The sequence below is a fragment of the Dendrobates tinctorius genome, unplaced genomic scaffold, assembly GCF_039654945.1.
Source record: "Dendrobates tinctorius isolate UK_male_01 unplaced genomic scaffold, ASM3965494v1 ptg000003l, whole genome shotgun sequence".
Lineage (NCBI taxonomy): Eukaryota > Metazoa > Chordata > Amphibia > Anura > Dendrobatidae > Dendrobates > Dendrobates tinctorius.
Window position 1 is genome coordinate 27725044 of NW_027361671.1, and position 144179 is coordinate 27869222.

General features: G+C 43.0%; 2 protein-coding genes across 2 annotated transcripts; both read right to left on the reverse strand.

The window, feature by feature from the left end:
* Nucleotides 1–1056: 1056 nt before the first annotated feature.
* Nucleotides 1057–28771, reverse strand: GLRX (glutaredoxin). The gene is made up of 3 exons (XM_073541549.1): nucleotides 28449–28771; nucleotides 6122–6242; nucleotides 1057–1178 (listed from the first exon to the last, which is right to left on the reverse strand). The coding sequence occupies exons 1-2, from the start codon at nucleotides 28653–28655 to the stop codon at nucleotides 6129–6131; spliced, it is 321 nt and encodes a 106-aa protein (XP_073397650.1). The 5' UTR covers nucleotides 28656–28771; the 3' UTR covers nucleotides 1057–1178; nucleotides 6122–6128.
* Nucleotides 28772–60569: 31798 nt separating this feature from the next.
* Nucleotides 60570–115210, reverse strand: ELL2 (elongation factor for RNA polymerase II 2). Its single transcript, XM_073541695.1, has 12 exons — nucleotides 114919–115210; nucleotides 91993–92040; nucleotides 83947–84068; nucleotides 82711–82874; nucleotides 81905–82164; nucleotides 78065–78189; nucleotides 77517–77601; nucleotides 75469–76018; nucleotides 73974–74031; nucleotides 71691–71862; nucleotides 69203–69247; nucleotides 60570–65258 (listed from the first exon to the last, which is right to left on the reverse strand). The coding sequence occupies exons 1-12, from the start codon at nucleotides 115048–115050 to the stop codon at nucleotides 65148–65150; spliced, it is 1872 nt and encodes a 623-aa protein (XP_073397796.1). The 5' UTR covers nucleotides 115051–115210; the 3' UTR covers nucleotides 60570–65147.
* Nucleotides 115211–144179: the final 28969 nt, after the last annotated feature.

Consider the following 144179-nt stretch of genomic DNA (forward strand, 5'->3'; position numbering starts at 1 on the left):
GCCGTGTTGGATGTTGATCTCCATGAGGTCACTCATCCTTATGTTTATAGCCTTTCACTAGGCATTGCTCCTACTAGCCAGTTTCCTACTCCACACTGATGAGGGGCAATACCCCGAAACAGCTGTCTGTGGATGGATACCATGTTTTGGCATAGGTGGTTTCCTTCATTGGAGACTGCCCTTCCCGTGGTTGTTCCTTCCCGGGGAAAGACCTGGCTAGTCATTGCTTGCGTTGAGAAACATGTGATGGTGTCTCCGCGGCTGTTGATTTACATGCTTTTGCATATTTCCCATAAGGGATGGGGGCATTGCTCTAGATCACTGCGTTGAGAAACATGTGATGATGTCTCCGCAGTGTTGGATGTTGATCTCCATGAGGTCACTCATCCTTATGTTTATAACAAATAAGAGGTGACCCCACGCAGGGAAGTTCTGCTATTCTTCTCGCCATGTATTACTTGGCTATGCTGGGATTTGCATTGTCTATGTATCCCAGTGTGCATTTATGTATTACAAGAGTATGCTGGGATTTGCAGTGCCTCTGTATTCAGTTATCTATTTAGTAACAGTTCAAACTTGACATATTTTCAATAGGACATGAGAGAGATACCAAAGACAAAGGTCCGATTCATCAAGATTAGTGTTGTACACGCCAGTTTGTATGAGGGGACATATTGGGAGTCAGATACACAGAATTCATTAATGAATCAAGGACGTCTTAAGGTGGTGTGTACCGCCGTGCACCTTGCCAAAATCTTACTCCAGTTGTAAGGTACGCCACAGCTCATCATGAATTAGACGAGCGGGTGTCGCCAAGCCCTGTCCCACCCTGTTCTAACCATTTTGGCAGAGCTGACCAAAACTAGAGTGAAAATTAGAAAAGTTACGCTGAAATTGCTTAATGCCAGTCACAGATTATACTGAGATGTTACACTGCCTTGGTCTCTTTAAACTGAGCTTGAATTTGGGTCTCTGCTCTGGACCCCTAATCCTCGAACCTTAGAGCATATTTTCTGCACAAAGTTACTGCACATTAAAGGCTTAGCAAACAGGACATATTTTTATGGAATGGTCTTTATTAATTTAAACGCCAGCTTTAATGGTAAAATCCAATAAATATTTTGAATGACATCACTAGGTCACTTGTGACTTGGAATCCGGGCTGAAACCGTCGGCTTCTGTGAAAGAATAAAAGAGAGAGTAAATCAGAATTCAGTATATGCCAAAGAAAAGCAACATTTAAATATTGTAATTCAATTCTGTACATAAAAAATAAAATAACCTATTGTTTGTCTAGTTAACCCCTTGTGGGAATGTGTTGTGAATATGCCTTACATCCCGAATGCAAGTTTTTGGGGTGGGTTCAGAAGCTGGGCCGTTAGCTACGCAACACTGCCACGATCGGCATTGGTGCAGTGAGCTGCAGTTTAACCCTGTAGATGCATCTGTCAATAACAAGAAAGAAGGTGGGTGCCACTGCGGAGTTGTGACCTTCAGTAGACCCCTGACTGCCACATGTCTACTATCTATATACAGTATTCTAGTGCTTTATATTCTGATTTACAATGCAGTACTATTACAGTGTATTGCACCTGCGATTTAATGATACAAAAGCTCACTAAGGGGGACTTAGAATATGTTTAAAAAAAACAAATAAAAATTGGCAAAATATATATTTTTGAACTTATATTTAATTGGCTATAATAATGTAAAGAAACAAACATCTGGAATAATTGCATCTATGACCGTATGAATTTTCAAAATACAACTATTTATTCTGCAAGCTGTAAAAAAAACAAACAAACAAAAAAAGCTGATATACTCTTTTCAGCCACCTAGTCTCCCCCCCAAAATGGAGCCACAGCTCAAAAGGAGCCGTCACAGCCACATCGATCAAAAAAATAAAGAAGTTCTTGGTCTCAGAAAATGGCAACACAAACCAAATTACATTTTAACAAATCTATACATTTGCCATCAACATAATCCTTCTGGCACAATACAGTGAACATGTCACTGTAAAACGCACCATAAAAATGAAAACTGCAAGTGACTAAATAGTGGGTGAGGGAAGGGGAGGCTTTCCACTCCACAAAGAATTTTCTTGTACATTTTTCACGTCAGTATAGGATAATTTGAGTGATGGCAATTAAACCCACAACTCGGCCTGGGCGGCGGTGCGTTCCTGCAGATAGGGGGCAGCAGATTTTCCTCTCATCTGCTCAGGTTTCTCATATAATTCCTTAATTCCTTGCGAAACTATTCAGCCCCTGGAACTTTTCAACCTTTTCCCACATATCATGCTTCAAACATAAAGATGCCTAATGTAATTTTGGTGAAGAATCAACAACAAGTGGGACACAATTGTGAAGTTTAACAAAATTTATTGGATATTTTAAATTTTTGTGGAAAGTCAAAAACTGAAAAGTGGGGCATGCAATATTATTCGGCCCCTTTAACTTAATACTTTGTTGCGCGAGCTGCGATTACAGCTGCAAGTCACTTGGGGTATGTTTCTACCAGTTTTGTACATTGAGAGACTGAAATTCTTGCCCATTCTTCCTTGGCAAACAGCTCGAGCTCAGTGAGGTTTGATGGAGATCGTTTGTGAACAGCAGTTTTCAGAGCTTTCCACAGATTATCGATTGGATTCAGGTCTGGACTTTGACTTGGCCATTTAACACCTGGATACGTTTATTTGTGAACCATTCCATTGTAGATTTTGCTTTATGTTTGGGATCATTGTCTTGTTGGAAGACAAATCTCTGTCCCAGTCTCAGGTCTTTTGCAGACTCCAACAAGTTTTCTTCAAGAATGGTCCTGTATTTGGCTCAATCCATATTCCCATCAATTTTAACCATCTTCCCTGTCCCTGCTGAAGAAAAGCAGGCCCAAACCATGATGCTGCCACCACCATGTTTGACAGTGGGGATGGTGTGTTCAGGGTGATGAGCTGTGTTGCCTTTACGCCAAACATATCGTTTGGCATTGTTGCCAAAAAGATCGATTTTAGTTTCATCTGCAACTGCCGCCTCACCACTGCCCGAGCCGCCGCCGCCTCAAAACCACCAGAGCTGTTGCACCCCCGACCTTCTGTCTCTTCCCCACTATCCCATAGAATGTAAGTCCGCAAGGACAGGGTCGTCTCCCCTCTGTACCAGTCTGTCATTGTAAATTTGTTTACTGTTAACGATATCTATAACTTTGTATGTAACCCCCCTTCTCATGTGCAGCACCAGTACTGTTAACGATATCTATAACTTTGTATGTAACCCCCCTTCTTATGTGCAGCACCATGGAATTAATGGTGCTAAATAAATAATAATAAACTGTGTGCCGCATCAGTACCACACGGACGGCCGCTGGGGAAGAAGCGCTACAGTAATCACTTCCCCTGCCGGAGTCGCACCTAAAATGAAGCAAGTTGATCACTTCGCCTCAGGCGGCATTGAGTCCCTGAAGACAAGAGTAAAAGATCGATGTTTCAAATATATTCCTATTTAAAAGTGTGTGTCTTTTACATGTGCGTCATGTTACGCTAGTAAAGAGTAAAATGGGATCACAGATTCAAAAAAATAAGTCAATAAGAGACTAATCCAATTCAGCTCACAGTTATCCCTTATAATCATATAAAAACACTAATCTTTATTAACCAAAATAGCACAAAACAAAATCTGCATCATACCTTAAAAGTGAAGAAACACCATGGGCACCCTATAACCTGCACAGTGGCGCCCCTGCTCGCATCATACCAGAGGAGGGGACTGACCCCAACTATTCAGCATTATCCACATTATCGCATGTACATCTGAACAACGATAAGCTAAGTTCTCCTTGGTGTTATCCTACTCCTGATGAACCTCGGAAGAGGGGAAACGCGTTGAGTTGATATGTGGCCTGGGAGTTTTTGCATGGCCTGAATTTTTTGTTTTGTTTGTCATCTGGCCTGTTTTAACCCGTGTAGGATATTGTTTATGATAAGGTCTGGATTATTATTTGACCTTTTTGATGTGTTCACATTGTGTTGTTCTACTCACTGGGCTCACATTGGACTCTTGGATATATACTGTATATACTATTGTGATATGTTCTAGTCTTGAGCAAGATAATAACCTATGTACATTTCTCATGGTGATTGGGGTTCCAAGAACTTACTCTGTATATATTTTTGATTATTGTGATTGGACTGATAATGATCTAAATATCTCCTGGACAGGAATAATTTGATATCTATGTGAGCATACCATCTATTTTTGCAGTATCTACCTGGGTTGTAAAGAGGATCTCTTGGCTATTTTGTTTCATGCTATGCTTCATTACTATACATAATCTCTCTACACTGGCTAAGGCTGAGTGCAGACGGTCTTTTTAGCCCTGCGGATTTTTCCGCGCAGAATGGAAGAAATCCGCAGGTCAAATGACCTGCATTTTTCCTGCGGATTTCTTTCATTTTTCCTGCGGTTTTTGTGCGGTTTTCCACTGCGGTTTTCCCCCTGCGGATTTCTTTCATTTTTCCTGCGGTTTGTGCGGTTTTCCACTGCGGTTACCCCCTGCGGATTTGGTGACAGGGGAGATGGAAAACCGCACAAAAGAAGTAACATGCTGCGGATTTTGTACAGCAGGAAAACCGCGTGGAAAAATCCGCAGCGTCTGCACAGCGGTTTTTTTTTTCATTGATTTTAAGGCTACTGTACATCACAATGCGGATATGCAACGTTTCTGCGCGGTAAAATCCGCTGCAAATCTGCATCGTGTGCACACAGCCAAGTGTCCCCGATCGTGTGGTCCCAGGGGGCTTATGTTTGTATCTGATACAAATTAGTATAAAGATTTAGATTAGGCCTGTTTCACACTTCCGCTTTTTGACGTCAGTCAAAATCCGCCAATTTTAGAAAAAAAACGGATCTGCCAAAAAAGGGGCGGATCCATTTTTTTCCACCATAGACTTACATTAGTGGCGGATCTTGAATGACGTTCGTCCGTCCCACCCGTTTCTTGACGGATCCGCCAAGATTTCAGCATCTCCCGGAGGGATGGAACGAACACTGTAACGTTTTTTGCTTTGACGGTCCGCTATTTAGCTGTGCGCATGCCCGGAAGCTTTTAACTATGAAATGCCGTTTCGGGGAGCGCCAAAAATTTTCTCTCTCTTTCCCCAGGCTGCAGACTTCGGCGCATCCGTCAAAACAACAGTCCGGTGGCACCCGTTAGTCTCAACGGACACGGATCCGTTCTCCTTTTTCACGGATTGCAACTGACAGAAAAAACATAAGTGTGAAACAGGCCTTAGACTACTATAGACTAGATAGCTTACCAAGAAGAACTACTAGCTATATGTGATCATCAAGAAGAACCACCAGCCATGTAGAAGAATGTTTATATAAAGTTTCTTTCTATCAAGCCAAGAAGATTACATTATAGACATTCTCTCTCTTTCTCACCTACCTGTTCATTTCTATTACACCCCCTGCCACTATAGGGCCCTATAGGGTGAGCGGGGAGAGCCGTCGTGGAGCGGGGTGCGCCACTGCGCAGGTTATAGGGTGCTAACCTCCACTGTCAGGTAGGGATATACAGGTCAGTAGAGGGGGGAGAGACACCTCCCTATAGTGTTTCATCACTTTTAAGGTATGATGCGGTTTGGTAATAATTGCCTAATTTTTTTTAGTGTTATTTTGGTTAATAAAGATTGGTGTTTTTATATGAGTATAAGAGATAATAGTAAAGAGTAAACCAGATTTATTTGTACTAATTTTTACTACGGGGGGGAGGGGGTGCCATTTGCAGTTCGCCTCAGGCAGCAGAGAGGCTAGGTTCACCCCTGAGACTAAGATAAAGATAAAAACAAGCATAAAAAAGAAAAATGGTGCAAATAGGTTAAAGGGAGTGAGGCAAAATCTTTTGGTCTATTAAATCAATTACAGTGTCAAAAACATCTATAGGAGCCCTTTAACTATCCTATATTAATGTGAAATAAATAAGTAATGAATTAAAAAAAATAAGCTGAATTCTTATTTAATCAGTGCACTTACCTAAAAGATCATTATAGAAAAATATTTAATTAAGACAAACCAATGGAAAAGCATAATTTACAAATCCCATTAATGCCAGTGAACACAGTTACCATTTCATTACTCCAAGGCTCCAATTGATACAAGCATTTTCTCTAGCTCTCCACTGCCATCTAGTGGTACCAGATCAGAACAACCTCCAATGCAATTTTCTCCAATGAATATCCGAGGTACCTTGAGAAAAAAAAATGAAATATTGAATTTTTCAGGTATGGTATTGTATTTAATATTTACTTATCTAAGTCTTTTTTTCATTTAGCCGTATTTAGATCAGTATTTCAAAGCAAAATATCAGTAGTGGATCAGGGCCGGCCCGAACGTATAGGCGGCCGCCTAGGGCGCCGACCCAAAGGGGGCGCCAGAGAAAAAAATAGAAAAAATTATAAAAAATCTTTTCAAAAGGCAAAAAGTTTTAGGGATGGAAAGAAAAGTGTACATATTTAAGGGCAAATATGACGCAAGAGAGGTTGGTTGGGTTGGCAACAATTTCGATAGAATCTGAAGTTGCTAAACAAATTAATCTCGGTGACTTAGTGTCATCCTTTTAAAAAAAAAAGGCAAGGAAACAAAAATTTTAATTACCTATGGTCGATTTTGTTTTGTGTTATTGATTACTTTGTATATATTTGTCCTATACAACTTCTCAGAAGATTAAAGAGTTAGGAGAGAGTTAATTAATCATTGTTGTTGTGGTTTATTTTGCTCCTAAATTTATATCCCAAGTTTTCATCTACTGCCAAGAATAGTAGGGGCGCAACAAAATAGTTTCGCCTAGGGCGCCGTAATCTCTCGGGCCGGCCCTGCAGTGGATTCAAAACATGGAAGACAACTAAATCTTTCCATATGTTTCCCTGTTTAAGTTTGGTTTGCATTAAATACTAATGCATAATATTGTGACGTGAGATGGCCCAAGACTAAATTTTATATAACATTAATGCAGCCACATTTTATAGGTCCTTATGATGCATTATTAGAACCTCAGTCAGGCCATAATACTAAAACCTAACCTAACGTGTGTAATAATCCAGGTATATTCATTTCTGATGCATATAGAGGGTGTCAGTGGACAGGTGCTATTGTAGTGCAATAACCCTAATAAAGATGTAGTAAAGTAAATCAAAATGCACAATCATTTGGGCATAGATTCTTATTTTTTTTTCCATGTTGCTTCCATTATATTCAATACACTACTTTTATTTCAAAAACTCTTCTCTATAAACTTTACATTATTTTGCCAAAGACTGTGAAACATCCGGTTGAACATGGTTTTAGATTTTGTCATTTTGTTACACCGTGGAATGAAAATGTGCACCCTAGGAATAGTTTTTTTCCTGCATTTTGTCTATAGACCTACATCTAGAACCTTTAGGTTACATTGCCACTATGTGTTTTTGGTTAGTTTTTGACAATGCATATGTTTTTAAAAATGCAAGTAACCTATTTTACTTAATGGGGGCAGAAAATCTGCAACATCAAAAACTCACCAAAAGCTCATTGCGGGAATGCGGCTTAGATCACATAGGTGAAAACATAAATACTCAACATGTCTAAGTATTTGTAAGCCAAAACCAGGAGTGGGTAAAAAAAAAAAAAATGGAGATGGACACATGTTTCTCTTAGGCTGGAGTCACAACAAAATCGTATTTAAAAAAAAAAAAAAAAAAAAAGGTAATCAAGAAGAGTAGGACGAGTGTCACGCGAGTACAAAGTGATTTAGATCACCTACCAACAATATGCAATGCATTTTTAACATCATATTTTACATACTGCGATTCTCAATGTCATTTAAATCTAGTTTACAAAACTAAATGAAGCAATTTTATATGCATAGATCGATGGATAAATTGATCGATCGGTAAAAAAAAATAAAAATATCCATGCAGGTCCACTGTAGTCTATCGAATCATAAGTAGTCCAAAAAAGGATACCTGAATAGCAAAATGACAGAAACAAGAGACAGACCCAAGTTCACAAATTTATTACAAAAAATGTTCCAACGAAGCTCCACCGTAGTCCACTTGCTCTAATGTCTCCTGCGACTCTGAATAGCAATAAAGTTCCTGTTGTTCACAGGCCCCTGCTACTGACGGCAATGCTCATCATCGTCGCTGGCTCTCACTGCGCTCATCGAGATCCGCCAGCTCTGATGAGCGTTGCCGTCACTACCCAGTGCCTGTGAATTGCGGTCACTTTACTGCAGGGTTCCCCAACTCCAGTCCTCAAGGCCCACCAACAGATCATGTTTTCAGGATTTCCTTTGTATTGCTCAGGTGATAATTCCTTCACCTGTGCAATACAAAGGAAATCCTGAAAACATGATCTGTTAGTGGGCCTTGAGGACTGTAGTTGGGGAACCCTGGTTTACTGCTATTCAGTCACTGGAGACAGATTCGAGGAACATGGACTACGGAGGAGCTTTGTGGGAACATTTTGGGTAATAATTTGAGTGATTGTCTCTTGTTTTTATTTCTGTCTGTCTTTTTAGGTTTTTCAAATATGCTTTTCTAGACTTCTTTAGATTTGGTGGTTTCTGGCTGACCTGCATGGGAATTTTTAATTTTTTTTTCTCAATAAATTGGTGAAAAAGGGAGTCTTTATTCAAATAAGAGCCGGGCAAAGTGCCAGAACTGATGCATCTAACGTGTTGCACCAATTCTGTGGCGGGTGTGGGCTTGTATTTTAGACTGGGAAAGGCCAAATAACCAGAGACCTTACCAGCCTGATACTATAAACCCACAGCTATCTGATTTAGCTTGACTGGTTATCAAAAATAGGGGGAAGGCACATAGTTGTTTGTAATTATTTAAAAAATGACTAAACACCTTTTAGTGCCACATGAAAGGCACTGAAGCATGCTAGTTTATTATATGCACTCAGGTAAATGTTGTAAGAAGATACTTTTATTGTGTGAAGGCAATCCAAAAATAATGATCATATAATGACCATCAGTTACGCAGATTGCAGTCTGCAAAAGGATAAGGGTAGCATCGAACACTCTAGATCAGCAGCATGAGCTGCGGGTCACAGTACTGGTTACAGAAACCTCCGAGGCATTAGAAGCACAACATTTCCCCAAAACAAGTATGCTTGTGGGATTGAAGAGGCATAAATGTGGATATTTATTAAAAACTAATATTTTATTAAAAACTAATATTTTATTAAATTTTGGGGTTTTTTTTAAACACAGGGATTTTAATTTGTAGCAGAAGTATGTAATAACAGCACCAAAAAAAAATTGCTTTCAAAGAATGGCAATTAAATGAATACATTTTTATTGTTTACAATCAATTAAAAAGAACCACAAAGGTTCAGAAAAGCATAAAACAATGTTGAATCACCAAGATACAGAAGGAAGATGGTGGGTATGGCAAAAAAAATGGCAAAACATATAATGCATACAAAAAGGGTTACAATACTAAAGTATATAAAGTGCAAATGCCCAGTTTCATATAACATATATACCTGTGCAAATTAATGCTAACAGGATACAATGAGTCTGCTCGGACCAAGAAGAAAATCGGAATCCAGCATAATTAAAAAATGTGAAATTACTAAAGATGAATATAAATAATATAGGTGTACAGATAATAAGATGTACTGATTTCAAGAATGCCTCATGATCAGAGCAGATACAATAACATGAAGTGGTAGAAAATAAATTAAACCCACTCTATGTATGCCACAATTATAGTTACCTAATAGAAGCCACAAGCCAGGGACCCACCACACCCGACGCACGTTTCGCTATGGAAAGCTTCATCCAGGGGTGGTGGATAGCTGGTAGAGAGGCTATTTATATTGTCGTTGGCCAATGACAGAGAGACACATTGTCTCTCTAATTAATTGCATCTATTCAACAGTCTTGCAAAAAGTTACCATACGATTCAGAAGTGCTGCACTGGTAAATAAAGCGGTGATGTAAAGCACGTGCTGCGCACAACCGAATACATTCCAAAAGGAAGGAAGAATAACCACTGGAATGCAAGAATAACTTCCGGGTCATCTCCTAAGGATACAATGACTTCAGTGCTCCTGCGCTCCAAAGGGAAGGGAGGAAACACACCCATGGAACCCACATCCGAGATCCGGAAAAAGAATAGATCAGCTGACCTGAAGCGATGACTCAATGATGAGCTGCCTCCAAAAATGCAAGGCGGGAACGGAACAAGGAAGCAGCACAGTAGGAGCGTCACAAAGGGAATGGTAATAGACTATGAATAAACATAAAAAAGGGGAGTGAGCGGACCAACATAAACAGACGTCTATAGGGAATCAATAGATATAAAAAAAAATTAAAAAAAATCGGATTGCACTCTTGCACTCGAAGCAATGTTATTCAATAGGTGACATCTCATCTGCAATTTTTTCTCAGCTGAAATCGGACTGAGAGAAAAAAAATTGCAGCATGCTGCGTATCTCGGACTAGACTCGCCAATACAAGTCAATGGGTGCGAGAAAAAAAAAAAAATCACAGCACTCTGATTTTTCGTACCGGTGTCCATTGAAAAGCTGGCAATTCGTGTTCGGCTACTGTAAAATCACGCTGACAGCTCACAAAACAATAGATATATACACATAGAATAGAATAAAATTAGTGATGAGCGAGCACTAAAATGCTCAGGTGCTCGTTGCTTGGGTCGAGCAAATTGGAATACTCAGGTACTCAGACAGAACAACGAGCCCAATGTAAGTCTATGAGAGACCCAAGTGTTTTTGCCGTGATCCCCCCCCGGGGGTCCTTTTAAGGTCTAAAAAGTTCTGAAAATGATGGAAACACTGCTCAAATGACACGGGAACATCATGGGGGAATCACCCCCAGAAGCATTTCTGACTCCAAGGTCACAACTGTAAACAATGTTGGCAGAGTTTCATGCCATTTTTACAGGAACACCAAAAAACCATACAAAAAGAAACCAAAATGGATTTTACTGGGAAATATGTTAAGGAACATCCTTACCAGGTTAAAGACTTATCCAAGCCAAAATAATTAACTCAAAACGAAAATGTTCCTCCACCACTTGGGCTATGTTCACACACAGCGTTTTTGAGGCGTTTTGCTACTTTAGCATTGTTTTCAACCACTGCAAATGTCATTGTAACATTTAACAACCCTAGCTGGCCATGTGGTGTGTGACATATAAGCAGACATCTTGTTTCCTTTATGAAGGAGGGACTCTTAAAGTCACAGAGCCTATTTTAAGAGGGCCATCAGGTGGCATTAATATTCTTACAGGGCCATTAGCAAACAGTGTGTCTCCAAAACTGTTATTGCCTATGCAGTGAGTGGATGGGCTGCCAAGAATTACAACGCACCACAATACCCCTTTCACAAGAGGTACAGGAGGGCTCCCTGAAAAAAAATGTTGCATTGAATGCAAGGCCTGGCCTGCCCCAAAGTTACATGCACCCCAATAAGCTTTTCAAGCCACGTACTGGATGGCCACAGGAATATCCACTTCACATTATTCATTTTGTACTCCTATACTGTTTTCTTATGCATTGACTGCAAGGCCTGTCCTGCTACCAAGTCATATGCACCCCAATAACCCCAATCCCCCCTTGGAAGAAACATGGAGGAGGGCCTCTTAGGAGGAGGACCACCGAGGAGGAGGAGGGCCGAGGAGGAGAATGAGGACCACCGAGGACGAGGAGGAGACCAAATAGCCAAAATCAGGAAACACTTCACTGGAGTTTGTTTCGCTGTCATCATTTGGTGGTGTTGTGAAGTCTGGCCCAATCCATCCCTTGCTCATTTTTATAAGAGTCAGCCTGTCTGCATTTTTCCGTTGAAAGGTGAATGCCCTGATCTGTGATAATTGCACCAACAGCACTAAAAACTCGCTCTGACAAAACGCTTAGCGGCAGGCCAGGCCAGGACCACCAAGGCGTAGAAAGCCAGTTCATGCCACGTGTCCAGCTTGGATATCAAATAATTAAAAGGCACTGAGGAATCACAGAGGACGTTGGTACGGTCAGCAAGGTACTCCCTCAGTATCTTAGAAAACATTGCATTCCTTGTGAGATTTCCCCACGCCTCAGGGCCAGGGCGATGGGAGAGTCTGAGAAAACTGTCCCAGAACTTTGCCAGTGTTCCCCTGCCTCTACTGGATTGGAGTTGTGTCTTTCTCGCCTTTCCTCCTTGGTTGGCCAACGAACTGTTATGTCTGCCGCCAGCATTTTGAGATGGGAATTTTTTTTATTAATTCTGCAACAATGGCCCTGTGGTACTGCACCATTTTAGTACACCAGTGTGCCTCTGGAACGAGAAATTGAAAGTTCTCCTTGTAGCGTGGGTCTGTCTAAAAGTGTCATGGGTCTAAAACTGTCATTACCCAGTAATGACTGTTACCCAATGTTTTTACAATACGAGGGTCACGGGAAAGGCAGTTCAACAAATACAGCCATGCGTGACAGACTATTAATAGGCAAGCCTTCCGTGTCCTCACCAAGAGGAAGACTAACCAAGGTGTCCTCCTCGTCCTCTTCTTCCCAGTCTTCAGGCCATACACGCTGAACATACAATATGACAGTTATGCTTGTAGTGCCATCTATAGCACATGAAAGTAGTTCCTGTTCTTCCTCATTGTCAACCAATCCAAGTTGGGATGACATGAGGCTGGGCTGTGTGTAATCACCCTGTATGGTTCCTTGATCCATGTCCTCGTGCTCCTCCTGCAATGCATCCTCTTTCATTATGAGCAGAGAGCTTTTCAGAATGCAAATGAGCGGGATGGTGATGCTAATTATGGCGTCATCGCCGCTCACCATCTTGGTGGACTCCTCAAAGTTTTGTAGGATGTTACATATGTCTGACATCCATGTCCACTCCTGAGGTCTTATATATGGAGTCAAACCTGAATAGCGACGGCCTTGTTGATGCTGGTATTCAACAACTGCCCTCTTCTGCTCACAAATCCTTTCCAACATATGCAGTGTAGAGTTCCAATGCGTGCGGACATCACACACCAGTCGGTGAGCCGGAATCTGCAATTGCTGCTGAAGCTGTTGCTGACTTTCTAAAATGGGCACACAGGCGGCGTACTTTCACCATCAGATCTGGCAGCTCCAGGTAGCTTTTTAGAAAACGTTGAACAACGAGGTTAAGCACATGGGCCAGGCATGGTACGTGTGTCAGTTCGCCTCACCTCAGAGCCGCCACCAGGTTCCTGCCATTGTCACACACAACCATGCCTGGTGGGAGATTCAGCGGTTATCAGCCACACATCTGCCCACTCTTTCAGAGCTGTTAACAACTCTTCAGCATTGTGCAGTTTGTCACCTAAGCAAATTAGCTTATGCACAGCCTGTTGCCGCTTGGCTTTGGCAGTGCTTCCAGCTTGTGACTGATGTGCTCATTTCGGAGATGGAGGCAGCAGCAGAAGAGGAGGATGTGGTGGTGCAGGAGCTGTACACAGTGGGGGCAACCCTGATTGACGTAGGGCTCGCAATCCTGCGTCGGGAGGACGTGTTCCATCCCAAGGTCTGACTGGGTCCCAGCTTCCACTATGTTAACTCAGTGTGCAGTCAGCGAGATGTACCATCCCTGGCCACAAGCAGTTGTCCGTGGATAGGTGTACTTTCCCAGTAACTGCATTCTTGAGGGCACGGGTAATGTTGTGGGACACGTGCTTGTGTAGTGCCGGGACGGCACAGATGGAGAAATAGTGGCAGCTGGGGACCGAGTACCTTGGGACGGCAGCCGCCATCAGGTTGCGGAAAGCTTCTGTGTCCACGAGCCTAAAAGGCCACATTTCAAGCACAAGCAGAGGAGAAATATGAGAATTGAGTACTGTGGCCTGTGGGGCGTTGGCTGCGTATTTACGCTTATGTTCCAATGACTGGGGTATGGACAACTGAAGGCTGTGCTTGGACAAGGACGTGGACATGCTTGATGATGGTGCTATTTGACTGTGGGCAATGGCAGGTGCAGGGCAGGAGGCATCTTCGCATGCATCGTGCACAGGGGGTTGGCTTGAACGCACAACAGTGAAAGGAGCTGTGGTGTCACCTGCAGACACTGTTCCTGCAGCATGGGGTTGGGCTCACAAAGTTGGGTGCTTTGCTGCCATGTGCCTGATCATGCTGGTGGTGGTAAGGCTGGTAGTTTTGCTACCCCTGCTGATGCTGGCATGACAGGTGTTGCAAATGGCCTGTTTGGGGTTATCGGCAGAGTCTTTAAAAAATAACCAGACTCTGGAAGACCTAACAGTTGGACTAGCAACTTCCGTCATGTTGGCATTACAGGGAACGGTTGCATGCCTTCTGTCTGCAGCCACCACATTGCTTCTTTGTGCCTGAAGTGGTGCTATGCCTACCTCCCCCTGTGTGCTGCTGTCCTCGCTCTGCATGTCCTCCTGCCATGTTGGGTCCACCACCTCATCTTTCTCTTCCACACCCTGGTCCTCCTCCTGACTTTCCGGCAATTGTGTCTCATCATCGTCCACCTCTTGTGACCGTGGCTGCTCAAATATTTGTGCATCGCTACATGGAATATCATCTTGCCCCACTTCAAGTGGACCAGGCGATAGGCACATATCTCCAAACGGAAAACTGAACAGCTCTTCAGAGTGTCCGAGTGTGGGATCAGTTGTCTCAGGGCACTCAGCATGGTGGGAGGAAGGAGGATCTGGGTGAGAAATATGGGGTTCAGATTCACGGCTACTGTGACTTGACCATGTGGAAGACAGGGTGCTGGTGGAAAAGTAACTAGAAGTATTATCTGCTTTCCAACCAACAACCTTTTCACACTGCTCGGGCTTCAATAATGCTGTCTTGCCGCGGTCCCCTTGGACTTCGGACACTAAGGTCCAGCGAGAACATGTGGGTGTTTGTGGTGGCCCAATTTCAACTTGGCCACGGCCTCGGCATGCTCCATCATGTCCACTTCCCCATCCCTTGCCACGTGCCTGGCCCATTGTAAATGGACTAGAATATTATACACGTTCATTACAAATAGCTGATTTGGGAGCCAACTTGTATGTGTTACGTGGGTGAGAAAACCACACTTACCTATCTGGACTGTAGGTAAAAATGTTTTTTGGCTTATCAGATGTGTCAATAAGTACAGTAACAGACTGCAAAAACACTAGAATATGTAGGCCTAAAATGACCAAATTTTTGGCACAGATAAATGAGGCCTGTTAGGGAGATACCACGCTGACAAATCTGTGGCTTGTATTTTTTACTTATTTGGCTAAATAGTGCTGTATACAACTACAGTGACACAGGACAAAAATGAAAAACCGGCATAAACTGGCCAAACTTGGAGCACGCACAGATATGAGCTGTCACAGAGATACCACACTGACAAATCTGTGACCTGTATTTTTTGCTTTTTTGGCTAAATAGTGCTGTATATAACTACAGTGACAGACAGCAAAAAAAGTTGAAAGAACTTATCTAGATGTGTGGTGAGCACTTTGAACCCCCCAAGTGCTTCACAGAAGTTTATAACGTAGAGCTATAGAAATAAAAAAAAATATTATTTTCCACAAATGACATTTTTGCCCACAATTTTTTATTTTTCAAAGGGTAACAGGTGAAATTGGACCCCAAAAGTTGTTGTACAATTTGTCCTGAGTAGGCTGATACCCCATATGTGGGGGTAAACCACTGTTTGGGCGCATGGCAGAGCTTGGAAGGGAAGGAGAACCATTTGACTTTTTCAACGCAGAATTGGCTGGAATTGAGATCAGACGCCATGTCGCGTTTGAAGAGCCACTGATGTGCCTGAACAGTGGAAACCCCACAATTCTAACTCCAACCCTAACCCCAACACACCCCTAGCCCTAATCCCAACCCTAACCAGAAAATGGAAATAAATACTTTAATTTTATTATTTTTCCTGTAACTAAGGGGGTGATAAAGGGGGAGTTGGACTTCCTATTTATAGCGAGTTTTTATGTTTGGCAGCTGTCACACGCTAAAAGACGCTTTTTATTGCAAAAAATAGTTTTTGCATCACCACATTTTGAGAGCTATACGTATTTTGACCCACAGAGTCATGTGAGGTCTTATTTTTCGCAGGACGAGTTGACGTTTTTAATTGGTACCTTTTTCGGGCACATGACATTTTTTGATCGCTTTTTATTCCGATTTTTGGGACACAGATTGAATAAAAACCAGCAATTCATAATAATAATAATAATCTTTATATAGCGCCAACATATTCCGCAGTGCTTTACAGTTTAACAGTTTCAAAACACAAGTCATAAGTAACAACGTTAACAATACAATAATTAAAGCAAAATAAGACGAAATAAGACGATCCTGCTCGTGAGAGCTCACAATCTACAATGAGGTGAGGGAGATACAAAGTACAGGTGTGTATTTACAATTGTATATTTACAATGAAGGTCCAGCCATCTTAAGGGAGTGAAGGATGGATGGAGATAGTGAATGGACTACACACGCACACTTACTCATAGAATGACTGATTAGTGAACGTGATAGGCCGCTCTGAACAAATGTGTTTTGAGGGAGCGCCTAAAACTATGAAAATTGTGGTTAGTCCTAATTTCTTGGGGTAGAGCATTCCAGAGGATAGGAGCAGCACGGGAGAAGTCTTGGAGTCGGGAGTGGGAGGTACGGATTAGTGCAGAGGTTAGTCGAAAGTCGTTTGCAGAGCACAACGATCGGCTAGGCCGATAGACAGAAATGAGGGAGGAGATGTAGGGGTGTGCCACACTGTGGAGAGCTTTGTGGGTGAGAACAAGTACTTTGAATTGGATCCTATAATGAATGGGCAGCCAGTGTAATGACTGACGAAGAGCGGACACGTCCGAGTACCGCTTAGCCAGATGGGCGACCCTAGCCGCTGCATTAAGTATGGACTGGAGAGGGGATAGTCGAGTGACGGGGAGGCCAATTAATAGAGCGTTGCAGTAATCCAGGCGGGAGTGGATCAATGCTACAGTGAGGGTTTTTGTTGTTTCCATGGTGAGAAAAGGGCGGATTCTAGGATGTTCTTTAGGTGTAAGCGGCAAGAGCGGGCAAGAGATTGTTTATGGGATGTGAAGGAGAGATTGGTGTCAAACATAACACCCAGACAGCGTGCCTGCTGCCGGGGTGTTATTGTGTTACCACCCACGGAGAGGGAAATGTCAGATTTAGGGAGGTTAGTAGGCGGCGGGAGCTGAAGAAGTTCAGTTTTGGAGAGGATGAGTTTCAGATAGAGAGTGGACATGATATTGGAGACTGCGGACAGACAGTCACTGACGTTCTATAGTACAGTGGGGGTAAGATGTATATAGTTGTGTGTCATCAGCATAAAGATAGTACTGAAAGCCAAATCTGCTGCTGATCTGTCCAATTGGGGCCATGTAGAGAGAGAAAAGAAGGGGGCCCAAGGACTGAGCCTTGAGGTACCCCGACAGCAAGAGGAAGAGGAGATGACGTGGAGCCAGAGAACAAAACACTGAAGGAGATGTCAGAGAGATAGGAAGAGAACCAGGAGAGAGCATTGTCCTTAATGCCTAGTGACTGGAGCCTAGAGAGTAGGAGATGGTGGTCAACAGTATCGAAAGCTGCAGATAGGTCAAGAAGAATGAGCAGAGAGTTGTCACCGTTACGTTTTGCTGTCAAGAAGGTCATTGGTCACTTTGAGTGCAGTTTCAGTCAAATGTAGGGGGTGGAAACTGGACTGTGAAGGGTCTAGAAGGGAGTGAGTGGAGAGGTAACGGGTAAGGCGGGTGTAAATTAGGTGTTCCAAAAGTTTAGAGATGAAGGGGAGATTGGAGACTGGTCTGTAGTTGATTGTGCAGGATGGGTCGAGAGCGGGTTTCTTTAGTAATGGAGTAACAATGGCATGTTTGAAGGAGGATGGGAAAATGCCCGAGGAGAAGGAGAGATTACAGATTGTAGTTAGGTGGGTTGTGACGACTGGAGGAGATGTGAGGGAATGGGGTCGGTAGTGCATGTAGTCGGACGAGAAGAAGAGAGGAGTCTGGAGACTTCTTCTGTGATGGGATCAAATGTGGAAAGTGAGCCAGGGGAGATGCAGGAAGGGATGGGAGTCACAGCACTTGGTGGTTGGGAGCAGATTTCCTGACGGATAGTATCTATTTTTTCTGTAAAGTGGGAGGCCAGGTCATCAGCACAAATGCTTGGGATAGGGGCTTGTGCTTTTGGCCTGAGGAGGGAGTGAAAAGTGTCAAAAAGTTTCTTGGGGTTGTTGGCTAGTGAGGAGATCAGAGTGGTGAAGTAGGTCTGTTTGGCAAGATGAAGGGCAGCGTTATAGGTTCTTAACATAAATTTGAAGTGGATGAAGTCTTCTGGTGTGCGGGTTTTTCTCCACAGGCGATCAGCACTCCTAGAGCATCGCTGGAGAAGTTGAGCTTGCGATGTGAGCCAGGGCTGTTTTACTCTGTGCTTGGAGGTTCTGAGGGTGAGGGGAGCTACTTGGTCAAAAGGTGCTTCTAAGAGTGTCATTGTAGTGATGAACAGCCAGATTAGGACAGGAAAAAGAGGAGATTGGGGACAGTGATGAGTGTAGGGAATCTGAAAGTGTCTGAGGGTTAATGGCTTGTAGATTTCTGACTGTGTGGTAGGTAGGAGTGAGCTGGTTTGGGCGAGGATTTGTGAGCGTGAAGGAGAGAATGTTGTGGTCAGAGAGTGGAAGCGGTGAGTTATTTAGGTGGGAGATTGAACAGAGCCGGCCGAAGACCAGATCAAGGGTGTTACCGTCCTTGTGTGTCTCAGAGGTTGAAAGCTGCAAGAGGCCTAGATAGGTGGTTAGTGATAGAAGCTGGGATGCAGATGTGGAAGTAGGGCTGTTAATGGGGATGTTGAAGTCTCCCAGGATGAGGGTTGGAAGTTCTGAGGACATGAAGTTCGGCAGCCAGGCTGAAAAGTGGTCAAGGAAGTGGGTGGGTGAGCCTGGGGGCCGGTATATGACCGCTACCCTGAGGGGGAGGGGACGGAAGAGCCTGATGGTGTGGACCTCAAAAGAAGGGAATAACAGTGATGGAACTGGGGGGGATGACCTGGAAAGTACATTGTGGGGACAGGACAACTCCACCACCATGTCTGTTTGTGGGCCTCGGGGAGTGAGAGAATTGTAAGCCACCGTAGGAAATGGCAGCAGGAGAGACTGTGTCAGAATCCTGAATCCAGGTTTCAGTGAGGGCCAACAGATTAAGAGAGTTGTTCAGAAAGTAGTTGTTTAGGAAAGGAAGCTTGTTGCAAGCAGACTGTGGATTCCAGAGGGCACAATTAAAAGATGGAGATGAGGGAGTGCAAGTAATATTAATAAGATTCATGAATTTCTTTGGGGGGGCGTTTACACCATTCCACGTGTGGTAAAATCGATAAAGCGGTCTTATTTTTCGAGTTAGTACGATTACAGCGATACCTCATTTATATAATTTTTTTATGTTTTGGCGCTTTTATACAATAAAAACAATTTTAAATGAAGAATTATTTTTGCATCGCTTTATTTTGCGAGCTATAACTTTATTTTTTTGCGGATGACACTGTATGGCGGCTCGTTTTTTGCGGGACAAGACTTAGTTTTTCACCAGTACCATGTTTATTTATATCCGTCTTTTTGTTCGGCGGTATGTTGATAAAGCATTGGGTTATTTTGTTTTTTTAGGGATTCACTAAAGGGGTTAACTAGTGGGACAAATTTATAGGGCGGGTCTTTAGGACACGGCGATACTAAATGTGTGTACTTTTATTGTTTTTTTTATTTAGGAATTTTTAAAAAATTATTTTAACACTTTTTTTTTTACCTTAATTATATTGCCCCAGGGGGAACATTACTACACGGTGACAGATCGCTGATCTGACACTTTGTAGTGCACTGTGTCAGATCAGCGATCAGACAGGCACTGCAGGAGGCACTGAGAAAGCCACCCACTGCAGGACCCCGAAGGCCCCCGCAGCCATATTGGATCCGTGGGCCTGCAGGAAGGAGGCCCTCGGAACAATGCAAGCACATCGCTTTGTTCCGAGGGGCTCAGAGAAGCATGCAGGGAGCCCCCTCCCTGCGTGATTCTTCCCTATGCCGCCGGTACACTGTAATCATGTTTGATCGCAGTGTGTCGGGGGTTAATGTGTCGGGAGCAGTCTATGACCGCTCCTGGCATATAGTGCCGGGTGTCAGCTGTGATAATCAACTGACATCCGGCTGCGATCAGCTGCGCTTCCTCCCGTGAGCGCAGCTGATCGTGTATCACATACTATTCCGTCCATGGGACTTAAGTCCCAGGTCGCATGGACGGAATAGTAAGTCCAATGTAACAAAGGGCATAAAGTGCCCCTGATTGCCAAAACAGTGGGAAACCCCCCCCCCCCCCCCCAAATTACCACATTTTGGAAACTAGACCCCTAAAGGAATGTATGAAAGTGTGTACAGTAGTCAGCACCTTGAACCCCAGAGGCTTCATGGAACTTTATAACATTGAGCAGTAAACATTAATATATTTTTATATATATATATATATATATATATATATATATATATATATATATATATATATATACACACACACATATACACACACACATTTTTCCTCCTATGCTGTCGTGGAAGGTGACTAGAGAAAATAGAATTAGACCTACTGGTAATTCGGTTTCTAGGAACCTTCCACGACAGAACTAATTCCCTCCCTATATTCTTGGATAGGTTTCTGAGTATTTAAAGGTAAATTTAAACCTCTTTGTGCTTCCTGTCTCCATTAGGGTTTGGAGACAACCTCCTATGCTGTTGTGAACTAGAGAAATTATACCCCTTTGGGAATTTATCTAGAGGTGTAGTGATGATTTTGACTCCATGGGTGTTTTCCCAGAAACAAAGAAACAGGTAGAAGTGGATGTTTCTGAGTGGAAATTCCAAACTGTACATTATGCTGAGTTCTTACTTTTGGAGACACGCACCCATAAATTAGATGGGCTCTCATTGCTACAGAAATGCCTAATAAGTGGATACAAAATGTAGTTTAGGCAAACTTTGGGTCTCAGAAGGGAAGGGTACATTTGGAATTTGGATTTGGGAGTGCAGAATTTGAGTTGAAGATTTTATTGGGAACATTTTACATAATGTTTGGGGATCATATTTATCCTGTGCTCTACACTGAGTACTTTGGAGTTTCCATCTAAATCTCTGAGTGACATGATTCAGATGAAACCCCCGAAAGATCCATTCACTATAATGAGGCTGCACAGTTACCAGTGTACAGCGATGTCCTTTTTTTTTCCAGAAGTACACAAAACTGTGGCAGACCGCATTTTTCTGCATGCCTAAAAAGATGGACACTGCTGGATCATGGGCGGCCAGACGGTGTCCACAGTGCCTCCATCTGTCTTATTATATACACCTCATAAGGGGTATTGGGGGGTGTGCTTGCGTCAATTAGGATCTGAATGGATCCTCGCACACGTAGTCACACCTCACAGGGAAGGGAACGAAGATAACGGGCAAGGCTGCGCAAGTACGCCTCCTCCCCATTATCATTGGCAACTCTTGAAAGATAATTTAGGACCCCCATGTCCACATTGGTCTTGGTATCTGTGGCAGGGATATGGCGCCTTCGTCTACCTCGCCAGGATGGCACAGCAGGCTGGGGGGAGCCCTATAGGCGAGCAGTTGGGCTGCTGCTGTTGCCCTGTTCTTCCTGGATGGCGGGTGGTGCTGCAGCTGACGGTCCTTGTAGTGGCGTTTCTAGTGCAGGTCCAGGTCCTAGGGCAGGCTCAGGTCGAGCAGGAGAAGTAACTTGGGCCATGCTCCTTGGAGGGTCACAAGATGGGCCAGACACCTCAACCCCTCCACCCACAGGATCGAGGATGGCCTCAGAATCAGACCCAGTCTCCCTTTCAGTGAGGTTAAACTGAGTTCTGTTATGAAATATAAAATGCAGAAAAATGGGATTGGGCCCTCTAAAGCTTTTGTGTAATGTGGTGTAATTTTTCTGCTTACGGTCTGAGATCCATAATTGGAGCAAGGAAAGAGGCAGTCGAAATAAACATATTTCTGCTTTGTGGGGGCCGCATCACCACTTCTTGCCCGCTGCTGGCGCTCACGGCGATACTGGTCGCAGATGCTGCACCAGCGTCTCACATCTTCGACTGCGATGTGACATAAAATAATGAGAATTAAAAATTATGTTCAAACAAGTTTTGGAAGGAGTATCAAAGGCATGTGGCCTACTAGGGTGTGAGTTCTACCCAGGGTGGCATATATCATTGTTGCAACCAGGCCATATGCACAGGGTCCCAGTAGCTCAGGGGGCAAGTATCAACTCTTAAACTGGTTTGGCTAGGCATTATGAGGAGCTTGTGGACAAGGTCCAATTCTCTCTGGGTAAAACAGTGGGTCCAAAAAGAATCTACAGGCCACAAGAGGCCAATATCACAAGCACAGGATGGGAGGGCCTACTTTTAAAATCATTTTTTGATGGCAGGTAATTTGACATGCATAATTTATTTCCACTTAGTCATGTGCTGCTGGTCCTCACGTGGCCGATCACCAAAATCTGGAAACATTTGGCGACATATGCGCCTCCATGCCGCCTCCTTTCTGGCTCGGTCAGCATAATGTGCGTCCCGTTGGTCCAATAATTCCGGGCGATCCTGCACAAGCACAATTAGCATCTCCACATTAAGGTAGGGTGCCATGATGCTGTACTCCATGGAGGCTTCCTGGATGTCTGGAACGCTTTTTGAGCTAATTAGCATGTCTAAGCTTCCTGATAATTGCTTTGACCATTTCCTGTCATCTGCAAAAGTCGTGCATATTTCTCGCAAGTCACACGTGTGGTCCGTGTGTAGTGCTGTTTTTTTTAGAGCACCCATAGACTTGCATTGGCGTATTTCGGGCGGAATACGCTGACAATCGCAGCATGCTGCGATTGCCTCAGCCTGTAAAATACACCCGAGAAATATACGGCAGATGGGAGCTGCCCCATAGAGAATCATTGGTCCTTGTGCAATGCGTGGTTTTTACGCCTCTCACTTGTCCATATTTCTCTCTAGTGTGACCCCGGCCTAATAGTGTTACTATTGGTTTTGATTTCCTCCTAAGTCAGCCAGGGTCATATTCTTGATAGTTACCCCCATCTGGGAAAGTGTGTGTCTGGGAATACATGGACCTCTGATTTTATACTTGGGTATACAACTAAAAAAACCCCTTATGTATTGCTTCCCCAAAAAAAAAAAAAAAATCGGTATGGCACCACAGATATAACACCCAATGTAGTCTGTGTGGCTGTATGTGGGGGTTATACGGCTACTAACTAGGGAATCATTTGGTCTCTATGCAATGCTGTACAGGTTCTGGGGACATGGCTACACCATCTGCATGAGCCCCAACACTTCCAGGACTCGTTAAGGCTAGTGTATTTTTGGTTCATCTGCTCTCTATGCTAAATGAAGCACACATAGAAAGCAAATGGTCTAATGCATGTGAATATGGCAGTTTAGGGACCATGTAGATGAGCATATCTTTGGCTCATATGCCATCCAACAAGACATTGGATTGCACTAGGGCCAATGTTATTCTATGTGCGGTAGATCATCTCACTTGGCTGCACACTGAGGTAGACACGGGTACATTGTCTCTTTAAATCTTCCATTAGTCTATTATATAGGCAGAGGCATATCGAGGGGGGTAGCCAGGGCATGTGCGCCGGGCACAGCCAGCAGGGGGGGCACAGTAGGGCCATCTAATGCGGCGGTCCGCAGTGTCTCCCATGGCGGCTGCATTCTGTCGCCCCCCGGACTGGGTGTTGGCAGTTCTCTGAGCCAGCTGTCAAGCTGACAACCGAGACAGAGAAGCTGCAGCGCGAAGGCTCGTAGCATTCAATAATACTCGCATCTTACAGAGTACAATTGAAGCTCTGACTATCTATAAGGGCAGTTTCACACGTCCAGATAATTCCGGTACCGGAGCTATCCGTGTGCATACGGAGGTCATCCGTGTGACATCCGCGTGCTGTCAGTGTCCGTGTTTTTGAAAAATTATTTTCAATGTTAACCCTTTTACTTTTAAAAACGCACACGGATCGCACACAGACAGCATCCGTGTGCGGTACGTGTTTACACGGACCCATTGACTTGTATGGGTCCGTGTGATCCGTGCTGTTGCACAAAAACGGACATGTCAGCGTGTTTTGCACATGGACACACGGTCCGTGAAAACACGCTGACATCTGCATAGACACATTTGAATGTGTCTATATATGTCAGTGTCTCCGGTACGTGAGAAAACTGTCACTACACGTCCCAGAGACACTGACGTGTGAAACTGCCCTAAGATGCAGCATTTCTGGGGTGGCTGAGAGCTGATATTTTTAGCCTGGGGGGGTGCCAATATCCATTGCCCCTTTCCAGGCTAGTAATATCAGCCTGCAGCTGTCTGCCTAGCCTTTGATGGTTCAATTTTATAGGGGGACCCCATGTCAATTTTTTTCTGGGGTTCCCCTGTAAACTAGCCAGTAAAGGCTAAGCAAACATCTGCGAGCTGATATTAATAGCCTGGGAACCTTTATGGCTATTGGCTCCTTCCCAAGATATTAACATCAGCCCTCAGCTTTCCCTCTGCTAGGGGCTATAACTCGAACGCTTTAACGGATCCCGCTGATTCTGAGACTGTTTTTTGGTGACATATTGTACTTCATGTTAGTGGTAAAATTTCTTCGATATGACTTGTGTTTATTTATGAAAAAAATGGAAATATGGCAAAAAAAAATTTAAAATTTAGCAATTTTCTAATTTTAAATTTTTATGCCCTTAAATCAGAGAGATATGTCACACAAATTTCTTAATAAATAACATTTCCCACATGTCTACTTTACATCAGCACAATTTTGGAAACAAAATTTTTTGTTAGGAAGTTATAAGGGTTAAAAGTTGACCAGCGATTTCTCGTTTTGACATTTAAAGTGACACCATTCTAAAAACTAGACCCCTCAAGGTGCTCATGACCACATTCAAGAAGTTTATTATCCCTTTACGTGCTTCACAGGAACTGAAGCAATGTGGAAGAAAAAAATTAACATTTAGCTTTTTTTGCAAAAAATTTACTTCAGAACCAATTTGTTTTTATTTTCACAAGTGTTAAAAGAGAAAATGAACCACAAAATTTGTTGTGCAATTTCTCCTGAATACGCTGATACCCCATATGTGGGGGTAAACCACTTTTTGGGTGCACGGCAGAGCTCGCAAGGGAAGGAGCGCCATTTGACTTTTTCAACGCAGAATTGGCTGGAATTAAGATTGGACGCCATGTTGCGTTCAGAGAGCCCCTGATGTGCCTAAACAGTGGAAACACCCAACAAGTGACCCCCGTTTTGGAAACTAGACCCCTTAAGGAACTTATCTACATGTGTGGTGAGCACTTTGAACAACCTACAAGTGCTTCACAGAAGTTTATAATGTAGAGCCGTGAAAATAAAAAAAAATCTTGTTTTTTCCACAAAAATTATCTTTTTGCCCCAAATTTTTATTTTTACAAGGGTAACAGAAGAAATTATAACCCCAAAGTTGTTGTGCAATTTATCCTGAGTACACCGATACCCATATATGGAGGGGGAACCACTGTTTGGGTTCATGGGAGAGCTTGGAAGGGAAGGAGTGCCATTTTGGAATGCATACTTTGATGGAATGTTCTGCAGGCGTCATGTTGCATTTGCAGAGCCCCTGATGTGCCTAAACAGTAGAAACCCCCCAAAAGTGACCCCATTTGGAAACTAGACCCCCCAAGTAGCTAATCCAGATGTGTGGTGAGCACTTTGAACCCCCAAGTGCTTCACAGAAGTTTATAAACGCAGAGCCGTGAAAATAAAAAAATGTTTTCCCCCCAATGCTGTGGTTTAAGTACCCTTAACTACTGCCGTTAAAAGGCGTATCGGCGGTCGTTAAGGGGTTAATGATATTATTGTTTTCAATGGAGAATGACAGAAGAGGTTGAACAAGGAAATCACAATTTTTTTTTTAAATAATATATCTTTATTTAGCTTACAAAACCACAATCTGCATCAAAACTGCGCTGAATTTCAACTGTGTTTTCTGCCAGAATCTGTGCAGAAATTTCCACAAGCAAATCTGCAACGTGCACACATAGCCAAATGAGTGAAGATGGGAAGATTTAGAGTGTGTGGGGAGGTTTGGAGTGGGGATGGGGAAATTTATTGTGCGGGGAGATTTAATGTGTTGGGAGGAATTGAGGACACAAAATGAGTAGAGGGGGAGATGCAGGGCATGTATGAGGAAACAATACGGGGGTATGGGGGGCAGGAACAAGGAAACAGTATGGGGTAATGGGGGCATAAGGAGAAAGACCGGGCTGTGGGTACCTGCGTGGAGCCGGGTCTGGAACTTTTGAGGCTGCCTCCCGGGAAACTAATAGGGGACTGGACAGGTCCCACGACCCAGGAAGAGGGGGCGTGTTTAGTCAGGGGACCCGGTAGGAAGCTGAGGGAAAAAGCGCACGAAGCAGCAGAGAGGCCCCCACCGCCAGCAAGGTAGCGCGCTCCGCACCCAAACTGCCAGCGCTGTGACGGACTACAGCAGACAGACCCGGTGACCCAGAGGCAGGAGGCGAGGCCAAGAGGAAGCGCACATGACGGCAGACAGTTTTGCCGTGGGTAGGCAGCATGCAGCAGGCTGAGAGGCGTATTCCATCCCTAGAGCAGCGGTGTTGCGCAGGCTGGCATTCGCTTACTCCCGCCGGCACCAGCGGGGACTTGAGTGAGAGGTGCAGTGTGCTCAGTGACCACCAGAGCGCAAGGCGCCGTACGCCCTGTATCTGAGAGTATAACGCATGTGCCACATAAGAGAAACCGGGTACGGGACAAACACTTGTGCCCTGATTTGCCAGTTTATACTTGCCGGTCTAGGTTGGACCCAGACAGTGCTGCTGCCTTAATTGTTTTGGCCGCATCAACTTATGGACTAGGGGCTCAGAGGAAAGTACCGGAGACTGAGCGCTGCTGCCAGAAGATGGTCCACGGCCACCAGCAGAATTCACACTCTGAGGAACTAACACGTTAAGCGATTCACATGAACTGCTGTTGCCAGATTCATTGTTCCTTTAACTCTGCATACCCTTTGCAAACTGAACTGTCTATTCCCTCATTTAACGGTTTACCTCCCTGTGTGGAGTATCCCATTGTTAATTAAAATTGTTAACCCTTGCTCTGCCTCCTGCCCGTCACTGCATCCCGCAGGGGAGTGAGTGTGATAGGATGTGTGCAGACAGTATTTGGAGGTGGGGGTATGTGTGAGCAGGCAGTATAGAGAGTGAGGGGGTAAATATATGAGGAGACGGTATGGTGAGCTAATCTGATCTATTTTTTTTTTTAGATTAGACTTGCTCGTTAAGCTCAATGTCTGCTGAAAAAACAAATGTCATGAAGACACAATTTTAACTGATCCAATGCAATTACTTATATAGGAAATTTTATTTAGCCTTGTAGAATTTTCAAATTGTTGAAGTATTAAAACATATCGCAAAGGTTATCAAAAACAGACATAAAAATGACAATACGGAGAAAACATTTTTGTTTTTTTTGTATGAAAAACCAGACGATTTTTCATATAGCTGTCTGAGCCCAGCCTTAATGTAACTGGCAAAAGACAACACAAAGCTTTCATCTGATTGCTTACGGTGTTTCTCTGCTTGCTGTGTGGTCATAGTTACGTAACGTAACAGTGTATTGCTCATATATTGTAGCCAGGGCAAGTCATACAACCCTGCATTAGAAAAATAAAATATAATAAACTGAATTGCAACTATATAAAAGGCGTGTTCTCATCTGGAAGATTTAATTTAGAGCTGGCCTAGAACTTGTGCGGCTTTTCTTACAGGAGAGACATTCATAATGAGCAACGCAACATTCTAAAAATAAGGCCGTGTTTATAGACAACACTTTAGTTATTACATCGCGCCAGAGCTTGTCTTGATTATGGCATTTCTACTGGGCTTAGCTATTGTGGACATTAGGGAAAAAAGGCCAAGTCTAGAAAATGCAAAGACAAACAAAAAAAGGAAGAGGTATAACATTCTAAAGTGAGTGGATGAAATGCTGCATATTGCGGACAAAAATGCAACGTTTGATTGACTTTCATAGACTTGTCACAATATCTGTCTGCCCTGGTAAAGCCGGGATGTAATCACATACAGTATAATATTAGGAATATAATCCTGACTTTGATATCAATGTCTCCAACCGCCTTATGCAAACATTTGATGCGTTGGCTGTTTTGCGTATGATACAAATACGAGCACACCCTTCCCGGCAGGTATGGCGTAGGCACCAGCGGACACCGAACTAGAAATGAATGCCAGTGCAAATTATTACCTGGAACATGTAGGATTAAAATGCGCCCGGATCGTTATATTATGTATAATAGGCAATTGGGACATCACAGGGAACTCACCGTTCTCTCTCCGGTGATCTGCAGAAAATAATCTTGCAGACCGTTCATTATATCCAGAGTAGCAATATTAACGATTTCCAGATGTCCCTTCTTGAACTTGTATTTTTGCAGAATTCCTTTTGCTCTGACACAAAAGGGACACGAGATTTTCTCAAACATGGTGACTTTGGAAGCAGAAAGTTTACTCTGTACGAAATTCTGAGCCATTGTCGGAGAGGGAGAACTCCTTTGTTAACAAGTCGGTTGTAAGTGAAGGGGAAATAGGGTTGTGCAACCAAGTCCAGTAGGAGGAGGGAGAGCGGTGGGTGGATGTATGGCTGCTCTCTCAGTTCAGTCTCTCTTTTTAACACTGTCCTTTCTGCTTCCAGTTCAGCCTGTTAAACCACATAGATAATTAATGGTCCTTGCTTAAAAAAAAGTCAGCTCTGAGAATGAAAGTGACACAGCACAGTTCTAATGCTACGTCATGGCTTGCTACATGCAGATCCACACTAAGGGGAAAATTAATCATGTGCTGTATTTTTTAAGTCCGCTGGAGACAACGTTGCAGTTATTGGTAAAAAAAAAATTCTCAACATGTTGGAACAGATGACAAATTTGTTGCATCACAATCATTTAAAAATGTCTCTTGATGTCTCCAATTTTTGTGGAGTAAGGAGTAAGGCTACTTTCACATTAGCGTTTTTTAGCTCTAATCATGTGTTTTGCATGCGTTTCTAGCCATGTTAACTCTTAAAACGCATGTGATTTTAAAAGCAGGCGTGCGCATGTCCATGAGCACGCCTCCGTTTCCATAGACTGTAATGTGTTATTTTGGCACACTCCGTGCGCATGCGTTTTTTGACACAGGATGGACAGACCAAAAATGCAACAGGTTGCGTCCGGCGCACACTACAAAAAAATGCATGCGCAGGAAAACGCGTGCAAACGCTTGACCATGCACTCCCATGTTAAACATAGGGGCGCATGTAGCATGCGCATGGATCCGCACGATGCGCTGCGCTAAAAAACGCTAATGTGAAACCAGCCTAAGATTGCTAAAAAAAAGTTTTATTTTTTTTGTTTTTTTTTTTTAAATCAGATTTATAAATGTGGCCAAGCAATGGCTCATAGATTGTGTGATGCAAAAGTTATAGCATCTGTTATATTTTACCATTTAATAAGGTATCTGCAAACAGCATCTTTTTCACCTGGAACTAAGGCTAGTTTCACACTAGCGCTTGGAGGCGCAGCGTACACTCGCCGTGAAGCTCTGCCCCCTGCTGTGCCTCCTTCAGTCAGCTCCGCCTATGGGCGCATGACGCTGCATGCGACCTGCATACCCTATCTTTAGCATTGGGTATGCAGGCCATGAGCAGGAATGCATTTGCTGGCGCATGCGTCCTTTTGACAGTGTGCCGGCCGCACCAAAATGCAACTCGATGCGTTTGGAGCAGGTCGGCGCACCGTCAAAATGGCGCATGCGCCGGCAAAAGCATACCTGCGCACGGCCTGCGTACCCAAAGCTAAAGATAGGGTACGCAGGTCGCATGCAGAGTCATGAGCCCATAGGCAGAGCTGACCGGAGGAGGCGCGGCAGGGGGCAGAGCTTCACAGCGAGCATATGCTGCGCCTCCAAACGCTAGTGTGAAACTAGCCTAACATGAAAAAGTGCCACAAACCCACCAAAAAAAAATGATCATCATGCACAGTAATGAAAAAAAGTAATTTTGAGGCTTTTAATGTTATGTAAAATGTTTTTCGGTGCTTTAGAAACATATATGTCTATGGGAAAAATGTAAAAGTGTTCCCCCCAACTCTGGTCTGCAAGAGCCACCAACAGGTCATGTTTTCAGGATTTTCTTAGTATTGCACAGGTGATAACTGCATCACATGCACAGGCAATAATTCCATCACCTGTGGAATACTAAGGAAATCCTGAAAATGATCTGTTGTTGAGTTTTATATTTTAACAAAGTCTTCAATGCAACATTTAAACAACAAAATTGCCATTATTACACCACAAAAAGTGAAAAAGTGTCCATTTTTGCAAAAATGCTGAGTATGCAACCAGTATATTTGTAAAGTAGAATGCTGTGTACGTGATCATCTGAGGGGACAGGTTAAGGCTGTGTGCCCACGTTGCGTTTTTTAAGCATTTCTGCCGCTGTGGAAACGCTCAAAAAACGCTAGGTAAAACGCCTCCCATGCAATCCTATGGGATTCCGCAGTTGCTGTGCCAATGCTGCAGATTTTTCTGTTGCGGAATCGCATAGCGGTAAAATCCGCAGCATGTCCATTAATTTTGCGGAATCGCTGCGATTCCACCGCCATAGGATTGCATTGAAACACTCACTTTATGCATGTGGCTATGCCCACTATGCGTAAAGTAAGCGCTTCATGTGCGGATGGTACCCAGGGTCTGGAGGAGAGGAGACTGTCCTCCATGCCCTGGGTACCATATTCCTGTAAAAAATAGAATTAAAATAAAAAAGTGATATACTCACCTTCTGATGGTCCTCGGAGTCCTCAGCGGTGCTTCCTAGGCGTGCTTTGTCGCAAAATGACCTTTGAAGACGTAGCAGTCGCGTGACCGCTATGTCATCAGAGGTCATTCTCGCAAAGCACGCCTGGGAACGGAACTTGCCGGCAGCACCGTTGAGGACCAGGATCGCCGCTGAGGAGATCGGGGGCCACCAGGAGGTGAGTATATCCCTTTTTTTTTTTTTTATTATTTTTAACATTCATAGGCAGCATCAATAGTAAAATGTTGGTCACACTTGTCAAGCACTATGCAAGTGTGATCAACCTGTCAATCACTTATCCAAGAGATGCTTCAAATCAGTTACGGAAATGCTGTGGACAATTCCGCAGCATTTCTGCAACGTGGGCACATAGCCTAAGGGGGAGGGTTTTGGTGGCAAGGCCATACTTTTTGGCAATTTTGAACTAATTTTCATCCATGTGCCATCCATGTATCGGCTTTCTATGTCCATGTGTGATCTGTTTTCATACATCTCACAGTTTCCTAGATTTAAAATAGAAATTTATCTGTAAAAATCAGATGCCATGTGGATGCTCCATGTGCGATATGTTTTTCTTACACACCCATGGACTTGAATGTGTGGATCTCATACAAGACCCAGAAGAAATTAGTGCACGCTGCAATTTCTCTCTCACAGACAGATGGAAATACAATTAAATTGTCTATCTATGCAGCCCTTTTGAACAACACAGAATCACAGAATTTTAGAGTTGGAAGAGACCTCAAAGGTCGACGTGTCCAAGGCCCTGCTCAATGCAGGATTCACTAAGGCTGTGTGCCCACGTTGCTTTTTTTAGCGTTTCCGCTGCGTTTTTGCGGCCACAGAAACGCTTAAAAAACGCATCCCCATGCAATCCTATGGAGTCTGCAGTTGCTGTGTCAATGCTGCAGATTTTACAACTGCAGAATCGCATAGCGGTAAAATCCGCAGCATGTCCATTATTTCTGCGGAATCACGGCGATTCCGCCGCCATAAGATTGCATTGAAACGCTCACTTTACGCATGTGGCCATGGCTGGCATTTACCTCAATCTGTTCTGCCTTCACTAATGCCATGGGATGAATTGTTTTTCTGTTTCTATATGTTTTAATGTTATATAATGACCGCACAACACTCATTCTTTTTTCTGTTAGACGCATGCTACACAACATAGTGCAGAACATATTTTTCCACTTGGCAAAAATCATAATTTCATAGTCATTCCAAATATTTTGTCTGTTAATGGGAATGGCTACCCAGAATCAAAAAGGGCTATTCAAGGCTAAAAAAATGTGCCTATCTTTTCCACATTGTAATCACAAGAGATACAAAGAAGAGTTGTATAAAATGGCAATTCATCAACAAACTACAGTTTCAGGATTTGTCCTGGATTGAGACTCTAGTCAGCAGTCATAAAGAGTGACTGCAGACTTGAACTCCAAGCTTTGACAACCCCATTAAAGAATAACTAGACTTTGAATATGTTTTTTTTTCTTTTTCAAATTAGGCTAGTTTCACACTAGTGTTTCACTGACCTGCGTCGGTCTGTGACGATGCGCTGAGCGCACCAAAATGCAACACGGTGCATTTGGCACAGGTCGGCGCACCGTCAAAATGACGTTTGCGCCGGCAAATGCATACCTGCGCACGGATTGCATACCCAATGCTAAAGATAGGGTACGCAGGTACAGGAGTAGGCGCAGCAGGGGGCGGAGCTTAGTGGCGGCCGTGCACAGACCGACGCAGGTCAGTGAAACGCTAGTGTGAAACTAGCCTTAGGCAGGCACTTTATTTGCCTGTAGATTGGTTGGGTCCAAGTCCTGAAGCTTCCACAGATCGCTCAATAGATGGACAAACAATGCAAAGCTTCTGTCTTAGTGCACATTCAGTATAGTGCGGGGTGCAGATTGAAAGAAAACACAGGTTTTGTAACTTATGCTTTCTATTAAATCCATGCACAATTGTACATGTCTGCTAAGACAGGAGCAGTGCTCTACTGTCTGCTGAGTTGCACACTGTTTGGGGGTCTCTTGAGATATCAGTAGAAGTCTCAGGACTTGGAACCCAAGTGATTTACAGGCAATTAAAGTGCCTGTCAAATTTAAAAGAACAGGTTAAAAGTTTTTACTCTTTAAATATTGACAATTCTTTGTAGTAACTACTAGATACATTGCTGCAAGCTTGTGTAATACAGTCATATGTAAAAGTTTGGGCACCCCTATTAATGTTAACCTTTTTTCTTTATAACAATTTTGGTTTTTGCAACAGGTATTTCAGTTTCATATATCTAATAACTGATGGACTCAGTTATATTTCTGGATTCAAATGAGGTTTATTGTACTAACAGAAAATGTGCAATCTGCATTTAAACAAAATTTGACCGGTGCAAAAGTATGGACACCCTTATCATTTTCTTGATTTGAACACTCCTAACTACTTTTTACTGACTTCCTGAAGCACTAAATTGGTTTTGTAACCTCATTGAGCTTTGAACTTCATAGCCAGGTGTATAAAATCATGAGAAAAGGTATTTAAGGTGGCCACTTGCAAGTAGTTCACCTATTTGATTCTCCTATGAAGAGTGGCATCATGGGCTCCTCAAAACAACTCTCAAATGATCTGAAAACAAAGATTATTCAGCATAGCTTTTCAGGGGAAGGATACAAAAAGTTGTCTCAGAGATTTAACCTGTCAGTTTCCACTGTGGGGAACATAGTAAGGAAATGGAAGAACACAGGTACAGTTCTTGTTAAGCCCAGAAGTGGCAGGCCAAGAAAAATATCGGAAAGGCAGAGAAGAAGAATGGTGAGAACAGTCAAGGACAATCCACAGACCACCTCCAAAGACCTGCAGCATCATCTTGCTGCAGATGGTGTCACTGTGCATCGGTCAACAATACAGCGCACTTTGCACAAGGAGAAGCTGTATGGGAGAGTGATGCGAAAGAAGCCGTTTCTGCAAGCACGCCACAAACAGAGTCGCATGAGGTATGCAAAAGCACATTGGGACAAGCCAGTTACATTTTGGAAGAAGGTCCTGTGGACTGATGAAACAAAGATTGAGTTGTTTGGTCATACAAAAAGGCGTTATGCATGCGCTGTATTGTTGACCGATGCACAGTGACACCATCTGCAGCAAGATGATGCTGCAGGTCTTTGGAGGTGGTCTGTGGATTGTCCTTGACTGTTCTCACCATTCTTCTTCTCTGCCTTTCTGATATTTTTCTTGGCCTGTCACTTCTGGGCTTAACAAGAACTGTACCTGTGTTCTTCCATTTCCTTACTATGTTCCTCACAGTGGAAACTGACAGGTTAAATCTCTGAGACAACTTTTTGTATCCTTCCCCTGAAAAGCTATGTTGAATAATCTTTGTTTTCAGATCATTTGGGAGTTGTTTTGAGGAGCCCATGATGCCACTCTTCATAGGAGAATCAAATAGGAGAACTAATTGCAAGTGGCCACTTTAAATACCTTTTCTCATGATTTGATACACCTGGCTATGAAGTTCAAAGCTCAATGAGGTTACAAAACCAATTTAGTTCTTCAGGAAGTCAGTAAAAAGTAGTTAGGAGTGTTCAAATCAAGAAAATGATAAGGGTGCCCATACTTTTGCACCGGTCAAATTTTGTTTAAATGCAGATTGCACATTTTCTGCTAGCACAATAGACCTCATTTGAATCCAGAAATATAACTGAGTCCATCAGTTATTAGATATGTGAAACTGAAATACCTGTTGCAAAAACCAAAATTGTTATAAAGAAAAAAGGTTAACATTAATAGGGGTGCCCAAACTTTTACATATGACTGAATATGTAGTGTAAACACCAGCAGGGCCAGCACGCGGGCAACTGCCAACTGTCGGGGCCCTGAGCAGGCAGGAGGGAGCCACTCGGCGTCGGGGACATCAGCACGCTGTGGGGCTCGATGCCCCCCCCGCTTTCTTAGGGCCTCTGGACTTGCAATACATTTACCTCTCCCTGTTCCTCCGCTGTGGTGTCTTCAGTGTCCTCTGACTGTGACGTTTCAGGTCAGAGGGCGCTATGACGTGACTAGTGTGCGCCCTCTGCCTAAACAGTCTCAGTGCAGAGAACCGGAAAAGGCGATGCTGAGAAGTCCGGAAGAGAGCAGCGTGCAGCAAGGAGAGGTGAGTATTTCATTTTTTTATTGTTTGGAGCATTATATGGGGCCCATCATATACTGGAGCATTATATGGGGTCCATTATATACAGTATGGAGCATTATATCGGGAGCATTATTTGGGGCCCATTCTGCATGGAGCATTGTATGGGGTCTATTATATATGGAGCATTACATGGATCCCATCATATACTAGAGCATTATATGGGGCCCATCATATACTGTTTGTAGCAATGTATAGGGCCCATCATATACTTGCACATTATAATGGGCCCATTCTGTATGAAGCCTATTATATTTGAAGCATTATAAGGGGCCCATCATATACTGGAGCAATATATGGGGCCCATCATATACTGGAGCATTATATGGAGCCAATCATATACTGGAGCATTATATGGGGCCCATTCTGCATGTAGCTTTATATGGGGCCCATGATATACTGTTTGGAGCAATATTTGTGGTCAATTATATACTGGAGCATTATATGTTGCCCATTCTACATGAAACATTATATGGGGCCTATTATGTATGGGGCATTATATGGGGCCCATCATATACTGTATGGAGCATTATATGGGGCCCACTACATGCTGTATGGAGCAATATAAGGGGCACATTATTCTGTATGGAGCAATATGTGGTGCCCATAATACTTTATGGAGGACTATATGGGGCTCATTATTCTGTATGGAGGATTATACTGTTCGGTATCTGAGCTATAGATATCACACATATAATGTAAGAAGTATGGTAAGTGAAATCTTTGACATTGTACTACACCTATATTTCTCTGCCGTATCTGTGCATCATGAATCGTAGTATGTGTTAAAGTGGCCCATTGAGACTTTCGTCCGGGGCCCACGAAAACCAGGAGCTGGCCTTGACCACCAGGATATATTAGAGAAATCAGAAAAAGTACAAGACATCTAAACCTAAAGAGTTCAATGTATCTCTTATGTCAGTACTGAGCACGTTGTAAGAACAATATAAACTATATAGAACAACACACACAAAACAAAACAGGAAAAAGAAAGAATATTGTTGAAAAACAAAATATGACGATATTTAGGCTAACCATAACTATACGCTCTATAGTGTTAGGTAATATTATGTAAATCTATCAATAAAATTAAATTATAAGGCTAAAAATAAAAAAAATAATTGTAAGGCTAAAAATACAGGAGGGAAGTTGGAAACTAGATACAACACACTTTAAATAATAGCTTACAAAAGTGGTTATATTACAGAAAATTTGTCAGCAGGTGTTTGCTATTTTATCTGATAGCAGCATAAGACAGGTACAGAGACCCTGATTCCAGCAATGTGTCACTTAATTCACTGGGTGAAGCTGTTATGATAGGATCACAGATTTCTCTGCTGCAGATGTAGCAGAGCTCAGTTGTTGGGGTGTGGTTGCACTAGGAGGCACATAGCAGCTTGTCCCATAGTGATAACTTCCTGCTGATAAAACTCTGATTGTATTGAAACAGCAAAACACAGTGACATCATAGTAATCAGGGTCTCCTCTCCTATATCATGGGGCTCTGATATTACAGAGCAGAAACCTGGTGACAGATTCCCTTTAATATTTAATCAGCATATCTAATATATAAAGCTCAATGTGGGTGTGTATGTATGTATGTATGTGTGTGTGTATGTCCGGGATTGGCATCCGCACCGTCACAGCTACAGCCACAAAATTTGGCACAGTCACACGTCTGGACCCCGAGAGTGTCCTAGGCTATGTTGTGAGGCGAAATTTTAACCCCGTGCGTTCCAATTCACCAAACAATTTTGCCCCTATCTACATAATGGGGAAAAAGGGTGTATCAAGCCCCGCCCCTCATTATGTTGTCATAATGGTTGCCATGGCGACGCTGATGTCATCATAGGTTGCAAGCCCCGCCGCTCATTATAATGTCATAATGGTTGACTATGGGATGGAGGATATGTATGATGGGTATATGGGCATGGGACTATGGGATGGAGGATATGTATGATGGGTATATGGGCATGGGACTATGAGATGAAGGATGTGTGATGGGTATATGGGCACTCGACTATGGGATGGCGAATATGTATGATGGGTATATGGGCATGGGACTATGGGATGAAGGATGTGTGATGGCTATATGGGCATGGGACTATGGGATGGAGGATGTGTGATGGGTATATGGGCACTCGACTATGGGATGGAGGATATGTATGATGGGTATATGAGCACGGGCCTATGGGATCGTGGATATGTATGATGGGTATATGGGCACGGGACTATGGGATGGAGGATAATTATAATTTGCTATAACTAACCACAGTTAGTTACTATGCCCGGGCAGCGCCGGGCTCTTCAGCTAGATATTATATATAGTAACCTACCAAAGGATGGAGATCCTAAATCCAACAAACATTTAGCCCAGTCTTTCTCACTCCGTAAAGGAGTCTGTCACCCCCAAAATGCATTTTAAATAGTCTATACAGTGTTGTAGAAGACTTAGGGTATGTGCACACGTTGTGGATTCTACTGCGGATCCGCAGCGGATTTGGCCCTGCGGGTCCGCAGAAGATTCTGCTGCATTGTACAGTACCATTAAAGTCAATGGAATTTGAAAAACGCTGTGCACATGCTGGGGAAAAATCTACGCGGATTAGCTGCAGGTTCATTTCCGCAGCATGTCAATTCTTTGGGCAGATCTTCAGCGTTTCTGCACCCATTGTCTTGCATTGATCCTCAGCAAAACCGCAGGTCTCAAAAAGATCTGCGGTTTTGCTGCGGATGAAATGCTGCAGATCGGGAGTGGGGAAGACTGTGGGCGGAGTGGGGGCGGTGACTGTGCATGTATGGTGAGTGGGCGGTGACTGTGTGCATGTATGATGTGTGGGCGGTGACTGGGCGTGTATGTGTGTGCGGGCTGTGTGTGTGCGGGGGTCTGCGGGAGTCATTGGGCTGTCAGGGGGCTGGCGGGGCCTGTGTGAAGGGTTACAGTGCCTGTGCGGGGGTCATCAGGCTGTCGGGGGGTCTGGTGGGGTCTTGTATGCAGGCATCATCCAATGGGACGAAGTCCCAACAGGCTATGCCTGCTACACTGACAGTAAGTGACACATTAGCCAATGATGGGACAATAGTAGTCCCATCATCCGGCTAATGTGTTGAATGTAAAAGAAATAATACAGAACATACAACATATAACATACAGAAAATACAACATATAACATACAGAACATATAACCTACAGAAACATACAACATATAACATACAGAACATACAACATACAGAACAAACAACATATAACATACATATAACATACAGAACATACAACATATAACATACAGAAAATACATATAGCATACAACACATAACAGTACGTACTCACTGCACACACCTAATTCCCCGAAGCCATCGATCATCTGTAATAAAAATAAAATCATAAACCAACCTATACTTACCTTTCCGCCGTAGTCCAATTAATAACGAGGGTCCCATGACGATCTCCCGTGGAGAGCTGCCACATCAGCTGATGCGACCGCTCTCCAGGGGCTCCATCAATGAAATGACAAGCGGAGGTAATCCTCCTCGATGTATATCCCTCTGCCGGGAAAGCGGTTCTGTAACCCTAACCCTCATGCAGCAGTGCTGTAAAGTGAGACTCTGAACTCAGGTAACCTCAGTGATGGACTGCAGGAGGCATTGTCTCCTGTCAGTTCATCACTAGGAAGCCCTATAGAGCAGTGACATCACCAGATGTCACTGTTCTATAGGGGAGATCGTCGTGGGACCCTCGTTATTAATTGGACTGCATCGGACAGGTAGTATACGTTTGGTTTATTATTTTTCTTTTTTTTCCTCGGAGACAAGGGCGTCGCTTGGATCTGGGAGTTAAATAAAAAGATGAAAACTGTGTTGTGTTTTATTTCATTAAAAGACTTTATTCTTATGTGTGTGGTTTTTTTTAACCCTTTCAAAAGATTAATAATGGCTAGGAGTCTTATTGATGCTTCTCCATTATTGACCAGGCTTAATGTCACTTTACAATAGCAAGGTGACATTAACCCCTTATTACCCCATATCCCACCGCTACACGGGAGTGGGAAGAGAGGGGCTAAGTGCTAGAATTGGCGCATCTCTAAGATTTCTGGGGCGGCTGCGGGCTGGTAATAGTAGCCGGGGGGAGGGCCAATATCCATGGCCCCTTCCTAGGCTTTGAATATCAGCCCGCAGCTGTTTGCATAGCCTTTTGCTATAAAATATAGGGGGACCCCACGTCATTTTTGGGGGGGTCCCCCTATTTTAATAGCCAGTAAAGGCTACGCAGACAGCTGCGGGCTGATATTCATAGCCTGGGAAGGGGCCATTGGTATTACCCCCTACCCAGGCTACAAATATTGGCCTCCGGTCATCAGCTTTCCCCCTCTGATGCAGAAAATTGCGCGGGAGCCACGCCATTTTGTTTCCGTATTTTTAAAAAATATACATGGCTATATATCTTTAGATATATCTATGGAAATATCTATAGATATAGGAAATATAAATAGATGTAGCTATGGAAATATCTATGGAAAGATCTATAGACATTAGATATATCTATCGATATATCTATAGATAGATAGATATGGGATAGATAGATATATCCATATATCTAACTATCTATATAGTATCTATTATCTATTTATCAATCTATCTGTGTGTGTAATGGAGTGTGGGTTGGATAAATGTAAAAGAGGAGGTTGGACAGAAATGACACCACAAATCTTTTTTTTTTGTTTGCCAAATAACATATCTTTATTTAGCTTACAAAAACGCATACAAATCAGCAGGCAAAACCGCACTGAAAAACCGCATCAAATCTGCGGCAAAAACGCACTGAAAACACACCTGCGTTTTCTGCCAAGAGCTGCGGTTTTTGTGTGGAAAAATCCGTGGGAGAATCCGCACCGTGTGCACATACCCTTAGTCTCCATAATGACCGCACTGACACTGAACCTGTTACTGGCACAGTGCCTGAAAAACAAACTTTTAATTCCTATGCAAATGAGAAGGTATGTGACTCTCAATGATTTGGCGCATCTTTCAACTACATTGCGCCACCACCGCAGCCAATTGTGCATTTCTGTCTTAATTTGCACTATTTGCTTTGCATAAATCTTGATGAAATTGGTGAGCGTGCTTGACCATACCTCATTCTGTCCCATTTTCCAAGTGTTGACAGAACTGGATGGACTGGCAAAAAAAGAAGCAACAGTTTAGCACAACTTTAAACATTTTGAGAAATGCTGCAAATTTCAAGCAGTTTTATGTCAGAATTCTGGGTGAAGCTGGTTGATTAATTGGGTTTTATAAATGGTAAATTTGTGCAATCTGCTAGCTAATACTGCCATCTGATGGCCACCTTTATCTACAGCTTCTTCTCCACTTGTGTCCAAGTTTGTGTGCAAAGAAATCTAATTGCATTTTTGTACTTTTTTACTTTGAGCGTGAGGTCATTCTATAGGAAAACAATTTATAGAGGTACCTTATCCTACACTATACATTAGGGACATAGGTATTACCAGCTCTGCATTTGACGGTGACAGGACCAGCGCTGCAATATCATTGGTTAAAGGGGTTGTTTGGTCCAAATCAGTAAGTCTGCAGTCACTCTGTAACTGTGTCTAAAGGTACTGTCACACTTAGCGATGTACCAGCGATCCCGACCAGCGATATGACGCGGTCAGGATCGCTGGTACATCGCTAAGTGGTCGCTAGTGAGCTGCCACATAGGCAGATCTCACTAGCAACATCGCTGGGGACGGGGATCGCTACTTACCTGTCACACTAGGCGATCCTACATCCTCCCGCCCGGCTCCACGCGTCGCTCGTCCTCACAGCAGGAAGCGCCACAGGAAGCTGACGACGAGAAACAGTCCTGAACGTTCTCGCGCGATCAGCGATAACCAGCGGGGGAGCCGGTCGTAGGTAAGTATCAGACACAGAGATATCGCTAGCAATATCGCTGCAACGTCACTAGTTATAGCGATATTGCTAGCGATATCTCTTAGTGTGACATGCCCTTTACGGAACATGGTCTGATTATACCACATCTCCTGGGCAGGGGAGGGAGCAAAAAAAAAAGTATACAGGCAGGATATTATGGAATTGCAAATAATTATTTCTTTGAGGTAACACATGTTTACAAACAGGTAGGTGTGCTGTTTTGGCATGTCAGTGGTTTTTCAAATGTGACACAGAGTCCGCAATTTATTCCAGCCAAAAAAAGTGCATCAAAATTCAAATTGCGCTTCTTCCCTTCTGAGCCCTAATGTGCGACCAAACAGTAGTTTCCCCCCCCCCCCCACATATGGGACATCAGTGTACTCAGGAGAAATTGCACAACAAATTGTGGTGTCCAACAACTGTTGCTTCACTTGTTAAAATGAAACATTTGTAGATAAAGCAACATTTTTGTGGAAAAAATTTAATTTTTCATTTTCATGTCCTAATGTTCTAAAGTTCTGTGAAGCACCTGTAGGACTTAGATACTAGCAATACCCATAGATTAATTTTTTGAGCAGTGTAGTTTCCAAAATGGGGTCACTTGTTTGGGGGTCTCTGCTGTTTTGGCATATCAGGGGTTCTTCAAATGCAACATGGCATCCACAATCTATCCAGTCAAAATTGCGGTCCAGAATACAAATTGTGTTCCTTCCTTTCTGATCTGTGCCATGCGCCCAAACATCAGTTCTCCACCACGTACTGTATGAGAAATATCAGGATAAATTGCTTAACACATTTTGAGGTCCATGTATTTTTTCATTTACGCGGCTCAATGTTATAAAATTTTGTGAAGTACCTGTGGGTTAGAGGTGCTCACTAACAGCTCTCGATAAATTCCTTGAGGGATGGGGTTTCCAAAATTGGGTTACATGTGAAGGATTTCCACTGTTTAGGCAGATGTGAGGCTCTGCAAATGTGACAGGGCATTCGCTATCTATTCCAACCAGTTTTGTCAAACGGTGCTCCTTCCTATCCAAGCCCTGTCATGTGCCAAAATAATAATTTTGGGATATCGCTGAACTTGGGAGAACAACAAATTGTGGATTCCATTTTTCATGTCACCCTTGTGAAAATAAAAATTTTTGGGGCTAAAGCAACATTTTTGTGGGAAAAATTAGTTTTCATTTTTTCCTTAAGCATTGCTTTAATTCCTTTGAAGCACCCATCGGGTTCGTAAACTTCTTAAATTTGGTTTTGAACACTTTGAGAGGTGCAGTGTTTAAAATGGTGTCACTTTGGGCTATTTGCTGTCAAGAAAGCCCCTCATGCGGTACCTAAAAAAATAGTTTTGTAAATTTTATTGGAAAAATGGAAAATTGCTGATCAACCTTTAACTCTTCTAGCCAGGGTCGGACTGGGGTGTCTGGGGCCCACCAGGGGAATGGACTCTAGGTGTCCACCCTACAGCTATATGCAAATATCTGTCAGTCGTTATCCCCATTATAGTGGAGCATCGGCTGTAAAACACAGGCGACTCCTGCACATCTACTGTGAGCCCCCTTAACTGGATGTATAATTACGGTAGTTTACATTAATGGGGTTCTTTGGTTAGAACAAGTTATAATAATAATACATTTTATTTCTATAGCGCCGACATATTCCGCAGCACTTTACATTTCAGTTATCACCGACCACAGAATAGGTGATCGCTTAGGTCCGACCATTAGAAACTGCACCGATCAGAAGAATGAGAAAGTTTTATCGTTGATAGGACACTTATCCCCATTTTAAAATGGAGCGGCAGGTGGGATATCTGACCGCAGCTCCATTCATTCTCTTTGGAGCTTCTAGAAAACAAACAAGTGCAGCCACTGAGGGAAACAATGGATCAGTGGTCAAGTCGGACTTGCCACTCCAGTCTAATGGGGATAAAAGCTCCACATTCTGCCGATTAGGTCCAAGTAGTCAGACCCCCACCAATCCTTACGTTATCACTTATCCTGTGGAGAGATGATTACTTTTTTCCACAGGAAACCCCCTGTAAGTGCATCTCTGCCGTTGTGTACAAAGTATTTAATCTCTAGCTGAAATAAAAAATCTTCTAAATAATATCATAGAGAACAAATGACTGCCATACACATGAAAATCCACTATACCAAGACCAACACCACCACATACAGGAAGAAATACCAAAACACCATGATCAGACCACATGGAGACCGAATAATACTACATACAAGGGACAAATACCGCCACATCATGACCAGACCACATATTACCACCACATAGTGACCGAATAATATGACATATTACCGGCATATAGGGACCAAATAATACCACATACAAGGAGAAATACTGCAGACACCGTGACCAGACCACAAATTACCACCACATAGTGACCGAATACTACAATACTGATTATGAATACAAACCACAATACTAACAACACTGTTATTACCACCAGTGACATTATACACAGTACCTCTGTATAAAGTGTCAGCGTACAGGTAATACAGTGATCACCAGTGACATTATACACAGGAGCTCTGTATATAGTGTCAGTGTACAGGTAATACAGTAATCACTGCTGACATTATACACAGGAACTCTATATATAGTGTCAGTGTACAGGTAATACAGGGATCACCAGTGACATTATACACAGGAACTCTGTATATAGTGTCAGTGTACAAATAATGCAGTAATCACTGCTGATGTTATACACAGGAACTCTCCCTCATATAGCCATCCTTGTCTCTTATCCTTCCCCCATGTATCTATCCTGGCCTCTCACATGTATCCATCCTGCCCCCCGGACGGGTATCCATCCAGGCCTCTTGTCCTACCCCTGCCTCCCATGTGTGTATCCATCCTGGCCCCTTGTCCTACCCCTGGCCCCCATGTGTATCCAGTGAATCATTCGGCTGACCGTGTACAGAGCATACCACATCTCCTGTGCAGGGGAGGAATCAAAAGACAATAGTGACATACTTAGAGCATGGCTGAATCGATCACGACTTTCAATGCCGATCGCTGCCCCAATGATATGGAGAGAGCAGAGAGATCATGTAACAGATTGCTACTTCTGCCTTACAAATGTAGCAGGATATTCAGCAAAGAACAAGAAATCAATAGAATATCCTAATCTTCCTTCAGCCATAAGACCAGTGCCACATGATGAAAGTCTTTGTGTTCCAAAGCCGCCCAAAGTATGGACAATGGAGGACGACGAAGATGAACTAACAATGTCAATGGAAAATGAAACTGCTGCAGACCCAGACTTTGAGCCTTCTACATCTAATCCACATCTGTTCAGTCAAGCTGATCTTAGTGACTTGGTCAGAAATTTGAAATTGTCAAAGAGGCATGCATAATTATTGGGATCAAGGCTACAAGAACGGAATCTCTTATTACCAGGAACAAGAGTTTCTGCTTTTTGCAGTCGTCACGAAGACCTTAATCAATTTTTCAACCATGTCGACAGTTTAACCTTTTGCAACGACGTCTTGGGGTTGTTTGGTGCCCTTGGATGCGAACATGACCCGAAGGAATGGCGACTGTTCATTGACTCATCAGTTTTAAGTCTGAAGGCTATTTTACTACACAACGGAAATATCTATCCTTCTATACATATTGGACCTGCCATACACATGAAAGAAACATATGAGAATATGGAGTTACTGTTGACCCACATTAATAGTAATTATAACTGGAACATATGTAGTGATCTAAAAGTTGTTGCACTTCTTCTTGAACTGCAGCTTGGATATACCAAGTATTGTTGTTTTATTTGTGAGTGGGACAGTCGTGCACGAGAAATGCACTATTTCAGAAAGAACTGGCCACTCCGCGAAAACCTGGTTGCTGGACAGAAAAATGTTAAACATAATCCTCTCGTTGATCCAGCAAAGATATTTCTCCCTTCTTTGCATCTTAAACTTGGGCTTATGAAGAATTTTGTCAAAGCAATGAACAAAGAATCGGAAGCCTTTTTTTTTTTACTTGCGACAGAAATTTCCAAGAATAAGTGATGCAAAGTTTAAAGAAGGCATTTTTATTGGCCCATAGATCAGAGATATAATGAATGACAGTAGTTTTGATGGTCTTTTGCAAGGTGCTGAACAAGTGGCATGGAGAGCCTTTAAAGATGTGACCTTCAACTTCCTTGGCAACAGCAAGGCACCAAACTTTGAACAACTCGTGGACAACATGCTCACAGCATATCATTTGATGAAATGCAATGTCACTAAAAATGCATTTTCTACATTTTTACTTGGACTTTTTTCCAGCCAATCTTTGTGCCGTTAGCAATGAACATGGTGAAAGATTTCACCAAGACATTGAGCTGATGGAGAAAAGGTACCAGGGAAAGTGGAGTACATCAATGCTGGCTGACTATTGCTGGAATCTTATTCGAGAAGCACCTGACACAGATTATAAACGAAAGTTGTCTGCAAAACACTTTTGAACAATTGCTTTTGCTATTGACATCGATGCACAAGTATGTAGTGTCTCGGACGTCATAATGTACTATAAACTGTTTTTTCTTAACCTCTTACTGCCAGCTGACGGAATAGTACATCAGCTGACAGTATTCCCCCGCTTTGAGGTGGGCTCCGGCAGTGAGCCCACTTCAAAGCCGTGACATGACAGCTATTTTTATTACCTGACATGTGCCCGCAATAAGCGCAAGCAGAATTGTGATCCGCCCACGCCTATTATGCAGTTAAATGCCGCTGTCAAATTCTGTCAGCGGGCATTTAAATGCACTTCCAGACGCCGGTCCGGAAATATGCGCAGTGATGATCCTCACTGCGTGGTCTCTGCGTTGCCATCACAACTAGAGGTCTCCTCGAGACCTCTATGCTTGTTGATAGCAGATTGCTATGAGCGCCACCCTGTGGTAGGCGCTCATAGCAAGCCTGTAATTCTGCTGCATAGAGGTAATCTGAGCATCACCTCTATGTAGCAGAGGCAATCGCGCTATGGCAGCTTCTAGCCTCCTATGAAGGCTATTGAAGCACGCCAAAAGTTAAAAAAAAAAAAAAAAAGTGGTTAAAAATCTAAAAAAAAAATAAAAAAAACTTAAAAGTTCAAATCACCCCCCTTTGCCCTAATAAAAAAAAAAATAAAAAAAATCAAACCTACACATATTTGGTATTGCCGAGTTCAGAATCGCCCGATCTATCAATAGAAAAAGAATTAACCTGATCGCTGAAATTTGTTGCGCAGTGTTATTTTTAGTGATGTGACAATCTGATTAAGGGTTCGCTCACACTGGTCTATAATTCGGATGAGTGCAATACGTTAAAAACTCGTATGCATTCGAACCAATGTTATACAATGATTCAATGTTGATCTGCAATTTTTTTTCCTCAGCTGTATTCTGCATCAGGACAAATTAGCAGCATGCTGCGAGTAGTTGCTTATATCGGGCGAGACTCGAGCCGAGGATGCAAGCCTATTGTTGCACAAAACAAATGGACCGTCCGTATAGCATCCATAAAGCGTCTGTATGATACACACCTACTGTATGAGCAAAGATCCAGGAAACGATATCAGGCCAGCACAGGAAGTTCAGCAATTGTGACAAGTGATGTGAAGATCTAAAAAAACACACCTCCACCGAAACCAATAAAATAGCACATAGCATGAATATGGAAATGCTGTTCATCCTGGTTCAACAAAGGCCTGAATTGTGGGACCTCAAGGATGCTGGGTGTGTAGACCGAAGTCGCTGGCAGGCAGCATGGATGTGTATATGTAGCCAACTGTACCCTCATTTTGGTGACAGCTCACAACAAGTTCAAGATGTCATAAGTACGGACAGTTTGAACGGTACATTATGGTTGACGGAATATATCAAATTTTAAAGGCACCAGCAAAACAACATCTTACGATTCTAAGACCTTAAAGTCACACAACCTTCCCTAATTTTGAGGTGGCAATTAGAATTTGTAGCAAGTAGTTTGTTGAAACATATAATAACCAGTGTGACGATGTCCATGAATTCAGACATCAAAGACCTGTAATAATAAAGGAATCATCTGACCTCCAAACAACATCTTTGTACCATTGCTACTAGAAATGAACGAACCTTTCAAGGTTCGGTTCGGATTCACCGAAGGTACCACTGTTCGCCAAACGTACCAGAACACCATTAGATTCAATGTGAGGCAAAACCAAATGCATAGACAACACCTTAAGGGGTAACAAAAAGATTCCCAAACAGCTAAAATTAGGGGAAGACACCAGGAAAAGTGCTATCAATTTACCCAGAGTACAACATTTAATAATGGCACCGTAGTCAGCCATAGGCCATGCATGAGGTATCAGGCTCCGGCCCAGCATTTACAGTTGAAATTGAAGTTTCAATGAGGACCTGGTGGTTAAGGGTGTGGTGTAAGCCTTCTTAGCTGGGAGACCTCATACCTCATGCAACGCCTCCTATTTTCTTTTTTTCTTATATAGAACTGAATGACAGGTTGGTCACACTCGTCAAACATAGTGTTTGACTAGTGTGACCAACTTTTTACTATTGAGGCTGCCTATGCGGCATCAATAGTAAAAAGATATACTGTTAAAAATAAAAAATCGGGTTATATTCACCTTACGATGTCCCGCGCAGCGTCCCCAGGCCTCCGCGATGCTCCGGCAGGTCCCGTTCCCAGTGATGCATTGCAGCAATGACCATTGATGATGTCGCAATCTCGCGAGACCGCTACAGTATCGCGAGACGCGACATCAGCAAAGGTCATTATCGCTATGCATCACTGGGAACGGGACCTGCTGCGTGTATCGCTGAAGCCTGGGGACGCTGCGCGGGACATCGCAAGGTGAATATAACCCGATTTTTTAATTTTAATTCTATTTTTCACAGGGATATGGTACCCAGAGCCTGGAGGACAGTCTCCTCTCCTCCGGACCGTGGGTACCATCTGCAAATGTTCTGCTTAATTTTTGCATGGTGGGCACAGCCACATGCGGAAAGTAAGCAGAACAATGCATTCCTATGTGGGCGGAATTGCTGCGATGCCGCAAAATAATGAGCATGCTGCGTATTTTTCCACGATGCGATTCCGCCGCTGGAAAATCCGCAGCATTAGCACAGCATTGTGGAATCCCATAGGATTGCATGGGTTGCTTTTTTTTGCGTTTTCGCAGCAAAATCGTGCATTAAAAACCGCCGCAAAAACGCTAAAAAACTGTAATGTGTGAATGCAGCCAAGGGTCGGAGGGAGGGCAGCTCAGTTCTAAGGGTCGGAGGGAGGGCAGCTCAGTCATAAGGGAGGGAGTAAAGGTGGCTCAGTTATAAGAATCGGAGGGAGGGCAGCTCAGTCATAAGGGAGGGAGTAAAGGTGGCTCAGTTATAAGAATCGGAGGGAGGGCAGCTCAATCATAAGGGTAAGAGGGAGGGCAGCTCAGTCATAAGGGAGGGAGTAAAGGTGGCTCAGTTATAAGAATCGGAGGGAGGGCAGCTCAGTCATAAGGGTCAGAGGGAGGGCAGCTCAGTTATAAGGGAGGGAGTAAAGGTGGCTCAGTTATAAGAATCGGAGGGAGGGCAGCTCAATCATAAGGGTTAGAGGGAGGGCAGCTCAGTCATAAGGGAGGGAGTAAAGGTGGCTCAGTTATAAGAATCGGAGGGAGGGCAGCTCAGTCATAAGGGTCAGAGGGAGGGCAGCTCAGTCATAAGGGAGGGAGTAAAGGTGGCTCAGTTATAAGAATCAGAGGGAGGGCAGCTCCGTTATAAAGGAAGGAGAGCAGCTCAGTCATAAGGGAGGAAGGGATAGAGTGAGGACAGCTCAGTCATAAGGGTTGGAGGAAGGGCAGCTCAGTCATAAGGGTCGCAGGGAGGGCAGCTCAGTCATAAGGTTTGGAGGGAAGGCAGCTCAGTCATAAGGGAGTGAGGGTAGCTCAGTCATAAGGGAGTGAGGGTAGCTCAGTCATAAGGGTCGGAGGGAGGGCAGCATCTCAGTCATAAGAGAGGGCGACTTGGTTATAAGAATTGGAGGGGGGCAGCTCAGTCATAAGGGAGGGAGGGCAGGTCAGCTATAAGGGTCGGAAGGAGAGCAGCTCATTCATAAGAGAGGGCAGTTTAGTCATAAAGGAAGGAGTGAGGACAGCTCAGTCATAAGGGCAGGAAGGCAGCTCAGCCAGCCGATACCAGGGAAGAGGCACAACGGAACCAATATGGCAGCATTTATTAGGGGACATAGCCACCCTACTTCAAGTAGATGTGAAAGGTGGGTGGAACAGGAAGAAACATACCTACGCATAGCTATACCAGGATGCCAGGTGGGTGGACTAATCAGGGACATAACACCCCAACGCCACCACAATGTGCTTCTCCAAAATTAACCTCGCAATGATCAACCTCCCATAACCATGGGTGACAGAATCAAAATAAGAGAGGGGTGTTTAACCCCAATATCCTCTGTACCCCTGGGCTCAGCAGTCAGGGACCCCTCTCCTACATGGCTTGTGGTCCTCAAAAATAATTGTTGCTGCATGAAGCCTTCATGCTTTCTTCTTGTGCTGATGCACATATCTATTGAAATGTCTGATTTACAGATGTAGACATGTACGATGGCCCCTTACTCTGCATAAATAATAGATCAGGGAACATTAGTCCAGTAGTGAATTGATCCGCTGTTTAGCATCTGACTGTTAAAGTGACATCGGCGTCCTGATCGACTGTCGATATTTATGCGCTTGAAGGATCAGCTCCGGAAATGTTTGGAAGACAGGCTGGTCAGCTTTTCTCTAGTGTTTCTTGAACCACGCACTTGGAGCAAAAAGTATCCATTAGATGGCGCTGCTACGTTAAGAGCCTAGGAAGAATAACCACAGCAGCTATGGCCTGAATGTTGATCCGCGCAATCATGGAACAGCAACCGGGGACCCGACATGATCCTGAGAACAGAACGTTCTGATGACAATATCCTGTATCAGGGCCGGTGCTCCAGTAACGGGATATTAATATGTCGGAACATAACATGTTTTCTGTCTACATCAGACTTGTGGGTTTACATAGGCTTCAGTCCATACTGTAAATCACCACTGTCACATAGCAGGGCATAATGGTGTTTGTTCTATGCGCAGCTCACCTGCTGTGATTTAGGTCCTGTTCACAATGCCATCATCAGTCATCAGGATACTGTCGTCTCTGATGGGCAGAATAACGTAATCTGCTGCAATGTTCTACCCCACCGAAAAGCCCTGAGCATCTTCATATAATTCTAATCGGCAATAAATGAAATGTCAGACATCATGGACAAAAGAGCCAAATTATCATTGTCATGGCTGTCAAACACCCCCATGCTTTCAGATAAAATTATAGTTCCTATACAGGGAACCATACGTTATTACTTCAGTCATTGAGCAGTCTATATGGGGGCACCCCCAGACAGAAGGAAATAGTGGGTGCATACAATCTGCCAAAAGGGCCCCTACTCCCTCCATATAAGCATCTTCTACATGTCCTAATAAAAATTAATGTTTGCAATTGGGTTTATTAAAAGTTTTGCAGTGTTTAACTTTTACAGGCTTTGTTTCCCTTCACATTCAACTTTGACGTTTATACATCAGCTACGAGGAGCTTAAACAATAGATACCTCATTCTGCAGCCAGCTATAGACAATACAACGTCTAGAAAAAGCAAACTGTGCAACATTTTTAATGAAACCCAACTGCAAAAATGATTTTAAGCTAAAAATATATGCATTTAAGAAAAAAAACATTGTCACTACGACTCTCAGCAGGATTTACCCCTATAATGGTTATAATAGTGCTGCAGCATTTAGTGTAAAAAAAAAAAAAAAAAAAAAAAAAAAAGCTTAAAAACTAGTACTGAGCACAAAGATTGGTCTGGTCCAGTAAAAACGCTGCGTTCAAAACTCCCGTAATTCGCTGCATTTTTTGTCATGATTTACGTGTATGCTTTGTCTATAGTACACACTTAAGAAAATTAGTTTTATTCACCAAAAACACTTTAAAAACGCCAGTTCACTTTCAATGGGGGGAAAAAATGCTGAAAGAATTGACAGGTACAGATTTAAAAAAAAAACAAAACAAAAACACTGCAGTTCTCAAATTCAGTCGAGAAAAAAAAAATACCAAGCATGTGCATGAGATTTCTGAAATCTCAGAGCTTTTTCTGGTACTGTAAATAGAAGTTTTTTAAGGTGCAAAAAAACCCCGCTGCATGTGAACATAGCCTTACATGACTTTTTTAAGTGCTTTATTTTACCCGCAGGAGTGCTCACAGCAGGGAGATGGATAGAAGAGAAGTAGCATCATTCACCATTCCCCTCCAGCACTGCTTAGGTTAGACCAGTGTTTCCTAAACTTCAGTCCTTATGCCACCCCCACCAACAGATCATGCTTTCAGGATTTCCTTAGTATTGCACAGGTGATGAAATTATCATCAAGGCATCACCAGTTTCCACAGGCACTCTCATTTGTGCAATACTAAGGAAATCCTGGAAACATAACGTGATGGGGGGAGAGGTGGGCGCATAAGAGCTGGAGTTTAGGAAACACTGGTGTAAACATTGACCTAACATGAAACCAAAGAAAGCAATGATGAGAACACAAGACCCTGTCTATAGTTAAAGGGGTATTCCCATCTCCAAGATCCTATCACAATATGTATTAGGTGTAATAAGAATATTAACAAATACCTCCAAATAGAAATGTAGTATAGTTCTCCTGATAACCTATGTCGCTTACCCATGTACAGGGCATTGTAGTAGCTTAGGTATCCATGGTTACAACCACTAGCATTTAACTGCCACTGTATGAGTGGTCGTAACTAGGTAAGAGACATAGGTTATCAGGAGAACTATACTATTATTATAATTGGAGGTATTTACTTAAATTATTATTATTACTATTATCTACTAGATATTAGGATAGGATCTTGGAGTTGGGAATACCCCTTTAACTACAAATTTATCAGTAAATATAGGTGTGCTACATGACGGAAATCTATAGAAATAAAAAGAGGGAAAAACAATCTTAAGAAATGCTCACCGAGCTAGAACAAATATATAATAAAATGTAATTGACAATCTTTATCAAGTACAATAATACTACCAATCTCCATTAAACTATCTACCTTGTCCTGTGCCGAATAGACACTATTCACACTCAATTATCTTAGCATTTATAGACACATATGACCGGGCTGTGGGAAACTAACTCGCAGCCGATGGCCTACTACATACATAAGATGATAAACTGGAAAAATGGAGCAATATGTCCAAAATATAATGTATAAAAAGGTATAAGTTTATTAAACAGAACAAAAAGCATATAGCAATACAGGTAATACAAATTAAATCGGTTTCAAAAGGTTTCAGAGAGAAGATCAGAAAGAGTGGCATAAACATAAGTATTACATCAAAGAGGGTTTTTTTTCTCATTAAAAAAGTGCACAATGCATATGCAAACCTATGAGTCACTAAGGCATAGTGGGGGAGGGGAGAGATAACAAAACTTCACTATAAGGGTACCGTTACACTAAAGGTACTGTCACACTAAGCGATGTACCAGCGATCCCGACCAGCGATATGACGCGGTCAGGATCGCTGGTACATCGCTAAGTGGTCGCTAGTGAGCTGCCACACAGGCAGATCTCACTAGCGACATCGCTGGGGACGGGGGTCGCTACTTACCTGTCACACTAGGCGATCCTGACGTCCTCCCACCCGGCTCCACAGGAAGCGCCGCAGGAAGCTGACGACGAGAAACAGTCCTGGACGTTCTCGCGCGATCAGCGATAACCAGCGGGGGGAGCGGGTTGTAGGTAAGTATCAGACACAGCGATGTCGCTAGCAATATCGCAATAAAGTCACAAGTTATAGCGATATTGCTAGCGATATCACTTAGTGTGACAGGCCCTTTAGCAATGCACCAGCGATCCTGACAACGATACGACCTGGTAAGGATCGCTGGTATGTCGCTAAAAGGTCAAACAGGCAGATCTCCTCAACGACGCTGCAATGATACGGCGATCCATATAATGACCTCGGCGGTCATTGGGACCTTGTCACACAGCAGCTATTCTGACGACTCACGCCTGCGTCCCTGAGTTCTGCGTCGCCAAAGAGGTCGCTTGTCGGTGTAAAACACAGCGATGCATGCTGGTCAGCGGGACGCCGACGATCAAAAAATGGCCCAGGACATTCAAGCACGATCAGCAATATCCAGCAGGGGGGGGCGGTCGCCGCTATATGTCACACGTAGCGAGATTGCTGTTGCGTCACAAAATCGGTGACGTTTCAGCTATCTCGCTAATGATCTCGCTATGTGAGACGGGGCCTTAAGTCCATATTCAGGTTCGAAAATCTCCTGTATGCCCACCCCATCGTGTCAGAACAGACTCTAAAGGGTACTTCACACATAGCAAGATCGCTGAAACGTCACAGGCTGTGTTTGACACCATAACAACGACGAGCGACCTCGTTGGCGACTCAGAACTCAGGGACGCAGGCGTAATTTTGCTTTGTCTTTTCAACGCCCCCTCAGCTCCGATTGGTGGTCTCAAATTAGGATCTTTGTAGCGTTTCCTTTTATAGGTCAGCTATCAATAATATGCAATCATGACATTTAACATGTACAGTTATAATAATCGCGTGTCCCTGTGTCAATGACTGTGGATCCACGAATAAATAGCGCACTAGCGACTCAGACAGGGACGCTGAAGCAAACCAAGTAGTGATAGCACAGTAGTGGCCACCAATCGGAGCAGAGGGGCGTGGAAAAGGCTACGCTGAAGCACGCCTATCGAGGTCTGTCGTCAGAATAGCTGCTGTGTGACAAGGTCCCAACGACCGCCGAGGTCATTATACAGATCGCCGTATCGGTGCTGCGTCGTTGAGTAGATCTGCCTGTTTGACAGCTTACTAGCGAGCATGTAGCGACGTACCAGCGATCCTTACCAGGTCGTATCGTTGTCGGGCTCGCTGGAGCGTCGCTATGTGTAACGGGACCCTTACCCATGATATGGTGCAAGAATTACGCGCCACCAGCCCCAACGCGCATTTCGCGTCAGCTTCCTCTGAAAAAGTGATCTTCGTTTTTTCAGTTTATCACATTTTGGATTCTGTACTGGGCCTTCCCACCTTTGTATCATATAAGAGAGTTAACCCTTTTATGAAGTTGTCACAAATTCAAGGAATAAATAGTACTCATCATGCCATAGATACAAATATGCTAATACGCTATAGACCTAAGTTGTTGTTTTTTTTTACTGAGGTCAAGATATATGATTAATTCACACCAATATACACATCAATATTATAAAAAATGTCATCAAGCTCCATATACACAATATAACGCCCCCTAGTCTCTCTACAAGTGAATTAAAATAAAAAAAACATACATCATATACTCACCTGGAAGGCCACCGGCAGATGGTGTCTAGGCGCAAGCAGACCAATGTAGCGATGTCATTGTATCTGTGCATGTACAAGATGTCAAAGTTCTGGTGGAACTATGTCATTGCATCTCTCCGTCACTGCCTAGGATTTGTCCAGTGCGTCACTCTAAAGTGTAGGCCTAAAGTGTCAGGACAAAATAAAGATCAGGAGTAGGAGAGCAAGAGGATTTCTCACTAATGTGAAACTGTTCACCAGTTCTGTGAGACAGACACCAACAGAACTGATCAGATTGAATACGCAACAATCCAAGTCTGTAAAGCCAATGGGACCAGATTCTGAGTCGGTCTTGGGTGCAGGAATTCCTCCACCTTACTGGAGACACCACGGGGAACTGAGTCACCATTGTTTGACATATTAATCGGCAGATTCATTCCATAATGATGATACATTTTGTGATTATCTATTAAATAGGGAGTAAACTACTGAGTCACAAACGTCTCCAACAATTACTGACGCGCTTATAGTAAAATGCATTAAATGTCTCACATTTCACCTCCATTTTCTGGCTGTGGAATTTATCATCTAGAAACATATGAACGGTACGGAGACTTTTTCAGATACATCTATTTTTCCTTATACAGATTGTTTTGCAAAGAATGAATTTAAAAAAGGTTCAATTTCCACATTATTAAAACTTGGACCATCTGTTTGAAGAAAAATTCTTTTCCTTAAATGAAAGTCTATGACAACGTAATATATTTGATCCCTGAAGAAGCCACGAGTGATGTGGCGATACATGGGACATACAGCACCCGAACTTCCCCTCAGCCTTTGGTCCTATATGGTTTTTATATTGTTTGATTTTATATTCTTGCTTAAAATCAACACATCCAAAGCAGTAATTGACATTGTCCCAAATGCGAGTTTTTCTTTCTGTGGTCTTGGGTGATACTGGAGAGAAATGTTTTAACCACCATGTCCCTATTTATAGGTCACACACTGTATTCCACATTTTCAATCCGAATCAGGTACTTTTAAGTGAAGTTATAAACAGAAAGTTGAAGGGGTTACCGTATTTATTTTTTTCTACTATGGGCTTAAAGCCCCCGTTACACACTGCGATAATCGCTAGCAATATCGCTGTAAAGTCACAGATTTTGTGACGTTGCAGCGATATTGCTAGCGATATCGCTATGTGTGATACTTACCTCCGACCGGCTCCCCCACTACTAATCGCTGGTCGCGCGAGAAGCTCCTGGACCGTTTCTCATAGTCAGCTTCCTGTGGCGCCGGCGAGCGATGCGTGGACACGAGCGGGAGGACGTCAGGATCGCCACGTCTGACAGGTAAGTATAGCGACCCCCGACTCCTGCGATGTCGCTTGTGAGATCTGCCTGTGTGGCGGCTCACTAGCGACCACTTAGCGATGCACCAGTGATCCATATCGTTGTCGGGATCGCTGGTGCATCGCTATGTGTAACGGTACCCTAAGAATCAACAGGCAAGTAGTTGCTAATTACCTACAGGCACAGAGCGGTCACCGATACCTCCTACCGGCTTCCCATCGACAAAGCAGCTGCTACTCTTCCACTCTGTCAACGGGGTGCGATGGCCGATATCATGCCGATTGACTGTCCATGACTTTTGACTTGGCGCCAGGTAGAACAGATATTTAGCACCTACCTTCCAGTTAGTTCTTAGGTCCATAATGAAAAAATAAAATAATTCCAGAAACTTGTTTAAGAGGGGCTCGCACCTTAATTGGCAAAATAAGCCTCTAAATTGTGGGGAACTAGACAATTATGACCAAGTCTATTGAATTTACTACTTTCTAAAACGGATGTTGCCATTGGAGAATAGCCTTTAAAATTGAGGAATGGCTTCATAAACATCACAATTGCTCAATTTTGGCTCATTCTACCATTTCATCTTTAAATCTGCTCAGAGAATAACCATACCTTGTGATTGAGTTTAGAAAGGCTATAGATCACCCTACTCATACCAAGACCACCACTTGTGCTGGCTGTAAGAGGCATGCTGGTATGTGCAGCTATGACTACACAGGCTTCATATGCCAGGCACAAGAATGGCATCACATGCAGAATGCCAGTGAACTAGTTTGTCTGCTTGCTAAGGAAGTAGGTCTAAAGGCTTGCACTGAAACTCCGCATGCAGCTATATTTACATACACACCTGGTATTCTCACAAGCAAGTCATCTCTGGATGTGAAGCACATCTAATAATTACAGCCTAGGCTTAATTCTAATTTCCTGGGTGGCTCCTGAGTTCCACTCCCTATGACAGACCGCATTTAAGTTCTTGCACCAAAGGAGGAAAATGTTTTGTCCCTTGTTTCTGAAATGGTGGACAACAGTGAAGAAGCTAATCTTAGGGTACGTGCACAGTCAGAAAAGAACGGACATATGCTCTGTAATGTAAAAGTAAATGGCTTTGTTCATGTTGTCTTTTTGAGCTTTTGTTAACCACTTCAGACTACAAAAGTTGTGAAGCCATTAAAAGTAGTGAAAAAGGGGGGGGGGGGGGTAGGGAGCACCACTAAAGGGCAAAAAAAGCAATCAATTTATAAAATTATATGAGGTGCTGCACAATGCACAGGTAAGGACAATGGTCAAAAAAAGGAAAAAAAGAGAACCCAGCATATGAGGCGCTCACCCAGGACAATAAAGCTATATAAGTAAACATATATAAATTTTATTGAAAACACAAAAAATGCACTCAAAAACATTTAAAAAGGCAAAACACCCCCCCAATTGTCCCAAATGGATCTAACAATAGATGCTAATGGATAGAAACCACATGGTTAAATATGCAACATGCTAGCCTAAATGTATATGATATTACATAAGGCATGACCCACCGACCGCAAATCTGGGCGTCCCCAGAAAGACGATGACACACTCACTCCAAACAGCCTTAAGAAAAGCCAGGGAGCACTGTAAGTAGCCCTATGAAAGAGGGAGCAAAAAATCAGACCACTTATACAGATAAAGAGAGTGATGTGATAATAAAATCACCCTAGACAGCAGTCCAGCATGGAGCATCAGGTCATCAGGGAAGGAAGGTCCCAAGACAAGGCAGAGTGGGTAGCCCCACGTGTATCGCTGCTGAGTGCAGCTTCGTCAGGGGAAGTCACGGAAAATCGACCTTCCAGGGTCAAGTAGCCGCCATACACGACATGTAGGGGGAGGAGGGCATGACACTGGAGGGGAAGAAGTGACCTATTGATGATGCAGGGAAATAGGATAGGGGAGGGGGGAGAATGAATGGGGGAGACTGACTGAAGGTAGCCAATGGAGATGGGACTAGGAGAGGGAGGAAGTGACACAGGTAGAGGTGGGGGCTCCAGGGACAAAAGGGGATTTGTTCTCTTCGGCCACAGACATCTGGACAGCAGGGACCCACCCACCCAAAGAAGAACTATTGGGTCACAGTGGCGATCAGCGGCAGAGTTGCATTATTAATACCATTTACATAAAAATATAAAAAAATTATAAAATAAAAATATTAAATAAGGAAAATTATTTTAACATTGACCTTCTAAGCCCAGGGGAAGGGCAATCCAGCTGCCATGGTTCCCTGGAGGTTTCCCCCACAGGGTTTTTTTCCTCTCCTGACTGGCCTTCAGATGTATGGCTCTTCATGAGCCGAAGATTTTTGTGTACATTGGATTATTTGATATTTTGAGCGTTTGTGGGTCCTCGAAGTTGGTTTAAAGTTTGGAAGTGGGGATTCTTGCATTGCATAGATTTCTTTTTTGTGTGGTTGGTCTTGGTGAAGGTCTGGTGAAAAACATTGGGGATACCCGACGATGGAAGTCTATCACTTGGCGATGAGATTTGGGTGCACACGGCGACGGAAGCCGGGTGCACGATAACTGTGGGAGATTTTCGGGCACTCGGCGGTGGAAGCTGTGTGCACGTTAACGGTGCGAGGTAACCTCTTCCCTCGATTCATGGTGCTTCCAAGCCAAATAAAAATGCGGCCAGGAGGCTGGGGGGGAAGGGGCAAGGCCATGGTAAATCACCATATTTTGTTAACTTCGAGGACCACACCAAGTGTCTAATCATTAAATTGGCTGCTATAATCCAAAATAATGGTTGTGGCTTATTTGTTCGGGGAGGGGCGGTAATGGGAAGCCACGGGAAATTGACCTTCCAGGGTCATGTGTGGGGTAGGGTGGTGTGGTAGTCAATTGCTTCAATTTAAAAAGACTATCCACAGTATTCCTCAACTTCTTGACTTTATCATGCTATAGCAAGTCTCAATATGTTGCATTACCTGCAACCCCCCCTCCCAAAAAAAAGTGTCCTTTAGTGTCCAGCAATAGATTCGTAGCCAAATAAGTGGCACCCACATTATGGTCAGATGACAAACTCACAAGAAACTTGTCCAGTCTTTTTTTTGATGAGCCATGTCAGATGCGTTACGTCGCATGCTACAACAAGAAACCATGGAAAATTATTGGGTGAAGGACGACAGTGATCTTCACATTCCTATTGTTATTATTTGGGTTCTGTGTGACTAAAATCGAAGTCCCTCAAGAAAGGTGTTTTTGGGTCCTCAATAAAAGGTGTTATTGTTCCTATAATGCAGCCTTTTCCAATGCACTTACCGTAAATAGGAGAAACCAGAAACTACACTTAACTAAACAAAATTTCAGAGTATTGTAACAATTTTCAAGGGTACCAAAGGTTAGAGTTCCAAATGATGAAGCATTCAATTTTCTATTCCTGGAGGACTATATTGATGAGCTCAGCGAGAAAAATAAAATACTTCCTGTAGGTGCACTTATACATTTAAACCACATCACTAATATTGTATAGGATTCCCTTATGCCATCAAAACACATCTTTCCTATCAAGGAATGGTGGATCCTAGTGTCAATCATATTCAGTACAATGGAGCAGCACTCCATAAGGTTGTGGTTATGCTTCACGTCATATCTGTTGGAACATTCAAATTAGAGCATATCATTTGTCATATTGACTGCACAGCAACATTTCAGGTAAAATACCCTTTGTCAAGCTTGTGGCAGAATGGGTATGGCATCTTACCCAGCTGAAGCAATGTACGTGCAATCAGCCAGTCTAGGCAGGGTTCGGAGTCTCCAGGGGGTCTGCAAGAGAACTAACCAGTACAAAGCAAGCAGTAATGTGTAGGAAAGAAAATTCAGAAGTCCTTTATTTTAAATCCATAAGTCCATAAAGATATTAAATCAATGCTTTCTGGTGCAACACCTCAATCACATCACTACGATTAAGGACATTTGTTGTGCCAGAAACGCATTTGTCTGTATGGAGATACTAATTTTAATGGATTTATAATTAAATGACTTATTTTTCTGGATGATGTGCCAAATTTCCCCTTTCCAGCATTTTCACTTGCTGCCCTGCACCAGCAGGATCAGGCACCGACTGGCTTAATATTCTCAGCTGTGCATCCCACAGACAAGCGCTAAACTCCAGTGCTTTGCCAAGCGCTAAAGGCCCGTTACACAATGTCCCAGCGATTCCACCAATGATCCGACATGCGATCAGGATCAGCGAGCAAGCTGGTTTCCAATGTAAACAGCGGATATCCAAGAGTTGCACCCACAGCTCTTGGTTACCTGCTGTATACCTTGGAAACCAGCGTCGCTGATTGCTGGTCTCTCACTGCCACACGCAGCAATGCGTGCTGGCCAGCGGGAGACCAGCGGTCAAAAAACGGCCCAGGACGATCCTGCACGATCAGCGATACCTGGCAGGGGGGCCGGTCACTAACATGTCACAGCGAGATCGCTGTGGCATCACAAAATCACTGTGACAGGGCCTTAATGCACCCATCAGCCCCACATGTACAGATCCTTTGGTAGGTACTAACTGTGGCATTCTTGAGACTGTTTACTTGCCCTACCATTTTGTAAACGTTTTGACCTTGTCTTCTAGCCATTGCATTATGGACCTTGTCAGAGTTGCTCAGATATGTTTCCCGATTTTTCCACAACAACTTTAAAAACTGACTGTTCACTTGCTGTTTGATATATTCCACCCCACAAGTAGTGCCATGGTCATGAGATAGGTAAAGCAAACAGTCATCAATGGGAAAATAAAACATAACTCAATTTTATGATGCTCAAAGTTAACATTTTATTAAACAACTGATTTTCTTTCAACACAGTGGGGTAACATTGGCTCAAAAATTAGCTAAAAATACCCCAAATCCATTTTACCATTGAGATTTTTAATACAGCATTGTCTGGAACATTTAAAAAAAAAAAGTTACAATTTGTGCAGGGTCAACAGCCATGGTAAAATCCAGTTACTCTAATGTATTGTTTTAACACACAGTGTCATTTAGAGTAGCTCTGTAGAGACAAGCTTAATGATGTACATTTGGGAAAATGCGTCCAACAAAGAGCATACAGGAATCCTTCATACAATGGAGTTCTTAAAACTCTTCTCAGGCTGTGTTTAAATGGGGCATGGGTATTGAGAATGGATTTCTGTAAATGCAATCATCTGGTTGTACACCTCTGCTTTGGCAAGGCAGCTCTTCGGGACAGAATGCAAAGCCGAACATGCTTGTGATACATTTGCCCGTGAATGGCATAACATATCCCCGTTTGGACGAATGGAAGGACTGTGAATCTCAAATCAATCACCTTATTTGAGGCAACTGTATTCGTCCCACATTGTTGCTACACAGGCAAATGGTCAAATACAAGAGACAATTATCAAACCAGTTGCACGTTTGAAGGCTCTTCACATTCAAACTGAACAGAAGGGAACAATCAGATATTAATCCTTCCTAAATTACACATTCCCCTCACAACATACAATAAAAAAAAGTAAAATGGAAGGATAACAATGATTTACAAAACAGTAAAAGGCAAGTACCCTCTATGACAAGGTAATACATAGAAACAAGTGTGATCTAACAGTAAACAGTTCAACTAAAACTATTGAGACCATTCGAGACTGGGGAGAATAATATTTCCCAATTTCATTGATAACTTCACATTTTTCAGTGGCAATGAGTTGTAAGATGCAGGTATACATTAAACTTATCCACAAAATGTCAATCTAGTTGGACTTCACACAACACAACCGATATAAACCATGCATTACCAACAGTCCTCGGTCTGCTTGAAGACCCCGAGACAACCCTAGAAGGGCACGAAGTCTTCTAATTTTGTTATAAGTCACTTATGAAATCAATACTGCAAAGGTCTTAGGAGAATTGTTTGTTCAAAACAAGGAATGTGATACACAAAGTATATTACTATAGAAAAAAAAAGTTAAGTTTTTTTGGTTTAAGACTAGGTGACCGTAGCTCTTATGTGACATGTTGCCTGATGTAGAAGACTTGTTCTCCTTCTGAATTGCCTGTCACAGTAAAATTGGGGCATGATCGTTACTGGTGCTGAAACATCCAAATGTTTTTGTATCGGAGAAGTTTTTCTTTGTCAACCTCTACCCATCACAAAAACCACCAGTCAGATGCAGTTTCTGACTTTCCAGCACTGGAATTCATTGAACGCGACTATTGTCAGCCACTTTGAGGTGAAGCTCTGGGGCAAACCCAAGTATGATTTTACCAGCTGTACTCGCATCACGCTGTAGTATAGCCTTCAAATGAAGGCAAGACATTAGACCATTATGCCATTCAGTTGCTAGTTGCAACATGTCTACAGCTTCTACATCAGGCAAATGTTAGTAGTAGCATTAAAGTTTACACATTGCAGTCAGAAGACACCAGCGGCCTAATACATTACGTCTAATGAAAGTATGGGACGGCTGCCTGCAGAAAAACATTCAGAACTGGAAGCCGACTGATTGCTATAAACAGCTCCCTCTTATTGTTTTCATACATGACCTCACCCAGTTTGTGGATTAGGCCAATATGTATCACAAGAATGTAGAGTCCATTCACTCAGAATAAATTAAAGCATTTGCCACCAGAGACTTGATGCTTCATGTAATATTGTTCCCACCCACAAAATTAGTCACATATTGAAGGCAGCTATAATTTAAGGACAATGCAGGGATTTGCTTTAATGCACAAAAACGTATATTAATTCAGAAATGTGTTTTCCAGCATTGATACATTGCCTTGTAAACCAGAAAGTGTGCCAGAAAAGTGGAATTGGATTAAAAAGGTATGGACACAGCCAACAGCTACAGGTCATTCATGGAGGGACTTCGTACTTAGTTTTTTCCATGCTGAATTTGGATGGCAAAAAAAAAAAAAAAAAAAATGTAGAATGCAAATGTAAGATGTCTACACAGAAGATACCTTGCACTGAAAGTAGGTAACAAGGTTATGCTTAAAATTTGCTTGTATAATTTGAGTGATAATCAATAGCCATTGTACAAATTTGTACAATCCGGTATCAACAAGGAAAAATAAGGATTTGGCATGACTGATCCGTTTACACGGAGATAAAGTGACAAAAGTGCGTCTCCTCTACCCATTCTTTCTGGGGAGGTTTGAAGGCTGTTGGCTCAACACTATAAATCACCTGCTAACCTGTGTGTGGACAGCTTAAAGGGTTATTCCCAAAATCACACATTATCCCCTATCCAAGGGATAACTTGCAGATCACTAGGGTGTCCCAGTGGTTGGATCAGCAAGTTTACCCATAGATGGGGGGGGGGATCTGCAGCAGCCCCATCTTGAACAGGGCAGAGGTGCCCATGTTTGACCTCCACTCTATTCATTGTCTATGAGATTGCCAGAGACGCAAAGCGCTGTGCTTGTTTATTTCTAGCAGTCCCATTTACAAGGAATGGAGGGGAGACCAAGTGTGCACCTCAGCACCATTCAAGACGCAGCTGCAGAAACTGGAGATCTCAGCAATCAGCAAGGTTTATTCTATCCAATTCGATTTTATGTTTAGCTATGAAGTGTTAGGTGTAAATTGTTATGTTCATGGATTATTACAAACTGTTCCATCCTTATCTAAAAACTGAATAATGGCTTAGAAAGGGGACGCTAACACCTTTTTTAAAATGCAGCATTTAAGTAAACTCTGAAATGTAGTCTGGATTTGTAAAGCTTTTACTTGTGGATTAGAAATGCAAGAAATTTTATAACCCCCCCCCCCCCTCCATGAAAGTGGTTTTTGACCTCTGAACAGCTGCACAATGCCGTCTCTTGTGTACCGCCAGTAGCACTGATGGCGCACACGACACGCTACATGGAGCCATCACATGGTCTTCATTTAGGATTCCTTAACAGCACAATCCTTCTGGTTTACAGAGACACGAGAGCAAGCACGTTTAATGCTGGAGGCAATGTTTATTACAGATACTGACAAGCTTTTTTTTGGCAAATATTCCAATAATCACATCAGTAAACATTATATCTCCCTTTTTCATTGGCAGCACTTATGAGGGAAAAAAATGGATTTTGGTTTACCCAGAACGCAAAGAAAATCCAAATAAAGTGTTCCCATATGGAATTTTTTTTTTTTTTTTAGTTTTAACGTAAACTGATACATTGCATGAAATGCAACTTTGTGCTGTCTGATGATCACAGTATATCTTAAAGTTAAATATATCTGTACTTTAGTTAAGCTCCTGGTTCGCAGGAGGAAAAAGAAATCTTTAAATATACATGTAGGTAAATAGCTTCTTTGCATAATTTTTTTTTTTCAAAAATACTTTATATCCGTATATAAATAAGTTACCTACATGGTTACATTTCTTAATGTGTCACCCGAAAAGGTTTCTTGGTTACACCTCTTCACAAGAAGTAAACCTTCCCCCCTTCTTTACAGAAAGGGCCCCGCTTGGTTTGATACCCGCTCCCTCATTAACCCTCCCTTCACTCCTTGATTTCAATCATGCTGACAGGACAAGTTCTTGAAATGGAAATTCTTACGTTTTCCACAATACGAGTAGCAAAGTCATAGGAAAAACCCATACAATAACACACGCCAGTTGTTTAAAACCTGAGCGTTTGGCCTATTACATAGCAGCTTTGTGATTTCATCATGCATGCTCACACCCACGCAATCCTTGCACACGTACAAGTACACTCCTAGACGCTGATAGGCCACAGTGTGCTTCCCGTTGCTTTAATAAGAGGGGAAGCGGTGTAGCTAATACTTAACTACACTACATATAAACAGGCAAACACCTTAAGGCATCCATTGAAGTGGGGGGGGGGGAGGAGGGTATGATTTCAAAGTTGAAGTTTAGGTTAGGTTAAGGACAGATGTACTTTTTTTTCATATAATTATTCTGTCTCTTAACCCTTAATATTTGTTTCTGATTTGTGTTTTTTTTTAAATACATTTTTTGTGCAAATTTTTTAAACCTTCAACCATTTATAGTTGAAGAGCTTGCATTTAAGAAAGGTCAGAAGACAGACATTTATCCAAAAAGCACATTATGCTACATAAAACTTAGAATGCGCAGTTTATCAAGTATAGTCACTGGGGTGCCAGTAGGTATACTGATTTCCACAGATAAATGAGAGTCCAGAGGAGGAAGTGGAGAAAGCAGCTTTTAAATAAGCAGGATAAAAGGTAAGGTTGGGCAACAGGAGAAGGAAAGAAAAGAGAAAAAAAACTCAGTTTTGCTAATACTGAAACTCTTGAAAAAGTTTCTTTGCTTTATCCTAGCGTAACACATCTGGAATTTTAAATAAATAACGTTAAGTATTCACATCTTGTTTAAGCAGAGCTTTAGTGCTAGGACTCTGCCCGTTGTTGGTCAAATTCTCCTATTAGTTTTTTGATGTGCGCAAGCTTGTTGTGCAGGTATTGACATCGAAATTTTTCTTCATAATAGTTCGGACTTGCCTGGAAAGAAAAGAGAACATATGTCAGCTTCCAAAACAAGTATCCCACTTCTCATGTACAGCAATTAACCCCTTAGTGACAGCCAAATTTTAAAAATCTGACCAGTGTCACTATGTGGTAATAACTCTGGAACGCTTTGACAAAATCCAGTGATTTTGAGATTGTTTTTCGTGACACATTATACTTTATGATCATGGTAAATTTAGGTTCACATGATTTGTGTTTATTTATAAAAATATAAGAAACTTGACAAAAATGTAAAAAAATTTAAGTAATTTTCAAACTTTGAATGATTATCCCTTTAATTCAGATAGTCATACCATAGCAAAACTTAAATAATATTTCCCACATGTCTGCTCTACATTAGCACCATTTGCAAAATGTTATTTTTATTTTGTTAGCATTTTAGGAGGTTGAAACATGTAGCAGTAATTTTTCATGGAAATTTAAAAAAAATTTTTTAGGGACCTTTCCAGGTTTGAAGTGACTTTGGGGGATATATATATATATATATATATATATATATATATATATATATATATATATATATATATATATATATATCCCAAAAGTGATAGCATTTTAAAAACAGCACCCCCTGACATTGAAAACTGCTGTCAGGGAGTTTAACACTTTAGGTACTTTTCAGGAATTAATACAAAATGGCATGAAAGGAATGAAAGTTATTTTTACCACCTAAATGTTGCTGACTTTTGAACAGGTCAGTGTAGCCGGCAGACTAAGGACGCATGAATTGCCATGGCAAACATCAGGACCACACAATCATGATCTCAGAGGGCCAAATGGGATAAAGAGGGAGAAGCCAGCAGCATTTAAGGGGTTAAACAGATATGGACAGTGACAACACTGATCAAGGCTAATGCAGCAAGTTGTCAGCTATAGTGTACAGCTGACAGATGCTGGATGGTCACCGGTAGGAGGAGGATATCCTCTTATATTTCAGGTCAGTTAAAAGACGCATTGACGGTCATTAAGGGGTTAATGGCGCTATATAAATATCCCCAAGATGCAGAATGGTAGCTGTCAGGCTGTACAGCAGACCATTATGTCCCTTACTCGCCCTATACGAGTGCTCGGCCAAGCACTGACTTTGGAAACTGAGAAAAGAAGATGTTGCCAGTCTCCTCCTGTAGTGGACTCTCACCGCTGAAGACAAAGGATCAGGCATTGAGCTTCCAATTTCCTGATTGTTGTCTCTAATGAACCCTTAAAGGGAGTTTCCATGCCAATGATAAATAAGGAAAATAACTTCAATAGCAAGATACCTTACTAATGTATATCTTTGGCGCCGTTTCATTGGTTAATGCTCTAGACCTGTGTCTTCTACGACACTTCTGGTCCTGTCCTCAAACAGCGCACCTTAACCCCTTTACGACCTATGATGTATAGGTACGTCATAGGTCAGTTTCCTCTGATGCGGGCTCTGGCGCTGAGCCCGCATTGTTTTTGACATGACAGATTTGATCAGTTGTAATGTGCCTTTAACAGCCACGGGTGGAATTGCGATCCATATGCGGCAGCTAACATGTTAAATGCCACTGTCAATCACTGATAACAGCATTTAACTCGTGCTTACCAGAAGAGTAACAAACCCTGCCCATCGGCACCCTGGTGACATTATCGCGGGGTACTGATGGGCTGGCATAACAGCTGAGGGTCTGTAGAAGACCCCCCCCCATGCCTATCATTGCAGATCACTTATGTATGCCGGCCCATGGCTGGCGTTCATAGGAGATCATGTTGGCTACACAAAGGGCTGAAGACCTACTATGTGTAGTACAAGCGGTTGGATGATTACAGCTTCAAATCTCCCAAGGGGACAATTGAAGGAAGTAAAAAGTGTAAACAAAGTTCAAATCACTCCTTTGCCCCATTCAAAATGAAATTGGCATCACTGCGTTCAGAAATGCCAAATCAAAATCTAAACTAAATCAGATCGGTAAATGGCGTAACGAGAACAAAAACAAGCCAGAATTACACTTTCTTTGGTTGCCGCAACATTGAAAAGAAATGCAATAACTGGTGATCAAAACCTCGCATCTACTCCAAAATGGTATCCATAAATACCGCAGCGCGCCAAAACCCCACCAAGCTCTAGATCACAAAAAAAACAGAAGCTACGGGTCTCAGAAAATGGCTTTTTTTTAATACAAACATGAATTTTTTCACTACCCAAGAAAAAAAAACTTCATAATTACCTGGAGAATCATAATGGCAGGTTAGTTTTTACCACTTAGTGAAAATGGTAAAAAAAAAAATTTCACCGCACTTGTAATTTTATCCCCAGTTTTCCAGTACACCATATGGTAAAATCAATGGTGTCTGTCAAAAGAACAATTTGTCCCACAAAATACAAGCCCTCACATGGCCATTTTGTTATTTCTGTTTCTAGGGAGAGCAAAAACTGAAAACCCCAAAATGGAAAATCAAGGTTGTGAAGGGGTAAGTGGGCATGCAACTGATCGAAGGGACCAGGCTCACTGTTCATTTCAATATTAAAGCCAACCTCATTTACCCAATGCATACAAAAGTGGGCTGACTTTGCAATTAAATTAGTAGTCTGCTAGGCTCAGATGTCAGCACAGGAAGGGCAGCAGTAGGGGCAGGGAGCAAGTATCAGAGCGGTGACCGGCAGATCAGGGCACTGGGGTTAATTGGAACATATGTAAGGTATCTAACTTAAAGATCAAAGTTATATTTATGGACTGGAAAAGCCCATAATGTCAAGTTTTATGCTTTGATGAGCAGACACTTGTACCTTGCAATGTGCTTTTATATACACACACACACACACAATGTACAGGGCGGCTGTCTTCTGCTCCGCACAATATCACCCCCAATTTATACTTTGTATATGAAATTTGTTTATAACTTTTTATACCACAAACAATAGATATAATACATGGTGTTTGAAGTGTACTCTGGAGGATCAGAAAAGTATATTAGGCCTATAGACATGCCTTAATGTAAATAAACACATCAATAGCAGTGGTGTATCACCAGCCATCACTTCCAGAAATGTTAAACAATCTGTCAGTAAGTTGCCATCTGAGGACAGCATGAGGTAGGGGCAGAGGCACTAATTTCAGTGATGTTAATTAAGCTGTGCCTTTTAATGCAATGAGTTATTTGAAGCATGCCCCCTCTGATAAGCAGCTCGCCATCAATAGACAATATACACAAAGCTGTGGTGGTAGTGGGGGGCTGCAGCATTGAGAGCTGCAGCTGTAAACTGATCCATCATTGGAGTCAGGGTCTCTTCCTACTTCAGGCTGCTCTCAGACGAGGCAGCAAAACAAACCCTGCTGACAGATTCCCTTTAAGGCCGGTTTCACATTAGCGCATTTTCAGCGCGCGCACGGCCGGGGGTAGCTCCGCCCCCGATCCGGCTCTCTGCCCGGCGTGCCCGCCCCTTGCTTGTAGCGCCGCCTCCTAGCGGACAGCGGCGCCTGCGATCGGCGCACCCTATCTTTAGCATAGGGTGCGCAGATCGTGCGCAGGCCGTGCGCTAGTTGCGCTTTGACCTGCGCTGCGCACTTTTGACGGTGCGCCGTGCGCGCCAAAATCAAACTTTTCGGATTTTGGCGCGCACGGCGCACCGTCAAAAGTGCGCAGCGCAGGTCAAAGCGCAACTAGCGCACGGCCTGCGCACGATCTGCGCACCCTATGCTAAAGATAGGGTGCGCCGATCGCAGGCGCCGCTGTCCGCTAGGAGGCGGCGCTACAAGCAAGGGGCGGGCACGCCGGGCAGAGAGCCGGATCGGGGGCGGAGCTACCCCCGGCCGTGCGCGCGCTGAAAATGCGCTAATGTGAAACCGGCCTAAGGGACCTACATTGATCTGAAGTAGTCTATCAGAATAAAACCCATATAAGTGACAATATATTTTATTTGTTACATTTTATATTGTGGTAGAAATTCTTACCGCTCTAAATTTGTTGTACTCCTTAATAACCTCTCGATGTACAATCTGCAAAGAGAAATAAACATTTTAAAACAAACCCCACAACAAAAAAACTACAAAAAAAACAAGCCTTCAAGATAATCCCTGTGGAATTCAGGGGACCAACACCTGTCATCACATCCAGTGTACATGCAATTATTTTTTGGGGGTAGGTTTAAAGGGGTGGAGGGCGACTCAATGAGGGCACTGTACAACTTTTGGCTCATGCTCAGTAACAACGTGATGAAACGTATTAGGCTATGTGCACACGTAGTTTGAGGTCCTGCAGATTTTGCAGTGCGGATTTCTAAAAATCCGCAGGTAAAATCTCAGGTCAAAAGACCTGCGGATTAGCCTGCAGTTTCACGCCTCTATAATGGAGGTGTGAAACCGCAGCGGAATCTGCACAAAGAATTGACGTGCTGCGGATTTGAACCCGCAGCAAATCCGTGCGGAAAAATACGCAGCATGTGCACAGCATTTTTCAGGTTACCAGTGAAAACAAAGGTACTGTACAACGCACCTAAATCTGCTGCGAACCCGCAGAGCCTGAAACGCAGCAGATCCGCAGCAGAATCCGCACCGTGTGCACATGGCCTTAGCCAAGAGTAACCAATCTTAAGAGAACCCATTACCAGGTGAAATGTGGCCGATATTAGCCTTTTCATTCCCAATACTCCCACTGAATATTCAGGTTTTCTTTACAAGGGAACTGCACTTGCAGATAACAGTCCGTATCTCTGGAATTGTATGAAATATCTAAAAAAAGAATACTCAAGGAAGCAAACCTAAAGCTACAGTATAAGCTTGGCATGTCTGACATAGTGACAAGTGCTCTTTTGAAGTGAACATTGACATAAAATGATTTTCACATCTGTTAGGGCAAGTTAATCTTAACCACTAATATGTCAGCTGCAATCTTCACTCTGAATTACAAAACCCAACACATGGTTTGCAACTCGCTGCTACTGTCTTTACGGCATGTTCCTCCCATACAGGCTACAAGTCAGGTCTCAATGTGCACAATATGCAGCCTTCGAGCTCTCTACACTAGCACTGTCATACTAACGTAGTCAAAATTGTTGGTACCCATCGTTTAATGACAGAAAAACCCACAATGACCCCATTGTGGGTTTTTCTGTCATTAAACGAGGGGTACCAACTATTTTGACCACGTGTGTATGACTTCCCCTACAATAGCCGTTTATCTCCTGATCACAATGCTGAGGGGTACGAGATCTGTACCCTAGAATGCTGCCTGTAATCCCCTTAAATGCTTTGCGTTCAGCTCTGCCACTACTTCGCTTATGTGATCCCATCATTAACCCTTTCGCGACACACGCCATTCATTTACTGCGAATGTCATGTGTCTCCTTTGATGTGGGCTCCAGTGCTGAGCCCACAACTTCCTTGGCAAATGTCAGCTGCTTTGAACAGCCACGTGTGTAATCACGATACACCTGCGGCTGTTAACCTGATAAATGCCGCGGTCAATCTGATTGTGAGGATGTGATCGCACTGGAAGAGCGTCACTAATCCTGCCCATCGGCGCCCGCGTCACATGACCATGACTCGTCCATGGGTTGGCATTACAACCCGGCGTCTGCAGCAGCAAGTGAGCAAGGTGATCAGATTATCGCAGCATCTAGTCTCCCATTGAAGCAAGTGAAAAGTAAAAAAAAGTTTTTAAAGATATATAAAAAAAAATTTTAAATTCAAATCAACCCCCTATCTATAGCTATTAAAAATACTGATATTTGGTATCACCGCGTTCAGAATCGCCTGATCTATCAAGATCTAAAAAAAAAAATAATCCGATCGGTAAACAGTGTAGCGAAAAAGTCAAAACGTCAGATTAACATCTTTCTTTGGTCATCGCAGCATTGAATTAAAATGAAATAACGGGCAACCAAAAGTTTGTATCCACACCAAAATGGTATCACTAAAAACATCAGCTCAGCACGCAAAAAAATAAGCTTTCACCCAGTCCCAGATCACGAAAAATGGAGACATTACGGATCTCAAAAAATTACGCTCAATTTTTTTTTAACTTTACCTATATATGTTTGGTGTCTATGAACTCGTTAATGACCCAGACTTTAATGGCAGGTCAGTTTTAGCTTCGGTGAAAATGGTTAAAAAAAAAATCCAAAAACAGTTGTGGAATTTTCACCGCACTTTAATTTCTCTTTTCCTGTTTTCGAGTACACGATATGGTAAAACCAATGGTGTTGTTCAAAAGTACTACTCGTCCCGCGAAAAACAAGCCCTCACATGGCCGTATTGACAAAAATACAAAAAAGTTATGGCTCTGGGAAGAAGGGGAGCGAAAAAGAAACAAAACGGCTGCAGCGTAAAGGAGTTAAATAAAGTAGGTGACCATGAATATTGGAGGACTTTTTGTGTTACTGAGCAGTTGCAATTTACTAATTCACAATAAAAGACAGTTATTCTGCCATGTCACGCTTACCTGATATGCTTTAGAGCCAGGGGAATGGCGCTTCCTCTGTTTATCCAGGTGCACAAATTTTTGAGTGATTTTTTCTATTTGGGCATGCAGTCTGCGATATTCATCGTACTCAGAGTTGAAGTCCTCTTTGTAGCTCTGCCTCTGCTCTTTGGACACAACAACTGTGTATTTTCTACAAACAAGACAGTTGAAAGTTACAGTGAGGCACTTAAGACCACTGCATTTCCTGCCAAGCTTCATCATAAAGTATCTCTGGATTAGGAAGCTTATTTTTAAAAATATGAAGTTTGGGAACTAGCTGAAAAGTGTTAGAATAGCAAATAAGATGTGTCCTCAGCCAATAAAAGCCCTTTAGGTTTTCTGTGTGAATGTGTGCGGCTAGATTTTTTTTTTTTTTATCATACAGAACACAGACCAGGTCATCCCAATTGTGATGCTCAACATCGGTTCAGAATAGGACTTGCTTTGAGTTTCAAGGATCTCATACTCTGATGTGTGAGACTATGGGACCAAGTGCTGTACAAAGGGGAGGGGAATATGAACAGCACTTGGACATTTCACAAAGATGTGTGAATATACCCTTAAAGGGAACCTGTCAATAGCATAAACCCTTCTAAGTCCTCTATACAGTATGTAGGTCATAGGAAGCTGAACAACATGACAGCCAGGACCTGTCTCCGCTCATGACTTAACCTGTTACATGCCATTAACAGCGACCCAGCGCAGCGATCAGTCATTCGATGTGCCCATGTGATGCAATTGCAGGGTACTGATGAGTTGCTATAACAGCTGGGGTGTGCTGAAGACCTCCATGCTGTGTATAGTACAATCGATCAGATAACGGGTTCAAGTGCCTTGTAATGTCCATACATTGTACCCAGCTCGTGCATCTGGAGATACACACCCTGGAAACTAAGTGGGCTTTCCTCGTCACGTTAACATCAAACATCTGGGTGCTAACTGCAATTTAGGCACACAGTAGGTCCCAGGAGAAGGTGGCATTTAGCAGTGCAGATTTCGCTGGATTTCTTTTGGAGGTAGACATGTCGCTTTTCCAAAGCCTTTGAGCTACCAGTAATTTGGATACCCCTATATTTATGTTAGCATATGGACCTCAGTGAGGATTTGTCTTTTGTTGATTGAGTAGAAGCTTTTATTGATGGCATTCTGGGGTGTAGAACATTTATAAGTTTATATTTATCTTGTGCGCTTCCTTGAGCGCTTACATTGAGGTTTCCATCTAAATATCTGAAATACATGATTTAGATGAAACCCCCCAAGGGAAACATTCACAATGAGGCAGGAGTGTTATTCCTTACTCCGTTTGGTCTCTGTTCAGCACTGGCGGACCTGACTTGTACATGCCTAAAAATGCAGCTATTCCATGTGTATTTTTTTTTTTTTTAAAGATAAATGTATATTTTTTTTTCTGGTTTTGTTTACTTTGTGATTTTTAAAAGATATTTTCACAACTTTGTAAAACTAACTTTAGTCCCTCTATGGGACTAACTTTTATGACTGATCACTGGTATAACATGGACAGAGGCCTCCACTGCCATCAGATCAGGATGTAGTCATATGACCTCCAGCACTCATGGCAGCCATTGGGTGCAGATTGGATGGGAAAGGGAGCCCCATCCCTCAGCCTTGTAAATGATGTGGTTGCTATTAATTGTGGCATTTAGAGGGTTAAACAGCTCAGAGTGGTGCAGAAACTTCTAGTGGTAGTGACAGCTGGGTCTCTGCTATCACGTAAGCCAAGCTCCCAGCAGCGATTGCGCTGGCACAACTTTTGTGCCAGCATGATCATTTGTGTGAATGCACTGCAGAATATGACGTATTGGTATGTCATATCGGGAAGGGGTTAAAAATAAAGCTTTCAAAAAAGAAAACACGTGGGATCATAGCGTCCATAAATGCCCAAGCTATTTAACAATTAACCCCATCAGTCAGCACCGTAAACGGCTTTATCAGCCAAAAAAATGAAGCTTACTAGTCTCAAAAAAATGGCTCAATTTTTTTAGTAAAATTTCTGATTTTGGGAGGATAAATTTGGTATCACCAAATCCCCCCCCCCCCCAAAAAAAAAAAAGTCAGAATTGCATTTTCTTTGTTTCACAATATTACTGCATGAGGATTTTTTTTGTTTTCCAGTGCAGATAAAATGAATGGCGTTATTTAAAATTACATCTCCTCCCGCAAGAAACAAGCCCTCATACGTCTAAGTGGACAGGAAAAATAAATGTTATGGCTCTTGGAAAGAGAAGAGAAAAGGCTACTTACATCACATAATCTGGGGGAGGTGTTGTAGAAGCGTCTGATGTGCAGGTTTCTTGAACATCTGAATATGGAAAAAAATATTCTATTAATTATAAAGTTATAATTGAAGAATAAACGACAGTTATTACATTAGTAAGTATATTTATACTCTCACCTAAACTTTTTATGGACTACCACCATCTTTTATGTTATAACTCAGAAGGTAAAAAATTATAATTCTAGATAACACTGGTTTAGATAAAACTAGATTGACAGATTTCTACTGAAAAATACACAACTATTTAGACTTTACCATGTCTACATCTACAAGGACACTTTGGTTCAAAATAACCATTATAGCAGTATATACAATTTGTGAACGTATTATAAACCAAAGTTCTACCACCACACTGGAGAGAAAAAAACAGCAAAATGTCTACAGGAAAAACATTACACTGCAGAATCCTACAAACTTTCAGAGACAACACCCTGTAAGGACACCAAGATAAGACATCTTGCATGACTCCGCAGGAGAACGAATTACTCAGCCTTTTAGCTCTGAAAGATATAGGTTAAAGATTCCACATTGTGCTGGGGTAAAAAAAAATGTGTTCCAGACAATTTCTTCTAGTGATTGAAAAAAAATACATGCTGTACAAGTGATCAGAACATTCACAAACCTCACATGAGACTAGAACTTGTGAGAATGCAGGTAAACTAATGTAATATCCTATACACCTAAACCCAATATATAATTGCTACTCCATTCTATCCCTCTGAGAAGTGAATGAATAGACTGACAACCAGGGCTGCGGCGACGTGGAGTTGGGAGTCATGGAAATTGAGGAGTCGGAGGTTTGTCTTACCGACTACAGAACCCTGGTATGAGGGAGTCGGAGTCATGGAAATTGAGTCGTCGGGAGTTGGAGGTTTGGCTTACTGACTCCATAGCCCTGTTGACAACTGGACATTACCATTATCCTAGTAAATCTAGGTCTCCATAGTATGACACTTAGCACAGATCAGGCAGGCCAGTGTTTAGGTACATGTTAATCTGACAAAGCAGCAGTGGTCTGTAGTCACATGTATAAAAATTGTTATTTAATTGGAAAATAAAAAAAAAAAGAAAAAAAAAAAGGAGATGGCCGGTAAATTTGAGCAAAATAGTTTGTAATACCCTTGCCCTGGCCAAGCAGGTAATCTGTGGTCAAGAGCCCAATGCCCTACAACTTGCTGCCCTCCTCTTAGTAGGCCTGGTACATCACTGCACACAACGGTGACATTGCGCAGGGTATACTAAACTAATGAGGTGCAGGGATGCCTGCAAGTAGATTCAAGACTCTCGTCCAGCTGTAAGGGACTACTAACTTGGCTGCTGGACCAAGGTTGTGTAATCTCTGCTCAACCCTAGCGACCGGTCATCTTTACGTTAGTTATTACCAAGACCACCCAATATTGCAAATAAATATTTTTTCACTCTACCACGCGTATAACTTAGTGCACAGGATTGTAATTTTACCTTTCTTTCCATCTGGCTTGGGGCTTATTTCCATCTTCACAATTTCATCTTTTTTCAGGAGAGCTGGCTTTTCTTCCACGGGTTCAGTATCCAGTTTCTTCCGGTCCTTGTCCTTGGGTTTTTTGGACCGTTTTGTTTTTTTGTGCAATGTGCCATTTTTATTGTCCGTGGGATCGGATTTTCCCAACTTAATTGGCTTTGATATAGAATTATTTAAAGTAGTCCTAGAGGTATATTTATTTTGCTGGTCCTCGTAGGTGCTGCTATTTTGACTGTCCATGGGCAGATCCTGCGTCCCCCTACCCTCAGGGGTGCTGGGAGAGTTGGAGTTAGAGTTTATATTTTGTGGATTTGAAGCTGGAAGGCGTGCAGGCGGAAGTGGAGGAAGTGCAGGGGTGGCAGCAGTGGGCGGAGGTGGTGGCGGTGCTGGTTTCTCATTGGTTAAACCTAAATGTCCATTCAAAGTTGGCTGCACCCTATTTGTAAGATGAGATATCCTTGGCTTCTTATTCATTAATGGATCGATGAAATCCGAATCCAGAAGACGTTTCTAGGAAGAATTAAATATTCATGCATTTTAGAAATGAAAATCGCATACGTTAACTACTGATGGCTAGGTCTTTAAATAAAAAGCATAGACTAACGCTCAGAGGAAGGCCTCGGCTACTGGATAGAGAAGTAGTTATTTACGATAACCTACTCAGCCTGTTAAAATGCTGCAATGCCGAGTCTACTAAATAATGACAAGTCACAGACACAAATTATGTTTTTTAGTACAAAGATGTCAGACAAATGCAAGCACTGCCATAAAAGACTAAGACCAAGTGTATTTAGGTCTCTGGATATTTATCATACGCTTTTCCCAAGCAACAAGTTAGGCGTTAAACCTGCAGTTGAATCGCTTAACACCTTCATGATCAGTTTTTTGTTCTTCCCCTCACCATTACTTTATTTTTCCCTCAATATGGCCGTGTAAGGGCTCGTTTTTTTGCAGGACGAGCTGTACTTTTGAACGACACCATTGGTTTAACAATATGCTATTTTTTTAACCATGTTCACTAAATGCTAAAACAGATGCCAAACTTTTAAATGTTCTTTATTTAAGTGGCAAATTTCTTTTTTTTAAAGTTGGTATTTTTTAAAAAAATTAAAAAAAAAACCCACACTATTTTCCGAGACCCATAGGGTCTTTATTTTTCTGGGTCTGAGCTTAGGTGAGGGCTTATTTTTGCGTGCCGATATAACATTTTTATTGACAATTCTGGGGTAGATACGATGTTTTGCTCGCCGGTTAATGCAATTATTACAGCGACAAAAATGCAATTCTGGAATTTTTATTTTTTTCTCATTACGTCATTTACTGATTGGACTAATTTATATATTTTGATATTGTGTTCAGAATTGTTCCATCTATCAAATGTGTATTTGTTTTACTGTGAATGGGGCAAAAGGGGGGGGACTTAAACGTTTTAAACACTTATTTTGTACTCACTTCAATAGTCTTCTTGGGAGACTTGAAGCTGTGATCTTTTAATCATTTGTACAAAAATCTTCTATAAACGTCGATCCATGGCAATGGGGGCTATCCGTGACAGGTGCTAATGGGCGGGGTTTGTGATTTGCTTACGCCGCAATCATGTTGAATGCCGCTGTCAGATTGACAGTAGCATTTAACATGTTAACATCAGCAGGTGGATCGCTAAGCAGTGGCACATCAAATCAGCAGTCATGTGCCTGAAATGATGTGGGCTCAGTGAGAATACACGGCCTATAACATACCTATAAGTCACAGGTCGTGATGCTGTTAAAGTTGCTGCCTGGCAGCTTCACTGAGATCATGATTATCAGGAGGACATTAACTTGCAACCACCCAAGAGTCATCAGTTTTTTGTCATAGGGGTGCATGGAGTGGTTACAATCAATCACTATATTTGTGAGCGTTGGCTGTAATGACTTGGCACACGCTGTAGACACAATGTGCTATCAGGGCTGTTCACATGAAGAAATCATTTACAAAGAATAGACATTTCCATACGCATATACAATACCTGGGCAGGAGATGCAGATGCAGCACTTAAAGGCGGAGAGTCTGATTGACTGGAGCTGGTAGCATTCTGAGACTGATTAAGCTTTCTGTTAAAAACAAAACCACACAAGGTTACAACATGGCAAAATATCAGTAACCAAACCGGTAGCAATATGACTGACTACCGTACAAGTCTATAGAGCATGCGCGCTGAGGTCTAAAAAAGTGGCAACATAATGGAGGTTACTTGTCTATACCTAAACTTTGGACGGATACCACATGCAACCAGCAATAACCGCTCAAGCACAAGTGTATTAACCCATCCTTAAAGCACAATCAAGGAGGACAAAGCTACAAGACATGTGCTACTACAAGTATGGCAATGACAGGCACAACTTAGGGTAGCAGAAGCAGTAAAGCAGCCTCACAAGGCTATATCTGAGTTTCCAAAGCTAAAACAAAAACTAGTAACAAAGAATGCAGATTTACTAGCTGGATGGGAATTTACTAACTAAATGAGAATAACTGCACAAGCCTCAGTCTGTCATCAGTTTCACAACAGGCACGTACCTGGAAAGGACTTTGTCTAATAACTGTTTGTCAAACTCCGAGTAACCAGGCCAATCTCGCTGGATTTCCTTGTAAACAAAGTCTTTAAGGGTATATGAATTGTCCTTGGAGTTCAAATTGGCAACCTAGGGAAGAAAAAAAAAAGTTCACATTAGCTGAAAGGCACAACTCTTCATAGATACATTCTGGCAAAAATATTTTTTTAGTGGACTAGCAAGGGCCAGATTAGTAATACAGACATTTGCTGGAGTTAAGACTTTGCCTATTGAAGCCAATCCTTAATCAGAATTCAAAGCAAATTACATAACCAAAAACATATACCTTGAAATTAGGGCATTAAACATTGATGACTTATTGGCACCCTGCAACTATAAATCAGATGCATCTCTTCCCCAAATGTGTTCATGTGTATCTATTAATACACATCATACTATACTTAGTCCATCATTTACTACTACTCCACAAGACCCGGAGAGCTCCACAACCAGGCATGAAAGTCCCGAGCACATATTGGATTACTCCACAACAGAGCCTTCTATAGTCTTCAGCTGGTCCAGGTCCTTTAAAAGGCCATGCTAAATAAGCCAAAGCCCACAATGTAACCGTATAGCCCTTCAGCATGCGTCTAGTAATCCTCAATACAACCAATATTTATAATCATTTAAAATACCACAAAAACGAAACGTTCTACAAAACACACTTATGGTTTTATATTTTTGGAAAGAAATGTATGGTAATTCAATGTTCTGTCTGAACTGGAGCTATAGACTGTAGGAAACTAAGCTGCAAAGTTGTATGCATAGCTGTATGTCCTGCACCCTCCACTTAAGTACCAGCCTAATATAAACTGCAAGGCAATGTGGGGGTAGAGTAAGACCTACTGAATTTAAGATCTATTCCTTTAAAGATTCAGGTTAACCATATGAGTTAATGTTAAAGCAAAAAGTAACTCGAGGCTTTACTCTTGAAAGTGTCCTTGCAGGGCACTAACCAAACCGGGTGCACAATTGTGCATAAGGTGTTCCTGCAGCATCTATAAATAGGTGAAGTTCGCTTATAATTGGAGGTCCCTTTTGAAGTCCACACAACCTTCTGCAATATATCCTAAAATTTAGTACTGGATTTAGAAACCATAGGGTTACAAGATGTTTGCTCTTATAGGCACTGACAGCCACATAAGACAGCCCTCTTTCTCAGTACTGCGGGTGTTTGGCTCATTGGCAGGGAAGAGTACAGGGTTGCACTGTTTCAGAGGTTAGAGCACAAAGACTAGTCTGTGCCTTTTAATCCCTTTAACCCACTAGAGACTACAGTTAGACAACAAGCACAAAAAGCATTAGGGTTTGTATCTGGAATCCAAAGGAAAAAAATAGAAAGCTTTCCATGCCTTTAAAATGCTTGAAAGTTTGCATTAAAATGCACAGTACTGGAAAAAATGAAGTGCATACAGGGGACGATGTAGTGCTAGCCAGAAATTCCCAAACATCCAGCTAGTGCAGCGCCCAAGGTGTAGCACTGCCCAATAAGGGTGTGCATGCATTCTGTAACTAACCATCAGCTCCCTGCAGCTAAATATAGAGCACAGTATGCCAGTGGGTATGATGAGCTAGCACTGTACAAAAGCAGAAGCCCTGCTGACAGCTCAAATGTAATGTAACAAAGAACTCACTTTCCCCTTGTGTAAGGGGCTGCATAATTAACCCTTATGGAGAGAACTTTCTATACCATCACGGGATAGCAAAGACATTCAAAATGTCACTATGCCTAAAATATGATAAATACTTCATTTTATCCAGAGGAAAATGCCCTGCGCTATTCTTGTAGTCAAAACTACCTTCTAGTGCAAGAGTGGAAACTGCACTGCTCAAATGCTGTCACAGTGAGAGACAGAGATGGACCTACCTTAGGCTAAGTTCACACTGGGCGGTTTTTCTGCAGAAAACCTGAGTGCTTGGCAGGAAAGAAGCTGCGGCAGAAACGTAGGGTTTCACTGCATTTTCTTCATGCCTTCTTGCCATTAAATTCAATGGCCAAATAAAACAAGCAAAGCACAAAATACTTATGACAAAAAACCAAGCTGTGTGCATGAGATTTCTGAAAAATCAAAGACATTGCTGGTACTGTCAAATGCATCTGAACATTAGCATAAAAACACATTAAACGCAGCAAAAACGCTTAGTGTGAACTTCGTGTTAATCTGTCAGACAATTCATCAGACAGCAGTCATGGGGGTGCTATAACTGGAAGCCATGATGCTACTGTGAAGAGAACCTAATGGACGGAGCGCGTACATTGAGGAGTTCAAAAATGACATGTAGGTCACTACAAAGGGAACATTTGCCGTTTTTATTTTCCTCGTTTCTTGCAGCTTTTTTGCTTCGCACCATCATGAAAGGGCTGTGATCAGTGACTACATATTAGCCAGAGTCTGCAGGGAGTCTGAGACACCCCCCCACACTGGTACAGGCTGACGCATTCTCCCGCCTCTGCAACTCTCTGCCAGCAGATTGGCTGATGTATACAAATAGTAGCCAATCACAGCGGGATGATCATCTCACACAAGCAGATTACTAAATGTAGCGGCTGTTACCTGGTCATCTCATGGGTCATTTAGTAAGGCTGGGTTCACGCTACACGATCTGTGCCTGAAAACCACCACGAATGTCTACACAGGTTTACACATGTTAGCAGTGCTGGGGATGTGCATACAATTAGTAATAGTTTTGTGTGCATAGAATCACTGTTCTCAGCAGCATTGGTCCGGTTTATACAAGGCATTTGCTCCAATTATTTTTAAGCAGGCTTAAAGAAGCACTCAAGAACTAAACCTGTTTTCTACACCTGTAAATGTGTTGTGTCAGTACAATAATCAAATGCAGTTTTCCCCAGTATTTAATTCTGCTCTAATCCACTTATTACTCGTGAGCGAAATTCCAACTTGCCACATCACACTGGAGTTGGTTTTGTGCGGGGGGGGGGGTCACTTACAGCGCAAGTCTATGAAGTGTCAGAACGAGACCACAGACTTGCATTTAGAAGCGAATTCCGGCTCATAACCCCAGTGTGATCCGTCAAGTCCAAAATTCATTCAGGTGATAAGACCGCAGCTGGAAACCAGGGAAGATTGCCATCGGCAGGTGTTTTATTGCACTTACATTTCACACAATTACAGACAGTTTATCAAATAGAAACTGTTGTGGGAGCGCTTCTTTAAAGATCATGCCACAAAACCTTTTGATCGTTCGTCAGATGATCAGCAACCAGTTTACACTGCATGATTATCAGGAAACCTGCTTCCCTAGAAACTCATTCAGGATACTTGTGTAAACGTGCTTTAAGGGAAAAAAAAAGAGTCATAGTAAAGGCTCATTCAGAAGGCCTTTGTTTTACATACAAGACCTATCCATGTTTTTCATGGATAGAACCTGTGCCTATTACTGTTTCGCTCGAGTGGTCGCCACCAAAACACACAGATTTTAATTGTAGTAATGTATCAATGTTGCCAAAGTAAAACACTTTTCAGGTGTGGCCAAGTACTTTGGGCATCAAAACATTTACGGAGCTTTGAGTGTACAGAAAGCAACAGCAGATAATCTGCTGTCCGTGCAAAGTCCTATCCAATGAACAATAATGAAAAAGTATGGAAAGTTACTAAATACACGATAAGGACCACAAAAGCCCTGAAACCCCAGAAGATGGAGAAGAACAATGAGAAGACAACTTAAAGAAAGTCATCTACGAACATCTAGAAAAGATGTAAAAAAAAAAAAATTGCACTTATGCAAAATTATGTGTGAAAGGCACAGTCCAAATTTACTATTTTGAGTGAACTATTCTCACCTGTGGCAGGATAACACCAAGAGAGTTCTTGTCTTTTTGATTAACACCATCTTTATGTAAACGAGCAAGTATCTCTGGTTTTTTATATGGCTTCAGTGCCAGCAGATGAATCACCCTCTCCCTGTACGGCCGCTGTGCAATACTGTTGCCGATATTTGACTTTCGAATGGTGTTTGCTGGATTAATTGGCGTGGACCTTTTCCGTTCTGGGGCTGTATCTAAAATACTGTTTGCTGGTTTACGAATCTGGACCCTCTTCCCTATAAGATCGGCAAAGAAACAAAAACAAGTTAAAGTTCAGAAGCTGCCAAATTCCATTACTAGCATATTTCTATACATCATATAAAGTGCAAAAAGTTCAGTTGTGTTCAGATATCACATGTCCCCGGCACACGTGCACTGCCCGCACATCTTACAACACTGGCACAATTAGGTTTGTCAAAGTTAATAGTTTATTTCCTTTGAACGCTGGCATTCATTGCCAGGACTTGTGCAGGAAGGAGGGCATGGCAAAAGCACTTAAGGTTATGTGTCATGGGCATACTTCCAGTATCAAATGAAAGTTTCCCATTCACATCCTATATTTTATGTAACTTTTACAGCAAATGCCAGTAGATGACCAACTGAAAATAGGAGAAAAAAAAAGCTAGGCCATTAGCGATTGTATGCGTGCAGTCAGTTCTACATAGGATACATTAAAGCTATTTCTAGATAATTGGGCAACAGTACAGCAGGTATCAGCCTCATTTATGGTGCAACCAGCAGAAATTGTGCATAAAGACCAAAAACCTTTAACCAATACCTACCTAAAAATGGGCCGCCAGGTTTTATAACCTTTGTACTACGGCTTCGAGTTTCTTCTTCTGCTTGGGTCATGCGGTCTCTTGTAAGCTGGTAGGAGTCATTAGTGGCACACACTGTTATCTTATCTTGAATGAATCCCAGACAATTTAATTTTGATACGCCATTGCTTAAAAAAAAAAAAAAAGGCTTGGTCAATCAATGGGAGAAATAGAAGGCAGTAAAGAAAATCACTAATCACATACATAGATTAGCTTAACAAGTGAAGGACACAATTAACATTTCTTCACATCTCTACAGGCTCCTGCACCGCAGAGCAACAGTGCCATGCCAATGACCAGTCTTATTTCAAGTTGCAACTTTGCTTGTGGTTGCAAAAATACCAAAAAACAATGGACTTAGTATACAGTGAGCTTAAGATTTTTAGGAGAATTTTTTGTGTTATATTTAGGAAAAATATAATTCAGGCTGGCTGTTTTGCAGCTGACTGCCAGGGAACACCAGTAGGCAGGAAAAATATTAAATCGCTGTCCATGTAATACAAGGACAGTTTGATTCTGCCAAAAATAGACCAGATCTCATAGGAAACTGTTCTGTCTCATGGCAGTCCTGATCAGGGGATTTCCATCTAACAGTCAGATTTCATGAAAAGACAAATGGGCAGGGGCGTAACTATAATAGGTGCAGGAACAGCAATAGCACAAAGGTCAGGGAAACTAGTGTAGCCCAAAAGGTTCTCTTATTTACCCAATATGGAAAGTCTATTGCTATTAGAGACCTGGTGTTAGTTGGGGGCCCTGCTTGAGATTTTGCAGCAGGGCCCATAAGAGTCACGTTAAGCCACTAGCAGCGTTGGTCATCATGAGTTAAACCATCTTAAAGAGAAACGGCAGAAAATGACCTAATATTGAACTCAAGGTTTGTGTCACATGTATTTCTTAAATAATTGGCAATGATTTTTTTCATATGTTCTTTGGAAAAAATAAGTTAAGTTTTTGCATTTTCTTTTTTTATGAACGTTTACCCAGCCACCCCCCAAAGAAGTTTACTGTACCAGATACTTCATTAAAGCTAATTTAAAAGATGAAGACAATGCCAATATAAACCAATCAAAAGGAACAGCAATAAAAAAAATAAGCTGCAAACAACCAAACATTTCTTTACCAACATCACTGATGGACAATATACACCGCTAATTATGTCCATAGACTCAATTAAAATTGGCTCTACGTCTGGCTTACCTTGACACAGTTTGCTGGATACAATCAAAGCTGCCTTGGGGGTTATCTTTTCCTACATTTGATAGATAGAAGTTAAAGTTGTGCATTTCATTGTGGCAGTCTGATTTTGGAATCTTGATATTCTAGAAATAGAGAGAGGAACATGTTTAATAAGTGTCCAGAAATGAGCAGTAAAATACCAGCTTGAAAAGGCAATCTAGTGATAATACATGATCCGATAGCACCAGAAAAATGGGATTATTGCATTCACCACCTAGGTGTTTAGACATCTCAAAATAATCTGTAAAAGCTATAGGCTACAAGAGGAAAAAAAAGGTAATGTTTGTTTAATTTGTAATTTAACTGGAGAAATTAGATTGTGCGTGGCCATAATAAGAATGGCTAAATAAGGGTACCGTTACACGTAGCGACGCACCAACGATTTCAACGATACGATCTGGCTAAGATCGTTTGTGCATCGCTAGTAAGCAGTCATACAAGGCCGATCTTCATAACGACGCATCAGCGATGTCACTAGCGACCACGGCGATCGTTGGTACCGTGTCACACACTGTCTATAATAGCGATTCAGACTTTGAATAGGCGTCCTTCAGCGCCATCTATGAGTTCGGCGTCGCCAATGAGGTCGCTCGTCGTTGATAAGGGGCGTTAAACAGCGATGCATGCTGGTCAGCGTGAACCAAGCGATCAAAAAATGATCCTGAACGTTCGCGCACGATCAGCGACATCGCAGCAGGGAGCCGGTCGTTTCCGCGTGTCACACTTAGCGATATCGTTAGCGATGTCGCTGTTGCGTCACAAAATCGTTGTCGCTTCAGCGATATCGCTAGCGATCTCGCCGTGTGTAACGGGGGCTTAAGTCTGAAAGATCAATAGTACTTAAGGCCAGTTCACATTATGTTTCTGGTTTACATTTAGCACTTATGTAGGAAAAGAACCAATCGGGCTCCCAGTCTACATTCAGAAGTGTGTTTCTGGCTTCAATAAAGTCATGATGCATAGATAGCATTATTCCAGCAAATTAATTATACCAAACTTTTTTTTAAATAGGGAAGTCTGAAGAAAGCTATTGTATCCAACCAAAATGTTCAATACTTTTTCTTGTTTGTTCAACGTATGCCATATCCTATGGATGATTGCAGTTTTAACTGCTGAATCAGTCCCCACTGACTAACGGCATTTGCGTACATGTCAGGAACGTTTCATGTTCCTTAAAGGGAATCTGTCACCCCTTTTTTGAGATATCATATAATATCATTCAATTGTGTCACATAAGGATTCTCTTAGTACTTTTGCTTCCCCCTGACCTGGCACCTTTCATGCATAAATACCTTTTTTATATCGATTCAGATGTATGTAAACTGCCGCTGTCTGGTCCGCTGGGCGGGGCTTATTCACCTGCTCCCCCCTCCCTGTCTTGCTCTACACAAGAAGAAATGCGTAGAGCAAGATGGGGGGGGGGGGGGAGCAGGTGAATAAGCCCCGCCCAGCGGACCAGACAGCGGCAGTTTACATACATCTGAATCAATATAAAAAAGGTATTTATGCATGAAAGGTGCGGGGTCAGGGGGAAGCAAAAGTACTAAGAGAATCCTTATGTGACACAATTGAATGATATTATATGATATCTCAAAAAAGGGGTGACAGATTCCCTTTAAAGGGAAACGGTCAGCAGACTTGTGCACAGTAGCCTACATAGTGTCAGGTCGGCACCATTTTACTCATTGAAGGGGTATAAAACTTGGCACACATGAATTATGGATGATTTTAATGTAGTCCAAGTTAGATGTGAATCAAAGAGTACAAATGTCTTGGTCAAACATTAACAACCTTCATCAGTGTACTGACTGCAAACAGTATTGGTGTGTTTGGGATGTACAACGGTATTGTGACCTAAAAGTCTTGTGACTAAGGCTTGTAGGTGGTGGGGTAAGCAAATCATTCATCCAAGTGTATACTATGGAACGTAGCCTTAAAATCGGTGGATACCACGTCACAGGTGATACTAAAGCACATAACACCGATTTACTGCTACGTTCCACAGAATACATGGGGATGTCCGCTGTGTCCAAAGCGCTGGCGGCTATTGAACGCAGGTGAATCTGCATGTGTTCATTGAACCGTGTGGAATCACTGCGTCTAATACATTGTACAGGTGAAATTTTTCTTGCGTATGCTCATGTCTCCGCAAGATAAATAGACAGTCTCTGGAGAGATGTGCCATATGTCAGTCTCCGCTGTTGAGCAACGGGAGTCCCTGGACGCATAGTGGACATGGGAGTTTTTGAAATCCCATCCATTATGCTGTAACAGCTGGACATTGCGGGTTGGACGCTGCACAAGTGCGCAGCATCCAACCCACAGCATTTACAGATTGTGTGCACATACCCTTAGAGTAAAGCCTGTCACACTTGGTGTTTGATACCACTGAGCATTCAGCCTCCGTTTAACATGCACACTTTTTTATGTATATGCTAGAAAGGATACATATAAAAAAAACCATGTTGTGAACAGGACCTTAGCAGATCTAATAGGAAAAAATGCAGTTTCAGCTCACCCTTCTATGATGTAAAATCCAGTCTAAAGCCACGTGGTGTGCAGAATGAAGCAAGATGTAGAAGAAATGTATCCAGCACTTATCCCCGAGATTCAACAAAGATCCCATAGACTAGGGCTTGTATCGTGCAACAGTCTACACACATGTACTGTAGCTATGTTTTATATTGTACCGTTGATATTTAATGAACCTAATAAAAGCAATTATACTGAACATTGGGATGATTGCTGAAAACATCTTTTCTGCATCCTTAGCAGCTCTAGTCCAATTGCTCTGTATGATTTCTGAACTGCCGGCACCCCCAATGCACATAGTCTAAGGATCCAATACTCTCTGCCATCAATGATTCCAATATAAACAAGGTGAGTCATGACTCATGATTTATTAAAAGATATTTAAAAAAAATAAAACTGTGCAGAGGTGTAAAAGTGCCTGAAAGCCTGCAATGAATCTGTCAGTGATGAAAATCTACAGGTAAATGATCAGTTGACATTCTTACACAAGCTCCAGCGTTGGTCAATATCACCTAGGCAAAGATTAACTTCCAGACATAAGGTAACTGAACCAGCTGGACGGGTTCAGGACAACATGACTGCTGGAAACAGCTGTGGTTTTGCCTGGTACAACATATGTAAGATGACAAGTCTGACAGTCTGTAGAAGTCTGGAGAGTTACCACTCACTCAGAGCACAAAATGACTGTTCAAACCAAGCACAGGTATTCTCTGTACTTTTCACACAGCAGGGCAGTTCAGTGCCCCATCCCACCTTGTTTTGACTCTCCCTGCCTCCTCTTCCTTTACTAACAGCTCTGCCCTCACAGGAGCCAAGGAAGAGCAGAGAAAAACAAGGCAGCGCACGGTGAACGTCTCGGCCACATCATGGGTGCACGGAGCATATGTGCATGATTAGTTTATCAAATGCCCTTATTCTTTTAACTCCACATATGAAAAAAAAAAAAAAAAAGACTAACAGGATATGGCCAGGAATCTAGAGGGGCAAACCGTATTTAGCATGAGGCGTCAAGCAAATAACAAAAGCAACAGAGTTAGGAAGATAATGACATGTATGCGTTTGTATTTAAATAGCTCAAATTATTTGCTCCAATTACTTTGGTTGGGAAGGTTTTTAACAAGACCAACTGATTTGCCCCCCACTGGGAATCTGGCTGTAGCGACATTCCCAGATAATCTCCACAAACCTCAACCCTTCTACAAGGAAAAGGGAAGGGGGGGAAGGTGGGTGATTAAAATTAAAAAAAAAAATGCTTAGTCTGGAAAGACCAAATGAAAAAAAAAAATCTAGAAAGCAAAGTCACAATGTTTTAGAGGAAATAAAGCCACATTTCACAGTATTGATAGGCAGGACCTGCTGTGGCTGCCGTCCAAGGCAATCATGCAAAATGAACTAACAGTTATCAGTCTGGCAACCACACAAAGCCTTTCCAAGAAAAGGAGTGCGTCACAGAACGCAAATGGGGTTTTGTTTTTTCTTTAATTAGAAAAACTTGCAATGCATGGTTATCTGGGCATAACACTCCACTATGAAGGCCATGCTGTGGTAGAGTGGCCATAGTACTGTTCCATGTCTGGAAATATGATGTGGCATTACAGCACATGCTGCACATTTCACCCTCAGTGCCACCTGCTGTCACACAGATTTCATCCAGACTAAACCAAGGTCTTCCTGGCCATAGCTGATGGCTCAAGTACCCAGTGTTTCCAGCTTTACAGCAGAGGTACTGCCTAGCTTTCCTGTTAGGTGGCAAGAGCACAGCCATTTAATGGTACAAGAAATTTTAGAGCCATTTTCAATCAATAAGGGCAGCACGGTGGCTCAGTGGTTAGCACTGCAGCCTTGCAGTGCTGGAGTCCTGGGTTCAAATCCCACCAAGGACAACATCTGCAAGGAGTTTGTGTGTTCTCCCCGTTTTTGCGTGGGTTTCCTCCGGGTACTCCGGTTTCCTCCCACACTCCAAAGACATACAGATAGGGAATTTAGATTGTGAGCCCCATCGGGGACAGTGATGATAATGTGTGCAAACTGTAAAGCACTGCGGAATATGTTAGCGCTATATAAAAATAAAGATAATTATTATTATTATAATTCAGCAACGATTCTTGTCTGGAAAAAGTGTCCCTGTGCTTGGAGATTTTTGGCGATTGGCACATCTTGTGGCTACGGAACAGCATCTTTACTCTGAAATTCCCTGAATATCACTGACCTCTGACAGCAATGTCCAATGTATAGAGATCACAGGAGGCAGTGTCTGGTAATGAAGCCCTCTTCAAGTGCTGCAAAACCAGGGGCAACTCTTGTGGAAAAGTGGCACAGTTTCTGAAGGCATGCAGGCCATTATCCATACATCACCTTATCAATTATAATTTCTGTTATTGTATGCAGTTGCTGGACTCTGCTGGATGGAATAGCAAACTCACCATCTACTCCGCCATGCAAAGACCGAAAGGACAGTTTGCTTTTTTTGCAATAAAGCTCCATGGACACATGCAGCATATGTAGTATGTTAGGTGCCATCTCAACACATGCACTAAACAGGACATGTACAGGATGTGCATAAGGTCTAAGGGTCGGTTCACACTGTCAGTAAATGCTGAGAGTTGGGACTGTCAGTACTTGCGCAGCATTCAGCTGTTACAGCATAGTGGATGGGATTTCAAGAAATCCCATGCCCACTATGAGTGCACCAACTCCCACGGCTCACCCACGGAGACTGACATGTGGTGCGTCTTTCCAGACCGCAGCATGTCTATCTTGTTGAGACGCGAGTCCCCACAAGATAAATTTCACCCGTTCAATGTACTGAACACTGTGAATCCGCATGGTTCAGTGCACACATGGGGATTCACCTGCGTTCAATAGCCGGCAGCACTTTGGACGAAGAGAACATGCACTGCATCCAAAGCGCTGCCAAATCCTGATCATGTGCACATACCTCAACAGATCTTGTATGCACTAATGTGTAGGGCCAAGCTCACACACTGCAAATCTACAGCAATTTACAGTACAATACAAGTAAATAGGTTTTTCAAAACGCAATTCACATTTTTGGGGAAAAAAAACAAAAGTATAAACCCAAAAATTAAAGCATGGTGGGGGGGGGGGTTCAAATCTGCAGCATGCTCATTCTTGTGCGGTAGTTCAATGCAGATTTTAGCCCAATGTTTAGTATTATTGGAGTAGGCAGAAATTCACAGCAAAATCTGCAACAAAATCGGCAAGTAATCCATGCGCAGTCTGTGAATTTGTTGCCAAACCCAAAACTGGAAGTTTCCAAAACATGCAAGCACCATTGGCTTAAAACAACAACTTTTCAGCACAAGGCATAGCTATTGTTTGTACATCCATTAGCATCAAGCCCACCCCCGGCACATTAAACATGGTAGAACAGGTGAAGGATGCTGGGGAATTAGATAGTCATCCATAGGATTCAAGTACATAATATAGAAATGTATGCCATGAGAACAGGAGGGTATTGCTACAATGTAGTGCGCCCCCACATCTACCATGTACAAATAATGCTTGTTACAGGGTCCATGACAATGAGCTCCGTGTCCCCCTGCAGGGACCCCCAACACTAAAGTGTTCAGTTTCCCTGCAGCACTATGACAGGACATTAAAGAGATCGGACACTTTAGAGCCAATCTGAACAAGTTCTTTATTATGAGAAAAAAAAACATGATTGACTTTTGCCGTCATTCAGCCTCCTCCAGTCAAAAACTTTATGTATGTTTTGGAAGGTGCTAATATATCACGTTATGTTTCAAAGGAGGCGGCTAAACATGGGGACGGGACAAAAAAAAGCTGAGCAAGGAGCTGTGGCTTCAGTAATAATTAAGCTGTGCAGAAATTCAATAAAAAAGACATGAGTAGGTTACATTAATATATTTAAGACTTGTCATAAATGTGGACAGTCCTTTTAAAAGGGAACCAGTCACCAGGAATATGCAGGAACCTTGCCCTATAGCAGGGGAGCCAAGGAGATATATACAGTTCTGAGATTAAAGATTATGAATAACTTGTGTTTTAACCATTTAATCCTCTGCTCTGGGATTTTTGGTCCAGTGGGCGGTCCTATCAGTGATTGACAGCTTACTCTACATACACACTTCTATAAAGAAAGCGGTCAGCGTTAGGACCGCCCACTGGACCGAAAATTCCAGTAAGAGCAAAGGTTTAAATAAACTTCTCAGTAACGATTCTACCTGCTCCGCTCTAACATGATGACTTCAGCTTGGACTGCATTTTCTCAGTGACCAGTTGCCTTTGGGAATTACACAATACCCAACCAAATCAGTAGGTTGTCTTAACACAGAACAGGTTGTCCATGGTAAGGGTCCCGTTTCACTTAGCGATGCAATAGCGATCCTGACAACGATACGACCTGGTAGGGATCGCTAAATGGTCGCTAGTAAGCTGCCAAACAGGCAGATCTCTTCAGCAACGCAGCAACCATTCAGCGATCCTCGGCGGTCGTTAGGACCTTGTCACACAGCAGCTTTTCTGAACGATTCCAGCCTGCGTCTGAGTTCTGCGTCGCCAGCGAGGTTGCTCGTCGGGTCAAACAGCGATGCGCGCTGGCCAGCGGGACACAGACGATGAAAAAATAGCCCAGGACATTTGACCACGATCAGCGATATCCAGCGGGGGGGGCCGGTCGCCACTGCGTGTCACATGTAGCGAGATCGCTGGCGAGGTCACTGTTACGTCACAAAATCGGTGACGCTTCAGCAATCTCGCTAGTGATCTCGCTATGTGAGAAGGGGGCTTAAGACATGCTGTATGATCTTACAGACTTCAGTGTGGGGGAGACCACAAATGATCCCCACTATAGCCCTAAAAGGACATTACCAACATTGAAAGTTACTACCTACCCAAAGGAAAGATCATATACTTCTGATTGGTGAAGGTCAGACCATTGGGACCCTCAACAATCCAGAGAAAGGGATATTGAAATGACCTATCGGAAATGAGCTACGTAGAAAAAAATTTTAAGGAGCAGAGAATTTTTTTTATGGATCCTTGTTTATGTAGACTTAAATCAAGCAGATGGGGCTGTTCACACATCTTATAGCCACATTAAAAGCCATTATGCAAATGAAATACTTGTTCTATACATATCTGCATCCACTACAGATCTCAAAACTGCATGTGACAAAAGCAGATACTGTATCTTTAAATTGCCATAAACATGGCAGACATGTGGGTGTACGTATGACTGACACGGATGAGACTTGCGTTATTGGAAAGTGGGCTTTGATCAAACTAAAAGGTGCCAAAAAGAGCAGAAACCATGTGTGCAAATAAAATCTTGACACGAAGCATGAAAAAGGTGAACTAAAAGTTTCTGATGTCAGGAGTAATGCTTACATTGTACAGTGAGCCATGACACCCATTTACCATAAAGCCATCACATAAGAGCACTTTACCCACACGAGCACTAAAAATATCTAAGAAGCTGTGAATACTTACTCCTTGGAGTCCCTGAAATTGAATGGATGGTCGTGCAGGCATAGAGTTCTGGAAAGGCAAAATGAAATGTATTAGAAGTGGAGAAATGTCATTTGTTTAAAGATACTGTCCTATAAGATCCCCCCTTTAAGAACACAGGACTACATAGACATTGGATCGGTCACACAGATAAACAATATGCAGTGATCGCTGCTGAAATTGAACACCACCCCTGACGCCAGTGCCACCATTTTCCCTTAAGGGCATGTGCACAAAGGTCATATATTCAGAAAAATTTCCACAGTCAAATTTAGTTACAGAAATGGACAAGTTTTGCTGCACATCGCAGTATTGTAAAAGCGTGAAATGCAAAGCCATCTGTGGCACGTGCTGATGCCCCGCCAAATCGTGAGCACCAGTCAATTCATGCTACTGTATCTGCAAAAGACTGCATGACATCTCAGAGCGCTATTCTAATACCCAGCAGATTTTTTACATATAAAGCTGCAGTGAAAAATCCTGCACATAAGCCTAAGGCAGAAATCACACGTTGATTATTTGGTACGGCTTTGTCACACAAATCCACATCACTTTAAAATACTAGTAAAGTAGATGAGTTCACTTAATCCTATCCAATTGGGTTGTGTTTTTTGTGAAATCAGGTTTTTAAAATCACCACCATGCAAATTCTTATGGCAGAAACCTTTTTCTGCTGTGAATTTTACCCATTCATTTCAATGGGGACACCAAATCCACATTACACAGCTCGTCTGGCATTGATGTAAATTTTAGTGTGCTGCTGCACCAAAAAAATACAAAACGAACGCAACATGAGTAAGTGCAGGAATTATATACCGACTTTAGATGCATAAATGCACTATATTTCATGTGGATTTCTAAACTGAAATAAGCAGTGTGCACAAATAGGGGGTTTCCACTGAAGAAAGGACTGAAATCTTCTAAGTGCTGACCTTTGTGAACAGACAAGACCACACATCTGCTGCCAGCTGAGGAACCAAAGGTCTACCGACAGGGGTGGTGATGGCTCAGGGTATGGGCTCAATATAGCAAGCAATGAACAAAGCAAGCTATAGACTTCTTACAATCCAAAAGTGCTCTCGGTTAATCTCATTCATGGCCAAATTATTAAAGCATAAGAAGGTTGAATAAAATGGTTCCCAGTGACAAGTTCACACAAACTAGAAAGGGTGCTCCTTCTGGATGATTAGTACATAGAAGAATGTCTAATATGCAGGTGAGCGAAACATCATTTACACCTCATGATGACAAACAAGCAATAGACCAGCGCTCCTAATGAGCTCAGCAGGAGACTCAATTTGCAGCTTGTAACTTTGCTAATCAGATTCTTCTCCGATCCTACTAAAGTCTAATAAGAAAATCTAACACCCTGCATGACTCCAGATACTCCAGCCTATATGGAGATAGTGGGCGGCTGCTATAGGTTTGTAAGGTGCACACATCGTACTAACTTGTCCCCTTCAGCACTAGCTGCAGATGTTGGGGGCCTTGGCTTTAACTCCATTAGACAGAAGATTTTGCAGGCACCATTCACAAGAAGCAATCACAGTATATAAGCACAAGCACCACTTGCTGAATTGGACAAATCTGCAATCTGTGCATTGAATGGGGTTCTGTAAGCCAACTCACAATGTAAACATTTTAGTGCAGATTGCCATTTCAGATTGAAACATGGGATGAACATTGACAATGACAGTGTATAACTATGAAATGTGTGGACAGCAATATGCAAATTGTGTGGGAACAATAATATTAAAGGTGTTTTCTAGGCTCCAGATATAGTTACCGTACATAGTGCGAATACAGACTGGTGAATCCTGACACTGCAATACGCACACATCGGCTTATCTCAGGGAGAACGATGCTATTGGCGGTCAGAAATCAGATATATGCAATTGACGTCTCCCCTAACTATCAGTCGGGCGCCTCAAGACACCTGGCCGAACCTGTCGATAGCAGGTCAGCCGACATTAGTCTAATGTCTATGGGGGCTTTTAAATCTTTATTCAGAGGGTCCCAAAACATATTAAGCAATTTAACAGCCACAAGCTGTCATTCTCTATTTGAGGCCATAAACACAGATCACTGAACAATTACAAGGATCCGGCCTTCCTGCTTTCTAGAACAAATGCACTCAGCGACTGCTGCCCAAACCTTTATGTCTATGCATGACTTGATACTTCTGAGCGGATATCAGGTTCCTTGGAAAAGTGCACACCAGAAAACTTGCCGAAAAGTGCAGTTGTTCCAATCACCAGATTCAGATAAGATAAGTTAATCCTTTAATCATCCCACCATGGGGAAATTCAGAGCATTACAGCAGCAAGGCAGGAACAAGTACAGATACAGATGCATAAAGGCATTACATTGACAGTAGGTAGGTACATATACGGAAAAAAAAAATGTAACCGGACTGTCACAACTTTGGATCTATCAGTTCTCTGTTTGGGTCGTTCTCCGTTTTGGACAGTGCTGGTTATACAGCCTAACTGCAGCAGGAAGGAAGGACTTTCGATAGCGCTCCCTCTCACATTTAGGATGAAGTAGCCGTCACTGACGGTACTGCACATCTTTGTCACGGTCTCATGCATGGGATGGGAATCATTCTGCACCATATAGCTCACCTTGGCCAGTATCCTCCTGTCGCCTACTTCCTGAACTGGGTCAAGGGGGCATCCCAGGACAGAGCTGGCCCTTCTAATCAGTTTGTCCAGCCTATTCCTGTCCCTGGTTGATATGCCACTACCCCAGCACGCCACACCAAAGAAGATGACTGATGCCACAACAGAGTTGAAGAAGGATGCAAGGAGTGCCCCTCTAACTCCGAAGGCTCTCAGCCTTCTGAGCAGATAAAGCCTGCTTTGGCCCTTCCTGTACACTGCATCCAAGTGATGGGCCCAGTCAAGCTTATTATTGAGGATCACACCAAGGTACTTATAGGTGTCGACTATCTCAATGTCATTTCCCTGAATGTTCACCACTACTGGTGGATTTTTGCCGTTGCGAAAGTCCACCACCAATTCCTTGGTCTTCCCGGAATTAATCCTAAGGTGGTTCCTCAGGGAGTAAACCCGATCTTCTGCTAAATAGGATTACCTCCATAACAGCAGGTCAGCAGCCAAACAAGTCTGTTCAGAGAAGCTAGGAAAATACTGTCTCTACAAAGTTAATTTTGTTTGGGCAGTCCCATTTAAGGGCTCATGCAGACATCCCTGCAAATCGATACGATCGGACAGCAATTCTCCCGACCAGAGCGCGAGCCTCAGATACGTACGATTCGGTCACTTGGGTTGGGAGAGCTGTGGCCAGTCATTGCAGTCTGAGGTTGGACAGATTTGCATGAACCCTACACATGCACTGAAAAGAGAACTAAAATTATCTTTTAGACAATAAAGAGCTTTTCATGAACCAATCAATACAACTGCAACAGGACAATAGGGGCTTGTTCACACATTGCATTTTTGCTGTTTGAAAAAAATGCAGCATCTTACTGTACCAGTGAGTGAGCTTTCAGATAGCTCATGCTGCTTATTTCCCCACTTAGATTAGAACAAAAGCTTTTTTTTTGCCAAATCTGCAGCATGTTAATACTTTCAGAGTTATTCCCCCAAAGTGGAAGGAGAAATTAAAGTAAATATACATAAAAAATGCTCATATTTTACAGACAATTATCCCTGCCAACAATGGGTTTGGAGCAGAATAATCCACCGCAAATAAATGCAGGCACATACCAACATCGCCATGCACGACAGCGGGCTACATCCTCCACTACACGAGCCATACCTTACCTTGTTGACCATAACCAAAATTATTTCTGCACTGTTTACCCAAGCAGGAGAAACCATACATCACTAGAAAACTACAGCATCAATGGCACTGTAAATTGTGCATTTTTAGGCAGCTTTTTTCCCACTGATCTCAATGGAGGAAAAAAAAATGCAGCAAGTCTGCCATAAAAGCTCTGAGTATTGACATGCTGTGGTAGAAAAAGCTACTTTGGCAAATTTACATGAGAAAACAGTTGAAGGAAATTTTAGAAATCACTTTTCTGAGTCTATTACTTAGCATTTTTTCTAGAATGAAAACCCTCATCAGTGAGCTACATATGACTGTCAATTCCTCCATACTCTGCTTTATAATATGCAGACATGGAGTTCGGAGCATCAAGGCCAGGCCGCACTGTTCAGAGCAGCCTCCCCCGGGACTGCCAGCAAGCTCAGCGCTTTCAATGAAGTGGGGAGTGTGTCGCCCAAGATCCACATAAATCTGGGCTTGCTGCAGTGTGGATATAGAAACCCAAATCACACGGGTGAATATCTTTGGTACACATTAAATAGCTCAGGATGCCATTCGCCAGTTAATCCAGGTGAAGCACTGAGGAACCAACCCAAAATTAAGCAAAGAAAGTAAGAGTTTAGCTATTGGCCCACAACATCTGGGTGTCACGAAGGACAGATTTTGTCTTGATCTGTCATCAGCGTAGATTATGGGGTTCAGTCGCAATCAATTATCCCATACATGCACTTCACACACTGGAAAGCAGGATCTGCCTCCATGTAATCTGATCAGTGGCACGTCTCCTGCCTGACCTTTCCACACTACAGAACAAGACGGCTGTCATTTCACCAGCAAGAAATGCTCAAGGTGCATCCAACAGGGGAAACACTACCAGCGCAAGCTGCCATGTTATAAAGCAGTGGCACGTGACGCCCCTAGGAATCGTACGTGGTCATAAACGCATCTTTCCAACCCTCAGATAACACTTCCAGTATGGGACCATTGTCCGCACAAGAACCATGCTACAGCACAGTATAAGGCATCAGACAGAGAATCACTTGTCAGCAATTTTCATGGATGGGACAGAAACCCTTTATAGTCTATGGGGCTATTTAGTCTATGGGTATGAGTTTTTTGCAGAGAGGTCCTCACAAATATTCACTGTGACATGTCTTTTTCTATGGGCATCACAGATCAAAATTACCCTTACAAGCCTATGGGTCCATTAAAGTCAGACATTAGTGTGCGATCCATCTGCTGTCACAATTAACATTACAATGAATAAACGTTTTGAAATTTAGTTTGGTGGTAAAAACTGACCAAACACTGATGAACAATTCATGTTCTTATGAGCAAGAAAAATCACAGCCATCTGAATGAGGTTTGAGGGGAAATTGCCAAACACAAGGAATTGGACCATACAAGACGCCCATACACATCAGTCACATGTAACCAGTCTGAGCCACTGTAAGAGCCAATATGGACTAATATGTGCATGGCTGGGCTAGCATGATGAACATACACCAGATGGCAATACAACCATCAAGCTACTTAATTTATATATGAATTCAAAGGGCTGGATTTCCCGGTCTTAAAAAAAAAAAAAAAAGTAATCTATATTGCTGGGCCGCTTCGTGTGTGATGAGCACATGTTATGCATCTTAGATGCTGCCATTTCCACATCATTTTTGGAGCAGAAAGCAGCTTATGTGCTTTTTGGGCATTTTTCTCTTTAATGTGTACAAGATACGTGTGTACAAGATATGTATACAAGATATGTGTACTTTAATGTGTACAAGATTGTGACAGCTGAAAAGCAGAAGCTGCCTGAGGAATAGTTGGATCACTTTTAGCCACGTCCCAGCTGTTGAAGCCTGAAGCACAGAAGTTTAAGGCTGTGTTCACACACAGCGTTTTTAGCGGTTTTTACTATAAAACCACTAAAAATAAGCTTCACAGTCATTTCTATGCATTTTGCACTTTTTGTGCACATTGATGCGTTTTTTACCGCGAAAAAAACGCATTGCGGTAAAAACGCAGCATGCATATTAATTTTGCGGATTTTTCCGCGGTTTAGGTCTCTTCCATGCGGTTTGAAACCGCTGCAGAAAAAAACGCATCAAAACCGCGCAAAAAACAGGTGCGTTTTCTGGGAAGGGATTCAGGTTTTTGAGCAGAAATTTTCTGCAACGTGTGCACTTAGCCTAAGGCAGAATATGTACACAAAGTTGCAGAATCTACCTGAAAAATGACGCTTTGTGAGCACCACCCCCTCCAAGAAAAAAATCCTAGTGTGGTGCAATTGCCTTGTAAAACCTTTATTTAGGCCATCACTGGTTTACACCACTTGTGGCTCACTTTGGCATTAGGGCCAGTTCTCATACAATATATTTTCTAACATCTTCAAAAGGAATCTTTGCATTGTGAAATTAAAAAACCCAAGCTGATGTAAGAAAGCCTAAGGTGTAGAGTTCTCACCCATGGATGGCACTCTTAATGGGGCTTTCCCCTTAGGCTATGTGCACATGTAGTTTGGAGAGCTGCGGATTTTCCCCGCGGATTTGTAAAAATCAAAAGTCCTGCAGATTAGCCTGCGGTTTCACACTTCACAATGGATAAGGTGTGAAACCGCAGCTGATTCTGCACAAAGAATTGACATGCTGCGGATTGTACCCCGCGGAAAAATCCGCAGCATGTGCACAGCGTTTGATTTGACCATTGAAAACAATGGTACTGTACAATGCAGAAACTGCAGCGGACCCGCAGCAGAATCCGCAGCGTGTGCACATAGCCTTAAACTTTCTTATTGCATAGGCTTGTGGATGTTGAAACTAGGTGCAGCAATAGACACCCTTCCCTGCTCCCAGTGATTGGCTGCAGCCTGTAATCATTGGGCTCATACAATCTACAGCAGAAGCGTTTGGAATACTTTTTAGTACAGAAAAACTGATTCTACACACAATTGCATTTTTTTTTTACATGAAGTTTTTCAGGCTCCCCATAGAAGCCTAAAGAGGAAAACGCACCAGAAAGCACACAGATCTCCAGCGTGTTCAAAGTGCGCAGGAGTTCATGAAATCACATCCACTTTGATTGGACAGTTTAAAAGCAGATTTTCCACATAAAAATAGAGGAAAAAAACATGTCTAGTTTCACCCAGAAGGTGGAGAAACGTGAAATCACTGCAAAGCCCAAGTGCATCCTAAAGTAGGAAATGGAAATACTGATGCTTGTAACTTTTCTACAAATTCCTGGGCTATGCGCATTAAACGGCTACAAAAACTGGCAAGCAAATAAAATGCCAAATTTTGACTTTTCCCATGGATTCAGCCCAGCCTAATGCTTTATCGGCATCGCGGCCCTCTACGTCCTATCACACAATTAGCCATACCCTTGCAGAAGGCATACTCTAATTTATTAATGAAGCCTCAGGGGGTCCAGCTTTCCTGCTAATTGTTCACAAGATGTCATAATGCAAACGCTGAGAAGGTACAGCCCTCATACATAGCTATGCAACATTAATTCACAGCGGCGGCAGCCACATGTATACAGATTGCTGGGGTTAATCTATCAAGCGCCTGACATTTAGCATTGCTTAATATTTATAGAGGCACACTGGAGTAAAGACCAGCTGGATTTCCTGAACAGATCCATCAGATGAGGTGGGGGTTGGAGGGCATGAACAAAAGCAGCATTGCTGAGAGGCAGTGACGCAAGATCCCTGACGAGAAGATAAATAAATGCTGGCTGCGGATTTTCAGCTGATGTTTATCACTTACAAGAAAGTAGCTGCCCCCTTTATAGGAACTGTAATATGTAGCACACCGCCGGCACGACTTACTGGTTGTACGTCCTTGTTATACTCCCCAGAGGCAGCTACAGAATTCCCTGCTAGTAATAAATGAAGCACATACATGAAATCGTGCAGAAAAATAACTGCTTGTGTACTTTACCAAACCAATTATAGGAGGATTGTGACCCAATAGCACCAAGTTTAACAGGAAACCATTGCTTTAGTCCCTGTGCACACCACGTACACCCCAAGGCTGTGCGCCAATGATCCGGAACTAGCAGCGCATCTTTGCTGCGCCTAAAGCGCTGCAGTCTATTGCGCGCAGGTAAGTCCACATGTGTGCACTGAACGGTGCAGATTTACCACATCAATACATTTTATAGATTACATTTATGTTGCTGAGACTAGCGTGTGCGCTAGAGAAATTAACATGCTGCTGTCCTGAAAGATGCACTGCATTTGAGCATCCGCATGTTATCCGCAGGCTCACATGCACGTATGGTGGACATGGGTTTTCTAGAAATCACATCCACTATGCTGTAACATCTGGCCACTGCGGTTTTGACGCTGCATAAATACACAGCATCAAAACTGCAGCAATTCCTGATCATGGGCACGTACCCTTAGGCTTTGTTCACATGTTGCGTTACTGCGGTGTTTTCCCTGCTCTCTTGGCAGTAAAGCTGCTTACTAAAAGCAAGGTTTTGCTGCATTTTTGCTGTCTCTTGTGCATGCTGATAAAGTTAATTGCACCCAAAACAACTTCCTTAAGGTTTTTGCACCAAAAACACAGCAAAACCAGATACCTGCATTTTTCGCTCTTTTTTCACTTACCTATTGCTTTCTATGGCTGAAAAAAAAAAACACTTAAAGATATGCAGCAGTTTGTCATATCAGTCAAGAAAAAAAAAAACCCTGAGTTTTCCGAAATCTCACCACTTTTGCTGGTACTGTAAAATGCAGCTTAAAATTTGCATACAAAAGCAGCAAAAACATGTGAACATGGCCTTAGAGTAATATTTTCTCACATTAGATCAAATGTGAGTACTTTTACATACACATTTATACTATGCCTAGTTCACACATGGCAGTTACCCATGTGGTATGGTCAGCACGATTTACAATGGGCACCAGGCAATGAATAAATACCCTTGATGGAAATGACCATTAAATCCTCGAAAACTACTACTTTTAATTTATTTTTCTTAAAGATGCCTTTAATAGGGTATTGAGACAGGTTGCTCTAACATCATAAGCAGAGGCTTTAGAAGTTATGATTCATCATGGGCTAGGGGATAACGTTCCAATTGCTGGGAGTTTGATTATAAAGCCTGGTATGGAGCCCCAGGTCTCAGGACCGATGGGGATCCCAGTGGGCAAAGCCCCAACAATTGGGAAGGGTTCCCCTATGGATCGAAGATAAATGCCAAACATGAAAATACCCCATATGCACACATACATACCATGATTCTGACCACCGTAGTGTAGACCGAATAGTGTGGTCTTTTATTACATTATATTACAGGTTATAGTGTGGAAAACCAGAACCCTGTATAACTGCGTGATCTGAAAATTACTAATCACATGACAGGCGAGCTGTGCACATAACACTAAACCCACGCGTAACCTTTACCCTGCTTGACCTCACACCTCATTATGGTCCATTCGATTTTTCTACAGGAGAGTTTGGAGCAGAAACCCCAAGAACCACAAGGAGCTCAAAAACCAGAGCCGATTAGAATTCAGTCGTAAGACAGACATTGGCAGGATGCGGTATGGTTAGGCTTGCCCCTAGTCAGCCCCTCCATGTGTGTTTTGAAAGTTGAGATTCTGCTCAAAAATTAACTCCTATATGAAAAAACCCACAATGAATACACCCTTACGCCAGCACTCTAGTTATAAGTGATCATATTTATGTTCCATATTTTCTCTCCTGGACTTATGGACACTGGGGCTGCTTGTATCACTGCCGCATGGAGCACCATATGGCAGCACAGTATAGAGCACAGGGACTAGGCATACAGCAACTCCCACCTTGCAGAAATCCTTAACTACTCAATTAAAAACAGGTTTGTTAATATTTTGGATGTGCTGCATAAAGGTGGATTTACATTTTGGCACTTCAGGTAAACCGGGCAAATTACTAATGGCAGCCACTGCTTAAGGGAATGTGTACACGTTGCAGTTTAGCTTGCGGAATTTTCTGCATAGAATCTGCACCTCTTGGTCTATGTGTGTGTAATAATGGAGTGTGGGTTGGACAAATGTAAAAGAGGAGGTTGGACAGAAATGACATCAACTATTTTGCTAAATAACATCTTTACAAAAACGCATACAAATCTGCATCAATTCCACGTTTTCTGCCAAGAGGTGCGGATTCTGTGCAGATTCTGCTGCGGCGTACAGTACCATTTTAACCAATGCAAAATAAAAAACGCTGTGCACATGCGGAAAATTCCGAGCGTAAAAGCAGTTTATTTTCCACAGCCTGTCAATTGTTTTTGCGGATCCGCAGCAGCGTTTTCCATTCTGGCACATACAAATCACTTTCTCTCTCTCCACAAGAAACAAAGTTTTGAACAAATTCGCAGAGCCAAAACGCACTAAAATCCACATCAAATCAGCTTATAAACCGCACGGAATCCGCAGGAAAACAGCAGGCGTTTTACCCTGCGTTTTCTGCCGAGACATGCGGATTCTCTGCAGAAAAATGCACAAGCTAATCCACGTGTGCACATACCCCAACAGGTTTTAGAAAAAGCAGACGTCAGTGTCGTGACAGACCTGATCGATTCGTCCTTGTACATGCAGACCGAATAAACCTCGAGCAGAACATGTCAGGTTATTGCGAGTACAAGCACAGGGCACATTAGAGACGTCACTCTGGCAGAAGTGTGGCTGGCGAGTTCATTGGCCCGAGTCAATGCAAATGAGAATGTGCGCTGGTGAATGTTTGGGTGATCCATTCAATCTGACCTTTCCTTGGTGGGTAAAGTCTGCTGCGCTTTGATAAGTGAATACATAAGCTGAGTGACGAATACACACAAGGAAAGAACTATATCAGCGGCTACAGAGAAAACTAGCGACATGACATTAAATCACCAGGATTTAATTGAACTGCAGCATTTTACAGACTCCAAAGTATGACTCCAAGTTCGCAATGTAAAGCGGAAGCCGAAAAAATTGTACCAGAAGGACAGTGGAAAGTGCAGCCTTTGCCGTGCACCCAAAAAATGCTTGCAGCTCACAAACCTAAGTAGATGAAGAGTTAACAGAAGGGGGAATCCGATTGGTGAGTGTGTGCAATGTCCAAAACATGCCATGCAAGGAGGAGCTTTTGGAGAAAAGCATTTATAGTGCTGGACACACAATAATAGAGGAATGAAGGATAACTAGCTGCAGAGCATGACCCCTGATCCTGAAATAGGATCACAGGCATTACAAATGGTGCTGTAGGTGAACAGGTTACCGACTGTACAACAGGCTGCACAAGCAAGTCTGGCCTAATTACGCATCCAATTTGGAAGGATAGACTGAACTAAACTAAGAGGTACATACAAGTAATTTGGTAAGTGCATAGGTGAATCAAAGAAGACCTGTCACCAAGTCAAAAGTTGGCAATTTTTGCACTGCTTTCATTCCTGCTGACAGTTTTTTTTCTTTAACCAGCCATACAGCTGCATGGATGTGGGCCTTTTTCATCAGTTTTAATTTTATGGTCTAACAAGGAGGTGGTGCTCACAGGATTCTGTGTCCACTACTTGGCCAATTTCTCATGCTCCTCGCCCAGCCCCCATAAAATAAACCTCATACTCTCCTTCAATGTCAGCGCCATTCCCACGGTGTCGGCACTCCCGTCTCTGGGGGCTCACGTGCCATTTTTGTAACACGCGACGCCGGCACCTAATCAGTGCCAACTGTCACCGTCTCCTGTCAAATTGGTAGACTTGTCCAAAGGCAAGGAAAGTGAAACCCGTGCTGATTGGGTACCAGCATCACCACAACCGCACGCGTGCCCTAGGACCGCAAGTGCCGACACCGCAGGAATGGTGTCGGCACAGGAGGAGAGTATAGGCTTTATTATTCTATGGGAGCCAAACATTTTAATCAAGGAGATGTCCTAGTTGTGGACAACCTTTTTAATGAAAAAGCTCATATCTCTGCAACGAGATGGTGAAGCTATATCTACGGTATATCGGAGAAATTCAGAGGAACAACATGTAGAGAATAAGACTAGACACGTGACCTGGTGCAGGGCGCTGATGCTGAGGGTTACAGCCCTACAGCCACAGTTCTTCTAATGGTGAACATGATCTGCGCTGGACACTTGATAGATGCACTAGGCATTATTTGCAGGTGTATTGTGCCGAAAAGACAAGCGATAGTAACAATTGCCAAAGGTAATTTTCCGACTTATAACAGAGCTCCTGCCTGACAAATACAATCAAATTCACATAGCAAAATGTGACCAAAGTCTACAGCTCCTGGAGTGAGCCAGAATTCTCTGAGCTGCATTGGCAAAATGGGAAGCAGTGAGGGCACATTGTGAAGAGCACCTCAATAGTCAGATGCACAGTGTGTGGCACACTGTGTACGTAACCTGTGTTTCTCTGCCAGTCAGATGAATACCTGTGCCAACTTTGTGGTAATGCTTAAAAAAATTGCTGGATCTGTGTATTAAATCAATGAAGTTAATTAGAAGAGATATATTTTAAAAAGTATTCCGTTCATCATTTGTAATGGATCCCTTTTTTCCCCCGTTTACTAAATACATTCCAAACGGATGATTACCGGACATGTGCGCTTGGCCTTAAGGTTCATTTACAAGGATCAATCGGACGCACGATATGATCAGTAATCTGAATGCCTGTTTACAGAGGAAGAGCAACGTAAATGATGCACACTGAGCCCATATACTAGATCGCTTGGTGCACATATGCTGCCATTGATCTCAGACGCACTGCCGAGAACGATCATTTACAATGCAAAAATAATTTTAACTGATAAACGAGTTTCATCGGGTGATAGGCAGCCTGTTTACACAGCAACAAAATTATGAAACGAAAACCTTTCATGTTCGTTCACAAAAATCTGGAAGAGTCATTGGCCCTTTAAGCTGACATGGTTACAGTAAGTACAAGCGATTGTCTGCTAAAGACTGGGACAACGTGTTCATTCTGTGAGTAATCTGATCCTCCTGCATTAAGTGGGGAAAATTTGAGCTATGCAAGTTTTCTTTCAGGCCACGCTGGACGATCTAGCAGCAGGAGCCTTTAAACTGCTTGCATTCACACCACCGATTATGTGACGCGAATCACTCTTCACAAATTCTTCCTCAAGTCCCAGCTGACTGTATCAACAGGAGCCAAGAAGAACAAAAGTGAGCAGTCGCACAAGGGGTCACTAGGCCAAGCCCAGAGTGACGCTGTGTACTCGGCAGAGTACACAATGGCTTGTGTCCATGCACAATTTCCTTCTCGCTTTATAGTCTGGTAAAATGAGAGACATGATCCTCCTAGCATTTTAGGTGTTCCTGTAAGAAATATCTACCCAACTGCTTTATATTAAGATTAAGTAATGCTGAAGGAGAATGCGGCCCGTAGTTTGGATATGTTACAACTTTAGATTATGGTGGAAAAATCCCCATGAAAACATTAAGAACAAGATCTTTCAAGTTGAGTATTGAGGCCGCCGGTGAATGAAAACCTGCAGGCGATTCAGACTTGACACCGCATCCAGGAACAGTAGATCCCTTTTATAGAAAACAAGAATTGCACAATAAGCAGTTTCCTGTGTGGGATTTTTTGGGCATTAGGTCTCTTTTCTATTCATGAAAGCCTCCCTAATCAAGGCAGGCAGCACTGATTAATCCTGTCATGCGAGACCAGGAGCAGTACTTGGCCTTCATAGGACATCATGTGATCACATTTAATGGGAAAAAATGGTGGAAGTGACAGGACATGTTGTTACCTGTAGTAAAAGCAAATATTTTGTGGCAAGAGTACTTTGTACAGGTAAGAGTGTTGCGAGACCAGCTGATTTAATCTGCAAGCCGTGACAACCCAAGAACCAACCACAACACAAGCAGTAAAAGCTAATAAATGATCTTGAGATATTAGGACATACACCTGGAATGAAGGGTACGTATGAGTTATACATTCCCATGGCCAGTGGGTGCAGTCTCGTTCTCCATACACTAGTATGGAGCGAGACCGCACCCTCTAGTTGGCCACTTCAGTGGCAGGGGTGCAATCGCCGCTCCATACAGGTGAATGGAGTGAGGCCACGTCCATTGGCCAGGCGTATGCAAAACTCCTACATACCCTCTGTTCCCACATCTGAAACCAGCAAATCCTTGCATGCACTGGGGATATTCACAAGTCTACAGTTACACAGTGACTGCAGACTTATCGGCTTTGACCGGACAACCCCTTTAAGGGCTCATAAAAAATGGACCAATGAGCATCCGTATCATTTCATACATTAAAAAAAAAAAGTTTCTCCACCTTCTCCCTTCTGTGAAAAATCGGACCACTCAGATGTCAGAGCACGGTCCGATGTTTTTCATGAAGTCAGACTTGCATGGCTGATTTTGATCCAATCCATTAAATATGCAGAGTGTACATTTACTTTAAAACTAGCAACTTAGCATACTGAACAAATTGGAAACAGAAAAAAATGCCCTATACACAAGACTACAGTGTCATTGTTCTCCAAGAACTATCCAAGCGTTCACTCGCCCGTTGTGCTGTGTGGAGCTTTCATAAACGCTGATCAATTCTATGGCAAATCATCTTTAGCACCAATGCACTATAAATCCTGTACTTGTCTGCCAGAGGAAAGCTTAAGTGAAGTTCCCATGTTGCATTTGAAGATCGGTATTTTCACTGCACACAATGTAGGGTCTTACAGTTCCAGCAAATTGGATGGAATTTATATATATCATATGCTCACTTGTTTTTGCAGCATATACTGACCTGCGGTGAATGTTTGAAATCCACATGCCAATTTATTTTGCGGGTACATGAGCGTTATGTGCAGACTTTAGTACTCCTGAAACGCACTAAAAACACATGTAATCTGCATATGGCCACCAATAAAGATGTCAAATACTTGGAAGTATCAAAAACAGCTTTACTGAAAAAACAACCTGCAGCAAAAAAAACCAAGATAAAATACCCGTGTAAAAATTAACAATCAAAAAAGCAATAAAAACGCCAGCAACCAAATTATCTAATAGAAATGCTACAGAAAGACTGAAACATCAAAAACTAACCAAATGCATCTCATGGGAACGTAGCCTTAAAAAGAACCAGACAGTTGCCAATGACCGAGACCACGCTATAGACTAGACAGACAGGTAGGAACCCGGCAACTTCTTCCCGCCCGCTGCCCTAGATTGACGAGTCTCCTATATGTGCATCTAGTGAGAGACCAGTTAATCAAGGGCGGCTATTAAAGTTTGTTTTTCTCATCCCTTTAACGACCCGGGGTTATTTTTGGTTTTGCATATCTTTTGCTCCCCTTCTTCCCAGAGCCATAACTTATTTTTCCGTCAATATGGCCATGTAAGGGCTTATTTTTTGCGGGACGAGTTGTACTTTTGAACGACACCGTGGTTTTACCATGTCGTGTACTACAAAACGGGAGAGAAAAATTCCAAGTGCTTGGCTTTTTTACTAGGTTCACTAAATGCTAAAACTGACCTGCCATTATGATTCTCCAGGTCATTTTCATTACGAGTTCATAGACACCAAACATCTCTAGGTTTTTTCTTAATGTGGTGAAAAAAAATTCCAAATTTGAAAAAAAAAGTTCCCATTTTCCGAGACCTGTAGTATCACCCATTTTTCGTGTTGGGTGAGGGCTTATTTTTTGCGTGCAGATATGTTTTTATGATACCATTTTGGTGCAGATACGATCTTTTGATCGCCCGTAATTGCATTGTATTGCAATGGTGCAGCGACCAAAAAACGTATTTGACGTTTCGATTTGTTTTCTTGCTACGCAGTTTACCGATTCCATTAATTCTTTTTATATATTGATAGATCGGGCAATTTTTAACACTGTCATGCCAAATATGTGCATATTTGATTTATTATTTTATTTTGAATGGAGCGAAAGGGGGGTGATTTAGACTTATTTTTAAAAAGTTATTTTTTACTTGCTTTGATAGTCTCAATTGGAGACTTGAAGCTGCACTTATCCGATCGCCTCTGCTACACAGAGCAGGGCTACAGCTCTGGTCGATGTAGCAGATATGCTCACTTGCTATGAGCAGCAGCCACCAGGCGGCGCTAGTAGCAATCAAGCAATGACAACCACTGTGGTCTCCTGCTGACCCCAGGTTGTCATACCAAGCCATCGGCGACCCGCAGTCATGTGACATGGGCACCGATAGGAGGAAAGGACCTGTTTCCTGCGCGTGCATGTTAAATGCCGCTGTCAGACTTTGACAGCGGCATTTAACATAACAGCCGTGGGTGAATCGCAATAACACCCGCGGCTGTTCCAGGCACATGTCAGCTGTACAGACCAGCAGTACAGATCAGCAGTCATGTGCTGGAAAAGGTGCAGGCTCACCACCAGAGCCTGCACCAAATAGGGGGAGGCGTCCAATGACGGACTCTCATTGGAGGTTAAGGGGTTAAACACCCCTGAAACACACCTGGCTGGGATACAGCTAATGCCTGATCGTGCTCCACACAAATTTGATACCATATACTGTGAGGAAAATAAGTATTTGATACACTGCCAATCTTGCAAGTTTTCCCACCTACAAAAAAAATGAAGTCTGCAATTTTTATCATAGTTACACTTTAACTGTGAAAGAATCTAAAAATAAGAAAAAACAGATTACAAAATGATTTTTAAATAATTATATTGCATTTTATTACATGAAATAAGTATTTGATCACCTACTAAACAAAAAATTCTGGCTCTCACAGACCTGTTAGTGTTTCTTTATGAATAGGAGTGCTTCATAAAGAAAGACTAACAGGTCAACACAATCACACTCCAACCTATCCACCATGGCCAAGACCATAGAGCTATCTAAGGACACCAGGGACCAAACATTTTAGACCTGCCAAGGTTGGGATGGACTACAGGACAATAGGCAAGCAGCTTTGTGAGAAGCCAACTGTGGTCAATTATTAGAGAATGGAAGACACAAGATGACTGTTAGGCTATGTGCTAACGTTGAAGAAAAGCTGTGGAAATGTCAGCAGCATTTCTGCAACTCCCCGCCGCAAGTAGAACACATGCGGAAGCGTTTTGCAAGCGTTTAGCTTGCAGAATGCTTGCGCTTTTCCAAGCAATTTGAAGATATACTTACCCTCAGGCCCTCATGGCGCTGCCGGCAACTTCCGTTTCCAGGGATGCATTGCGCGAATGACCTCTGATGACGTAACGGTCATGCGAGAGTCTCCTCTCCTCCAGACCCTGGGTACCATCCGCACATGAAGCGCTCACTTCACGCTAGCCACATGAGTAAAGTGAGCGTTTCAATGCAATCCAATGGCGGCAGAATCACCGCGACTCCGCAGAAATAATGAACATGCTGCGGATTTTACCACTATGCGATTCTGCAGTGGAGAAATCTGCAGCATGGGCACTAGAACTGTGGAATTCCATAGGTTTGCATGGGGATATGTTTTATTAGCATTTTTTTTTTTTTAAGCTTTTCCGCTGCGGCAAAACCGTGGTGGAAACGCATAAAAACGCAACGTTGGCACAGCCTTAATCTTCCTCGTTCTGGGGCTCCATGCAAGATCTCACCTCATGGGGCATGGATGATTCTGCGAAAGGTCAGGAACCACCTCAGAACTACACGGGAGGACTGGGACCAGTGTCTCAAACATTAGCGTTAATTCACTAACGTTGTCATTGATTACCAAACCATATATAATAAAATGAAAACCTGGCACTCAATGCTTGGTGTGATAATTTATTGTAGTACCAGAAAACGTTTCGGTCAATATAGACCTTCATCAGTTACGTGCTAGTATGTTTGAAAGTCCAGAAGGACCAGGCTGCGCTTATAGTGACAACTGTTAAGATTACTCTGCATTACAGCAGCACTCTGCTTATCTGACTATAGGCTTTACCAGTGAAAGTTATATAAAGCACCCTCCTTCAAACTACTTTCAAACATACTAGCACGTAACTGATGAAGGTCTATATTGACCGAAACGTATTCTGGTACTACAATAAATTATCACACCAAGCATTAAGTTGAGTGCCAGGTTTTCATTTCATTGCTGGGTCTTCGACTTCCAGCATGACTAGGACCCAAAACGCACAGCCAGGGCAACTGAGTGGCTTCTTAAGCATTTGACAGTCCTGCAGTGGCCTAGCCAGTATCCAGACTTGTACCCAATAGAAAATCTTTGGAGGGAGCTGAATCTCAATGTCACCCAGCAATAGCCCTGAAACCTGACAGATCTGGAGCAGATCTGTATGGAGTAGTGGGCCAAAATCCCTGTTGCAGTGTCTGCAAACTTGGTCAAGGAAACGTCTGACATCTGTATCTGCAAACAAAGGTTTCTGTACCAATTTGAGTTATTTTTCTATTGTATCAAATACTTATTCAAAGCATTATAAAGAAAATTAAAAAGGTAAAAATCAAAAATACAGAAAATCACATTGTATGATTCTATGTCAATCTACGATAAAAATTACAGACCTCTCCATTCTTTGGAAGTTTGGAGGTGGGAAAAGTTGCAAAATAGGCAGTGTATCAAATACATATTTTCCCCACAATCAGATTAAATTTAACCCAGCTTGATGAGACTATCATTGCCTTTTTATTTACGACAAGGAACTTTTTGCAATATGCTGATAAACATTGTACACTTTAATGTTCAGTAACATATGGCAGATTGAGCAGTCCTTGTGCATGTAATAAATCAATTTCTACTTTAATTACCAAGATAATCTTGCTAAAATTCATTATGCAGATAATATCAGCAGATAAAAGTGGTGACACATCTTGGCCAACGCCTGTGCAGCATATGAGATTATTGTACAGCTATGGCTGTGCAAAATGTACAGTAAGCCATTTCCAAAGAGCTTCAGTGAAATGCTCTCTGCCTCAGGCTTCTGGTGCCTGATAGCCACAAGGAGGATTTAGAGCCTTACAGCCCATGGAAACATGTCGACAATGACCGGAAAAGTGAGCAAATGCTGATTCACAGAGTGATCACGTTTTTACGGTAACAAATCAGTTAGCAGCACATCGCCCTCATGTAGGATGGAGTTTACACCAAGCGACTGGCAGCGTTAAACCATGGCTACATCATAGATTGCTGACTGTATAACAGCTAAGACAGGCTGGCCTTACTTGCCATGCACACAGAACGATCAATAATAGATCGTTCTGTGCACATAGACTGATTGTTCCCAGCAGGGCATGTCCTGTTTACACAGGACAACGTGCAGCATAGAGAACAGCGATATTTATATTACATTCACACAGTCATGCTAACCGCATTAAATCTGCAAGCAAATCGCCATTTCACCTGCAAGACCGCATGGCCGATCACAATGGCTGCATGGTTTAGCAGCTGAATCAGTTTACCTGCAAGATCAAGGGAAACCGTAAAAGGGTGACAGTAGCCCTGGGACTCTGCATGCCCGCTTCATGTGAACGCAGCCTTACTCAAGCTTACAAATCATTTTGCCTGATAGGAGCATCGCATTTTCCATATTTCTTGCCAATCACAAGACCAGTTTACAATGACAGACTATCAAAAAAACAAAATTAACTGGGAGAGCTCACTTTAAAAACAATTAGACTCAATGAGTCAATATAATATTCATCTATGTGAAAAATGTGCCCTCTCCCAGATAGTTGGATGGCAGACCATCCGGTACACAATGAAAGAACCAACTGAGAATGGTGAAAGAAAAGACCTGGTAGAAGACGTGAATATGAAATAAATGTGAAAAGGATAAGATTGCTAGATAAAATAGCCTTTATTATAAGAATGGCACAACAGCAATTAGTATAAAATTAGTGCATAAAAAGGCAGTTTATACCGCTGTAATAGATTGAGCATACGTTTATAAATTTATACATGACCATAAATAAAATATATTAATATAACGGACCAAACAACAATATAACCTTATATCATATATACCCAAACACCTCTGGCCCAGTTTAAAATCCTTATTTAATTAACCAATAATTTGGCTTAAAAAATATACGTATTAAAAAGTGCAAAAATAGTGCAAAAAGTAATTGCTCTGAAGTTGTGCAAAACTGCAGATTGTGCAAAAGTGCAAAGTGAAACTCAGTGCTGCAAATATTCAAACTGTGGCAGTATATAAAAATACAAAAAAGATAAATGTGCAATATATAATTCTGTGCACTTAAAATGTGCTGAACAGCTGGACATGTGGGCTGAATGGTTAAGGCTGTGTTCACACATAGCGGTTTTTTAGCGGATTTTCCAATAAAACCGCTAAAAATAAGCTTCCGATTCATTTCTATGCATTTTGCGCATACTGATGCGTTTACCATGAAAAAACCGCTTCACGGTAAAAAACGCAGCATGCTCATTAATTTCGCGGATTTTTCCGCATTTCTGGCTATTTCTAAGCATCTTGAAAACGCGCAGAAAAAAACGCATAAAAAACACGCATTTTTTGCGCAAAAACTGCACAGAAAAAAACGTGCGGTTTCTGGGAAGGGAGTCAGGTTTTTCAGCAGAAATTTTCTGCTACGTCAATAATAGATTAGTAAGGCCGTAATACCTGTGAGGGTGGGTAACGCGGTGTACCTGTGCATTTTTAATAATTCATCTTAACTAGCCAGTCTAAATGCACCCTAAGGGTGTGTGCACACGATGCGGATTTGGCTGCGGATCCGCAGCAGTTTTCCATGCGGTGTACAGTACCATGTAAACCTATGGAAAACCAAATCCGCTGTGCACATGCTGTGGAAAATTCTGTGCGCATTTGCTGCGGTTTATTTTCCGCAGCATGTCAATTCTTTGTGCAGAATCCGCTGCGTTTTTACACCTCTTTATAGGAATCCGCAGGTGTAAAAACGCATGCGAAACCAACAAAATCTGCACTAAATCCGCAGGTAAAACGCAGGTCATTTTACCTGCGGATTTAGTCAAATCCGCAAAAGTGTGCACATACCCTAAGCAGTAGATGTGCGGACAGAATGATTATTGGTTTCCCCATACATTTTTTTGTTGGCCTATGTTAAAGGGAGTCTTACATATACAGTTAATAAGCACACATTAACAAGTTGACACCCTGTAGAGCCTACCAGCACCTACAGGAAATTGCTTAGTTAGCAATTCCTTAATCGGCTGGCTGCTGTGGTAAATATATTTGCAGCAGTATGAAGACACCAGATTCCATATGGTAGCCCTATAACCCAGTAACAAACTGCATTAAAGCCGCCAGCAACATAAGGTCAATCAACACTTTGCATGGGTAACAGGATCTATACTGAATGACCAAGATAAAATTTAAGCATTTATTGAGCAATTTCATTGCAGGTGAATGTACATATTGATCAATCCAGTAAGTGAATAATGTAAGGTAACTTATTTTAAATAAGTCACTCAAACAAGACAATACACTAAATAAAAGTAATAATTCTCATCAGTCTTGTTTGTTCAGACTAAAGCTGCATAAAACGCCTCACAGGCCCAAGGCTGGAGAAGTGAAAAGTGACAGCTCAGCAGAACGCCATAGACTGAATGAATGCGAGACCAGCTGGCACCACGGCAAGGACAGCAGAGCTGTATATGCATTGGAAGCCGCACTGCTATTTAAAAGCTGTCACCGTGAAATACTGCTCCAAATAAAGCAGTATTATCCGAAATGCCACCCATGTACAGCCAGCCCCAACCATGCTCATACTTGCCACATATACAGAACTTCAGGGCAGCAACCTCCCCATATAGATAACACTAGTTACCAGCAGACCACAAGTTACAAAACTGGAAGTCATTTGTGATATTTTTATAATTAAATAGAAATTATCATTTAATTTACACTGTACGTTGATTTTAAGGGAAGTTCCAGAAAACTGGAAAGAGGATCGGCTCTGGCAGTGACCAGCAAGTGCAGCCATAGGAGGTGGCCACATCATATATAAAAAAAAAAAAAAAAAAAAAAAAAAAAAACACATTTAGGCAATGTTACCCCCCCCCCAACCCCCACAATCCCAGACAGAGGGGGATGGTGTGAATAGGACTGACAACACTGCATTATGAGCCACCCTACAGCTTTTATAGAAGCTTACTCAGCTCTTCTGTACAGGTACAAGTATAACGACGCCCATGCAGAAACAGTCACAGCCACTAGATAAAAATCCCAACTGCGGCCGGGATAGAAACCAGCACTAAGGGGGCCACAGCCATCACCACATTACTGACATAAGTGATCGTACAGATACAAACTGAAGCCCAGATACCATACACATTTACTATAGGATGTTTCTACAAGATGGTATCCGCCTAGTTACACTGGATCCAGACCCAGAACACCATTGGGACCTGGAGTTTCCAGTAACCTTATGGGGTGAAGCTCTAAAGTCCGCTCCATCTGCTCTATACAATATACAGCCTGCAGGAAAAGCTAGCCCCAGTACAGTCCAGTACCATGGGGGACAGGGCCACTACGAGCCAGTACCATGGGGGACAGGGCCACTACGAGCCAGTACCATGGGGGACAGGGCCACTACGAGCCAGTACCATGGGGGACAGGGCCACTACGAGCCAGTACCATGGGGGACAGGGCCACTACGAGCCAGTACCATGGGGGACAGGGCCACTACGAGCCAGTACCATGGGGGACAGGGCCACTACGAGCCAGTACCATGGGGGACAGGGCCACTACGAGCCAGTACCATGGGGGACAGGGCCACTACGAGCCAGTACCATGGGGGACAGGGCCACTACGAGCCAGTACCATGGGGGACAGGGCCACTACGAGCCGGAATTTGGGGGGGTCAATACGAGGGAACATCACACACAAGGGGGCCGGTATGAGGGCATGTAGAGCAGGAAGGGGCCGGTATGAGGGCATGTAGAGCAGGAAGGGGCCGGTATGAGGGCATGTAGAGCAGGAAGGGGCCGGTATGAGGGCACGTCACGGATGGCTCCCTGCCCTGTGCACCTGGAGACCAGGGACCAGCTGGATGACAGACCCGGGAGCCCCGTCCGCCCTCACCTGTAGCCGGAGCCATTTCCGGGAACTTTCCCGACTTTCCCGCACTCCCCCACCAACTTCGCTGACAGTCCAGCCATTACAAGGGGTCGGTGACCGGAGCGCCCCACTTCTACCGTGTCCGCCATGTCACTTACCTTAGTGTTCTGGTAGTGCTCCAAGGCTCTGAAGGCGGTCTCAGTGAGTTTCACGTGAAGCACGGTGGTCTGGTCCTGTGTCCCCCTCTCGCAGGACAGCCCGTACCTCCCCTCCTCACTAAGAGCCGCCATCTTCCTCGCTCACTCCCTCGTCCCCTCCCGACTTGTAGCTGAGCAGCGGGTTTTGTATCTCGCAGCCTAACTTGCTTTCGCGTGAACGAAACGGAAAACGCAGCGCCGATTGGCTCCCGGCTCCTCCACTCCGAGCACGTATAGGCCCGCGGTGCACATCTCCCAGGCTCTTTATACAGGGGGAGGCGGCTCTTCCTTTTCTTGTGCTAATTCCATGACCGTTGTGACGTTGCGGTGGGCGGGGCTATCCGTGACGTAGGACAGCCACAAGCGACTGTGTTTTGACATTGCTGGTGACGTCTCTCCCTGCTGAGCAGGGGGCTCCAGTGCGTCCGCCGCCGCCTGCCACAGTGTGCCCGGCTGTGGTCCTGAGGCCACTGCACACCAGACATGGCGCTGTGCGCTCAGTGATGTCACGGGAGATTCCCTCACAGGGAGGGTTAGGCCATGTTCACACGTGCAGTATTTGGTCAGTATTTTACCTCAGTATTTGTAACCCAAACAGTAATATTCTCCATTGTACAGTGTCCGTCATGTGGTATATTATATATAGACCCCAAACACATTGGCGCTCTGCGAATCGGCAGTGTAAGAAGAGCACGGCGTCAGGGTTGGGATTGCGGATCCTTACATCAATGCTGGACATTTGGAAATAAAATGTAGAAATCGTGTGCCAATGTAATGTTGCAATGGTTCCCGCCGGTCACGTGTGTGCCTGGGGCCGGCATAGATGCCGAAATAAGGCTGGGGCCGGCGTAGATGCCGAAATAAGGCTGGGGCCGGCATAGATGCCGAAATAAGGCTGGGGCCGGCGTAGATGCCGAAATAAGGCTGGGGCCGGCGTAGATGCCGAAATAAGGCTGGGGCCGGCGTAGATGCCGAAATAAGGCTGGGGCCGGCGTAGATGCCGAAATAAGGCTGGGGCCGGCGTAGATGCCGAACTAAGGCTGGGGCCGGCGTAGATGCCGAAGTAAGGCTGGGGCCGGCGTAGATGCCGAAATAAGGCTGGGGCCGGCGTAGATGCCGAAGTAAGGCTGGGGCCGGCGTAGATGCCGAAGTAAGGCTGGGGCCGGCGTAGATGCCGAAGTAAGGCTGGGGCCGGCGTAGATGCCGAAGTAAGGCTGGGGCCGGCGTAGATGCCGAAGTAAGGCTGGGGCCGGCGTAGATGCCGAAGTAAGGCTGGGGCCGGCGTAGATGCCGAAGTAAGGCTGGGGCCGGCGTAGATGCCGAAGTAAGGCTGGGGCCGGCGTAGATGCCGAAGTAAGGCTGGGGCCGGCGTAGATGCCGAAGTAAGGCTGGGGCCGGCGTAGATGCCGAAGTAAGGCTGGGGCCGGCGTAGATGCCGAAGTAAGGCTGGGGCCGGCGTAGATGCCGAAGTAAGGCTGGGGCCGGCGTAGATGCCGAAGTAAGGCTGGGGCCGGCGTAGATGCCGAAATAAGGCTGGGGCCGGCGTAGATGCCGAAGTAAGGCCGTGTCCCCACATGGAAATGTTTTTTGTCCTGCAAATCGTTCTCGTTATAACACACCATTGTCAGTCTGCTCTAATTATTGCCGGGTTTTTATGTATCGTTCCTGATTTTGGTGCGGATTTTCCACATTGCTTTTTTTAGAACAGAAATTCTGGGGTTCTACCAGGCTCGGACTGGCCCACAGGGTAACAGGGCAATCCCCCGGTGGGCCCCTGTGTAGATCTGGGCCTCCAACCCCACTGTATGGGCAGTGCTTGGCATAATTCTCTTGATTCACTCTGTACAGAAAAAAGCAGCATCTCATTATTCATTAACCAAACTACCCAGTTTATTATTATATAGAGATATAGGTAAATTTCTGAACGGGGGTACTGTAATATTTGTATGCAGGTGAAAAGTGCCCCCCCCCCAAGTCAATGTTACTGGTGGGCCCTTGGCAACCCAGTCCGATACCGGGTTCTACACTTAGTAACAACGCACAGGTCAACACTTAGCAGGCGTTTTCATAAAATCACATTCATTTTGCTTGAACTGTTAAATGCAGTAGATTTACTGCACAAAAAAATACAGGGGAAAAAACACAGCATTTACACTGTCTGGGAACACGGCCTTATAGCCGCAGCTGCCCTGGCTGTAGCTTCCACCAGTATCCAAAGCCCTCATTATAGGGCGACGAACTCCACAATGCAGTGGAGTTCAACTACGTCCACCAGCACGTTCCACTACGTCCACCAGCACGTTCCACTACGTCCACCAGCACGTTCCACTACGTCCACTAGCACATTCCACTACGTCCACTAGCACGTTCCACTACGTCCACCAGCACGTTCCACTACGTCCACCAGCACGTTCCACTACGTCCACCAGCACGTTCCACTACATCCACCAGCACGTTCCACTACGACCTCCAGCACGTTCCACTACGTCCACAGCACGTTCCACTAAGTTCTCCAGCACGTTCCACTATGTCCACCAGCACGTTCCACTACGTCCACCAGCACGTTCCACTACGTCCTCCAGCACGTTCCACTACGTCCTCCAGCACGTCCCACTATGTCAACCAGCACGTTCCACTATGTCCACCAGCACTTTCCACTACGGCCTTATAGCCGCAGCTGCCCCGGCTGTAGCTTCCACCAGTATCCAAAGCCCTCATTATGGGGCGACGAACTCCACAATGCAGTGGAGTTCCACTACGTCCACCAGCACGTTCCACTACGTCCACCAGCACGTTCCACTACGTCCACCAGCACGCACTTCGTCCACTAGCACATTCCACTACGTCCACCAGCACGTTCCACTACGTCCACCAGCACGTTCCACTACGTCCACCAGCACTTTCCACTACGACCTCCAGCACGTTCCACTACGTCCACCAGCACTTTCCACTACGTCCACCAGCACGTTCCAGTACATCCTCCAGCACGTTCCACTGCGTCCTCCAGCACGTTCCACTATGTCCACCAGCACGTTTCACTACGTCCACCAGCACTTTCCACTACGACCTCCAGCACGTTCCACTACGTCCACCAGCACGTTCCACTACGTCCACCAGCACGTTACACTACGACCTCCAGCACGTTCCACTACGTCCACAGCACGTTCCACTACGTCCACCAGCACGTTCTACTATGTCCTCCAGCACGTTCCACTACGTCCTCCAGCACGTTCCACTATGTCCACCAGCACGTTCCACTACGTCCACCAGCACATTCCACTATGACCTTCAGCCCGTTTCACTACGTCCACCAGCACGTTCCACTACGTCCACCAGCACGTTCCACTATGTCCCCAGCACGTTCCACTACGTCCTCAAGCATGTTCCAGTACATGCACCAGCACGTTCCAGTACATGCACCAGCACGTTCCACTACATCCACCAGCACGTTCCACAAAATCCACCAGCACGTTCCACTACATCCACCAGCACGTTCTGCTACATCCAACAGCACGTTCCACTACATCCACCAGCACGTTCTACTACATCCACCAGCACATTCCACTATGTCAACCAGCACATTTCTCTACATCCACCAGCACGTTTCTCTACATCCACCAGCACGTTCCACTACATCCACCAGCACGTTCCACTTTGTCCACCAGCATGTTCCACTACGTCCACCAGCATGTTCCATTGCGTCCACCAGCACGTTCCACTACATCTACCAGCACGTTCTACTACATCCAACAGCATGTTCCACTATATCCACCAGCACGTTCTACTACATCCACCAGCACATTTCTCTACATCCACCAGCACATTCCACTACATCCACCAGCACGTTCCACTTTGTCCACCAGCATGTTCCACTACGTCCACCAGCATGTTCCACTACGTCCACCAGCATGTTCCATTGCGTCCACCAGCACGTTCTACTACATCCAACAGCATCTTCCACTACATCTACCAGCACGTTCTACTACATCCAACAGCATGTTCCACTACATCCACCAGCACGTTCTACTACATCCACCAGCACATTTCTCTACATCCACCAGCACATTCCACTACATCCACCAGCACGTTCCACTTTGTCCACTAGCACGTTCCACTACGTCCATCAGCACATTCCATTACCTCCATCAGCACGTTCTACAGATCATAACTTAATTGGTAACCACAGGTCCTCAATAATAGTGGCAACCAAGAGTGCCCCCCTTTGCTCTTTTATTTACATGGTCAGTACGCTGCGATATTGGAACGTTGTATCATTACACTTCCCGTGTAGCCCTGTGCGTTGATGCTTATTTTTACATTTTTGCTAATTTTCCCAAGGTTGACAACAAGAAGTGCAGATTTATCGGTTGTCACCGTTGATTGAGGTTATGTATATAAACGGATATTGATTGTACATGCTGATGAATTGACAATTTGCCATCAGTTTCAAGGAAGATAATTTCAAAATGACACTAATTTGGCTGCATTTCCTGTTGTTCCTTTACTGCCACAACAGAATGGAAAAATTCAATAACTCTGTGCATATGTAAAACAATTAGCATCATAGAATGTTAGCATTGGAAGAGACCTCTGGGGTCATCGTGTCCAATCCCCTGCTCAATGCAGTGCAGGATTCACTAAATTAGGGCTCGTTCACGTCAGTTTTACACATACAAGTGCTATCACTGTTTGTGGCTACGATAGTCTATGGGGCTGTTCACATATCAGAGTTTTTACTCTGACTAAGTGGTCAGTGCTAAATTGCGGAGACATTTCTGATATTGATCTGAATTTTGGATCAGAATTGGCAATATAAGTCTATGGGTCCGTGAAAAAAATCTGACAGCATCCGGATCCCATGTGTGTACTGTCTATATTTCACTAACTGATTGGGAAAGGTGGAGAAACTTTTTTTCCTATCAGTGAAAAAAACTGATGAAACTCTGACCAAATCCTGATGAAAATCTAATGGCGCTAATGAAAATCACTGATGAAACTCATCTGTTTTTCTCATACGTAGGCAAAAAAACTGATGTCTGGATGAGGCCTTGGTGCCACCCGTTGGCTATCAGTGTATTATGTGCTACCTATGGGAATGGAATAGATGTTGCAACAAACATACAATAGAATATGAAGGAGGTGTACCAATGTCATGTACTGTGGTACTGGGCACTGTGATACTGGAGTACTGGACATACTGGTAGTGGTACTGGGGTATTGGGCACAGTGGTAGTAGGGTACTGAGCATAGTGATACTGGGGTGATGGGTTACTGGATACAGTGGTACAAGGGTACTGGGCATAGTGGTAGTGGGGTGATGGGCACACTGGTAATAGGGTAGTGGGCATAGTCGTACTGGGCACAGTGGTGCAAAGACCAATTTATGTGTGTTCAAAGAAAAACCTATGTTTCTAGGATGTGATAACGGCCATGGCCGCCAGTGAATTAGATAGAGAAGAAAGTCTGGACTGCTTGGATGTATTATAGATGATCACCTAGGGGTGCAGTAGTAAAAGTGTTTCCTTAAGGTTTCTATGTTGTTGGGGACCTATCTATGGAGTGTGGTGCTCAGTTTATAATGGACCATGATTTACATTTTTTTTTTGCAAATAGAATCTTGTCTATTTTAGAGCTAAATGTGCTAACTTGTAAAAATAAAGTCTCTTCAAAGTGAGAATTGCATTGTAGCATAAGGCAGACTTTTTATGAATTACTGTTTATTTGAAGCCTCTGGTCTATATATCTGAAATCTAACTGATTTTTTTTTACTTGAGAAAGAGACTTGTGAAAGTCACAATACCCAGGAAATATGAATCAGTTATTACATAAAAGCTGCACAAAGATAACATTTTGAAAACATTAGTTCAGCTAACTTAGTGCTTGCCATACTCATGTAATAGCAGTGAGTATACAGCTATTCTTCCTTACCTCCCCATACATACACATGCACCTTGGTTTCCGGCAAGAGCACATAAGTTAAAAGGAGGAAGATAGACACCACAAATCAAATAATTGAACAAGTTGAAATTCAACGTGCACCATAATTTTTCCTCTGGCCGAAATCTAAAGCCACCATACACTTTAGACTAATGTCTGCTGCACCCACAATATCAACGGCCGACGCTCTAATGTGTATGGGGGAACCAGTCAACTGATTGTTGGTGGAAATGTCAGTTGAAAATATCCGATTTTGGACAGCCAGTGTTCTCTCGGTGGTAAGCCTTGAGAAAACATGTAGGTTGGCGGCTTTCAATGAGAACATGGGAACCCTCGGTCAAATAAGCGCTCCTATATATGAGAGGCAGACGAGATGGAGCCATCATTCATCCAACAGCCATCTAATGTGTATGAGAGCCTTCATACTGGAAGCCTTCATACATTTACCCAACTCCCTCATAAATATACAGACTTAGTTCTACCAGGCATGGCCAAGTTTTCTGCTGTTAATTTCCCTTATCATCCCTTATCATCCCTAGAAGATCCCGTCTTTGGCTCCGCTGTCATACTTATCAATAGGTGTCTTCTTGGGGGAGATGAGGTTGAACATTTTGAAATCCCTCGTGCCCAATTTTTGTGTTCCGCACTATCTGCCCTTGGAGACAGGCTGCCTCCATACATATTAGATTACTGGCAAATTCTGATGAAATTGCTAAGACCTGTCATACTGTAATACATGCGGCGGGCTACAACTGCTTTGTTCTGCCTTCTTCTGTATTACCATTGCATAAATGATTAACCCTGGAATAACATGAGTGAAACAGATATAAGGGACACCCCACCAGTTAATCTCTCAACTCCCAACACACTCATCATTGCCTCCGGCTTTTCTTATCTCGCTGGGGATCCAGACTAGAATATTTAACATGAAAGGTCTATTTTTCTACAAGATACCCATGGATGCCCAAGGGTCCTGTTTAGATCAGATACCGGATGGCCCGCATCACCGAGATATGTCAGATGGTAAAGGTGTGTGCCATGAATTTTTATGGAAATGCAGACATCCCCATATGATTGGTGATATTTACACCACTACATTTATAGAAAATATTATAAACCTATAATTTTACTGCTCCATGACAAGACAGTGCCTCATATGGGAATTACACAATGGCCGTGTGTTTGTGAAAGATTATCTTTAATTATCCTCTTGTTTATGCAATCAGCCTGACAGATCTCTGACAGTCTGATGAGTCCAAAGCTCAGTAGCAGACATGTCCTAGTATGTGTGAGCATGTCAATGATTCTGCTGTAAAGGGAGACTGCACTGTTCATTGGCATAGGAGAAAGCTCAGGCATCTCTGTTGTGATGGGAACCAAAATGCCCTTAGGCCTCTACATATGGTTTTTCTGTTTCTTCTTGGCTTTAAAAAAACCTCAATGATTTATACTGTATTCTCGTTTTTTATCTTCTGATGTTACAAACAAACAAGAAAAGTTTTTCCATAAAAGGGCTGTGGGAAGGAATAATACAACATCTTTCGTAGCCTACTAAGCACTTTTATACCTATGTGTGCCTCTAATTTAATGCATACACTTATTGATTTATATCATGTCTGATTCCATCAAGCCATATTTAGGAGATGTTTCCTTTAAAATGTTGATATGAGGAAGAATAACTCCATTATACAGTGGTGAATGGAGGTTTCATATGGCAAGTCAGTGAGAAGCTATGTCTCTGCAGTAAGTGTACATTGGGAGCCCATACACAGGGTTGCCGCAATGAGTAGCTATGGCTCTGCAGTAAGTGTACATGGGGAGCCCATACACAGGGTTGCTGCAGTGAGTAGCTATGGCTCTGCAGTAGGTGTACATAAGGAGCCCATAGTGTTGCCACACTGAGTAGCTATGGTTCTGCAGTCGGTGTATATGGGGAGCTCATACACAGGATTGCCACAGTGAGTAGTTATGGCTCTGCAGTAGGTATACATGGAGAGCCCATACACAGGATTGCCACAGTGAGTAGTTATGGCTCTGTAGTAGGTGTACATGGGGAGCCCATAGACCATGTTGCCACAGTGAGTAGCTATGGTTCTGCAGTCGGTGTACATGGGGAGCCCATACACAGGGTTGCCGCAGTGAGTAGCTATGGTTCTGCAATAGATGTACATGGAGAGCCCATACACAGGGTTGCCACAGTGAGTAGCTATGGCTCTGCAGTAGGTGTACATGAGGAGCCCATACACAGGGTTGCCACAGTGAGTAACTATGGCTCTGCAGTAGGTGTACATGGGGAGCCCATAGACAGGGTTGCCGCAGTGAGTAGCTATGGCTCTGCAGTAGGTGTACATGGGGAGCCCATACACAGGGTTGCCGCAGTGAGTAGCTATGGCTCTGCAGTAGGTGTACATGGGTAGTCCATACACAGGGTTGCTGCAGTGAGTAGCTATGGCTCTGCAGTAGGTGTACATGGGGAGCCCATAAACAGGGTTGCCGCAGTGAGTAGATATGGCTCTGCAGTATGTGTACATAAGGAGCCCATACACTGGGTTGCCACAGTGAGTAGCTATGGCTCTGCAGTAGGTGTACATGGGGAGCCCATAGACAGGGTTGCCACAGTGAGTAGCTATGGCTCTGCAGTAGGTGTACATGTGGAGCCCATACACAGGGTTGCTGCAGTGAGTAGCTATGGCTCTGCAGTAGGTATACATGGGGAGTCCATACACAGGGTTGCTGCAGTGAGTAGCTATGGCTCTGCAGTAGGTGTACATGGGGAGTCCATACACAGGGTTGCTGCAGTGAGTAGCTATGGCTCTGCAGTAGGTGTACATGGGGAGCCCATACACAGGGTTGCCAACCGTCCAGAAATTTCAAGACAGTCCGTAAAAATAGGGCACTTTTTCCCTGTCCGAAAAAAATGTTAAAGTTGATTTCTTTGAAGCTGACAACAATTATACAGATTATTCTGACTGTAATTATTAATATTTTACAGATTACAGTGGATGCAGCTGATGTCTTCATATCAGAATTATGGGCTCTAGTCACGGATCACTTATAATCTTAGCGATTTATTATGGTTTTCCAATGTGTCCATAAAAAATATTGTCTGTCCATGATTTTTTGATAAGCCGTCCACAAAAAATAAAGTGTCAAGTTGTCACCCCTGTCTATAAATATTAGATATAACCGAAAAGAAGCAGACTATTTTAACCATAATGGACAGCTATTGGCTGGGTCAGGGAAACAAACAATTATCTGTTTCAACCAATGACTGACAAGTGAACTTTCATAATTGTGTTGGATTTTTTTAGCTGATGGTCATTTTTCTGTCCATTTTTATCCAATGCGTAAGAGGTTTATTAAGCTTTTTGGTATAGGAAATTAACGGTGACTTAAGCATTCACTAATGGTTCATCTGTCATTAATCATGACTATCTTAATGCCAAACAGGAGCAATCAGACTAATTGCTTCCCTTTAACTGTAGCCCTAAATATCGGGCATGCAGAGGGCGCTGGGACTTTCTCCCCACCACAAGTGCTACCATACATCACTGATGGCACAGATTGAATAGGTTGCATTTGTAATGGATCAGGTTTACTGAACGCACATCAGCTCTATTGTGGCTCCTGCGTACATAACTAGATTTGCTGTGATTACAATGATTTGGCCATGGAATGTGGATCTAATTTGAGCAAAAATGTTTTCACCAAAATATTTTTGCCTCATATAGAAAATCGTCTACTAAATCATGCTACAGTCTAAAAACTCTAAGGCTGTGTTCACATGTCCACCACCAGTAGAACGGATCCAGCTGCAATCCGGTGGCAAAATAGTTGGGCAGACACAACTTTTTTGTCCGTTTTTAAAAAATATTGATTTCAGCTTGATCCGTTTTAACTTTGAAGTCTGTGGAAAATGGATCCATTAAATAACCATCAATTTTTCTTTCTTTCATTTGAAAAGGATTTGTTTTTTGCTTCCTGGATCCATTGGGAGAAAATGAATGGCTATGTAACAGATTCGTTTTGCATAGGCTTCATTATTAAAAAAGAAAACTGATCCAGCTGGAATCAGTTTATGAAAAATGGACAAAAAAGTTTTTTCTTCACAACTTTTTGGGTCGCTCTAACGGATGATTGCTGGACATGTGAACATGGCCTAAAGGCCCCGTCACACACAGCGATCTCGCCAGCGAGATCGCTGATTTTGTGACACCACAGCGATTTCGCTGTGTGTGACATGGATCAGCGACCGGCCCCCCTGCCGGGTATTGCTGATCGTGCAGGATCGTCCTGGGCCATTTTTTGATCGTTGGTCTCACGCTGGCCAGCACGCATCGCTGCATGTGGCAGCGGGAGAGCAACGATTAGCGACGCTGCACGCTGGTTTCCAATGTAAACAGTGGGTATCTAGGAGCCGCGTGGCTCTTAGTTACCCACTGTTTACCTTGGAAACCAGCGTGCACGCTGGTCCTGATCGCTGGAGGGGCTGTCTATGTGACAGCTCACCAGCGATCAGCCTAACGATGTCCCAGCGATCACATCCGTGTCAGATCATTGGTGGATCGCTGGGACATCGTTATGTTTATTGGGGCCTTAAGTATGATTGGAGAGAAATTCTTCATCAGATACTACGATGACAACTGGTTGGAGCCATTTCTGCCGTTTGATCTTTATGCATATGTCCGAGACCATCCTGTAAAGATTAGACTGTAGGCAGACATCAGGTTAATCCCTTTAGGTGCCTGCTGTCAGGCCATTGTCATGATTTTCATCTTATGTTTGTGGTTGGCTTTCTAGTGAAACTTTGCAGACAGTAGGTGTAATGATATGTTTAGGGAACACAGTATTCTTCCAAAATTGAGCTGATTGGAGCAGCGCCTGGCCTGTCTGAGCAGAATAACCACAATGTTTGCAGACTTTTATTTTGATGCTAATGCGACACAGGAAAAGCCTGTAAATTGCTGCCCATAAATCCCTATCTTGTGTTACCCATTTCTTGGCTTTGTGCCTTTGAAAATAAGTAATCCTTTATTCCACAAAGCACTGTGCTTGCGGAGGTGTGACCTTCAGGTATTGATCTTTGCTTTATTCATGCACAACCAGGATGTTCTTCTCTCTCTTGGACTACCTGGGATTTAGCTCCCATCCCCCCCAATCTAGTCACAACAGTCACAAGAGCCTCGTACCTTAGAACTTTGTCAAATCACTCAGCAGGTCTTTAGAAATTTCCACATCAGGTGTAAATTTTACTAAGGCCGACATCTTTCCAGACGATAATTGTGTTTTATTAGCTCAACTAAAACTATCTGATGTTAAATTTCCTCTCACAAGTTATTATTATTTTGGTTGGAAATGTCAGTTTTGATCAACTTTATGCAAATGTATTATATATGAGAACATTAAGTTTTATTCTTCAAAAAATATGAATGCCTACCATACACACTCCCATACATAAGAGCGCTCATTTAGCGGGGCGCTCCTGTGTCCTGTATGAGAGCCGCCAAATGAAACTTCAGCAGGTCACTTTTCTCCGAAAGAAAAAATGCAATCGTCAGTCCGAAGTTGGACAAACGCCATCAATATCTCCCCATCTGCCAGCACCTCCATTCAAATTAGACTGTCAGCTGGACGCGTCAATGTTAGCAAGTTCTGCCTATGGAAGTCTAATGTGTATGATGGCCTCAAGAATAAGTTTATACACCACGATTAAAACGGTTAGTGCCAACTCTTCAAGTTACCTCTTATCTACTGAATAGGCAATAACTTGCTAATTGCTAGAGGTCTGTCCACTGTGGTCCCCTATGATCATCAGAGCACAGCTCTGAAATCCTCTGTTAAGCCCCCGTCACACACAGCGAGATTGCTAGCGAGATCGCTACTGAATCATCAGCGATCTCGATGTGTATGACAGGTATCAGTGACCGCCCCCCCCGCCGGGTATCGCTGATCGTTCTGGAAAGCCCTGGACATTTTTGTGATCATTGGTCTTCCGCTGGCCAGCAGGCAGCACTTAGAAACCCGCTGTTTACCTTGGTTACCAGCTCCCTGCACCAGCGCACTGGTATCTAAGGTACACAGCGGGTAACTAAGCGACGTGCGCGCTTGTTACCTGCGTCGTCGCTGTCCTGATTGCTTCTGAGAACTGCCTGTTTGGCATGTAGCGACACACACCAGTGATCCTGACAAGGTCATATCGTTGTCGGGATCGCTGGTGCGTCGCTATGTGTGACGGGGCCCTTAGATTATAGCGGTTTAGCACACAGGCACCACTGCTCAAATTATTGTCTATGGCACTGGCAGCTTAGGCAACGTTTGGCTAGCTCCCAGTTGTTGGAATCAGTGGGGGTTCCAGCGATCAGACTCACAGCTATCATCTATTCAGAAAGCTGAGGTGGAATAACCGCTTTAATTTTAATTGTTTCTAGTATCATGTCTAGCATTTATTTTTGTTTGGAAATGAAAGAACATACAAATGTCTAACCTCCCAATATTGGGCAATGATCAGTTTTATAAAGGAAGCCTTATTATTTGCAATCCCCAGAATATGGTGAAGTGACACAGGGTTTGTTGTCATCTTGTAGTCTATAACTGTTAGAAAGGTCATACATTGGTCACTTTGAACCAATCTAAAGGCGTCCATACACATTAGAAGAAAGTTGTCTGAACCCACAGATTTCAGCAGGACCAGCTGACCAGCTAATCTGTATGGCGCTCTTCCTACTCTCCCAGAAACCGATCATGTCAAGGAAGTGAAGGGTCGGGCAGTTGAAATTTCAACACTTGATCCCTTTTTCTTTCCACTTGGCTGAGTACTCATGTGTTTGGGGGAACAAAGGGAGATGGCTGTCAACCAACAGCCGTCTCCAGTGTATGGCCAACTTAACCTCTGTCCCTGTATCTAGATATATAAAGGGTTTTGGAGACTTTCTATAGAGGAGAACCACTCAAAATAACTAAAATAGGTTTGTCCAACATGTTAGGAAATATATATTTTATTAAAAATCCTTCCCTTTTGCTTTGAGCTCCAGTACAACCAGAGTTTAGAGAATGGTCAGATGCCCAATCTACCATAGGTGTTAGTGAGCAAAGTCGGCAGGTTAGCATGGTAGTAGTTCTGTACTTTTCGTTTGACCCCAGCTGGAAAAGATCGTCCGTCACTGTGTTTTTATACTCCTAGCAGCAGCACTGAAACGTGTGAGTGAGAATTTGATTCCGTTTTCAAGTCTTTACCTGGTGAGAATATGTGGCAGTGGGGCCCACATAGGGTAACTCTGGGAAACACTGCAAGTATTGATATTTGTAGGCTAAGTGGCGAAATTAATAGAACTGTATTCTCATATAGAAAATTGGAAAAAAAGACAATTCAAGATGTTAAATTTTATTAATAGGAGACGTTATATTGTAAGTAGAATAACAAAAAGAAAAGTAGTAAAAAAAATAAACATTTATTAGTGAATGTTGCATTTCTCGATGTCACTTTGTCAAAAGTGGATGTTTAATCCTGGGCACTGTGTCTGGAAATACATTTATTTCTCAGAGTTTACAGCTGTATGAGAATTAATATTAAAACGTAAACTTCCTTGGATGATTGAGCATGTGTATGGATAAGTCTGGGAGACATAGCCTCATGAAATTTTATGGCCACATTTATAGTCTCAAAGTTATCAAATGTACTTAGGATATGAGGCTCATTTCCCCCTGTCTATGCTCAATACATGCTCTGTGGTTGATGTGATAATTGAGAATAAAATATAAAAAAAAAATATTCTAATATGGCGAAAAATCTGTGCATGCATTATTTCCGTTTGAGTTAAAAAAAAATAGAAGGATGAGCTGTCCAATGATGAAGTAACGTGATGGACATTATGAAAGGGGTCTGAGCATGAAGGGATGTCTCACTCATTATGGCCCAGTATGTATTTTGCCCTAGCTGTAAATGTAAAACTTACAGCAGGCCTGAACTGCCTATAGACTTGATTTTTTTCCCAGTAAATGGTCGGCACCGGTTGTCTGGAAGTTAATTATTCTTTTGTTCCTTTGGGCTAAGAAATGGTGTCTAGGCCTCAGTTACTTAAAGTATATCACTAACTTCATATGGTGAGTAAATAATGAGTGTTTATACTAATAATTTCTACCTCTAGGTGAACAATGCACTCTGCTAAATGAAACCTCTGGTTAGAAAATGTATTTAACAATGCAAATGTGTCAGCCTTTCTGGCAGAAACAATTGTATTGTCTTGTGACTTACACCCTTATTCCAATTTCTTAGCATAAAAGACACATGGTCTATATGCATACACATGGCCCAACAAGAAAATTCAATGGTTGTTGATGGTCGGAAATAATTCCAACTGTGTGGCCCGAAGTTTCCCACAATGAGTAAATCCCAATAATAATGAATGGTTGTTGATGGTCGGAAATAATTCCAACTGTGTAGCCCGAAGTTTCCCACAATGAGTAAATCCCAATAATAATGAATGGTTGTTGATGGTCGGAAATAATTCCAACTGTGTGGCCCAAAGTTCCCTGAATGAGTAAATCCTAATAACAATCCAACTGTAGTTTACATAAATTGTAGATGCAAAGACATAGAGACAAGGTCTATTGCTACACTGACAAGCCCAAACTTTCTTGAGCTACCCATAGACAAAGAGGCAAAAAAGCAAACAATGTTTTAATTTCCAAAGGGTTTGTGCTGTAGCTTTCTCCTCCGCCCAGTCAAATTAATTAGAATCTGAAACATGCATGATACCTGCCGGGCGTTGGCTGGTTTCTTGTTCTGCCTGATATGGAGAAGTGTCCCACCTTCCTCCTCTAAGGCCTCATTTAGAAGTCAGTTTTTCTCACGCACGAGGAAAAAAATGACTGATTATTTTCATCAGACTCTGATTGAGTTTGGTCCAGGTTTCATCAGTTTTTCAAGCACGTGGAGAAGAAAAAAGTTTCTTCACCGTCTCCTTTTTGATTGTTCATGAAAATCCGACCAAACTCAGGTGTTATCCCATTTTTTAACAAATCCATAGATTTGCATTGCTGATTTTGATCCAACATTCAGATCAATATCGGACATGTCTACGCGATTTTCAGTGGATCGCTCAGTCCACAAAAAATCACGGACATGTGAATGGCCCCACAGACTAATCATAGGCACAAGTTCTATCCGCGAAAACCATGGATCGCTCTCGTAAGCGGAAATCGGATGTCTGAATGCAGCCTAAATCCTCATTCAAGCGTCAGTGATTTCTCACGTAGGCAAAAAAACAGTCAAAATGTCACCAGTGTTTTGGATCTAAGTTTCAGCAGTATTTAGTCAGTGTATAGTTTTTACCATTAATATTCATAATGAATTTTCAAAACTTCTCCAATTAATCACAGCCGCACACAGACTGCTCAATGATGCCATCCGTGTGCTGTCTGTGATTTACATGGAGCATAGATTTGTATAGGTAATTTTGATCCTTAACTTTCATCATGAATGGATACACCAGCAGTAATTTTTTGGTTTTGGATACATGGGCCGCAAATAAAAATCAAAGAAATGTGAATATGACCATAGATTTTATTCGGAAAGTCTGAATGATGCCTTAGGCTAAGGCATCATGAGTGTATATTTGGTCCTTGGATTATTCCTGTGTGCTCAGTTGTGTCAATTGGCATAAGTGTATACCGTATTTGGTTCTTGGGCTATACCTGTGTTCTCAACTGGCTAACAATGGTCCATGTGCTGTCCATGAGTTGTCCATGACCATTGTTAGACAATGCTAGTGCACATTTGCCTTTTACCACACTAACCTCATGTCAATGTGGGTAAAAAAAAATCAAAGCGTGTACTACTTTGGTCCTGCTAAACTAGTGCACACGAACCAGACTAGAACATGTAAATAGTATGAAAAGGAGGATGAATGAACTCATGGAGATCAACATCCGACACTGCGGAGACACCATCACGTGTTTCTCAACGCAGTGATTCTAGAGCACTGCCCCCATCCCTTATGGGAAATATGTAAAACATGCAAAACAGAAGCCGCGGAGACACCATCACGTGTTTCTCAACGCAAGCAATGACCAGCCAGGTCTTTGCCCGGGAAGGAACAACCATGGGAAGGGCAGTCTCCAATGAAGGAAACCACCTATGCCAAAACATGGTATCCATCCACATACAGCTGTTTCGGGGTATTGCCCCTCATCAGTGTGGAGTAGGAAACTGGCTGGTAGGAGCAATGCCTAGTAAAAAGACTATGAAAAGGAGGATGAATGAACTCATGGAGATCAACATCCGACACTGCGGAGACACCATCACGTGTTTCTCAACGCAGTGATTCTAGAGCACTGCCCCCATCCCTTATGGGAAATATGTAAAACATGCAAAACAGAAGCCGCGGAGACACCATCACGTGTTTCTCAACGCAAGCAATGGCCAGCCAGGTCTTTGCCCGGGAAGGAACAACCATGGGAAGGGCAGTCTCCAATGAAGGAAACCACCTATGCCAAAACATGGTATCCATCCACATACAGCTGTTTCGGGGTATTGCCCCTCATCAGTGTGGAGTAGGAAACTGGCTGGTAGGAGCAATGCCTAGTAAAAAGACTATGAAAAGGAGGATGAATGAACTCATGGAGATCAACATCCGACACTGCGGAGACACCATCACGTGTTTCTCAACGCAGTGATTCTAGAGCACTGCCCCCATCCCTTATGGGAAATATGTAAAACATGCAAAACAGAAGCCGCGGAGACACCATCACGTGTTTCTCAACGCAAGCAATGACCAGCCAGGTCTTTGCCCGGGAAGGAACAACCATGGGAAGGGCAGTCTCCAATGAAAGAAACCACCTATGCCAAAACATGGTATCCATCCACATACAGCTGTTTAGGGGTATTGCCCCTCATCAGTGTGGAGTAGGAAACTGGCTGGTAGGAGCAATGCCTAGTAAAAAGACTATGAAAAGGAGGATGAATGAACTCATGGAAACCCCGAGATGGTGTCTCCGCAGTGTCGGATGTTGATCTCCATGAGTTCATTCATCCTCCTTTTCATAGTCTTTTTACTAGGCATTGCTCCTACCAGCCAGTTTCCTACTCCACACTGATGAGGGGCAATACCCCGAAACAGCTGTATGTGGATGGATACCATGTTTTGGCATAGGTGGTTTCCTTCATTGGAGACTGCCCTTCCCATGGTTGTTCCTTCCCGGGCAAAGACCTGGCTGGTCATTGCTTGCGTTGAGAAACACATGATGGTGTCTCCGCGGCTTCTGTTTTACATATTTCCCATAAGGGATGGGGGCAGTGCTCTAGAATCACTGCGTTGAGAAACACGTGATGGTGTCTCCGCAGTGTCGGATGTTGATCTCCATGAGTTCATTCATCCTCCTTTTCATAGTCTTTTTACTAGGCATTGCTCCTACCAGCCAGTTTCCTACTCCACACTGATGAGGGGCAATACCCCGAAACAGCTGTATGTGGATGGATACCATGTTTTGGCATAGGTGGTTTCCTTCATTGGAGACTGCCCTTCCCATGGTTGTTCCTTCCCGGGCAAAGACCTGGCTGGTCATTGCTTACGTTGAGAAACACGTGATGGTGTCTCCGCGGCTTCTGTTTTGCATGTTTTACATATTTCCCATAAGGGATGGGGCAGTGCTCTAGAATCACTGAGTTGAGAACACGTGATGGTGTCTCCGCAGTGTCGGATGTTGATCTCCATGAGTTCATTCATCCTCCTTTTCATAGTCTTTTTACTAGGCATTGCTCCTACCAGCCAGTTTCCTACTCCACACTGATGAGGGGCAATACCCCGAAACAGCTGTATGTGGATGGATACCATGTTTTGGCATAGGTGGTTTCCTTCATTGGAGACTGCCCTTCCCATGGTCGTTCCTTCCCGGGCAAAGACCTGGCTGGTCATTGCTTGCGTTGAACATGTAAATAGGAGGCAGCTCCCGCACTCGTCCTCTATGCAGATAAGCACGCAACGCCAGTCACATCTACAATTTGTGGACATATCTGGTCTGCAGAGTTTAACGCATTGCTTGGGTGACTTATTTTTCCAACCAGCGGCAGACACCGCGTTTGGCCACCACCCACCACCGATATCTTTCAATACCCTTATCCACTACAACAGGCATACAGTACCACTAAGCCACCATTGATATTTCCACATATTCTCAACCCGGCAGATCCAGACTTTATATCAATTCAACACTGTTCTCTTGTGGCATAGGGTCACCTATTCCGACTGATTCCGGATTCTTTATTCTTCGTTCCGTACAAAGTGCCAATTGTTGAGCATCCTATACTGCCACTCTGTATCTGAGTCTGGCAACTTCACTGACCTATGCCAACCACATTAACCTGAAACAGGCACTGATACCCATACAGACATAACAGAAGAAGTCGGTATACTGATGAAGGTCCATTGATGACCAAAACGTTTATTTTGGATTGCATTAAAAGTTTTAAAACGGATTTCATGAGTTGAGTGCCAAATTTTATTCAACTACTGGAATAAGATTTCTGTCATAAGGAATGCCGTTGCTTGCCATGAATGGGACGATCATGGGTTGTGTTGCCCTAGCTTCGGCCACTCTGTTGGAGCTGGGAACGTCAGAAGTCACAAAATTTGATTGCAACCTTGCGTTGCACCAAATGTTTGTGACTTTCCAAAGCTTTTTATGTAAAAGTGTTGATTAATCGGGGCCAACGTCTTTGAGTTTAATCATGCACTAGAGATAATCTATGTTCGACATACTCAGTGAGACATGGTTCAAAATGTTTCAAACCAGGTTGGAGCCTCAACCTTGTCACCAGTATTATAAAGACTCTTCTTTGCCAGGTGGAACCGGAACGTGATAACTTTTGTGGACTTTACTAATCTTTGCAAACTGATATTAAAACATTGTGATCTTATTTAGTTTATGAGTGTGGTAAGCTCTAGCTTGTCTCCTTATCAGCATTTGTGGAGCAGACCTCTTCCCTCCCCTTTTCCCAAGTACAGACACTTTTATGTCATGTTCTATAAAGGACAATAAAAATGATATCATCATAAAAACACATAATGGCAAGATTGGTCCATCTATCAGCAACTTAGGACACTTGGTATTTGGCCACATTAGGTTATTTTCACTAAAATGTAGCCATACCTTAAAGAGTTATTTCATTGGAGTAAAGGGGGTTAGATCATTTTGGCTGATTCTAAAAGTAATTATGCAGTTTTTCTGAACTGAATGCAGATTTTGTAATTTGCAGATCATTAGTAATAACTGGCAGATATCAATTGTGTATCGGTAGCTGTTAATCTCCATCTTCGGGCTCTCTTAAACGACCATAGATTCTCTTATGGCCGGGATCACACATGCGAGAAACTCGGACGAGTCTCGCATCTTAATACCCGGCAGTGCCGCCGACACTCAGGAGCGGAGCGTGCGGCTGCCTGTATTTCTGTGCATCTGCACGATCCGCTCCTGAGTGCCGATGCGAGACTCGTCCGAGTTTCTCGCAAGTGTGATCCCGGCCATAAGAGAATCGGGACGATTTTGCTATTGCTACTATAATCAAACGCTGATCAGTGTCAGCTTAATGTGATCCAATTCTTTCAGATGAGGGAGAAAATGGAGAATGAAATTTCTCCATCTTCTCCATTATGTGATAAAAGAACAATAAATAAAGGAAGTTCAGTATTAATAAACTATATTTTGCATATGTTTACTGGGCTTGAACTTTCTTTAGTTATTGGTCTTTGTTAGCGTTTAGAAGTGCCCGTAGTAGCTTTAATAGTACCTTTAATAAGCCATTTATTTTTGGTTCATTCTCCATTATGTGAGTCTGCAGAAAATCAGGGACTGCACTCAGATGTCATCCAAGTGCAGGCCAATGTTTTCCATGCACACATAGATTTAAATGGGTGAGTGGCATCTGATTTCAAAGTGAAGTTGCAGCATGCGGCACTTTTCTTGTCTGACAGGTTCTGTCAGTGATAAAAAATCGGACATCAGCAGTGTCCAACTGAATAACATTTGGTCCAAGTGCTACTCGATAAAACATTGGATAGCACTTGTCCGATGTATACGCTACTGAGAGCGAGCACTTCAAGTAAAACTGTGAACCTCAATGTTATATTTGCCAGTGTAGAAAGTAGCATCTCTGCTAATGAAGATTCACTCCTGCAGCAACTGTGTATCCAGCTTGTGGTATAAACCTTCCCAGAAGATTCTATATACAGAGCCTCCGCTCTCCAGAAGGAATGTGTGCAGTGGCTGAGACATCTCTGTGCTGGCATTGTGCACTGCTCACTTCTCAATGTAGACCTCTCTGTTTCTTAGGAATGTAAATCACTATATGGGAAGCCCTTCTGCCTCTATGCATTTCCTCTGACTTAACTCCTTTAGTGCCATAAGACTCACAAATCTCATGCACTCTGTTACCAACACAATGTTATTCTTTTTTTAAACTCTTTTTGGCAACACTAGATTATGTCATTTCAGACGTCTTATCGTCCACCTCTGTGATTCCAAACAAAATGTTTGCTAAAGACGCATCTGCAAGCACCAATGAATGAATGAAGGAAAGATCAGCAATAAAAGTATTTTAATGGTTTATCCCAATTGATGATGTGATGTCACTGCTAAAAACACACATTGACAGCACAGTGTGACATATGTCTGCTGAGTGAGTCTCCTTACCTAGTTTTAAAGAAACTGCTGTCTGTCAACTATGCGGAAACAACTTTTAGATCAGGGGTCACAAACTCGGCTGGGTGTATGGGCCGCATATAGAAAAAAATTTGAATTTGGGGGGCCGCATTCTTTGAAGGACAAAGTGACATTTTTAGTGATACTATTTTTATTCTATACACCTTTTGAACATTTTTGGCTTGTTTTTTTAATTTTTTTAAAGTTTGGGTCATTATGGATGTGGTGATAACAAATGTGCACTCATATTGTAGTTATGTCCCCATATTGTAGTTAAGTCCCCATCCAGGCACTCAGATTGTAGTTATGTCCCCATATTGTAGTAAAGTGTATAAACTTGGCACACACTCTATGAATCCAGTGGAACACATGGCGTCACTGGAACGCACACATTTACTTGCAGCCTCTCTTTGGCACTGTGGAACGCACAATGACGAGCCTGGAACGCACACGCCCCTTGTTTGTCTTTTCCGGCGGTGTGGAACGCATTATGGCGCCGCTGGAATGCACGCTATGTCACTTCCGGGTGACAACTTCCTGTCAGCCACCATCTTGTTTTCTTATATAAACAGTAGCCGGCAAACACTCACTAGCACTCGGGACAAGCGATGGATAGCGCGTCTTGGCTCATTTAACCGTCTCCTACCGGTATGGTAAGCATTTGGTTAAGTATTTGATATATGCACATTTAGCGTTGGTCTATTCACTAGTTGCACTATATATACCTTTTCTTTTAGGACATCCTGCCATATTGTCACAGTTTACAATACTTTACTTGGGTATGTGCTCCTTTATGATATTATGATACTTGGTCATTCATGTTGTTTGAAAGTCTGTATATTCTTATACGTGACATTGGCTATAATGTTTATGATGTATTAGGCATTGTGTTTTTTCATTATATTTGTTCCCAGATATATTTTTCAAATCAATCAAATCAAATCAAATCAAATTTATTATCGCCAAGTACATATTACATATATACAAGGAATTCTTTGTGGCAAAGAGGCAACATAATATATAACAACAGATACAACAAGTAACATCTAACAAGACAGATACAGTATATAGTCTACACATGACGATTTAATTGTTGAACAGAGAGTGGATAGAAGCTGTTCATATGGCGGTTGGTGCTGCATTTGGGGACTCTGAAGCGACGTCCTGAAGGGAGTAGTTGGAATGAGGAGTGTCCCGGGTGAGAGGGATCGGATGAAATTTTCAATGCGTGGGATCGAATACTCTTATCATAAAGATCCTGGATTTTAGGCAGGGGGGAACCTATAATTCTCTCTGCTGTTCTGAAAGTCCTTTGTAAGCGGAGTTTGTCATGCGCAGTGGCTCCCCCATACCAGACTATCAGAGAGGAACAAATCACAGATCTGATGACAGCATTAAAGAATAAGATCAGCAGATTCTTAGACAAACCATATCTTTTCAGCTGACGCAGGAAGAACATCCTCTGTTGTGTTTTTCTTATAACAGCATCCACGTTTTTCCCCCATTTAAGATCATGAGAGATGATAACACCAAGGAATTTGGTCTCTGTGACCCTAAGAACCACTTCGTCATGGATGTAGATTGGAAGTATCTCATGTTGATCTTTCCTAAAATCCACAACCATCTCAGCAGTTTTTTTAGTGTTGAGTACAAGATTATTGGCTTTACACCAGTCACATATTCTTTCCACCTCACTCCGATACAAGTCTTCAGCATTTCCCCTGATGAGACCAATCAGTGTCATATCATCGGCAAATTTCAAGATTTTTACTGGGTCTGCTGAAGAGATGCAATCATTCGTATAGAGAGAAAACAGTAACGGGGACAAAACACACCCTTGAGGTGCCCCGATGTTTGTGACCAAGGTGTCCGAAGTGAATGGTCCAACTTTTACACTCTGTATCCTGGCTGTCAGGAAGTTATAAATCCACAAGCATAAGTTAAGAGGGACTCCAAGAGCTACCATTTTCTTATGAAGTAAATTCGGATCAATGGTATTGAACGCTGAGCTAAAGTCCATGAAAAGAATCCGGACATATGAGTGCAGTTCATCTGTATGATCCAAAATGTACTTCAGTGCCAGATTGACAGTGTCGTTTGCCGAACGATTCTCCTTATAGGCAAACTGAAGCGGGTCCCATAGCTTCTGCGTGAATTTTATCAGGTGGGACATCATAATTCTTTCGAAGACTTTCATAGCTACAGATGTGAGTGCTACTGGTCTATAGTCGTTCAACTCAGAGGATCCCACTTTCTTGGGGACAGGGATAATTGTGGAATTTTTCCAACACTGAGGTACAACGCACTCTTTCAGTGACATATTGTATATATTTGTCAGTATAGGGGCAAGCTGGGTAGCACATACTTTCAGACACATTGGAGATACACCATCAGGGCCAGGTGCCTTTTTGACCTTAAGTCCCTTCAGGATGCGTATCACCTCTGCCTCGGAGATCACTACTTGGGTGTTGCACAATGAATGATCTTTATATGAACAGACTGAGGAGCTTAGAGATGAATAGCCACTGTGTGTAGATCTTGCCTCAAATCTGCAGTAGAATTCATTTAACTCTGCTGCCAGACTTCTGCTGGGGTTCACTATAGTGGGGTGGCTTTTATAATTGGTGACCTCTCTTAATCCTCTCCATGCAGATCTATTATCTTTTGATGAGAACCTTTCCTCCAGAATCTTTGCATACTCGTGTTTGGCTAACTTGATCTCTTTAGATAGCGAGTTCCTAAGTTTCTTGAATTCAGTAATATCGCCTGCTTTATAAGCCTCCTCTTTTCTCTTACGGATCAACCTGACTTTATTTGTAAACCACGGCTTGTTGTTTCCCCGAAAGTGGACAGATTTGGATGGAATAAACGTGTCTTCACAAAAACGGATATATGAGGACACTGCATCAACCCATTCATCCAGACCCGAGCATGTTTCCTGGAATACCTCCCAGTCCGTGCATTCAAAGCATGCTTGTAGTTGCAATTTTGCCTCCTCAAAAGTTCATTTTGTTCATTTTGTTCATTCTTTAGTTCATTTTGTATTTATCTTGTTCATTTTTTTTCCAGCACATTGATGAAGGTCGTTGTGACCGAAACGTCTACTGTATGTACTGTACCTTTATTAAATTACAAGTTTTCGCTGGATTCATAGAGTGTGTGCCAAGTTTATACACATAAGTTTACGGATTGCGATCCTACTTGAGCACCACGGGCTTGTAGTTGTGCTAACGGTTCTATCTAAACCCATATTGTAGTTAAGTCCCCATCCAGGCACTGAGATTGTAGTTATGTCCCCATATTATAGTCATGTCCCTGTATCCAGGTCCCCATATTTTAGTTATATCCCCACCCAGGTCCTTATATTGTAGTTATGTCCCCATATTATAGTTATATCCCCATCCAGGTCCCTATATTGTAGTTATATCCCCTTTCAGGTTCTCATAATGTAGTAGTGTCCCCGTATCCAGGTCCCCATATTGTAGATAAGTTCCCATCCAGGTCCCCATATTGTAGTTATGTCCCTATCCAGGTTTGCATATTGTAGTCATGTCCACATATCCAGGTCCTCATATTGTAGTTATGTCCCTAGGAGGAAAACAGAAAAAAGGTGAAGCAAAAATGTGGTCAATTCTATGGTCCTCATATTGTAGTTATGTCCCTATATTGTAGTTATGGCCCCATCAAAGTACCCATATTGTAAATATGTCCCAATCAAGGTCCCTATATTGTAGTCATGTCTCCATCCAGGTCCTCCTATTGTAGTTATATCCTTAGGTTTTAGAGGAGGAAAATAGCAAAGAAAAGTGAAGCAAAAAATGTGGTCAATTCTATACTAATATCCCCCATCCTGGTATATATGTGTCCCCAATCCAGGTATACATGGCCCCCTCATCCCTAACCTGGCATGCACCCCCTCATCCATATGCTGGTATGCATGACGCCCAACCCCATCCCTATCCTGGTATGCATGGTGCCCATCCCCATCCTGGTATGCATGGTCCCCTCATCCCCATCCTGGTATGCATAGCCCCCTCATCCCTATCCTGGTATGCATGGCCCCCCTCATCTTTATCATGGTATGCATGGCCCCCTCATTCCTATCCAGGTATGCATGGCCCCCTCATCCCTATCCTGGTATGCATGGCCCCCACATCCCTATCCTGGTATGCATGGCCCCCTAATCCCTATCCTGTTATGCATGGCCTCCTTATCCTGGTATGCATAGTCCCCTCAATTCCCAATACTGGTATGCATGGCCTCCTCATCCCTATACTGGCATGCATGGCCTCCCCATCCCTTTACTGGTATGCATGGCCTCCTCATCCCTATAATGGTATGCTTGGTTTCCTCATCCCTATCCTGGTATGCATGGCCTCCTTATCCTGGTATACATGGTCCCCTCAATTCCCAATACTGGTATGCATGGCCTCCTCATCCCTATACTGGCATACATGGCCTCCTCATCCCTTTACTGGTATGCATGGCCTCCTCATCCCTATAATGGTATGCTTGGCTTCCTCATCCCTATACTGGTATGCATGGCCACCTCATCCCTATCCTGGTATGCATCGCCTCCTCATCCCTATACTGGTATGCATCGCCTCCTCATCCCTATACCGGTATGCATGGCCTCCTCATCCCTATATTGGTATGCATGACCTCCTCATCCCTATCCTGGTATGCATGGTCCCCTCAATTTCCAATACTGTTATGCATATCCTCCTCATCCCTATACTGGTATGCATGGCCCCCTCATCCCTATACTGGTTTGCATGGCTCCTCATCCCTATCCTGGAATGCATGGCCCCCTCATCACTATCCTGGTATGCATGGCCTCCTCATCCCTATATTGGTATGCATGGTCTCCTCATCCCTATACTGGTATGCATGGCCTCCTCATCCCTATACTGGTATGCATGGCCACCTCATCCCTATCCTGGTATGCATCGCCTCCTCATCCCTATACTGGTATGCATCGCCTCCTCATCCCTATACCGGTATGCATGGCCTCCTCATCCCTATATTGGTATGCATGACCTCCTCATCCCTACAGTTGTGGCCAAAAGTATTGACACCCCTGCAATTCTGTCAGATAATACTCAGTTTATTCCTGAAAATGATTGCAAACACAAATTCTTTGGTATTATTATCTTCATTTAATTTGTCTTAAATGAAAAAACACAAAAAGAATTGTCCTAAAGCCAAATTGGATATAATTCCACACCAAACATAAAAAAGAGGGTGGACAAAAGTATTGGCACTGTTCGAAAAATCATGTGATGCTTCTCTAATTTGTGTAATTAACAGCACCTTTAACTTACCTGTGGCACCTAACAGGTGTTGGCAATAACTAAATCACACTTGCAGCCAGTTGACATGGATTAAAGTTGACTCAACCTCTGTCCTGTGTCCTTGTGTGTACCACATTGAGCATGGAGAAAAGACAGAAGACCAAAGAACTGTCTGAGGACTTGAGAAACTAAATTGTGAGGAAGCATGAGCAATCTCAAGGCTACAATTCCATTTCCAAAGACCTGAATGTTCCTGTGTCTACCGTGCGCAGTGTCATCAAGAAGTTTAAAGCCCATGGCACTGTGGCTAACCTCCCTAGATGTGGACGGAAAAGAAAAATTGACAAGAGATTTCAACGCAAGATCGTGCGGATGTTGGATAAAGAACCTCGACTAACATCCAAACAAGTTCAAGCTGCCCTGCAGTCCGAGGGTACAACAGTGTCAACTCGTACTATCCGTCGGCGTCTGAATGAAAAGGGACTGTATGGTAGGAGACCCAGGAAGACCCCACTTCTTACCCCGAGACATAAAAAAGCCAGGCTGGAGTTTGCCAAAACTTATCTGAAAAAGCCTAAAACGTTTTGGAAGAATGTTCTCTGGTCAGATGAGACAAAAGTAGAGCTTTTTGGGCAAAGACATCAACATAGAGTTTACAGGAGAAAAAAAGGCATTCAAAGAAAAAAAAACACGGTCCCTACAGTCAAACATGGCGGAGGTTCCCTGATGTTTTGGGGTTGCTTTGCTGCCTCTGGCACTGGACTGCTTGACCGTGTGCATGGCATTATGAAGTCTGAAGACTACCAACAAATTTTGCAGCATAATGTAGGGCCCAGTGTGAGAAAGCTGGGTCTCCCTCAGAGGTCATGGGTCTTCCATCAGGACCCAAAACACACTTCAAAAAGCACTAGAAAATGGTTTGAAAGAAAGCACTGGAGACTTCTAAGGTGGCCAGCAATGAGCCCAGACCTGAATCCCATAGAACACCTGTGGAGAGATCTAAAAATAGCAGTTTGGAGAAGGCACCCTTCAAATATCAGGGACCTGGAGCAGTTTGCCAAAGAAGAATGGTCTAAAATTCCAGCAGAGCATTGTAAGAAACTCATTGATGGTTACCGGAAGCGGTTGGTCGCAGTTATTTTGGCTAAAGGTTGTGCAACCAAGTATTAGGCTAAGGGTGCCAATACTTTTGTCTGGCCCATTTTTGGAGTTTTATGTGAAATGATCAATGTTTTGCTTTTTGCTTCATTCTCTTTTGTGTTTTTTCATTTAAGACAAATTAAATGAAGATAATAATACCAAAGAATTTGTGTTTGCAATCATTTTCAGGAAGTAACTAAGTATTATCTGACAGAATTGCAGGCGTGTCAATACTTTTGGCCACAACTGTATACTGGCATGCATGGCCTCCTCATCCTTATCCTGGTATGTATGGTCCCCTCATCCCCATTCTGGTATGCATGGCCCCCTCTTCCCTATCCTGGTATGCATGGCCTCATTCCTATACTTGTATGCATGGTCCCTTCAATTCCCAATACTGGTGTGCATAGCCTCCTCATTCCTAAACTGGTATGCATGGCCTCCTCATCCCAATACTGGTATGCATGAATTCCTTGTCCGTATCCTGGTATGCATGGCCTCCTCATCCATAACCTGGAATGCATGGCCTCCTCATCCCTATCCTGGAATGCATGATCTCCTCATCCCCATCCTGGTATGCATGGTCCCCGACCTTATCCTAGTATGTGTGGCGCCCTCTTCCCTATCTTGGTATACATGGTCCCCCATCCCTATACTGGTATGCTTGACCTTCTCATTCCTATACTGGTATGCGTGGCCTACTCATCCCTATCCTGGTGTGCATGGTTCTCTGATCCCTTTCCTGGAATACATGGTATCCTTATCCCCATACTGGTATGCATGGCCCCCTCATCCCTATCTCGGTATACATGGTCCCCATCGATATCCTAGTATACATGGCACCCTCTTCCCTGTCCTGCTATACGTGGTCCCCCATCCCCATCCTGGTATGCATGGCCCCCATCAGAAAACATTGAAAAGCATAAACCATTATACTTACCTTCCCTGCACTTCCTTGCAGCTCCATGTTCTGATAGCAGCTGCCAATTTATGCTTGTAAGCAGCGCATGGCACTGGCAGTGATGTCATGCACTGCCTCCAAGTATAGGACAGCTGCCGGAATACTCACTGCTCTCCACACCAGTACTATAGGAATGGAGAGCAGTGACAATTAATTGATCTTTAATAGTGAGCACAGTAGCTGACTTCCTGTGCACGCTACTTAAGGGAATGAATATTCACTGTTCCCCACTCCCATGGGTGTGAACAGCAGTGGATATTAATTCTCTTTAGTAGAGGCACAGTGATTGCCTGGCCCCTGCGCGAAGCCGGCGGTTGTGATTATTGTGACTGCAAGAGAAATTAATATTCACAGCTCTCCACTCCTATGGGCATGGAGAGTCGTGAATATTCATTTTAGAAGCAGGCACAGAGGTTAGCAGCGGCAACTGGTTTCTGCCTCTTGTGACCCGCAGCTCCGCTGCTGTTGCTCCCCCACCTCCCCATCTACAGCAGGTACAGCATTTCAATTGAATGTGCGTCTAATGACACACATTCAGCTGAAATAAAACGCTGCCATCAGCTGTCCCCTGAACCGGGCAGGGATGCTAAGGGGTCTACAGTGCCTGCAGGCAGCATGAAGCAGCCTCAGGGTCCGTGTGTTTGAGACCACTGCTTTAGATCCTTAGCAACAAATTTCTTTATATGTATATATATTGTATGATCGCTCACTCTGCTGCACATAGAGGTAGACACAGGAACTTTGTTTCTTTAAATCTTCCACTGGTTTATTAAAGGTACTGCATAAACCAGTGCAGCATTATCAAAACAAATATGCCCTTTCTGGCCTAGTGGGAATACAAAAAATCATAATGTATGGTACAGTCAGTGTTCCTGGGGTGATCCGCCTGCTCAGGAATAAACAACCAAAAATTCAGATTTCCTTATCATCAAAACACAACTGTGGAGCACCTCCAGACACATCCAACACTGATTGAGCCAGAAGCCTGTGTATTTATCTTCTGGACTTCACCCACTATACAGCGGTTCACTCAACCTAGCCCTAAACATGGGCGATTAATCAGTTTCAGCATTTTTGGAGCAGGTTCATATCACTGGAGCTAACAACCGCAGTGATACATATCTCGCCTCTAGTACTTTGTCAGTGACTTTGTCACAATATACACTCACTGGCCACTTTATTAGGTACACCTGTCC

Bases quoted from the DNA above. Each gene is read 5' to 3' on its own strand.
- GLRX (XM_073541549.1), bottom strand. From the start codon at position 28,655: ATGGCTCAGAATTTCGTACAGAGTAAACTTTCTGCTTCCAAAGTCACC. The intron at 6,243-28,448 runs GTGAGTTCCCTG...TTTTTTCTCAAG, and splicing joins AGATCACCGGAGAGAGAACG to GTACCTCGGATATTCATTGG.
- ELL2 (XM_073541695.1), bottom strand. From the start codon at position 115,050: ATGGCGGCTCTTAGTGAGGAGGGGAGGTACGGGCTGTCCTGCGAGAGG. The intron at 82,875-83,946 runs GTAAGCCAGACG...TTTTTTTTTAAG, and splicing joins ATCCAGCAAACTGTGTCAAG to CAATGGCGTATCAAAATTAA. The intron at 71,863-73,973 runs GTAAGTAGCCTT...TCTTGTTTGTAG, and splicing joins CCTCCCCCAGATTATGTGAT to AAAATACACAGTTGTTGTGT.